The 144,179-nt window shown below is 46.2% G+C and overlaps 2 protein-coding genes and 1 pseudogene across 4 annotated transcripts in view; all 3 read right to left on the bottom strand.

Annotated features, from left to right (window-relative positions):
* Nucleotides 1-38,675: 38,675 nt before the first annotated feature.
* On the bottom strand, nt 38,676-80,787 carry ZNF574 (zinc finger protein 574). The gene is made up of 2 exons (XM_085615594.1): nt 80,668-80,787; nt 38,676-41,901 (listed from the first exon to the last, which is right to left on the bottom strand). Exon 2 carries the CDS (start codon nt 41,834-41,836, stop codon nt 39,050-39,052), a length of 2,787 nt encoding a protein of 928 aa, XP_085471720.1. The 5' UTR covers nt 41,837-41,901; nt 80,668-80,787; the 3' UTR covers nt 38,676-39,049.
* A 5,490-nt stretch (nt 80,788-86,277) lies between these two features.
* LOC146808777 (2-aminoethanethiol dioxygenase-like) lies at nt 86,278-86,769 on the bottom strand (annotated as a pseudogene).
* A 50,616-nt stretch (nt 86,770-137,385) lies between these two features.
* POU2F2 (POU class 2 homeobox 2) overlaps nt 137,386-144,179 on the bottom strand; it is a 296,979-nt gene continuing 290,185 nt past the window's right edge. For 2 of the 3 annotated variants that reach the window (XM_085615591.1, XM_085615592.1), the window contains exons 15-16: nt 140,981-141,042; nt 137,386-137,870 (exon numbers count right to left, since the gene is read on the bottom strand). In XM_085615591.1, coding sequence (XP_085471717.1) covers nt 137,533-137,870; nt 140,981-141,042 — 400 coding nt within the window. In that variant the 3' untranslated portion in view covers nt 137,386-137,532. The remainder of the gene's footprint in view (nt 137,871-140,980; nt 141,043-144,179) is intronic. The other variant, XM_085615593.1, reaches the window with a different exon arrangement.

Here is a 144,179-nt window from a genome sequence, read left to right as displayed (position 1 = left end):
CCGGCTGTTTACCATCACATATACCCCTTGAACACCAAGTGAAAGGACACCACACAAGTTGTTATGAAAATAAAAGGATATTTATTTATAACAAGACTACCCTGGCTCTTTATGAGTCAGGGAGCTAAGCACACTACAAAACTTAGGAAAAATACTTCAGTTGCACAATTTACACAAATGCCCGAGGGGCACGAGAAACCATCTACACTAACAGTGAAATGCGAATGGTTAAAGTCTGGAGGTACTGATTCCGGAGTGTTCCGATCAGTGGGACTAAACGAAAAAGGAACTGGACACTTGTAGAGCGAACCTGCGATGGAGCACCGAGATGCTCGAGTTACCTAGCCCGGAGGCTGCGGCTGCGTGAAGTTCGGCAAGATGTCGGGAGTCCTCGTGTAGTCTCAGGAGCCTGAAAGAAGAAGTTGCTGGCAGGCGACCAGTGACGATGTTCAGAGCGATCCAAGCCTGGATCGGTGATGAAGGAAACCTGAAAGCAGAGGGGACTCAGTTCTCAACCGCTAGCCAGCGATCGGGTGGGTACCAGGGGGGTACCGGCTGAAGTCACCTCGACCAGGTGAGTGGGTGACGTCGGACTCGGCTGTTCCTCGGACCAGGAGGCGCGGCGGCGACCAGGATGGAGGGCGAGCTGTCCCACGAAGGTGTCTGCTGTCGATGATGCTGGGCCCAGGAAGGGGCAGCGGATCTTGGCAGTGGCAACCCAAGCGGGGGAGTCAAGATGGCGTCGGGAGTGGACCAGGATGGTCCGTGGTACTCCTCTGTTGAAGGGGAGCAAGAGCCAGTCTGGAGCAACCAGGCCGGTGATGCAAATAATCTTGGAGCGTCGTGAAGAGGGCCACAAGCCGGTCGGCAAGTGGTCGGACAACGCTGGGAACAGCAAGAAGCGGAAGGGCCCCCACGCAGATCTCGTGGATGCTGGGGAGACAGACTTCGATGCTGGAGCTGCTCAGGGTTTAGGGCTTCTCAAACCCTAGGTGCACTCACTCGAGGGTCCCTCGGTGGGCGTGCTAGATAAGCGTCGTGCAGGTTCTGAAGATAGCCGGTCCCGCAGGTCTCGTCACACCTACGACTCTCAGCTGGGCTGATGAGGTAGGTAAAAGGTCAGAGAAGGCAGGGAACTCGGGTCTCGTCGAGCTGGGCAGTCTTGATCCGTAGGAGACGTACAGCAAACCGCAAGCGCTTAGGTGGTGCCTGCTGGTGCAGGGTGGCTACTCCTTAGCCACAAGGGAGAGTCTTCAGAAATAGTCAAGAGTTCCTTTCGTGGAAAGTGGTTCGTGATTCGGAGTTATCCGATTATCTGATTATCCAATTTGGGAAGGGGACTCGCTCCTACCTTTATTCTAAGAAAAGGGGCTGGCCCGTGACTAGGTTCTACCTATGGGTGGAGCCAGGAGGGGGGTGGTTACACCCCTATCCTTTGTCCGGCTTCGCGCCAGCTCAGGGGCTGGTGTGCCCCCGAAACTGGTTTGAGCCGGGCTATGCACAGTGAGCACCGGGGTGCCACTTGCAATCACCTTCCTTTCAGCCCTGCCTACCTGGGATACACAAACCCTGTCTGGGATGGTGCTAACACCGCCCTCGACAGGAAACCCTTTGTCCAAGCTCCCCTTGCTGGAAGGTCCCCCAGCAGCAGGAGGTCAGACTTGTGTCTGGTGGCAGCATCCATTTTGTGATGCTGAGGCTTGAGTCAACTTTAACCGGGGTTCAAGGTTACTTCCATGTCGTGTCCCTCTAAAAGGGGGGAATGCTAACCCCGTCGCCAGGACTGGCGAGGGGTTCGTATTCCCATTCGTATGACACCTTACTCGACATGTGTAGGTGAGGTGATGCCAACGTTAGCAAATAACCGCAAGGATTATAATGCATTTAAAAGTAGTTGGCCCGCGTCACCATGGAACGGCTATTAGGACTTGGTTCCGCAAGCTGTCGACGGGCTCAGCTCGCGCCAGAGCACCGTCCCACATGATTCCCTGCACTCTGCCTTCAGGATTGATAAGGCCTGCTATAGGAGTGACTGATAGGAATCCATGTGTCCATTTTAGGGTTTAGGTGTAGGAATACTACACCTACAGCAACGGGTGATTACACCACGTGGCCCCAGCTGTCGTGCAGCCAGTTGTGTCAGATTTGGGCGGCCATTCCAGGGGTGGCATAATACATGCTTCAGCCCCTGGTAGGCCCTGGGTACACCGATGCCCTGGATACCTGTGGTATGCTGAGACAGGGACTGACAAGGCGGCCCAGTTCCAATTAGTGGATGCACCTAATGTACATGTGTGTTAATTTCGAGAGAGAACAGCTAGGCTGTGGGTCTTGATTGGCAGGCCCACAGCCGGAGAAAGTCGTAAACCAATGAAGCAAAAGCAAAAAATCTGGGTGATCATAGGATTGCAGACCCTACTCTCCTACAGTACTCCCCGGTAACAGCGCATTAAGCTTGGGCCCCCACTTCTGGCCGGCCTCGATGGGCACCCCTCCATCTCCCTCTCAGTCAGTGATGAGCCTCGGGGTCACTCTCTGCTCCGACCTCTCACTAAAAACCCAGGTCGGAACAGTGATCTCTTCCTGTTTCTTTCAGTTAAGAAAGATCAAGAAAATTGCCCATCTGCTGACTCACTCTGCTCTCATTCAGGTGGTACTCGCCTTGGTCCTTTCGTGACTAGACTTTTCCAACTCCATCTACTTGGGCCTACCCCTCGCCCTTGCTAATCGCATGCAGATTGTTCAAAATCAAGCGGCCAGATTAATATTTAAGAGCAACCGCAGGAAGTCGGCCAAACCTCTGTTAGCCTCCCTTCATTGGCTCCCTATAGCCCAACGGATCACCTTTAAGGTAGGCTGCATAATCTTCAAAGCACTCCACGGAAAAAGTCCCAGGTTCGTCAATCAACTCATAAATAAATACGAATCGACCCGTGACCTTCGCTCTGCCCACCTGTCCTTCCTCACGCTGCCTACGTTCAAAAAGAAACGACTTGGTGGATCCCGTTTCGCCTACCTTGCCCCAAAAACCTGGAACTCCTTCCCCCTGTCTACTCGGAATTGTACTAAGCTGGCAGAGTTTAGGGGAGCTCTGAAGACCTGGTTATTCAAACAAGCGCACGGTTAGAGTATTGTTACCATCTATCTCTTCAGTTTACCATCTGTCTCACTTAGCGCCATGAAACCCCTGGGTGACCGTGCGCTTAACAAATTCCGAATAACATAACATAACATAACAAGGCTCAGTGCCACAAGTGCAGAATCAAGGCTCATTACCACGAGTGCAGAATCAAGGCTCATTACCACGAGTGCAGAATCAAGGCTCATTACCACGAGTGCAGAATCAAGGATCATTTCCAAAAGTGCAGAATCAATCAATCACACAATTTGTAAAGCGCGCTACATACCCGTGAGGGTTTCAAGGTGCAGGAAGGGGGGGGGGGGGAGTTGCTACTGCTATTGGTCGAAGAACCAGGTCTTGAGTTGTCTCCTGAAGGTCAGCAGGTCTTCGGTCTGTCGCAGGTAGAGGGGAAGCATGTTCCAGGTCTTGGCGGGGCGATGGGAGAAGGACCTGCCTCAGGCAGTGGTTCTCCGGATGCGTGGGACCGTGGCCAGGGCATGGTCAGCGGAGCGGAGATTCCTGTTGGGTACGTAGAAGGAGAGTCAACTGTTGAGATAGGCTGGGCCGGTTTTGTGGAGTGCTTTGTGTGCATGGATCAGGAGTTTGAAGGGGATTCTTTCAGGAGTTTGAAGGCTCATTGCCACAATTACAGAATCAAGGCTCATTACCACGAGTGCAGAATCAAGGCTCATTACCACGAGGGTGGAATCAAGGCTCATTACCACGAGTGCAGAATCAAGGCTCATTACCACGAGTGCAGAATCAAGGCTCATTACCACGATTGCAGAATCAAGGCTCATTACCACGAGTGCAGAATCAAGGCTCATTACCACGAGTGCAGAATCAACGCTCATTACCACGAAGGCGGAATCAAGGCTCATTAGCACGAGAGTGGAATCAAGGCTCATTGGCACAAGAGTGGAATCAAGGCTCATTGGCACAAGTGTAGAATCTAGGGGGTATTACCACTAGTGCAGAATTATCCTTTTCGGGCGTTTAAGTTAAAAAGTCTATAAGGCTCTTCCAGATGCAATGGAACGCAAATGATATTTAAAGGGGCATTTATCTGACTCTGGGCCACACTTTTGAAGCTAAAGGGCTACACTCTTTTTGCTCTAACTTTGCCATTTTACAACAATGCGCAAATGACCATTTGCCATATTTTTACTTCAACAAAATCAAGTGGAACTTTATAAGTTGGTTGCAACTACCATACATTTAATGAGCATGAAAAGAATCAAATGGCCGCCGGGTGTTTCATCAAAGTTGAAGAATGAAAACAGCAGAAACAGACAATCAAACTGTTAGGACACTTTCAAAGCCACTCCTTTTGAAAACGACATTCGGGATCAAATCAGTTAGATAGTCCCAGACGCACAACATCAGCACAAATCTTAAAATAAAAAGAAGAGGAAGAAGCAACACAATCAACAGGGAGTGGGGATGGGGAGGAAACAACGTGGATAAGGGGGGGTTGGAGGGGAAAGAAGCAACACAGACCACAGAGGAGTGAGCGGGGGAAAATCAACAAGAACGACAGGGAAGAAGAAAAAAATAAAATAGTACCTCAATCACCTCGTAAGCAGCGGAAGAAAAGCAATCAAGACACCTAGCTTTCCACTTGCCTGTGTCCTCCAGTTCCTGCTTCTTCCAGACTTAACCAGTGACTCTGCTGCTGCCTGGGTTTTCTCGCTCAGGTTTTCCCACTCAACTTTCTTCCCGCCAACAAAAGCCCCGCCCACCCCGGGACCTATTTGATGCACACCACAGGCAAATCCGTCTGCACCAGTTCGTGCCTGGACCGTGCCACGACTCTTGGCCCTCCTGCTTCCCGAGTATACACCGTCACCGAGCACTACACCCTCAACCCCAGATGCTGCAGGAAACACTGCCACTGTGCCGACTCACCCTCCACGGTAGGACCTTTCACCTGCACCCACTACCACATCACCTGCCACTGCACACACACAAGCCCACAGACCATCCCCACCCCTAACACACCATAGACACCACCTGAACAAAACAAAACAACTAGCATGTGCCCTTCTCAACACACGCTCTATATGCAAGCACTCCACTAAATTATGGGACCTCATCGCCACCCTTGCACCCGACAGTCTTCCTCACAGAGACCTGGCTCAAATCAACTTCCGCCACAGATATTGCCACAGCAATCCCCGACAGATATAAAAATCACTCACCAGGACCACACGAACAAGCCAGGAGGAGGAACAGCCATCCTCCACAGAGACCATACAGTTTACCACCATCACCACCGACAATACCACCACGCCCATGTAACATCTCAACTTCAAGCTCCACACAGACGACAAGACAACCATGAGAGGTACCCTTGCATACCGAACCACAGGCCCGCGTTCCAGCTTCTACAACACCATCGTAGACTTCATAGCGCCACTAGCCTTAGACTCCAAGGACCACATCTTCCTAGGCGACCCAAAATTTCCACATCGATGACCCCAATGACAAAAACACTGCACACATTCGACAGTATGAGTGCCTAAGATTGACCTAGATCATCCACGACCCTATATCACACCCTCACAGGTGCAGAAGAGGTGCCAATTCAAACTGCTGACCCACGCACACACAACCAAGGACCCCACCTACATTTACCAATGCCTGAACTTCCACCAACCATAGAGAAAACTACTGTCTGCCTGCCTTTCACTTGCCCGTACTCCCCGCATCTACTGAGGCAGAAGTAGAAGCTGCTCCTTCCACATCGCAGCCATGACTTGGAACAGCCTCAACACACACCTCCGGACCTTCAACTCACTTGGGAATTCCGAATGTCCCTCAAGACCTGACTGTTCGAATAAGCCTCCGTGGCCAGAAATCACCTGGATACCCTATCGGGTGATTAGCCATGCTTTATAAATCCTGATTGATTGACTGAAGGAATCAGTGTTTGGTCTATGCTACAGCCGAAAGATGAGGAAGTGAAGCAGGCACGTTCTGTCCAATTACAAGCAAGCGAATAAGAGTGACAATAAAGCCAACAACTGGTAAGCAATGGGGGCTGTAAGCCCCTTGTTTATACAATATCCCTGGCAAACTAGAGTGCATACATTGCATGCGCTGTCACAGACCAGACCAAGCAAAAAACCCAAATAACGGCAACTAGTCTGGTTCTATCGTAATGAACTCTAATGCCTTTGGCCCAGGTTTGCACAAGAAAGAAAACTGCAAAGAGTCATATTTCTTCTGTGTTAAGGGGCTCTACTGGTGTAACAATACTGCAATTTGTACAGAAACATCTTGCACACTCATGGCATATCAATCAACTTCTGTAAAGCGCCGAGTTCAGCAATTCCATGGCAATACAAAACACCATTGTGCTCAAAACAGACAGGCATTTTAACTATAGACACGAACCTATGACATTTGCTAACGTGTAAGTGTCCATTCCTATCATATTCCATTTACACAGGCGATTTGGAGCCAAGTTGGGATAGAGGACGCATTGTGGCTAAATGAAAGTTGATGCCTCCCGTCACATGAGAGCGCTGCAGGATGCTCATCCCTTCGCTCAGTCCATAAAACGAGTTTTACGAATCAACATTTCCAAAAGAATATCACATTATATTTGTCCATGAAAACGCTTTAAGTACATTGATAAAGCTCCGTTTCCACCCCAGGCTCAATGATATCTGTGTTGAGTGTATCTGGTTAATATAACAACACGCCTGGCTTGCCAAACTTCAAGCACAACGTAAATGTAGTGTGGGTGGGAGGGGAGGGACAACACAGACAACAGGGGCTTGGCAGGGATACAACGACAAGGACAACAGTGGAAGAAGAAAAAATAATGAAAACAAAAAATAGTACCTCAATCACAGCAATCAAGCTGAAGCAATCAGAACGTGGTCCATGCTGCAGCTGAAAGAAAAGGAAGTGAAGCTGGTACAAGCTGGCCAATTAGAAGGCAGCAAATAAGAGTGACAATGAAGCCCATGAATGGTAAGCAATGGGAGGGCTGCAAAGCCCTTGTTGTATTCAATATTTATTGCAAGCAAGAGTGCATGCACGGTAGCAAACGAGACCTATAAAACTTTACCATCTTACTGTTAATCCTTCAAATTTCTTAGGTCGAGTCTAGCGCAGCGCGCATGCGCTGACCTATGGGAGGCTTCTTGTGAGCACTCTAAACTTCTCCCTGTGGGTCTGACTCCCCCCACGCATTGGGTTGGCTATTGCCGGTGTCATTTTTTTATTGCAGCCTACAAATGGCTAAAGGCGGGCGCATGTCCCACCTCTTTTGCAAATGTTCTCTCCCACAGTGTTTTGCTTGCGGAAGCGAGCAGCTTCACGCAGGGCGGCAGCTGCATTCCTAGTGGGAGCGAGCAGCAGCGTGCGGTGCAGCAGCTGCATTCCTCGTGGGTCAGGTTACATAGGCACTGAAGCACTGTAGCGAACGGATATTGTTGAATTACAATGATAGTATGTTGCGTTTCATTGATATGATACTCCCTCCTTTGTCAATCAGCACGCTACTGTATTATTTTCTGGAGGAGAGCGAGCCTACTAGTTATGCTAATCGTTCTTTAATTCCACATCAAACACTTGACTATTGTGTAGTGTTAAGAGGTTACTTGCGACGTACCGTAGAGTGGCACTGAATGCTGGGAAGGGTTTCTCCACACTCTCGTGGCGCTGCCACCCTACTCCATTGCCGTGCCCTGACTTGTGCAGCATGCTGTTGCAGCAGGCCGCTCTGACCTGTGTAAGTGCTCTTTGCAGTCCCCGGGCACCCAGAGGAGGGAGGTAGGTTGCTGGTGAGAGGCAGGGTGTGGGTGCCCTTAAGTATCTGTCTGAGGCTGGCATCCTTCCCAGCTCCGTCCCTTCCTCTCCGACTCCTGCTGCTCCCTAGGGGCACTTCCTGAAACCCTACCTAGTGCATTGTGCCGTGACTTGTTCATACAGCCTGGAGCATGCCTTGCAGTCTCTATCTGCGAGCAGCAGCATCTTCTGGCCCCTGGGCTGAGTGAAACAGGCCGTGGGTAGCATTTGGGGAGGGGGTGGTGGAAGGCTGATTTTCCAGCACTTTTGCTGCCTTGTACAAGAAGATAAAAGGTTACGTTCAGGAAAGAAGAAACAACCGCGGCAGAACCCTGAACGGTCGGATACAGCCGTCCTCTGCTAAAGGAGCGTGGCGGCATTGCTACACTTAACATGCATTGAGCTCTTCAGGCACACAGTGATGCCAGACGTATGCCTCCTGAGAGCTGCATTGGAAAAAGAAAATTGTACCTTTTGGATGATGATCCTGGAATCGCGTTCTTCCCCCTTTGTTTGCAGGATCCACCTTCCTATCGGATTAACATGAGCCCTGTTGTTCGGCAACTTTTCCTGCCTTCCTCTGCCAGCTGCTTAAAAATAGCTAGAACAAAGGTTAGTGTTTGCTCCCAAAACACAATCTGCTCTCAACTTGTTTTCCACGACAAGGAAAAGGCTGCACCCAAGGTCAAAGCAGTGAAAACAAAGGAACCAGAGTCGAAAGACTGTTGTTCAATTGGTTGTTTAAAAGTGAGAGAGCCCTCTGTACGACATTGCATTTTGTGGCCACCAGTGCGTGTTTCAGAAGGGCCTTCGGCCATACCTTCGTCCCTCCTAAACCCTGCACTGTGAATACATTGCTGCTGAAGTTTGTGAGTGGAGTTTTCCCTCCTACTGCCGTTTGATTTGCAGTTAAAGTCACTTATACGATTCTTCGCGCTTTAACACCTCTCCTCTCTTCCACACCTGACTGACCGCGTGTCCCTATCCCATTTTTCCCTCTCACACTCCTTGCGAGCAACCTCTTCTATATCAGCCCGATTTTGTGGCTTTACCTGCCGTGATCTTTTACCTAGGACTGTAACGTTAGGAGCAGTGGGGTAACACAACACGATACTCAAGCTCAAAGACTAGAGACAAAATGTAGTCTTGATCTTGCGGTCCCACCTTTTTCTTAAAGTAGCAACTACCAGAATGTTTTAAAGAAATGATTATGTCTTATATATGATTAACAGTTTTGTTAAATGAAATGACCGTGTGTTGGAAAACGAGGCAGCATCTGTGAGGCCTGCACAAATAACATGACTACATTTGTCCTTCACTGGGAACCAAACACCCAATTGTAGCGCCTGACTCTCAGAGGGTAGCATTGCAGAGCAGTCTGAGGCTTACTCAAGGGAGGTGGTGTGGGCTAGTAATCGCCATTTGCAGGTGCACAAAAATAACACTCAATAATTGATTGTCCAGTCTGTACTTTGCTATATAAAAGTAAGAGTACATTTATTAAACACACACACCACTCAATACTATGCACCAATTTACAAATAATACATAAGCTGTTGGAATTACTTTGTGACCTTGCATAACATCTCCACCCCTCCCGCAGGGGGGGTGGGGTCTAGTACCACCACTCCCATGTATGCACATCAACTTGCCCCCAATGCAGTTAGTTGAACATAACCTGGAGTGAGGGCCCTGCGCACTGGCACCATCCCAGTGGCGACCCACCCCATTACCTCAACAAGCATTAAAAAGGGGTAAACCTGCCTTGGTGACACATGACCCTGACTGAGCATCTCCTACTGACCATAAAGTATGCACCTCTATATCTTAAGGGCTAGCAGTCTGGGGTCTTCACCCAAGCGCAGCAGCAAGAATCCATGTTTACGCACACTTTAGAATGACAGTACTCATCACCTTGGTTGATCATTTGAATGCATTGCAATTACAGCCCCTAAGGGCATCACAGATGAAATCACAGGATTGCGCATATACAGCCAGACACCCTAGCAGGACTGTCTGGCAACATAGCCCCACTTGGCTTATGACATCTCCTTACACATGTGACTTACAGTCCCTTCAAAAGAAGTACTCCTGGCAACTACACTTCTCCTGCAGTGCGCCTCTTCACTTTAAAAGGAATCACAGGTAAAAGCATGGGATTACGTAAATACAGCCAGACCCCCTAGCAGGAAGGTCCAGCAACATAACTCCATTTAGCTTAACATCACCTTACACAGGTACTTCCCTTTACACATGTGACTTTCAGTCCTCCTAAAAAGAAATAACCAATAGTAAATGCATTTCGGTGCAATTACACCACTTCACCTCCAGGGGGTGCCCTTCTCCAGACATCCCCAACTCAGCCCTTCACTCCATGATGCACTTCATAGTACACCCTCAGCTGTAGAGCATAGAAGGTGTTAAAGGCTGGCTGAGCCCTTGAGGGGTTATTCTTTCAGATGCCCCGTGAAACTTAGGGGTGGACTGTTCTTCTTTATGCTGGGGGAGACTGCGGTGCTCCTGCAGCCCCCCTGCACCCCTTTTCACACATGAGGGTGACCCCCTCCTCTGGGGGCCACAAAGCACCAAAACGGCAGATTTCCAATGCCTGGCGAGGCATTATGGGGCGCTTCATGCTCCTCTTTACCAGCCCCAGACACTGGGAACACTCTCCTCTGGCCTCTGGGTCTCTGAGAGGGTAGATTCAGCAGTGTGCTGTCTACACTGGCTCCCTGCGCCAGCCTTTCGCCAGGCTCTCCTTCTGGGCCTCTCTTCCTGCGCAGAGGCCCCTGCTTCTGTGCACCAGTCCTGGGCTCTTTTTCTGGTGCTGATAGGGTCCTGGGGGCAGTCAGGGGGTCTCTCCTTCCAACTGCCCATTGCGCCAGGCTCCAGCACCTTCACCCTCAGCAGACCACACCCCAGAGAGACCTTCTCTTCCTGTGCAAGCACTTTTTAAAAGTTGAGTAGGGGGCTGGCAGGAAGTCTCTGTTGGTCCTATCAAACAGCGACACACCACGTCCCTGCCCCTGCTCCCTCCTTCTTGTCCAGCCTCTGAGCTTGTTCAAAATGGCGTAGTCCAGGGTTTCTGCCACATGTCTCGGAAGCACCTACCCCCCCAAGCTGCCTTCCCTCCTTGGTGCAGCCTGGTGCCTGGCACCCAGCGACAGCGGTTGATGGATTGGCCTGTAGCCCCACCCATCTTCTCTTCGTGGAGAGGAGGCCCTCGCTTGTGGAAGAAAGGTTATCAATCCATCCAGCTAATGTCAGCCCTCAGCCTGGGTCTGGTCATGGCTGGCTCAGAGAAATATGACAGTTCTGGATGACCCAAAAGCAGTACAAATATGACTTTGGACTCTGCAGAATACTTATTTTCACATTCGCTACATTGGACTTAAGTGCGTGTCTGGAATCTGTAGGCCTAACGGAAGTTAATCTAGTCATGGGCCCCACATTCCCTTAGGGGAATAATGAAGTGAAACACATTGACTTTCCCTGGCATGTTTCTTTCCAGCCTATAAAACCTATTCCATGTGCACACGTGTCTGCATATAACCAGCCCGGTGTCCCTTACTCCAGCTGCTGCGCAGTGGCCTGGCCTAGCGCTTGCGTTCACGCGATCGTGCAGGCGCACAGCCGGCCGCAAGCAGCACTTTGAAAACTGTGCTTTAGCACCTCATCACGATCACTTTCGCTTTCACAGCGATTGCGATGACTTTCGCTTTTACGGCCGTGCGGCTACTGATTGTTTGTTTAGGCAACGAAAAAATGCATGCGAACCCGTTTAGTGTAGTCCTTTCACAAACAACTTCTAAGTGACAATTCTGCGCTTCGGCACGTGGGCTTCCGGTAAAAGTAGAAAATCCTGGGGTTCACTAAGCTGTCATAGTGTAATCCTTTTCGCGTTTGAGTTTCAAGTAGATGAGCCGCTGGAAAAGTTGGATTTATACCAACAATTTACGACTAGCTGTGAAAAAACGGGCGCTAGAGTCCCACACTTGAGCTCCCTGAAAGATGAATAAAAAGCACAGAAACTTGTGGCTATTTAAAGTGCAGAAAAGATTGTTTATGCCTCCCGGCTGACACTTCCTCTGCCTGCCAAAGAGGTTACAGTGTGTTTCCAGGTTTCTGCTTCACTGGAGGAGAATTAGCGGCGCAAAGGTGTAGAGCTCGCAATAAAACCAGACGGCGCTGTGCTGAGCGGCCTGCACGCTCTGGGGCTCGCATGGTTAAAGGCTCTCCCTCATAACAAAGCTGTCTCAACTCCTGCGTTAAATACGGCTCTAACGATGAAACCAGGCGTGTGCCTTCAGGCCTTTGTTCTCCACACACAGCTCGTGCCCGTCTACGCCCACTGCATTGCAAGCTACATTGGTGAGGGGTTGTTGACCCTTAAATCTAGACTTAAGTCCACCAGTGTCACCTTGGTTTAAGGAATGTGTTGATTACTGGATTGTAGGTTCTCTGCTGGTTGAACAGGAGTACTTCAAGCCTGGCCGGAAGTTGGCTCAGCTTCAGCCAATTATCCGCGAAGCCGACTGTGCAGCAGCAGGCTCGCCAAATCAAAGGGAATCATTTAATCCAAGTCAGCCAGTCACACTGATGGTTCAGGCAAAGCCATTGTTCCTGTTTACCTATAGCAGCCCTTTCCCTCTTTTCATCACCAAGGATGTCCAGCTAACACCAGTAGAGGGCACTGAACTGGGATCAAAAATCGGCCCAGGCCCACCAAAAACAAGCATTGGCATAGCCAATAGGTATCGATTTTGGGACCTTATAAGTATTTAGTTATGCACCACAATATCCTTGGTGCTACAACATCAACCGTTGCATGGTTAAACACTTATAAGGTCCCCAAGGCGAGACCTATTGGCTATGCCAATGCTTGTTTCTTTTGTTTACAATTTTAGTTAAGTGAAAAAATAAAAAAATACAATACAATACTCAAGCTGTCTGGACCGAGACAGTTTCCACTCTGGAAAAAAGAAACTATTTGAAAGAACAAGAGAAAGGCGCTGAGAGAGCGAGTGCCGGTGTGCTCTATTTTAAACATCTTCCCAGCACAGGAAGCACACACTGACAGTAGCACAAGGGGACAAAATGGGAGATACAAATGTTATTCAATTGAAAAGCATGCATACAGCACGCGGAAGAGGCAAGCATTTTGTCATAAATCAGACTGCATAGCACAATATATAGTAATTGTACAGCTATTCAATAACTAGCAACTCAATACATAGGATAATGTGCTGCATACCTAAACGCTTCTAAGGTCCCAAAGGCGAGACCTATTGGCTATGCCAATGCTGGTCTAAAAGCCAGTCTCCCAGCAGTCTAAACACCCAGTCTGCTACCTGCAAACCAGGGGCAGTATACAACACTAGGCTGGAAATTAAGTCAGCCAGATCTAATGGAGCCCTGGGCTCAAAAGGCGCTCCTGTGTCTCTCTACAAGTCGGATACAAACTACTGTAGCCTCCGGCTTTTCCCAGTAAATCAGGCCACATTCTAACAGGCAGACATTACAGAGTCTTAGAGAGGCTCTAGATTAGATTTGATTATTTTCAAGAAAGGAGAAAAAAGTGACCAGGCAAATTAAGGCCTATTCTGTTGGGAGAAACTGGAGAGATGGGCGAAGGAAAAAGGCCCTATTCCACTTTATCAAAAGGGTTTGAGGCCAATTACAGTACTTCTAATAATGTCCTGGCCCTATCCTGTCTAGCCTACATTCCCACATAATCGCCCATTGTATGCTTGCTTCATGGATGATAGTGCTGTGTTCAACAGTGTTGACGACACATCTTGGGCAAGACTTACTAAGTGGGGTATTGACTCAGCCATTTTAAATGCAGATTCCTCCCTGTAAACTGATACTTGGATGAGAATTAAGGTTGGGAATGGCCTGAACATGTTTGAATGCATTTACACAAAGACAGGACTAAACCAGGATGCGTATTGGCTCCCTCGTTTTTTAATTTTTACACTGCAGATATCTGGCAAGGCACCCCCGCATCTAGGTCCTCTAACCCCTCAACACAAAATCAAAATCTTATAGTATGCCGAAGATTCCCTTATTCTGGAACAAACAGTGGGTCAACAACAAGCTGTAAATGTGTAAAACATTCAAAACAAAGACAATTCATTGATCAGGAAGGATAACAAAACCAATGTTGCTATAGTTGGTAAAGAGAAAAATAAAACTACAAAGAGATGGTATCTGGGCCCACATAGGATAAGCGATTACTATAATTTTCTGGGGATATAGTTTACGGATAAGACGTCCCAAGACTCCAGCTATTGAAAATAAAGGCCAGGGCACCAGCACTGATCTTTGCACCATGCATGATCAATGTGAAGTTAGTAAGCTACTTGGCAGAAGCAATTCTAAAATGTATCGGCACTAATAAACACCATATTGTAGCCGTCTCGACCACCCTGAAAAACTCTTGCATACTACGGAGTAACTGCAGAGCAATGTTTGCAGGCTGGAGGAGCATCTCCCAAAGTCCTCAGTACACCTATAGGTTGCAATTTGGTCTCCCAAACTATGACATGGCACTTAAAGCTAGTTTTATCAAGTTTTGCTACGTCATTAATCACAGAAATAGGCAGACACTTAAAAGTATTCTGCAAGTTTTATCGGAGAAGGACAGAGGAACATCAAACCCCTAGTCTGAATATCTTTCACTACACATAAAAAACAAGCATTTGCAATGCAATAGGTCTTGCATTTGCGAGAACTTGAGCTATTGGCATTGTAAATTACAATGCCTTTTATTTATGCGTTTTGAAAACCTGCATGAGGAGCATAAACATGCACTTTGTACTTCTAGTCGTTGCTTAAGAGAAGCAAGGCTTCTCGTAAGCAATGACTACAAGTACAAAGTGCATGTTTACGCACCGCGTGCAGATTTTCAAAACACATAAATAAAAGGCATGGTCATTTACAATGCCAATAACTCAAACTCTTGAAAATGCGACACCTATTGAATGGCAAATGCCTGTTGAGCTTCGAGATGGAGGCGGCAGCAGCCATCGGAAGGTGGGACCTTGACGCCAGGCCCTGTGTTTCAAAGGGAGGAGGGAGGAGGCAGCTGCAGCCAAAACAGACCTCGGTCTTTGAATGCACATCAAATGTGGCAAGATAAGAGCAAGATTTACATCCCTGTTTACAACAGAGCTCTGTAAACCATGAGCACTGGTCTCCAGAGCTCCAATTAAAAAGAGAACAAGCATTGGCAAAGCCAATAGGTCTCGCCTTTGGGACCTTATAAGTGTTTAACCATGCAACAGTTAATGTTCTTGCACCAAGGATATTGTGCTGCATAACTAAATACTTATAAGGTCCCAAAGGCGAGACCTATTGGCTATGCCAATGCTTGTTATAAGATGGGGCAACAGCTGCGAAAACACCCCTTTTCACAGAAGAGCTGCATCCTGGGCAGAAACAGTGCAAGCTTCCCTACTTCAGAGGACACGTGTAAAAATGGTGCCCTCAGCAAAAGCTTTTCCCATCACACGAGAGATGCAAATCGGGCAGAATAGGGACAGCATGGTAGTTGCAAAGTGACCTTCCCTCTCTCACATAAGGTAATACATGCAATCTTCAATTTCCAACAGAACAAATATATCAGGGCAGAGATATACAAGCTTTGCTCACAGAACATGCACAGTGAAGGCATGAGAAGACGCGGCTGGTGCAAAAGGGCACTAGAGCGGCCCCACCAGAAGCAACAGAAAAAGAAACGCCAGACAAATTGACGCCTTTCTTCGTTGTCCGTTTAGGTTTTGCGGCTTGTGCTATGTAGAAAGGGAGTATGTTCATGCAGGGAGGAAGCAGAAGGCCAGATGGGCTGTGCATGAGAGGGGCGCAGTGCATTTCAGCTCCCATCTCACATTCATTGTCGAGTAGAATGTTGTGCATGCCTACTGCAGTGCAGCATGTCTAAAGGCAGCAACCTGCACGGCCGGTGATGCATTTTTAGGACAGTAGCTCTCTGTCCTGTCAGAAACTAGGATATAGTAAGAGTGAAGAAGGGTCAGCCCCATGCATATCCGAGCTTCTAATTTGGCAGTCAGCTCATGATCCAGAGATGCACGACCTGTGGGAACAGAGAATCCACACAGAAGCTCGCCTGCCAGGAAGTTATCTGGAAAGGTGCGGTTCGGGTTATTAGTCACGTTTCATTTCTGTCAATTCTACGAGATTTCCCCATTAATGACGGGCAGAATAAAGAGTAAAGATAGTCATTTTCAAAGTTAATTTTCTTTTTCTTAAATGGAAGGTGTTATACCTAGTCCTTTCTCACTTGAATATCATTCATCTGCATAGTAAAGGTGTGTTCGGATTGTGGTGTGAACTTCTGTGCTTCTGATAATGTATATTTAATGACCAGGCACTGTGCACACTTTGCTAGTGTTTACCCTGTGTCATTTCTAACACACAAAATGTTATGTATGAACTATGGTTGGCATCGCATGTCTGCCGTGACCACTCTTAACCTTCACGGAGTGCTAAGCCCATTTAACTTTGGTTCTCCAATTTTCATGCCCCAACTTGAAGTAACATGTTCCACTTAGGCAAATTCTACGGTTCACTTCCCTAATAATATTCAATATCTACAGAGTGCGCATGGCTAAGAAGAATGTCTCCCGTCTCATGCACAACAGCCATTCTTACATCTTTAGCCAACTGAAGGGCTGAGTCAGTACTGCTATAAATCGACACAGTGAATGATAAAGGCGGTCAGTGGCATAATTATGGTGAAAACCGATGCCATGTTATTAGTTCTCCCGTTAACTGATTATGTTAACTAGACATGAACGCAAGAATCTCTCCATGCAAGATTGTAGTGGGTGCTTGACGAAAATGACAAGCTGATATTGGAGGCAAAATAGGAATTTTCAAAAAATTTAAATGAGATATTTTGGGTCAAAATGATAATGTTGTTCTTGAAATGGATTATCTATTTAGGGTATTTAAACTTATTGATCCAGTTTTTTTTTTAGTTCAAGGTGAAATGTTTGCATTTTCAGAAGTAGTAAAGCTGCAAAACTGCACCATTTCTGAAACATCTTTGTAGTTGCTGTTTATAAGGTAACATTTCATATTGAATTAAGTTTAGGAAACTTTGCTTTGGAATGTTCCTGGATTCCAAAGGGCACTTTCACCTAGGATTGCTGTTTCATGGCTTCCATGAAGACATTCATCATTAATATTGACAACTTTTTCTTTTAATTATCACTACTGCTGTCTGAATACTCAGTATGTAAGGTTGATGTAACCAGTCTAAGCTCTGTGTAATACAGCAATACCACTGCTGTGTCAGTCTTTACAATTTGTCTAGCTTTCTTCTCTACGTTCTGTGTTTATAACACTTATAACTATGATTTGTTCACCCTGCCCTTTTCATGTAGAGAAAAACACTTGACTGAGCATCTACTTAGAAGGGACATGGTGGATAATTGAAGAATGATAAAAGTTTGAAGCACATTGGGTCACGTGACCCTACACAACTTAAATCTCTGACCTCTCTCTAATGCAGCTCCTTAGCCAACTTTTAGGACATATAATGTTGAAAACGTGACTATTTTTGCGAACATATTTCTATGTTTTCCATTTGAGGGCGAGTCCCAACATACCCAGGAAAGGCAAGACTTGCTTCTCACATCATAAAAATATTTTAATATATCAGTGCCGTTTCAAAACCTCCAGATTGGAAGGTATGAGATTGGGTTACAAAATGAACAATTTTTCACGATTTTTTCACAAAATGTTGCAGGGGAGAACCACTGAAGTAAGGTGGGCTCTAACTTTCTGTGCTCTCTTGTTGAAATATGAAGATGGTATTTACACCCCACCACTTTAGAGTTCATCAGCCACCACTGGCCGCCTCATGAGTGCCATGCAGGTTACAGACGGAAATCTAGAGAGGGTGCGCAACTTATGCAGATAATAGATTAGCATGGTGAAAATCCTGTTTCTGTCACTCGTTGCCAAGCTCTTTAAAGGGGTTTTGAATGCGCAACCATCAGGCTCTGAGCCATCCCAGTCTCGGTGTTACACCTGTTCAAAATATTGAGCGCTGCCAGTGCTGTGTACCCCGAGAGAACAGGAGATACCACCCAGTGACAGGGCAGTCGGTCCCGCCCCATACCAGGGTTGAGGTGCAGATACGCCCCCATCAAACAACTAAAGGCACTATGAAACAGCAGCCACTATATCAAACATGAAGTATAAAGCAGACCGTGACTCAAAGTACCCGGGATGAGCTGCAGGTGGTTCCCCATGAGGCCAGGTGCTGGGCTCCGGTTCTGCTCTTGGTTGTCGACGTCAATCTGCCACTCGTCTGCTCTGTCTTCCTCAGCCATTTCTGTTTACAACTGCAGCATGACAGGAAGGGCACTGCGCAGTGGAGACGGAACGGAGGATAGAGCGTCCCCTCACACCAGTGAGAGTAGAGCAGGCGGCTAGAGCGAGCGCGGGCATCTTATGGTTATATAGTAGGGATCAGAAGAGGGTGCTGCAAGACCTCATTTTCTTCGGAGATGCAGAGGATTTATTGCTCTGCTTCTTTGGTGGGAGGGGGCATTAGGAGTTTGTGAGTTAACCTCACCACAAATGAAGCAGTTGAGAACTTTAAACATTTTACGAGGATGCATGTCTGACAAATGGCTCAAATTTCCTGTATTATCATGCTTGTGTATGCTTTGCATGCTGGGATATGCAGGCCTACACATACAACTTTAAAAGTGAAATTGAAAAGGTACACAATACAATGTACTGTTGACTGAAAAAAGTCAGGACTGGCTGAATGTGAAGTACAACAACAGCCAGCTCGAGTCACACATTCCCTGAGGTTTACCATGCTATGTATGCTACGAGATAAATGAGATGCAAAGTATTGGCCGGGCAGCCGTGAAAGCGATCGCGATCAAAGCGAAAATGATCGCGAGGACGCGCTATGTGGTAAGTACGTGAGTGGTGCGTGCGCAGCAGTGATCACGCTGGAAGGGAGCCAGGTGGCGGCTGCTCGCGTGAACGCAAGCGTTAAGCCAGCGAGGTCTGATAGCACTTTGAAAACCCGTATACTAAATGTCTCACAGAGCAGCGCATGCGCTGGCTCAGGCGAGACATAAAAATAGTGCTCACAAGCTCCGAGTAGCCATACATGTTACAGGGACAGTCCTTGAAAATGGGCGGAGCTTTTAAAGCCCATATCCTGAATACAGCGCAAGCACTGCCTAGGTGAGACCTAAAAATGGGTATGCACTTCATTCTCAATCTATGAATGCCAATTTCATTGTTGATGTTATTTAAAGAAACCATTAAACAAGCATTGATGATTCCTAAGGAGAATTTGTTTTTTGATTTTTCGAATGAAGGCTTCTAGAGTTAAATGGCCATTATATCTAAACATACCTCAGCATTGGGGACTCTGCAAATGTTATAAGCGATCTATTTTGCACCTTGCATGCTGCTGCCTCGGAGAGAATACAGAAAGGTGAGTCAATTTACGACTTAGGTTTTCAAAAAGTGGTACAAGCAAATGTAAAGAACCCGTAGCATTTTATTTGAATATGGGGAAGCGTACAAGCTTTTATGCGCTATAAAATGATTAAACAGAACTTACCCCTATAGAGACTGAAGGATGAAGCTTCTTTTAAGTTTTTTGCATCACCAGTTTGAAAATATCAGATTTAAGGGAATCATTGTTGAAATTGTATTTGTAATGAGTTTAAGAAGTGGGTACTAACTGAATTTTTAAAGGTAGCCATGTCTTCATCCTCCTCTAGGCACAGATATGCAGGTAACACTCTTCCACAGCCGACCTCCTCCTCTATCTTGTGCTGTGCTGCACAAGGGGAATCCAAAATTGGTCCCATCAACCCAGAAGTCGGGATAACACAACGCAGAGTCCTACTACCATATGTATCATACATACTCACTGCACTCAACATGCACACAGGATGTCAGCGCAAGCTTATTGGTTTCATTAATGGAACGTTATGGAGGGTTCAGTCAATAGCACTCTCACTGACACACCAGGTCTGGTCATGTTACAGATTCAAAACCATGGTACGCGGACATCGCCACTGGATGCGATATACCCATGGCATTGACAGTAGCTTACTGTCCACTAGGAGGGTATGTTTGAGGGGCCCCTCGAGGTCACAAAACAGGAGTTGGATCTCCAATTACCAAATACAGGTCTAGATGCCTACACAGACTAGAGAAGAGCGACAGCAGGGCCGAAATACAGTTTCACGTGGAGTCAGGTCCTCAGGGTAGGGGGTTCATCCTAGTTTTCCATGGAGTGTGCATTCCCGTCCCAAAGTATACTTTGTTCTTCATCTCTTATTAAACTCAAGAATACCCAGACTCCTCCGATGGAGGATCAGGCTATTTTCCACCTAGTTGAGTCACCACTCTCGCCTCTGCGGTTTACTTGTGTGTAGGGCATGCCAAACAAAAGGTCACCAGCTACATAAGCACATCTGCACCAATGAGGTACTTAGCCACCATCTCCATGTCACCATTGAGACGTGGCAGTATACGAGGAGGTAGCAGTTGTTAAGTAGGTCTTCGGTGTCTCAAGCGGTCTCCTCATCCTCAGATACCAGAATGAACAGTAGGCTCTCGCTCTCCATTGCTGGAGAATAATTTTCATCAACTCGGATTCTGGCATCATCTGGAACTATTTAACTGGGAGTTCAAATAGTTCTCTTAGTGAACGAGGGCCACCATAATGGTGAAGCCAGGGAAGGGTGGATAATGGAAGAACTAGAATACGGTTAGCATTGCCGGCTGAGGCATCTAGATTACCGATAGTTCCCAATACACAAGGAGGTCCTGGCACCTTACACGGCCCAAATGCATTCCAAAGCACTTTTATAGTGTATGCACGGTAGGTTCCAGAACGTTTGCCCTAGGCTCTGTATTATCCCATGGGGCTGCACTCCAATAGTTCAGGACTCTTGAGGTTTCCTGCCAAGTTTACTAACCTCTCAGTCCATGGGTAGAGGAGCTAGACAGAATCAAGAGGTGGTTTCAATGCTCTCGGATATCCGTTCAAAGATGGACGACGCCGTGAGCTGAAGATCAACCTGCTGAGTTTACAATATAAACAGCATTAACCCCTTGTGTGCCCATGACGAGCTGGACTCGTCATGGAGCAGTCGAGCTGTGCCCATGACGAGTCCAGCTCGTCATGAGGCATTCCCTGGGGAATCCCTCTGGTGCGGGCACCAGAGGGATTCCCTTTTACTGCGAATAGCCTCGGGAGCTGGGGAAGAGCTTCCCCAGCTCCCGAGCCCCCCCCCCCCTCTTTCACTGTAATGAGGATCGGCGCGCACGTCGCGCCGACGTCATTACAGTGAAAGTGAAACTGAAATGAGCCAAGAGGCTCCTTTCAGTTTCATTTTCTACGTGCTCAGGGGGCTATCTCAGCCCCCTGAGCACGTAGAAAGACGGGAGAGGTATCGTTGGAAATGGGAGAATCTCCCCTTTCCAATGGTACCCCTCCCCAGTGGAGACACCATTTTTATCGGGAGACCCGGGGGAACGCTGGGTGGTAGGAAATTTGTGTCAGCCCGGTGATGCCACAACTTTCCCACACAAAAATGTGTGAAAAGGGTGATTTTTTCAGCTAAATTTGAGGTTTGCAGGGCATTCTGGGTAAGGAAACGTTGGGGGATCCATGCAAGCCATACCTCCCTGGAATCTCCCGGGTGTCTAGTTTTCAGAAATGTGTGGGTTTGGTAGGTTTCCCTAGGTGGCCGCCGAGCACCGGGCCAAAAACCCAAGTGACCCCCCTTGCAAAACCAGGTCGTTTTGAGATAGGCAATTTTCATGTCGCCTCACTACGTTTTGGGCCCTTGCCTGTTGCGGGTACTTGGGCCTCCCACACGAGTGAGGCACCGTTTTTATCGGGAGACCCGGGGGAACGCTGGGTGGTAGGAAATTTATGTCAGCCGGTGATGCCACAACTTTCCCACACAAAAACGTGTGAAAAAGGTGATTTTTTCAGCTAAATTTGAGGTTTGCAGGGCATTCTGGGTAAGGAAACGTTGGGGGATCCACGCAAGCCATACCTCCCTGGAATTCCCCGGGTGTCTAGTTTTCAGAAATGTGTGGGTTTAGTAGGTTTCCCTAGGTGCCGGCAGAGCTAGGGTTCAAAAACTACAGCTAGGCACTTTGCCAGAAAAAGTTCATTTTTCACTGCGAAATTGAGGTGTGTCCACGATGCGTTTTGCGCCGTTACCTGTCGCGTGCACTAGGCCGACCCACACAAGTGAGGTACCATTTTTCTCGGAAGACTTTGGGGAACACGGGGTGGGTGGAAATTTGTGGATCCACGCAGATTCCAGAACTTTCCACCACAGAAATGTGGGGAAAATGTGTATTTTTTGGCAATTTTTTAGGTTTGCAAGGGATTCTGGGTAACCGAACCTGGTGGGAGGCAGTCAAGTCACCCCATCCTGGATTCCCCTGGGTGTCTAGTTTTCAAAAATGTATAGGTTTGCTAGGTTTCCCTAGGTGCCAGCAGAGATATGGTTCAAAAACTACATCTAGGCACTTTGCCAAAAAAGGATCATTTTTCGCTACAAAATTGAGGTGTGTCCACGTTACGTTTTGCGCCTTTTCCTGTCGCGGGCACTAGGCTGACCCACACAAGTGAGGTACCATTTTTCTCAGAAGACTTTGGGGAGCGCGGGGTGGGTGGAAATTTGTGGATCCACGCAGATTCCAGAACTTTCCACCAGAGAAATGTAGGGAAAATGCGTTTTTTTTTGGCAATTTTTTAGGTTTGCAAGGGATTCTGGGTAACAGAACCTGGTGGGAGGCAGTCAAGTCACCCCATCCTGGATTCCCCTGGGTGTCTAGTTTTCAAAAATGTATAGATTTGCTAGGTTTCCCTAGGTGCCGGCAGAGCTATGGTTCAAAAATTACAGCTAGGCACTTTGCCAAAAAAGGGTCATTTTTCGCTACGAAATGGAGGTGTGTCCATGTTACGTTTTGCGCCGTTTCCTGTCGCGGGCACTAGGCTGACCCACACAAGTGAGGTACCATTTTTCACGGAAGACTTTGGGGAACGCGGGGTGAGTGGAAATTTGTGGATCCACGCAGATTCCAGAACTTTCCACCAGATAAATGTGGGGGGAAAATGTTTTTTTTGGCAATTTTTTAGGTTTGCAAGGGATTCTGGGTAACAGAACCTGGTGGGAGGCAGTCAAGTCACCCCATCCTGGATTCCCCTGGGTGTCTAGTTTTCAAACATGTATAGGTTTGTTAGGTTTCCCTAGGTGCCGGCAGAACTAGGGTTAAAAAACTACAGCTAGGCACTTTGCTAAAAAAGGGTAATTTTACATTGTGAAAATGTGGTGTGTTCACGTTGGGTTTTGAGCCATTTCCTGTCGTGGGCACTATGCCTACCCCTACAAGTGAGGTACCGTTTTTATCGGGAGACTTAGGGTACTTCAGATTTGTAAAGGAACTGTCATTACCTATTGACTTTCGATGCATTTCTGCCTTCCAAATGAAAGACATTGTGTAAAAAAGAAGTCATTCTAAAAAATGACTGATAATTCTCATGCTAGTAGGAGTATTCCCAATTTCGGAAATGTGCAAATATCTACTGTTTCTAAACTCTATATTTTGTTCCCATTTCAGAAATACATAGGTGTCTTTCATGCCGATTTTTCCATGTACACATTTTTACAGAATAATTACTATATACCCGGTATATAATAAAAAACCATTGCAAGTTGCTGCTCAGTTTTTGGCTCTGGGTTTGTCGGGTTCTTGGTGAACCTACAAGTCCTATATATCCCCACAACCAGTAATGTCCAGCGGATGTAACAGTAAATTGCTTTCAAAGAGCTGTCATAATTATAAGAAGTTACAGGTGAAAACGTTGACACAAAAGGCTTTTTTATTCAACAAATTTTCAATTTATCCTATATTTAACTGTTAGTTTCTATTAAAAAAAACCTTGATGGATCTACACAAATGACCCCTTGCTGAATTCAGAATTTTGTCTACTTCTCAAAAATGTATAGCTTTCCAGGATCCATTATTGCTTTTGTACCCATTTCTACCATTAACTGGAAGGAGGTCGAAAGCACAAAAAATAGCAAAAATAGGCTATGTCCCAGACAAATGCCAAAACTGTGTAAAAAATGTTGGGTTTCTGACAAAAATCTGGTATCCCCTAAAAGCTGGGAAAATGGTGATTTCAACCCCACAAACCCTTTTTTGATAACACTTGCAGGGAAAAACCCAGAAGCTTTCATTTGCAGCCCGTTTTTCCCATTTTCCCAAACAAAACCTAAATTTTGTTGTATTTTGGCTCATTTCTGTGACCCCTCCAGGGGAATCCACAAACCCCGAGTACCTTCAGAATCCCCATGATGCTGGAAGAAAAGGACGCAAATTTGGCGTGGATACCTTATGTGGTCAAAAAGTTACAGGGGCCTCAGCGCGCACTACCCCAAATAGCCAAAAAAGGGCGTGGCACAGGAGGGGAAAAGGCCTGGCAGCGAAGGGGTTAAAGGTCCTTCAAGTACTCACCAAAACACGTGTCCTACTCCAGTGAAATAAATGGTCAGATTTGAGGGAACCAGAAGGCGGTCTTTTTGAATGGCTCCTGCGGATCAGATGAACAGTAAACATGCAGTATTCACAGGCCCAACTGGTCTGAAGTTTAGAGGAGAGACATGGTGGATGAAACAGTGGGCCAGTAGCTAATGGTACTGATATGAGTCAAGAAATCCCTTCAAAAAATGACTGCAGTAAGGGCATACAAGTCTGTCCATTTCTGTTGGGTTTGCAGCCGCCTGTCTTAAATAGGCACAATATAACCAGACTCGTGTAGCAAAAGAATTCCTCTTTCTGCGCGACAAGAAAAGCACAGAACGAGGAATTCTATGTCAAGCCCCTGAAAAGGCTTGATGCAATCCAATTACCTCAATAGCAAAGTCTTTAATAGAATTACACTGTGCGGGTTAGGCTTTTCTCTTACCTTGGTCTTGCTTGCGGGCTACGCAGTGGTCTCAATAACTTGAATCATCCTCCATATAGACCTTCAGGGCACTGAGCTTTAATAAGAAGCCAGGCTTCTCTCGTTGCGCTGCTATGTTCAAGAACTCACCGGCTGCTTTACGCTGGTTTCAAAGGAAGGAAGTGAAAGGGAGGTAGAGTTTGGCCATTCCTAGGGTAGCACCAGAGACCCCCTCTTCTATCACAACAGGAATGGGTGGCAGTAGTGGTGTAGGAGGAGCAGACCTCTTTCCCATGTGTGCAGCACAAACTGATCAAAGGCTACATCAACACCAGCTCAAGACGGTCCCTACCTCACCTGGTGACCAAGTTGCAGCCCTGGTGCTGTGTGGACCAAAGATGGGACAAGCAGAAGAGCTTGATGCAAGCTAGGAGTTGCCTCCCCATCCCTGCAACCATTTAATACTGGTTGGCTGTTTCAGCTGTGACAACAAACTGTGATACTAAATAGAAATGCAGACTTTCGTGGCCATAGGGTTCAGTGTCGTACTTTGCACATTTCCTAAAAACGTAACCTAATCTTCAAACCTGGCAAGGGAAGCGAGATTTTGTGACCAAGAGGCTAGTTTTCGGTGTATGAACTAGATCTTCTCATCAGGGCTGTTTTGTGCTTCCTTGATGTAAATATGTGGCCACCAGCACTTTACATAGGTTTTCGTTGAGAGCAACAGGTTTCTGTAACATGATTATTCTTCATTGACTTGTGTCAAGAGAAAACCTCTGCAAGTTGTTTTCGTTTTAGCTTTTGGCTCCACTCGCCTGCCTTTTAGAGTCCTGGTCCTGGTCAGATGAAAGGACCATGGTCTCTGATCTTTGCTGGACAGCTTGGTATTTTGGATTAAACATTAGCTGGATTCCAGGCTTCCCGACATGTTGGCATCATTGGGGATGCATCTGGGTCCTCCTGACCATCCCAAAATGACTGCTCCAGACAAGAGACTGAAAACCACCTGGAGACAGAGGCCATGCTAGGAGTGCTGTTCTTCTTTAGGGACTTTCTACTGACAACCTTCCTACTACCAGCACTTAGTTATGGCTGTGTGCACCATAGTATTGAATCTTTCCAGGTGTACTGTAACTTTGCATGTGCATAGATGGATCACCACCCCATGTGAACTCCCCTTGAAAGCCTAGTACTGGGATGCAGGGGCAGTCTCATCAGGAGGTCTCCGCTGTGCTGCCTGCTGCGTGGCTGAAGCCAACACAAACTCCTGCTTCCACACTGACTGCCTACATGCAAAGCCTACAATTACATGCGAAGACATCTGATTATCATGTAATCCCAATCATCTAAATATTCAGCCCCCCACGAACAGAGATTCTTCTTGCCTCCCAGATTTGCACCTTTTCGTACTGAATTGGCACCTGGATACGTAATGTCGGTTGTGCCCATGCACCACATAGCAAAAGACTGCTTTGAGCTTCCTGGAGGTGAGGGGTTACCCATTTCCACCAGGCTGCTATGTTCTTTACAGAGGAAAACAAAGATGATGGGTGGAATGCTTGAATTAGTCTCAGTTAATGAATTGGGACGCATTCCAGTCCTTTTTTTGACCCACTCTGCCACAGAAGACAGAGAATAGCTATATCCAAATCTGTCTTGGTCACGCTCCAAAACGAACACTCAGGACCAAGGCTTGTTTGCAGCGTTGATTAATTACCAGCGGCTGGTATAAAGTCAAGCCAAACAATCACATTGCTGTTTCCCTCAGTGCTACAGGCATGGCCAGATGTGGACCCTGTGCTTCCTATGCATAGGACACAAGCTGCACCCTGGTGGCGAGGCCCAAATAGGCCAAAACCGGCCTGGGTTTGCTTTTTATCGTGTTTAGAGGGGGCCCTGGCCTGGTCATTCGGGCCTGCCTATTGGAGCAAGATCAATGCTGATCTGAACATATTTGGTGTGTGTCGGAGTTTCCAGGTGGGCAAAAAAAAAAAAATCCAAAATCCAAAGCAATTACTAGTGGTGGAGATTAGATCCAGCAATTCACTCTCCACATTTTTGTTTCCCTCTTTTCTCTACAGAGGTTCTCCACCAAGAGGAGAGAGCCCTCTTCAGATGATCGTTAGATCTTTGACAGACAGCTGCTGTTAATCGAGGAGGCATCTGGAGGAAAGAAGATGGCCTGAAATTAACTTGGAAACGATTATGAAATGTTGTTGCGGTAAATTCGGCAAGCATACACATTGCCTCAGCTCTAGAGGCACCTAAGAGAAGAAAAGGACTTGGGAGGATCTGAAAGATAAAGCACAAAACTGGAATTAAGAAATGAGTTACCAATACTGTCAAATATCCAACTTGGAGGGCTGCTACCAGCACACCAATGCTCGTTTGCAGAGAGGACTCAGGCTGAATATCTGGTGGACCTGGTCTCACAGCTATTGAAAATGAAGGTTTCAATGCCGCTGGCATTCCAAAGGGCCCATCAGATCAGAGCCAGCAGTTCCAATAATTCTGCCAGGTCGGATTTCATCATGCCTTCCACAGGCCAGGATGGTCTCTTCCAACTGGAGGGTATTCCATGCACATCTGCAGACCACCCCTTCGGAAAGGAAGCACTCCTATCCAAAAGTCATGCTCATCGTGACAGATGGGAAGACCACACTTAAAAATAAATACCCTTTTTTCATAGTTAAACTGTTGCAAGATCACTTATGCACATAGATAATACGCTGAACCCTACAGTCTGGAACCATTTGTGGACTCTCTAGATTCTACGGGCCTGGAGAGGTAAAGACCCACACTGTCGAGACTAGGAGAACATCAAGCAGCCATCTTTCTTCACGTGGTTGCAACCATCCATGGATAATAAGGTAGCATGCCGCTACCTGGGTCAAACCATTCAAGCGCTTGCGAAGGAAAGACAATCCAGGTGCCCCTCGAAAGGAGGAGGGGATGCCTCACAACCTGCAACACAGCCCATTTGAACCCATGCAGCGCGATTGGCTAGCTACAATGCATGCAATACCACACTTGTGCTGCTCTCGGTTCCACTTCTTTTACTTCCGATGGGAATCTGACCCCACAACACCTCGCTAGATCCCAGACTCTTATTACTGCATGATCTCAGACTCTTACTACTGCCATGCGTACATATCTTATCTAGGTCTGGGGCACCCTTAAATTAGTCCGTAGCAATGTCAGCTACGCACCCAGAGCACTGTTTTGCAGATACATGGTAGAATCTGACATTCCTGTCAATGGTGGGCCATGGGAGGTCCAGGTAGACCTCGGTTCACTGTTTATGGGCACAGCACCCTTTCCCTGTCCTCTATATCTATCTCCCATGCCTCCCATACAACCCATCTCCCACTTGACGGCAGCTATCTCACTTTCAAGCACACAGGACGGTCTGGATGGGGATATGTATTGCATAACAATCCAGACAGACGGCAGTGCCCTCAGACCACTTATGATCCTCTCCCTCGTGACAATCACCGGTCCGCACTTTGTTAAGAAGAGCAAGTGCCTGCACTACTTAAGTATCAAGGCAACTCACATTGCAGCCTTACAAGACAAGCACCATCAACACCTAGAGTCCAACAAACTCTGTCGAGGTTGTGTGGGTATAGTAATTAGCAGAAGCCAGTAGCTGGCGACCACAGTGCCTACCACCAGAAAATGTGGTGCAACTAATGTCATCAGGACACCCCTACCATATAAAACTTCCATGGACAACCTACTGTTGGTGTGATCTACAACCAGACCACTTCTAAACAATTGTCCTTCTCATAACGGTCCACACTACTGATCTAGTTTAGTAGAACCGGGGCAGTGACCGGCGGGGCAGTGACCGACGGGGTCTGGAATCCTGCTATGGATACTCTTTCCACATTGGACTCGCCCGCCCAGGTTCATGCAAGTTACGGTACTTCTCCATGATGATAACCTAGTGGCAGTCTCTTGTCTAGCATACCTAAGAGAAAGCTGTCACCTCCGTATCATGTGCTCATGTCTAGTACAAGAAATGACTATCTTTGGTAAAAGAGGCCACTGCTCTTGGACACCTCACACTGAAAATACTTCAATAAGGAAACTCCAACCACTCTTCATCCAGTCCAGGATGGACTTTGATCATCTCATCATCATAGAAGCTGTGGCAGATGAACACCAAATGACGGAGACCGACATAGTGACCCTAAGGTCTCACAGCATGTGCTGGGAAGAAAATGAAGTCTGAGCCTCAGACACAAACTGCAGGCGGGGCTTAGAAGGCCTTCATTTTGATCTGAGGAGCCACTATAGTGATGAGCAACACCGGCCCAAGAATTCAACCACGTACATGACCAGTCAATATAACAACACCCTCCTCTCCACTGTGCCACAGATTAGAGGCTGAAAAACCTTCCCTCATTTCCCCATTGACTTCTACAGCAGAATATGCCCTTTCAATACTGAAATAGAAACACTACGAGAATGGGAAAAACACCAGAAAGACTTCTCAGGTTGTCTTCTGGTAGTCTTCCGAGGTAAAGGTAAACACACAAATGCAACTGCCGGAGAAAGAAAAGAGAAACTCATCACACACCCTGTGGACATATTGGACACCTTTGCATCCTACAAAAGTAAAATCAGATAACAGTGATAGCTCACAGATTGAACAAAGCAAAGGTTCAAGGAATCCTTTCCGAGGTTACACCAAAAGGGAGGGCCCTCGTGGAAGGCATGATAAATGTAGAAAAGATATTGGTAACATACAAGTTCCCCTGAGAAAACGAGAGTTTTCCAAGACTAGTAAGACACTTTTGGTAGCATGTTTGTATGCTGCATACTAGGAGGCAGAGGTCACCAGCTCAATACGCCCAATCTATGATAAGCAATCTTACCACTTAGCAAGAGAAAGACCACTTAGAATGCACCCGCTCTCACCCTTGCTCCCTACAGAATGTAACTATTGAAGTTCTGACCAATAGGTTTGGCTCATCTCCTGTGGCTTTCAATGGCGCACTGGGGGAAGCTTTGGCACTCTCACTCAATGCAGAAAATCCACGGACTGTAAAGAAAGGGGCATCTACGGACACTCAAGAGCACAGAAGGATAATGTTACTTACCAGTAAGAATCTGTTATTTGCATGCAGCGGTGTAGATTCACATACTTTGCATACTCCTGCCATCTAGTGTTGAGTCCGGATGTTTGCAAGTTGTTTTCCTTCGAAGAAGTCTTTCCAGTTATGAGGTAAGGGGACTCCTCCTTTCACTGATAGTGCGCATGGGCATCGACTCCATTGTTCGTTTGTTTTCCCGCAGTGGGTGAGAATGGAGTTAGTAAGTGTAGAATAGAGATGTCCATGCGTATGTATGTAAAGTGAGAACTGACACTACAGGTACCCGGGGAGGCGGGCGGGTGAGTGCATGTGAATCTACAGCTCTACATGCCAAGAACAGATGCTACTGGATCAGTAACATTATCCGTTCGAAGCATGTGAGCTGTAGATAACATGCTTTGCATAGACTATACAGCAGTTTACTCCCAAAAGGGTGGCCAACTTGTAGTTGTGGTAGTGGTTTGAAACAGTGTTTTAAGTACTGCCTTGCCTACATTAGCTTGAGTCCCTGCTAACACATCTATACCATAGTGCTTGGTGAATGGGTGCAGTGTAGACCATGTTGCTGCCCTACAGATGTCAGCGGGAGGGGGGGGAATATTCCCTATGAAGGCTATAGTAGCCCCTATCTTGCGAGTGGAATGCACTCTAGGGGGTATTAGCAAAGTTCTTTTTGCCTTCACATAACATGTCTGGATACATTTCTCAATCCATCTTGCAATGCCCGATTTAGATATGGGATTGCCTTTGTGTGGTGGTGAAAAAGCATCAAAAAGCTGCTTTTGTTCTTTCCACATAATAAAGTAGAGATCTTCTAACATCAAGTGCGTGTGTGTGTAGAGCGTGTTCTGCTACAGGATCAGGTCAAGGAAAGAACACAGGTAACTCAACTGGTTGATATGAAAGGCAGAAACTATTTTAGGAAGAAATGTAGAATTGGTTCGAAGAACCAATCTGTCTTTGTGAAGCTGACAAAAAAGGGCTCTTGTATAGTTAATGCCTGGCGTTCACCAACTCGCCTTAGTGAAGTTATTGTGATGACAAAAGCAACCTTCCAGGAAAAGAATTGTAGTTGACACCTGTGCACTGGTGCAAAATGGTGAACCGGTTAGCCTTGTAAGGGCTAAATTGAAGTTCCATACTGGTGCAGGTGGGACTCTTGGTGGTGTCACCGTTTTTAATCCTTTCATAAAGGCTTTAATCACGGGTACTCTGAATAGAGATAAGTGTTGTCTGTTTTGTAAGTATGCAGCTACTGCTACTAGATGTGTAGGCTAGTCCAGATTGCTGTAAATGTAACAGGTAATGTTCTGTAAAGAAGCATCAAGAGGATTGAAATGGTTATTATAACAGAAAACAAACTGTTTCCATTTTGCTGCATACCATGCTCTAGTAGTAGGCTTTCTAGACTCTTTTAGGATATCCATACAGTTTGGTGGTAATTGTAAATAACCAAACTATGACTGCAGGAGCCAGATCGCTAGGTTGAGTTATTTGGGATTTGGATGCCCGATTTCTCCATCGCTCCGAGTGAGGAGACTGGAGGTGAGATGCAGCTTTTGGTGTGGAACTAGTGACCGCCCCCGCAGGGTGTTGAACCAAGGTTGACATGCTCATGTGGTAGCTATGATAATTACTGTGAAAGATGTTTGCCTGAGCTTCCGAACTACCAACGGAATGAGTGGGAGAGGCGGAAGAGCGTAAGCAAATATCCCTGACCAGTTCATCCATAGGGCATTGCCATAGCAAACCGATCTATGTGAGGAAATCCCCATTCCTGAAAGTAGGGAAGAAGAATTTGGGAATGAAGTTCCCACTCGTGGATTTGCTGCTTTGGTCTTCTATTGGATTGTTTACTCCTGGAAGATGCCCTGCCAGGAGATAACTCTTGGTGTATATCCGATTTCCAAATGGCTTGTGCTAGGAGTGACAGTCAGAGGGAGTGTATCCCCCCTGTTTTTGTATAGAGCACATTGCTTTCATGTTGTCTGTGGGTTCTAGGACAGCTTTGCCTATTAGGTGAATTTGAAAGGCTGAGCGCTAGAAACACTGCTAGTAGTTCCGGGTCATTTATATGGAGACTTTTGTACTTTAGACTCCACAACCCTTGGATTGTGTAAGTGAGCACCCCAACCAGTGAGCGATGCGTTTGCTGATAGCACGGTCTGTGGAACAGGGTCGAGAAAGGGCCGCCCCTTGGATACATTTTGTGGGTTCCACCACTGCAGAGTGATGGGTGCAGACGTGCACGGTCTGTGGAACAGGGTCGAGAAAGGGCCGCCCCTTGGCTACATTTTGTGGGTTCCACCACTGCAGAGGGATGGGTGCAGACGTCCACCAACACTAGATCGGTCAACTGACCCTGCGACTGGTTCCATTGACTTGCTAAGCATTCTTGAAGGGGAAGCATATGAAGTCTTGCATGGAGAACGATCACGATGCAAGACGCCCTCATTCCTAACAGTTGCATGAAGACTCTTGCGGGTAATGATTGGTTGGGCTGAAACGGAGAGAGAAGAGACGGAATACTGAGAATTCTGGCTGCATCGGGAGAGGCTAGAGCTCTTTGAGAGTGTATGGTGGCTCCCAGATTAGTCTGTGTGTTGGAAGGCTGCAGATGGGACTTCAACACATTCACTGTAAACCCTAGTTGGTGTAGTATGTGGATTGTGGCTTGAGTGTGTTGGAGGCACTTCTGGTAAGTGCTGACTTTAATGAGCCAGTCGTCCAGGTATGGGAAAACATGATGTGTTTTCTTCTCAGATGAGCTGCGACTACTGCCAGGAATTTGGTAAATACTCTGGGAGCAGTGGTGACTCCAAACAGTAGTACTTTGAATTGGTAATGTTGACCCGCTATCACAGATCTGAGAAATTTGCGATGAGCGGGGTAAACTGGAATGTGGAAATATGCGTCCTGTAAGTCTAGAGTAGATATAAAGTCGCCCTGCTGTAGAAGTGGGAGCACTTGTTGAAGTGTCACCATGTGGAAATGTTCTGACAGTATTTAGTGGGTTTTTTCTCTGGAGACCACAACAGGTCTCAAGGAGCAGTCCTTTTGGTGAATTATAAAATACAGGGAGTGCACGCCCTCACCCTTGATATTGTAACAGTACACGCATTACGGCTCCTTTTAGCAAGAGAGACTGGGCTTCCTGTTTGAGCAGGTATAAATGTTCTGGTGACATTTTGTGTGAATTATGGGGAATGTTTGGAGGATTGGTGGTAGGCTCCAGGCAATACCCATGTTGGATAATTCCTAACACCCATTTGTCTGTAGTTATGGATTGCCAAATTGGGAGGAATTGCAGAAGACTTCCCCTGACATGATTGGGGGGGGGGGGGGATTGGGGGATAGGTTACTCACTGCTTGCTAGGGGAACTACGTTGTGTAGAACCCTCACCCCTACCTTTGCTATTGTTCTCTCTTGTCCTTCTCTAAAGAAGTCTCTTGCGGAGGAAGATTGATTGTTGCCTTTTAACGAGGTAGCAATATTGTCTAAAGATGTGGTCTTGGACCCCCACCACGGTAGAAGGAGGGTCGAAACGAGCCACAATTTGAAGGAGACTGTCGGGCTCCCATTTATTTAGCTACCTCCTTGTCTTTTTTAATTTTCTCCAATGCCTGATCTACTTCGAGCCCGAAGAGATGCTTTTTATCAATTGAGTATTCAAGATGGATTGTTGAACTTCAGGTTTAAAACCGGAAATCCTTAACCAGGCGAACCTCTTCAGTAACACACTAGTGTTAATTTCTCAAGCTACAGCGTAAGCAGCCTCTAAAGCACATCGAATAGGGGAATTGGAGACAAGATTTCCTTCTTGTACTAGATTTGTACTCATCTGGGAGCTACTGGAGCAATTGCTCCATTTCGCCCCAGTGCTGGCTAATAGATCCTGGGTGCTGGCAATGCGCCTATGATTCGCTGCCTGGGCGGTCATCAGGAGGGAAAGGCTTTGCAGGGTAGAGGTCTGGGTCATTATCAGTCGGTGAATCAGTATTGTAGTCTTTCCAGGGACCTACAGGTAAATGAGCATCATCATCATCAGACTGTGGTGGTGGAGAGTTAGTTGGTGTAATAATACATTTTCCAATGTTGGAGAAGGTGATGAATGTGTAGGGGAATGTGATGGAGGAGAAGGGTTAGTACTGACATTCTTCCTCTTTAAAGGAATAGTATAATGTATGTCCTCTGACTCAGGTTTGTGCTTCTGAGGCAGTTTGGTAAGAAGATGTCCTGTATCAGTATTAATGTAAAGTTCCTTTAGTTCTGGGTCCAATTTAGGAGGCTGGGTGGAATGAGTTTTTGGCACAGAAGGTTTGGGTTCTGAAGCAGTTTCCGATTTAGGCATCAAGGATTTCTGCTCCGAAGCAGTCTTTGGGTTCGAGCCCGAAGGGTTTTGGCTCTGTGCCCGGCTTTATCCCGAATCTTGTGCATCAAATTCTTCTTGCTCAGATGCTTCACCGAAGATGTCCAGCATGTGTTTGATATATTGGCTTTGCCTTTCACGACGTGGAGTCAGACGATGGCGGAGCGTTTTCTTCAATCGAAACGATCTGCACGCATCGCAGTCCTGTTCGTTTTACTCCGGAGATAAGCACAAGTTGCACACTTTGTGCGAATTGGTGCGCGGGTCCTTTGCGTGGCACAGAGGACAGAATTTGAATGGAGTCCGTTCCATGGACTGCGAGGTGGACCGACACGGTGAGGCCCAACAGCCTTCCATGAGTCTTCGGATCGAAATAGTCTTTAACCGATACGATACACGGAGAAGTGGGATACACGTACAAAACCATACCGATGCAAGTAGAGTGGATTGCGCACCAAGGGGAACCCAAAGAATGGTTCGTTTCAGGAGCACAGCCATACAGGTCTGAACCTGATGGTGGAAAAAAACTAACAATGGAGCCGATGCCCATGCGCACTATCACTGAAAGGAGGAGTCACCTTACCTCGTGACTGGAAAGAAGAAAGAAAAACAACTTGCAAACATGCGGACCCAACACTAGATGGCAGAAATATGCAAAGCATGTGATCTACAGCTCGCATGCCTCAAACTTTTATTTTCAATGTCATGGAAGAATGACACAGAAGCAGAGGTTAATTGATGGGGAATGTCAAGGCCATGCCAATCCCAAGGAGAACATAGCATAGTTGTCCTTTGTCTCTTCTTTTTACATTGGTAGCGAAAACTCAGTCGGCGGCATCTCTAAAAACCATCAAGGGCATTTCCACAAAAGCCAATACAATTAAATCTCTTATGCGGATGCTATCCTTCTCACACTCAAAGAAACAGAATCAGCTTAGCCTGCTTTTAAGTGCCTCAATGACTCTTTGTTATCCTCCTGAGGGTACAAAACCCAGCATGAAAAACGTTTACCTCGTCTGAAAACATTGTCGCCTATCCTTTATTTAGATGGGTTCCTCAATACTTTCCATCCTCTGCATACCTCCTCTCGGAGTACAACCTACTCGGAGTCATTCACAGGTTTGCCTGAATCTCGACTATTGCATTTCTGAAAATTGGGCAGTCCTCATCGCACAGATAACAACCCCTCCTTCTTTGGAAGACACACCCTGCAACCTAACCAAACCAAATCTAGAAATCCTCAACTAATCCCACCTACTGTCTGCATGAACCCACAAACCCCCTCCACGATCACACACCTAAACCGTACTAATTTAATCCACCACAAATAAACTGGACTAAATGTAGGGAAAGATCACCTTGAGAAGAAAAAACGAACTAATTCCACCTGGCTGTCAAGGCTATGCTGAACACCTGGAATATGGTTACATAAAAGGCTACAGATAAACAAACTGACTCGCGACAACCCAATACACTGGGAATAATGGCAGTGATAGGTTAGAAATGTTACTTCAGAATGGCTCTTAAATCCCACTCTCTTGACTGAACGATTTCCACGAGGGGCAACGCCGCACGTTCACGCTGTGCACAGCAACTGAGAAAGCCACTTCTATAGAGCTCTCCTCCTCACACCTTGCAGGTTACCTCATGACCTGAGACATGTTAAGTGGAGTAATGTCTGGAATTTACAGCGTAAGAACGGATGAGCTCCTTTCTAAGTAGACAGTAGTCGAGTCACATCTTTAACGGCAATATGAACGTGATCAGAAATACTTTCTGGAAGGCTGGTCCTCACCAGGGCCGGCTCTAGGGTGGTGCGACCGGAGCCACTGCACTGAGTGTTGAGTCTTCGAGGGGGTGTCTGTTTGGTAGTATTTTATGGATTTAAAGGCACCTATTGCTGGCCTCTGCAATTTTCATAAAAAATTAAAATGTCAAGATAACTCTGTGATTAATGTTCTTCCTGGAGAGAGAAGGAGGTTTGTCAAGTGGAAGCACAGAGGGTTAATATTCCTGCTGCAAAGAATGTGTACCAATCAGATCCATAAGTGCATATAGTTTAAATAAGTCAGTGCTTTTGTCAGAGAGATCCTTTTGTTACTAGCAGAGTTAAATTCCTAACATAGAACAGTGAGCTAATAACGGTCACCAAAGAGCTGCATGCAAACTGCAAGGTAAAGATTAGAGCATTATGATGTTTTCCTCGGTCTTTCATTATTCTAATGTTTCAAAAAGGGTTCATTTCAGTACAAATAAAAATAATTAATCAATGTTGTTCCAAATCATGGGGTTATGTTTTAAATTCTGAGTCTGTGCTTCTCCAGACCAAGCACTCAAACTATACGGTCTACTAGTATGGATGACATGCAACTCCTACACCTTGTAGTCCTCTGTATTATGTAACATTTAAAATACACGGATTTACACACCTGTGATTGTCTCTGTGTGGTGTGTGTGATGTAAAGTGCTCTGACACCCTACACTGGTATAGGTGGCGCTATTAAATACATCTAAGAGAGAGCGGTTATGGAGACTTGAGTGGGTACTCTTAACGGGTAGTAGTGTGGGAGGCGCTTGTGGGGGGGCACCAACATGGTTGCACAGGACGCCACCAGTGCTAAAGCCGACTTTGATCTTCACTGATATTGTCCCATGACATGCGTCCCAGGAAGGGAGACCTACATTTGCATATTTCAAAAATACTACACATGTGGTACTGGATTTCCCTTAAGTGCTTTACAGCTGGCTTTCTTCATAGTTCAAATGGCTGGAGATGTAACCAAGCGTGATGCGACACCGGGTCATTTTTTCAAGGCGGTCTGGGATATGGAGAGCCTATAGGAGAGATCCTCAAGTTATTACAATTAGCACATTGTACGAATATGGCCCCTCCCAATGTTTTGATGTCACCTATTTGAATCCTGGTGGCTGATTGTGTGGTAGGGCCTCTTTATTCAGAGTAACCAATTCACTCACCTCCCCTTATTTTTTTTTAACTTTTTAAAACACTTCCCTCCATTTTATGTTTCCTTGCCACTTCTTCCTTTCTCCAAGAACAAGTATTACTTCCTTTCCCCCCATCTCGAGAATTAGCTTTACCTTTATTATTGACCAGTATCCCCCACACTAGACTAGTTAAGGCATGGGTGATGCCAACCTTAAATACCAGTTTACCTCCTCCTGAAATGGTTTCAAGAGTTTAGTGCCCAGAGAGATGCCACCGTGAAAACTTCCCCTACATATCTTCCTCTTTCCAATGGGGTTAGAGATCTGGACTGTGTATGCAAATTGCTGGTCTGTGATAAATCCAGTGTCCTCCACAAAAGATCTGCTGTCACATTTTTATAGAATAGGTTGACTATGCATTTTCAGGTGTAGTTTGTTGACCATGTAGGTATTTCTGGACAGCACCACGGTGTTTAATGAACGCCCCTTAAATACTACAGTCAGGGTAGAAGCAAATGCGGTTTTGCTTCAATATGACCAACAAATTGTGCCAGTAAACTCCTTGCACAGCTACATCACCTGCGTCAAACGGCTTCCCAAAGCCATTGCAAAATGTACTGCAGAGGACCAGCTAAGGTGAAGCCCTCCAATGTCAATCTTGAGTGGAGCTGCAGACTTCCGAGTGATGCATATCAGTTGCTTGTAAACATAGCCCAAACTACTGATCTAACTAATGAAAGCCCATGGTGCCTCTTCGGGACCGTACAGGGTTGAAACATATCGACCAGTAGTAATAAGGGTGGAAGTAATTTCCTTTCACTTTTCAACCATACCAGACATGGATGCAAAATAAAGGTTTTTGTTCTTCGTCATGAATAGTCCATTTTTACCTATACCAATAGATGGTACTGGACTAGCCCGTTTCAAAAATATTTACATCATGCACGCCACACCACTTAACAATAATAGGCTCACTACCACATAAAACACGAATATGTTTCACAGAGTTTTAGCCCACGTTGTTCACAGCTGGTCACCTCACCTTTCTAGACTAAACCTCCATCAGCAACAGTTTGGAGGCAACCAACAAAGCACAGTGCTGTTTTGCTTCTTACCACTAGGAACCTTTCCATCGCTACCACAGACGCAGATTCACAAGAGCCTTCACACATGCGCAGAATGGCAGCTTGGCGCGTCCACCTCCATTTTAACTATACAGAAATGTGCCAAGGAAAGGATAGCAAAGCATGAGGAGTGAGTTCCATGGATGGCTGGCAAATGACACAATTTTTTCCATGTTCAGCAGAGGCAACCTCACCAGGTAAGAGGAATAAATACAGGCAGTAAATTTATTTATGGTCAAAAAACTCAAAACAAAAGTTCCTTCTTTGATCTCTGCAAACCAAAACATGAAAACAAATTTTAATTCTCAGACAGCTTTTTTCTTTAAAAAAGGCCTTGCTTATTTTAATATAGATTTTTAATTTTGAACACAACGTTTTCATTGTAAATAACAAAACTTGAAGTCTCAGTTAATGAGATTAAAAAAAAACCAGTTCATGAAGAAGAAAAAAAAAAAAAAAAAAAAAAAACTCTAAGTTCATAATGCACCCAGAAGAGGTGATGCCAAGTAAGACCAGTTTGGGATGGGAGGAGGGGTGGCTGGAAATAAACAAGACGAAATAGAAAGCGGGTGTAAGCACCCTCATAGGACACTCATTTGGACGTTTTCCACCTGAATGCTCTCAAAGTGAATGTCCTGCCCCAGGGATACGGGGTAGATCTCAATGCTCTCAATAGGGATAGACTCCACTGTTTCTAGGATAGTGACAGTGTTGGAGTAGTCTGTGGCAAGGGTGGGTGGTGCCGGTGGCTGGCTGCGGTGGATCTTCTTGTGCTTCCATAGGTTTGAGAAGGAGCGGTAGGCTTTGCCACACTCTGCACAAGTGTATGGCCGCTCCCCAGTGTGGATGCGTCTGTGCTCAGAAAGACGCATGGCGATTGTGAACGCCTTGTCGCACACTTCACACTTGAAGGGTTTTTCTCCCGTGTGCAGGCGCATGTGGTCCTTGAGGTGTGTGGACTGTCGGAATGCCTTACCACAATCTTGGCAGGGGTATGGCCGCTCACCTGTGTGGATGCGTCGGTGGACATGGAGGGAAGTCTCTGTACTAAACATCTTAAGGCAGTCTGGACACTCGAAGGACTTGACTGCTGGGATCCGGCGCTCTGCTGTCTGTGTGGCATGCAGCACATCACACTTTGGCATTCTCTGGCCTACTTTCCTTTCTTTAAGGGGCTGCCCACTGCTATGAAGCTGCTCATGAGTTTTTAATCGAGCAGCTGAGTTCACCTTCTTGCCACACGTCATGCATTCAAATTTCCCAGCAGTCAGGTTGCACTTGTGCTCCTGCAACCGTAGGGGGCTGGCAAAAGTGGCCCCACAGTCTGTGCAGCTATGCGGCTCCAAGCCTAGATGGCTCAGTTCATGCACGTCTAGTAGGCGCTTTAAAAGGAAGGACTTTTCACAGTCTTTGCACTTGTAGGGGTACACACCTGTATGATGGTAGCGATGCATGAGAAGCCGGTAAGGACGGTGGAAGTTAATACCACACTCCTGGCACTTGTAAGGGTATTGCTGGCCGTGCACAAAAAGATGCTGTTGTAGTGTAGAGGACTGTGTAAAGGCCTTGGTGCAGAATTCACACTTAAATGGCTTCTCCCCGGTGTGGGTGAGGCGATGCCGCAGAAGGTTGGCCTGTGAATTGAAAGATTTGCTACAGTCTAAGCACTGGAAGGGTCGCTCCCCGGTATGGATAAGCATATGGTTGCGAACATGGGACTGCTTCTTGAACATCTTGCAACAGACATGGCACTTATGTTGCCGCTCAAGCGTATGTACAAAACGCTGGTGGCGCACTAACTGCACCTGCTTGCAGAAGTCTTTCTCACACTCCATGCAACGGAAAATCTGCTCACCGCCCTCTGAGGAAATCACTTTGTAGTCAGGAGTAGACAAGCAGGGTTCCTCTATTTTCAAGTCTTCTTGGCCGACATTTGTTGTACAGTTAGATGGATCGGCCCCAACGTCTGCTAGTTCTTTGTCCTTTTGTCCATGGCTGCGGCGGTGGTAAAGAAATTTGGTCATGTTAATGAAACTTTTGCCACATTCACACATGTAAAGCGGATTGGTGGTGTGAGTCTTGCGATGTGCAAGCAAGATTGCCTCAGATCCGAAACCAAGGCCACATTCGACACACAGGTAGTGGGACTCCGTGCTGTGGGCTTTCATGTGCTGTTCCAGGGAGGCTAAAGTCTGCAGAATTTTACTGCACAGAGGGCAGTTGAAGGGACCTTGCCGGTGAGAATGGAGATGCAGCTGCAGCTCCTGTGAGGAGGAGAGCTGGGCAGGGCACTCGCTGCATTGGTACTGTGGGACAGGCTCTCGCTTCAGCCTCTTTGCACTTCTCTCCTGGATGTCAGACTTGGCGACTTCATTTTCAAGGACAGACATGAGGAAGTTGTTCTTCAGTTCATAGCTGTGGTCATTTGTCATAGTATCAAGGCCTTGATCTGCTGCCTGGACTGGGGTCACCTCCTCCCCAATCACAGGATCTTCAGTGATCGGAGGCTCCCCAGGGCTCTCGAGTCCATTCTGGTTAGGAAAAGTATTGCTAATGGGTTCGGGGGCAGCTGAAGTGACAAAATGAGTCCCTTGATGCTCCAGGAACTCGTTCGGCGTTTGAAAGAGCTGTGTGCACTCGGAGCACTTGTATAGTAGGAGCTCAATAGTGCCGGGAGATGAGCCTCCAGCACCATGGCCCTGGATCTTCTTGTAAGAGTGCTCCAGCTGTACAAGCGCCTGGCTGAGGGCAGCGCTGCTGCAGAAGTACTGCTGGCTGGAGACGTCAGTCGGCACTTCGTGCTCCACGGTCACTGGAGGCACTTCATCAACTGCCACTGGAGGGACGTCAACAAGTTCCACAACCTGTTCTGCTGCATTGTGCAGAGTCGGTTTTCCAAGGGAGGGTTCTAGCAGGACTTGAGGGGGCAGTGTTTGCTTCTGGTGGGTTTGCTGATGAGCTATCCACATATCCTGGGCATCGAACAGGACTTTGCACTCCGTGCATTCATAGCGGATCTCACTTTGGCTCAGCACTGATGACCCCGAGGTGTGTTGATTCACCTCAGGAGCTAGCAGCTTCATGTGCATCTCTTGGTGTTCAAGGAGCTCATCCGGGGAGAGCAGCAGCTGTCCACACTCCAAACACTGGTACTGGTTCTCTTGTACACCAACACTATGGAAGAGTGATCCTGATCCACCATCTTCTGGAGTTTCATCAACTTCCACCACCTCATACTGGTGCATCAGAGTATGGCTCTGCTGGTGGAGCAGCGCCTCTTTCAGGCTGGGATGCACCGCACCACACTCTGAGCATGCATAGTGATGCTCAATGTACAGTACCGTCTCGTTCGATTCCTCTTCCGTCATTGCAATTCTTCTAGAAGGAGCAGACCAGAAACCTTGCTTTAATAATCAACTTCCATGTGTTTAACCTGGTAGAAAATAAAAGACAGCAGGTTAGTAATGGGAATGACACACCCAAGACCCATTCAAGTCATCACATTTAACACCAGTTTGTGTGGCCTAAAGAACACACCTATCCCCCACCACAAGGACTACGAGCGAAGGCAGCAAACAAATCACCCAGTTTTGGATAGGGCAGAAACCAGACTACCTCATGGGGGTCAGATGGGGCCACACAAATCAAGAGCAGGCAGAGCTCCCCACTCAATCCATAAGCACAGACAGCCAACACCCCTAGCAACATATTTCAGAAGACCATAGAGGGACTCCTTGACTCTTCCACAGAACATGTAGAGGATTTTCCCATGAACATTCAAGGCCACCTACGAGGGCAGCCCAAATAATTCACTGGAACAGATAGGGTATTTCTGACAAATCCACATCCAAAGAGGTACTCTGCCCCATCCACAAGACTTGACAGTGCTTTTCTAACCTATACATTAACTGAACAGAGCCCTTCCTAATCTGGACACGATTAAATAATGGTAAACCCCTTTTCCCCACTAATTCAAAGAACACGTGTCGCATTTCCCGATATTCCCACAAGGTCTGTCATGGAACCCTCCCATGAGCTCAGGCAGTCTGTCCCACTTCCACAAGACTATACATAGATGCCTCACCATTCCCTCCATGGAAGGGCACAGAGCCCCCCAAAACAATCCGAGACCAAAGGCCTAGTGTCAGGCAACCCTCTTGTGGCAGATTGCCGAACATTTTTACAAGACTTTGAAACCTATTCTTTTCTCCATCAACAAAACAGAAAAGGACCCACAGCACACATATCAAAAGATAGCTCACAAAATCCGCTCTGTTAAAGATTGATAAACTCCTTGACATTAGTATTAGACGGTATAACCTAGAATCTCTCTGGCAAAACCATAAAATTCTCTATAAAGGGAAACCATTACATAACGACCTATGGGTTGAAAAGGGTATCTACTTCCCCCAACAACTGTTTGCTGGCGCATACCCCCTCTCCTTCAAAGATATTCAAGTCAGTCACAATGTTGACCCATTAGAATTCTATAACTTTTTAAAAATAAAATCAGCCGTTACTAAAGCAAAACTCTCAAACAACGCCCCCCTCCCTCCAGAGCTATCTTTCAAAATTAAATAAACTCGGCCGCCAGGTTTCCTGGATCCATAAATTAATACGCTCATCTCACTCCACCCTCAATAAACAGCTCACACATTTCTGGGAATCGCACGCCTCTTTCCCGATTTCAGAATTAGAATGGACCAAAACCTGGTCATCAACCATGAGATACAAGATTAGTCCAGCACTTTCCCAGACGAAGTTCTGGTTGCTACACAGAGCATTCTGGACACAAGCGCGACTTCACTCACACAAAATCATAGGGGATTCTGTCTGTTGGAATTTTAACGATAAAATTGGCGACTTGGAACACTTATTGATCCAGTGCGTATGTGTGCTGCCCTTTTGGGATAAGGTCTTCGCTTTCCTATCGAATCTTTTCTCATATTCTCCCAGTCGGGAACTAGCGACTCTAGCTTTTGGCTTCCTCAAAGCTGAATCTCTCAACGACAATGATAGGGCGCTCCTAAATCTACTCCTAATGGCAGCGGTCGAGATTATTTTCAGCAACTGGAAGGACACCCGCAAAGCCTCCTTCACTTGCTGGCTAAACTGGGTCACCAATGTAAGAGGGGCTGACAATGACACACTCCAGAACTCACCGTGGCACTCTCCTAACCGTCATATATGGGACACCCTCGACCACTACTTTAGCTCTCACAAACCGCCATGAACTGGTTACCCCCCCTGCTATCGCTAGCAGACTCCACAGTCTGAGGAGCACTGCACTGATACTACATATGTTCGATACTACACGTTTTATGTGTTTTAACTTGAGACGTAGCGCTAGGTCGTTTTGATTAGTTATCCCTTCTGCGGACCATTTAATCTTTATTTTACCCCCACTGCTTATTCTTGTATGTCTTTTTTGTATGCATTGTATGTATTACCTTATTTGAAAACTGCCAATAAAAAACTTTGAAATCACAAAAGATAGCTCTGCCTGGGCCACGTCTGCCACTCGGATTCATCACGGAAAATAAACGCAAATCAACTTTCCTGGTTCACCTTGATACCAGATATCGAGCAACATGGCAATAGTTCTGCAGAAGATGGGACGATGGACCTAAATACAGTATACGACCAGCCCAATAGCAAATTAGTGCAGACATGTCCAACCAGAACATTTGCTTAAAAAGAACGTTTATCATCTACCTTTAAAAGAATGCATAGCAAAAATCTGAAAAAAAAAAAAAAAAAAAATTATGCTAACTCTAGCAGGAAGTTTAAAGGATAAATTCCATAACAGATTATGTGTGAATTGGAAAGCATGGGCTTGACCGGTGCCTAAAGAGCAAGCACTCATACTCTTCACAGTAATAGCTTTCATTTCATGGCAGTTGTGAGAAGTTGGCCTGGTATATGCTGTCCACTAGTTATAGTGGGCACCTTGCACCAGTCCAAACAACCCTTATTGATGATTAGGTTTAAGACACCCTTTATTGAAAGCTATCCTAGTGGTAGCTTAGGAGAGCAGCCTTCAGGCTAAGTCTTGAATGAGTGTAAAACAGCTTGGTTTACCAGATTATACCCTCTTAAAAAACTAAATGAAAGGAGAACCACACAAGGTATAAATATAAAATATATGTATTTATTTCTAACACTCTCTACTAACCTCTATATGAAGTTAGAGAGCAAGGACTCAATAATACAGTTCTAAAACAGCAGTAAAGTGGTATAAAAACCACGCTATGCACAGGCACATTTGGTGTCCCTGTGCATAACGTGGTTCTTATACCACTTGCAGTGCAGACATCAAAGCACTCTTGGAGTGCATCCACCCAGCCCAATACACTAAAGCCTGTCTGGGAGGTGGTCACACCTACCCGTGATAGGAAACCTATTGTCCAGGCCGCGCCTGCCGGAGTTTCATCCAGCAGCAGGAGGGCAGACTCGGGTCTGTGGCTGGCAGCATCCATTTTGTGATGCCAGGGTCTGTGAAGCTGGTACCGGGTGTACCGGTTCTGTCGGAATCATACCTCCCACACAAGTTACTGGTGTGGAGGTATGATTCCAAAAGTTAGCATTTACCGCAAGGTTATAATGCACTTAAGAGTATATGGTTTGGCTGCATCACAAACAACCCCGGAATAAAGGTTCCGAAGGCTGCAGAGGGGCTCTGCTCATGCATGGGCACCCTCTCACATAAAACCCAGCACCCTGCCTTCAGGTTTGATAAGGCCTGCCATAGGGGTGACTGATAGGTTTATATGTGTATTGATATGGATAGATATAGTGAACTTATACCTGAGTAAGGGGTGCATACATCACCTTACGAAGGCTGCTGTAGCAGACCTGTGGTGTCATTTTAAATGGCTTCCCAGGGGTGGCACAATACATGCTGCAGCCCCTGGTAGGCCTCTGGGGTACCTATGCCCTCGGTATATAGTATACCATATACTAGGGACTTATAAGGGTACCACAGAATCCAAACTGTGGTGTACCTAAAGAACATGCAATCAGTTTTAGGGAGAAAGCAGACAGACACAGGGTCCTAATAGTAGGATCCCAGCCAGACTAAGTCAGGCTGGAAAAAAGTGGGGGCAACCATGCAGTCAGATTCCACGCTCCTACAGCAGTGAAGAAAGGTTTCGGAAGGCAAGGCTAGCTAAAAAGTAAAAGGTTTGTTTCTTGACAGTATCTCAGTTGCCAATCTCACAGGAGCTGGAAGGCAGAAAGGGCTGCTTGCACAACCCGATGTGGACCAGTTTCTTCCACACTCATCTCAAACTATCAGAGCAGACCTAGTACCCAAGGGATCTGAACACACTGGAGCTGGGCGGCCAGCACTCGTTCCACAAATGAAACTTTAAGATGCTTCAGGCAAAGTTTCTTAGTGGATCAAAATTCAGCAAAGCTCCTACTAATGCTAGAGGTTTGCTATGTGTTTTGCAAGCAGTAGACATTAGCACTTGTGGTATATTCCCAAGGTAGTTCCTCTAGGTTGCGAAAGCAATGCCGGGTCTGAAAAGAAAGTACACACATGGAAGAGGCAGGGAGAAGTAATACCGGAGCAGGAACAGTAAGAGTGCCTTGGAGGGATCTGCTTGGCAACATGCTCTTTCAGTAATGCCTGCAGGTCTCCAAGGTTGCGTCCTGACAATAAGACAGCATTTTACTGTTGAAGTTAACCTGAGGAAACACGTCTGCTTGAAATGTGTTACATGAGGCAAACACTGCCTTCTAATGGGCTTCAGGTGCAGCTACAGTGGAACCAATGCAGGCCCCCTGCAGCCAGGCCATGCAACCCTACAAGGTCCTTGTAAAATGGCAATGGTATCCCTCGAGCTGAGACCAGATCACAGAATCCCCACAACCCACCTTCGGACTCCTTATGGAGTGAGAAAGAAGGGAATACCCGAAAGAGCAGGACTTCTGAGAACGAGAAGACAAAGGGTAAAATGCTACCAGCAGGGGCTGTGGACCAGTCTGTCCCTAAAGGTCACCCTGGAGACAGAGGTAAGGGGAGCAATGGGGTAAAAGTGGAGGAGTCTATGATCTTCTTTCTTTGGCACAGGACACAGAAGAAACCGGAAGTCTAGATTGGAATGGGAAATGTTGATTTAAAACTGCACAATATAAAATTGTTCAAATGAGAAAATTACTCAGCTGGGGAACATTTAAAAGAAGTTTAAAAAGGTATTGGACCAACTTTCTCTCATATGGAGTCATCCTATTAAACAGAGTGGAAAGGTGGCATTCACTGCAACTTGTGCACGTCAGGGCAGCATAGCAGTGAAGTCACAGATGTGACATGTACCCCATCTCTGGCCAGCTGTAAGAGCGGATTGCGCCCCAGATTACAGCAGGCTTGAGAGATCGTTACAACTGTGTCTGATTTCAGTGACAGTAGCTGTGGATTAGAACGGACAGGGAGATTAAGTATCCTCGGTGAAGCAAGTTGAAAGTGCTTGTGTGCAGTGGCATATGAGAGGTTCAACACGACTGTTCACCCACTGCCCTGCCTTTTCCTAAAGTTCAGGTGAATCGTCTGGCTCATGTCCCTGGGCTCTGTCCAGTTTGGCTGCTTCTGCTGATGAAGGCATGCAGTTGGCTGATGTGCTGTGAAGAGTTTGGCTAGCCTGGACAGCAGGATGACTCGTTAGATGAGTGTGCTAATCTCTTAGAGGGGCACTATGCGGAGATACTTCAAAGATCAGAGGAGCAGGAATAAACCATAGCAAGCGTGAGGCTGGGTGGCTTCGGGGTTTTGCATTAGTAAATTTTCACTCTGACCCGTCGTAGATCCAGATGGTGCACTGCAGGCCTTCAGGACTAACTCATTCCCAAGAGTTTCCTAATAGTTTTTCAGAGCTGCACATGCTCCAATTCTACCCATGCCCTGGACACCAAGCAGTAACAGACCCCCACTGAAGGCGGTAACTAGCAGACGCTCAGCACATCTCTATAATGGCTGACCAAACCCTCGGATCTAAACACTGAGGGTTCAGCCTTTGAAGAGGAGGTAAATGAAATCTGAAAGAGCGGAAGACGCTTCACAATGTCTTAATGAACCAATGAATACCTCTCCCTACTATCACCCGTGGTCTGCGTGCTAGTCCTTTGCAGCACTGTTCATGCGATACAAATATTACGCACAGTCATTTATGGTAGTCACAGGGATGTACCAATGTTAGTTTATCCGTACCTACGGATTCATTTCATAATGAGAACAGTACAACAATACCAGAGCGGTTCGTAGACATCACAGCAGCAAAGCCATCTCAACTGCCCTTCCCTCACATGAAAGGGCTAGCAAAATTCCCGCCACTGTGTTAATTGATTTATCAAACTTAATGTCTACGAGACATTCTTTTCAAGTGTGACCTGAAAGTCTACAGTGCAAGCATTGTCCAGCAAATTTTATTACAGGACCGGAGGCTTCAGATTATGCGTCTCTCTTATTTGCTGCTCACAGAAGCCAATGAAAATCGTTTTGTATGCAAATAAAACTACATTTCCCATGATGCTTGTCCATACATCACATCCTGTACAGTCCTATAAGAGCCACAGTATCCAGTTTCTGTTCCTCTTTCTTTGCTGCTCACGCAGGAAGTTAAGTGCTCAATACATTATATTGTGATTTATGTCTTAATTGACTGTTAAAATGACTTTGCGATCTTGCACTTATGTTTGCGCTTATATCCCGCTAGGTTCATTAATTGTGTAGGAGTACTTGCGCGATTTCATGCGGTGAACAATTAGGTCATCCTTGTTTTTCAATGGTTGTGATTTCTGAAATAAATGTATAGGCAATGGTACTTTATCTGCTAAATGTTGGGAAATTGTTTTCCCACGTTAGCTCTCGCTGGCGCCATCGTGTTTCAGCCTGCTGGCATCTTGAGAAGCCCCCGCTGGGAGCGGCGGGATCTGTGAGGCGCTCCCGCTTGGAGCAGTACGTGTGATTACTGCGGGCGGCCCCACTGGGCAGTTTCATTCCCGCTGGCCTGCGAGCGTCTTGAGAAGCTTGCAGCGGGACGTTATCGTTACACTGGCGGCCTGATCAGGCTTCGCTTCCCTCCCTGCTGACCTCAGAGCTCCATGCTGCCTTCGGCGCGGTTACAGTTTAAGCGGACACGCCCCGCCATTTTTTCCTTCACCGCGCTACTCGCGCTTTGTTTTCCGCATTTCTGCATGTAAAGGAAGCAGGTTTGGATCCGACCTGCGAGCCCGTATTCTTTATACTATGCATAGCCAGTTTTACGGCAGCGTGCCGTGCCGAGTCTCTGGCTTAATGGTTAAGGTTTTCGACTCTTACTCTCAAGGTAACGTGTTGAATTCCTGGTATATCAATGTATTTGGTTTTCTTCAATTGAAAATACAAGCAATAGTAATTTAAACAGCATTTAGCCCACACGCTCTTTCGGGGCAAGACTCCTCTCATTGGCCAGATGTGCCCAGAGCCTGCTTACTTTCACGTTTTCATGTGTATAGTCCCATATTGGGTTACTGTCTAGTACGGTTGTGTTACGTATTCTAAAGCTTTTATTAGCAATTGTGGGCACAGGCACCATACCGCGAGGCACGCTTGAAACTCCATGCTTGGTAGATGTATTCCTCGGTGGCCTAGGAGATAAGGAACAGGCCTTCCAAGCCAATGCTTGTGGGTTTAAGCCCCACCTGTAGGGCAACCTGATACCCTCCTTCTTACTGCGTGATAGCGCTACATAGAAAAATTGAAAAATAATTGGAGCAGTGCACCACCAACTATTCAATTGCAGTCACACCAAGTGGTCAATTTTGTTCATAGAAAAAGTCTTTATTGTAGTTTTCCAACCATATAAATGAAGAACGTCTCAGCCAACGCATTTCGTTCAAAAAATTGAACTTCGTCAGGGCGTACTCGAGAATGTGTCTCAATCCCACAGTAGGTCCACTATTTGTTTCGTGGGTGGTCCGTCTCTAAATAAAGAGCCTATAGCGTGGACATGGTGTTTCTAGATGCAATCATAATATCTGGTGTGTCTCGTGTACAGGCGAATCCCTCCTTGATAAGGGCACCACAATAGATTCGCGAGCCTGCGACCGTCCGCGCTCCTGCCTCAACACTCCAACGGGTGTATAATCACGTCGGGACGTCTGACTGATTCTCAAGGTTATGTGTTCAACTCCTGGTGTTTTTCGATAACGTTCTTCTTTCAATAATATTTTTCCTGAAGTTTAAAAAAAAAAAAAAAAAAAAAAAAAAAAAAAAAAGAATTTAGACAAAATACCTTCTCTGATGGAGGTCAGCAATATTTTATGTTCGCTGCGCGTCATCGCGCTTACCCGCCAAAGGCTTGCCCTAGTTGCCGAGTGCGGGATGGAGCCGATCACGCTCCGAGGTGCGTAGACCAATTGGGCTATATATGTAGATATATTTGGACGTTTGAGTTACGCACTTTGCACGCATCCCCCATTTGCTCCGAGGCTTATAAGGCCTCGTACATTAGACTGAGCAGTCTTTTCTTTTACGCCTTCCCGGCTGCAACAACAGGCTGGCCCTTGGAGTGCGCACACGCTCCTGATATTTATATATGGCTCTTACGCCCTTCTGTGGGCTGGAATAATTTAGACTACAGCTTTGCTGAGGAGCTAGGTACATTATTTTTCACTTCTCATGTGCAAAAGGTTGGCTCCCCCTCTACTCCTCCGTGACGTTGTGCTTTGCACTACAATTTTACAAACACCCCTAAGTTTACATGGGTGAGACTGAAGGAGGATGTGGTCTATGACGGAGCGCAGAAAAGTCTCCTGGAAGAACTTGTTGACACTCGGGATATCTCCATCCTGGAGTCGTCTACAGGGCCTCAGGAATTAAAGTCTCTAGGACTGTATAGCTAGCCACCTTCGCGGCTATAACTATTCACCCAGTTCTTAACATGCCAGATTTCATAGCAGGGTGCCCAGCTACGCTCCCCCCCCCCCCCCCACCTTTTTTTCCTTCCCTCCGTCGTTTTCTGCTGCTTCGATGCAAAACAGTTATTTGGAGTCATTGGCCTTATCCCTTTCAGATTCCTCCATGCCCTACTGCTTCACCACCTTACTAAAATCGGTAATTGCTCCCTTACGGGAACAGAGCGGCCTTCGGATCATGTCATAAGACTTGGCATAACGTTTGGTTCGCAGCGGCCGTTCGGCCGTTTTTTTTCCTGCCAGTCATCCTCGGATGATGGGCAAACCGGTGCGCTTGCGCCGGTATTCTGTTAGTTATATTAAGGTTTAGAGGGGCGAACCCCCCCAAATCAACAAAAAATTCCCCTCTGAGGCATGTTCTATAGTTCTTTACTCCTTAGATCAACGGCTCCTGATCCGTTAACAACTATTTTTCTCTGTCCTACGTTTAATCCTAGCCACCTGTCGGTGTTTCTATGACGGAAAGACCCTGGATTTACAGGTACAGTATATACTCCAGAGGGAGTTTACTTTAGTACGACATTTTGTCTAGAACGGTTACAAATTATGTGTTCCAACTACTGCACTTATGTGGGGTTCATTGCCTTACAAAGGATGTTCGCCCTGATGGGTGATCATATTACATAAGTTTTAAAACGGTCTGCGGCTTTTATAGCCAGGTGGTTACGGTCAACTGACAGAAGTAGGTATTCATACCCTAAGTTTGGGGCACCTTCTATCGTGGTGCCATGGCATCTCAATGTTTTATGATGACTTTTACCGTTCCAGACATCTGGAGATCTGTTGCTTAGTTTTTCTAAGTCTACATTTGAACTGTTGTTATAAACTGGTGGGTGATGTAGTTGTGTTTTGATAAGCGTTAAACTAGCATAATCCGAAGCCTCCGGTCCTGTAATAGAATAAAAAATTAACTAGCATTCGCACCAAGAATTTTCAATGCTATTAAGGACACGGAGGCGAGGATTATCCCAACCGGTTTTTATTACAATATTAATAATAAATTACCCACCCTCATTTATTGGATATTCTTTATAAGCAGAAGTTATGGGTTTTTCCCGGTCTCATTCCTTTCAGGTTCTGGAAAAGAAGACAGAGCAGAAGTACTTCTGGTTTAGAAGATATAAACTTTCCAGTTTGGTTATGGTTCTTCCATATTGGAGGATGATTGTGGAGACTCATGTTCCTTATTTTGGACTGAGGTTAATGTTATTGACCGTCAAGGTTCGGGCAAAGAAAGAGGAACTGAAACAGGATACTGTGGCTCTTATATGACTGTACAGGGTGTGATGTATGGACAAGTATCATGGGAAATGTAGTTTTATTTGCATACAAAACGATTTTCATTGGCTACTGTAAGTAGGAAATGAAAGAAAGAGAAGCATAATCCTCGCCTCCGTGTCCTTAATAGAATTGAAAATTCTTGGCACGAATACTAATTTTTAATCCTCCAAAACCAGGCTGGGATCGAGCAAGCTGAAAGGGGTACAGACCTATATCAGTTCCCTGGGATAGAAGTGCTTTTTGGAATTCTTGCTAACAGGTTAAATACTGGTCTGCAGAGCATCACACCATCAAAGGGGTTTTATTGCCAAAAAAACTATTTGGCAAACTCCTAGGAAAGAACCTCTTTTTGGTCCCCCAGTTTGTGGCCAAAGGTCATGGGTATTTTACCCACTCCAGTAGAAAAGTCAGAAACTTGTGTATTTTTTTTTTGACAACCTGCGAACTTTTGATAGTCCGATTACTCATATAGCCTCCTACATTTTCTACTTGTTAAAAATCATCAGAAATACGTTACCTTACATTCCCAAAAACCTACAAAAACAGTTGTCACAGCACGAATACATTCTAAACTGGGTTATATATTATTATGAAACAAAAGTTACTAAATAAACTCCAAACAATGCAAAATGCTGCAGCCCGTCTCATATTTCGACTACCTAAATTTCACTCAGCTACCACTGCACTGGAAAAGCTACATTGGCCAACCATAAATGTATTATTATTTTTTTTTTTAAATGAATAGCATTCAAAGCTGACCTTGGTCCCTGGACATCACTCTCCCTGGCAGCTCAGCGGTGCTCTGAGTCTCCTTGTGCCCAGCCAGCCCTCTGCTGCAGGGTTCGAGCCTACCCTGTTCTTGGTCTCTTCCCATGTGATTGCTTTTTTTTGCCCGGTATTGTTTTGCGCTAGTGTTTTGTAATTAGACTGTGCCTGCCTCTGTATAATTGTCTTGCCAATGTATATCCGTCCTTTCACCCTCGCTGTATTCTTGCTCCTCTTTGTTTCTCCTCCGTTACCGCCGCCATTCACTGACCCCTCCCCTTCCATCCCGCTCCCGCCTCCCAGCTGCTCGTCCCTCCCCCTACCCTTCAAATGCCAACCGCTGTGCGGTTGCGCCACTGGCGCGCCAAAGGCGTGCCTAAGGCAAACCTGTCTGCGCCCAGTGCCAGACCCCCTGGCCCCCACGACCTTCACCGGACCAGACGCTGCTACGACGCACACACCCTCCACGCACTAAACGACAGCCGAAACCCCGCCTGTTGTCAGGCCACCCCGAGGACCACCCACGGACCTCTTGCCTGCCGAAGCTGCAGCTACACCAACCAGTGCACACCAGCAAACCCTGCCTACCCCAACACTGCGGGCCACAACCATCTCAGCAGCATACTGCTCAACACCCGCTCAGTCCACAAACACGCTGTCGAACTTTGGGACCGGCTCGACTCTTCCGCCCCGGATGTCGCCTTCCTGACGGAAACCTGGATGAACACCTCCTCAGCACCGGACATAGCCATAGCCATCCCCGACGGCTACAAGATCCGCGCAGAGACCGGAACAAACCAGGAGGATGAATCGCAATCATCCACAGGAACATCATCAAAGTCTCAACCAGCACCGAAGACGCCCTCAACATGGCCGAACATCTACACTTCCAGATCCACGTCAACAACACCCTCACCCTCAGAGGAACCCTCGTCTACAGACCCCAGGGCCTCCGACCACAGTTCAGCGAATCAATCGCCGATATCAGCACGCACGCCATCACCTCCACAGACTACATCCTCCTCGGAGACCTGAACTTCCACCTAGAGAACGCCAACGACAACTCCACAACGCTGATCGACAACCAAGTCAACCTCAGACTCAAACAACTCGTCACGTCACCTACACACTCTGCTGGACACACGTTAGACCCCATCTTCTCCACCAGCAACCACTTCACCTTCAGCCACACCACCGAACTCCACTGAACCGACCACCACTGCATCCACTTCTCCTTCGAGAAACACACCGCACACAACCAACCTTAACGTATCCTGCACCGCAACTGGAAAAGAGTCACCGAAGACCAGCTCATCACCACACTCACCCGAAACCCTCCTCCCTCCTCCCGAGCCCTTCAAGACCGACGTAGCAGCCCAGAACTTCAGACAATGGATCGACGACTGCGCCAACACCCTCGCCCCAATCAGGAAACCCTCCAACAGACACACAGTCACTAGAGCCATCTGGTTCAACGACGACCTCCAGAGCTCCAAGCATACCTGCAGAAAACTCAAAAAACAATGGCGCAAGGACCAGACAACCACGCAGCCCTCACGAACGCCAGACGCAAACACCACCAGCTCATCAGATCCGCCAAAAGAACCTCCTTCAAAGAACACATAGACAACGCAGACAACAGTAAAGCGCTCTTCAACATCGTGAAAAAACTCACCACCCCCAGCTCCAATGACATACCACCGTCACAAGAACTCTGCGACTCCCTGGCCACCTTCTTCCACCGTAAGATCACAGACATCTACAACAGCTTCAATACCTAGACACAAACAGCAGACGCAGACACCCCAGAATCAACAACCCCCGACCTTCTGCTCCCCTGGAACAACGTCCACGACGAGGAAACCGCCAAAATCATGAACACCATCCACTCCGGCTAACCTTCCGACCCCTGCCCTCACCACATCTTCAACAAGGCAAGGTCCATCATCGCACCCCAACTGCGAAAGATCATCAACAGCTCCTTCGTATCCTCCACCTTCTCAGAGAGCTGGAAACACACTAAAATCAACGCCCTCCTCAAGAAACCCAAAGCGGACCCAAAGGCCCTGAAGAACTTCCGACCCATCTCCCGTTCCCGGCAAAAGTCATTGAGAAGACCGCCAACAGACAACTGACACTCTTCCTGGAGGAGAACATCCTGGACTCTTCCCAATCCGGCTTCCGCAGCAACCACAGCACCGAGATCGGCCTCACCGCCACCACTGACGACATCAGGGCCATTCTGGACAAGGGCGATACCGCACCCTTCATCCTCCTGGACCTCTCGGCCGCCTTCGACACCGTCTGCCACCATTCGCACACGCCTCCATGACGCAGGGATCCGAGGCAAATCCCTGGACTGGATTCCCTCCTTCCTCACAGCAGAACCCAGAGTCCGCCTCCCCGTGCCGAAGCCACCACGATCACCTGCAGCGTACCCCAAGGATCATCCCTCAGCCCAACCCTTTTTAACATCTGCATGGCACCGCTCGCCAACATCGTCCGAGCACACCACCTCAACATCATCTCGTATGGCGACGACACCCAGCTGATCCTCTCCCTCAGACGCGGCCATCGCCAAATCCAACCTCCACATGGGAATGAAGACCGTCGCAGAATGGATGAAGACCAGCCACCTGAAACTGAACTCTGACAAGACTGAGGTCCTCATTCTTGGCTCCACCCCCTCCGCATGGAACGACTACTCCTGGCGGCCGACCGCGCTGGGAGCTGCTCTGACACCCACAAACCACGCAGGCAATCTGGGGTTCATCATGGACGCAAAACTCGCCATGACCCAGCAAGTCAACGCAGTCTCCTCCTCCTGCTTCAACACCCTCTGAATGCTCCGCAAGATCTACAGATGGATCCCCACCAAAACCAGGAGAACGGTCACCCAGGTACTCGTGAGCAGCAGGCTGGACTACGGCAACGCCCTCTACGCAGGAACCACGGCCACACTCCAGAAAAGACTCCAGCGCATACAGAATGCCTCCGCACACGCCTCATCCTCGGACTCCTCCACCAGCCACATCACCACTCACCTACGAGACCAGCATTGGCTCCCGATCAACAAGAGGATCACTTTCAAACTCCTAACCCACGCGCACAAAGCACTCCACAACACCGGACCAGCATACCTCAATGAACGACTGTCCTTCTACTCCCCTCGCCACCAGCTGCGCTCCGCCGACCTTGCCCTCGCCACCATCCCACGCATCCAAACGACCACCGGCAGCAGACCCTTCTCCCACCTCGCCGCAAAGACATGGAACACCCTCCCCGCCCATCTACGCAGGACCCAGGACTTGCTGACCTTAAAGAGATGCCTCAAAGACATGGCTGTTCGACCAGTAGCTGCCCCCCCCCCCACTCCCCTGAGCGCCTTGAGACCCTCACGGGTGAGTAGCGCGCTCTACAAATGTTTTGATTGATTGAAAGCTTTGAGCATCGCCTTCAAGGCTCTGGACAACATTGGACCGGAAACGCTAGGTCAAAAATGTTCCTGGTATACTCCAACCAGATCTTTAGGATCTATGACTGCGAAGAACGTGGAACTACCCAAATTCAGGAAATCCCGTTGGGGAGGAAGAACCTTTGTGGTCTGCACTGAAAACTGTGGCACACTCTCCCCCTCAACCTTAGATTCAACCAACCTATTGCACTTTAGAAAGGCCCTTAAAACGTGTTTTTTTTTTATCCCAATAAATGTCCTTATTAGATCGCTCAGCTAACGTTTCTTTCAAGGCAGCGCCAAGACACCCACGGGTATTTGAGTGCAATATAAAACCAAATAACATAACATTCCCAGATCTAGCAGTAGCCCGTTCAAGCCCACAAGTGCTGTTTATGCTGGATACCACCAATTGGATTTTTTTGTGGGCGGCACATGAATGCTTTGGCAGAATTTAACCTCGGCTGTAGGAGCACTACATAAAGCTCCCTATGCCAATATTCAGATAAATGGGTGACTGTCAGCAGGATTCCCTACAGCGAAACATACAAGACAGGGATGCCCTCCGTTAGTGAGCGTATTTGGTGAGGATAAATAAACCCTAGAACAGAAACCAACCATGAGAACTGAACTCCAAATGTACTGCTGGGACATCATGATAAAGTTAAAGGGTTCTACGAAGTCAATTGTCACAGTAAACAAGAGTTACTCGAAATAGCCTCGTTTTTAATCTAAGGAAGCCAAGGTTTTTTTTTTTTAAATGTTTTTTTAAGAGTGTGCTTGAACATATTATATGCAGAAGCCCAGCATGGAATAATGTCCGATCAATCGCTGGTATTCTCTTTCACACTAAGAGCCAGCCGATTAGGGACTAGCTAAGCATTCTTGAGTGCCCATGCAAGGTTCACAGTATTCATAAGATCTGATGGCCATCTGGTTTTGAGTGCTTCAACAGATGACAAGCTATATCTTGGGAGATACTCAAAACGGAGCCAGGTGTTGAACATCAACTATGTTAAGCTATCCGAGTGCGCTACTGCATGAAATCATGATGTGTAGAAGGTAAGCAGACCAGATTTGGAGAGGATCACTTAATTGCTAAGCCTGAAAGTAAAGGAAGCTCTGCTGTCCATGAGGCATGATGCTGCTAAGGATAGGACGCCTGCAGACACAAGAGATACAGGATTGCAGGCAAGTGTCTACTGAATACAAATAGAAGATGGCCACAACGGCATCACAGTGGAAACCGCTTTGCTTTTTATCATGGAGATTACAGAGAGGCTGGAAACATTCAAAGTGAGGTTTGCCAGACATAATTTTTCAGCAGTGCCCCTCTTGGAAGGCAACAAGTACTCCCATTTGCGAAACTCTAAATAAAAATAAAGAGGTAAGCCACTGAGCCACTTTTGGACTGATGGGTCATTTCTCAAGTATGTTAAGAAAAAAAACGAGGGTGATTTTCAATTGAGACACTGCTGGCTAGCCACATCTGCAGACAATGGAATAAGTAACAGCCCGACAATTGCCGCAAGGGTGCACACAGTAAAATATACCTCAACTTGACATAGACTCCAATATAAAGGCTTCTTTAGAACTAGGATTATTATACATCAAATAGAGATACGTCACAGATATATGTCAAATAGATAGGTCATAGGTCACAATGGGCAATATGTTCAATGGCCCTATGATTAGACATTACCTACCGCAGACCTTCCAACGGCATCGCTAAGTCCCTTTCCTACAAAATGGAGTCTTAAAAGAAATCAATTGGTATATGGTTAAGTCCTTTAGGGGAAAAATTAGAACACACAAATTTCTATAAAAAGCATTTTCCACTAATACACAACAAATATCCAATTACACAGATGCAACATCGCACACATGGCATACAATATAGATGGGTATTAGTGTGATCGCAACAGCACTAACCAATCATAAAACACACAACATATCACACATTCGGAGTATAGACCCCCCCCCCCCCCACTTAAATCCAACACAGCCCAGATAGGCTATATTGTTGGCTACCCGGCACCTTATTTACCATCCAATCAATAGAACTACCTAAATGGAATTCCTTACAAATACACCCAAAATAGCACAGTAGATGCGCACCACCACATGCTTCAGTGTATACACTCACTTAAAGCCATAGCAGGCTACTGGCAAACAAATCGAACCAGTCAGCAAATAAATACTTTGGCAAAACCTTTACTCGCATCCAATCAGCTCTAACACACTGATGCATTCATTAATAAAGCACACCCACTGTAATCAACAATCAATCTCAAATCCCCTAAAGACCTCAACTACAGAAAATACAGCACTTAAACCCAAGCAGACAGTGGTCTATTTCAAACTCCTTGAAATCAGACCAAGATGGTCTTGAAGGAATTGGGATTCAGTGGAGGGGACAAGGTTAAGTTTATAAGCAAGCCGATGAGGTGGGATAGCCAACATGAGACAGATCTAGAGAAAATATTGGTTAGGTATCTGCAAGTCAAAACCTCTGTATCCTCTGAGAAGATTGCATGGGAACTTTTTGATGCAATTGTGCTTGGAGTAAAGTCTTTATTTAAAAATAGGACTCACCCATGCCTCGCTTTAAACGGGTAAATTAAAGCATTAAAGATGATAGTTCTCCAAAAGACTTTTTCTAAGCTTTCCCGCTTTCTATGGAGTCTGGGTTTCTTAAATTGGTGCAAATAAATTTCTACATTAGTATGGTCGTCCGAATCTATGTGTCTGGCATGGAAGTGGTCACATAGATGGTCACCAAAGGATGAATGGTCTCACCAGGATGCTCCATTTCCTTATTGTGCCTCCAAACTACAGCACACAACACCTTTCCTGCAACCAAAAAGTGGGATGAAGTTTACATAAATCACAGGTTCTTACCAAGCTACAGGTTTTCAATATAGGTCTGCTGACACCCTGTTCAACCAGACAGTAATGTGTAGTGGGTTTCAGTATGGAGAGCTCTCAGTAGATATTTCAAAATATCTTTACATCAAGATCTGGGCTGCTTTGGGATTTTAGGATACACGGACTGGAAAACAGAACTTCAGTAATGTCCCACTAGTAAAGGAGAATTTCAAAAGGCTACAAGACTTCTTTTGAAAACAGGAAATTAACACTGGCAATCCTGACTGGGGCAGGGGGTCGTTGGACTTGTGGCAGAAACAGGCGCAATTTAAAAAGTTCGAAAATGTTTTGTCTGTTTTGGAATGGACTGAAATGAAAAGGGGTCCTTTCTATAGGGCTTAATCATGGGTACAGGGTGGAAGATTAGAATCTTCACCAGATTATGTTGCTTAAAAGAAAATAATGTTGAGATACTAAATCGCACTAAGTGGAAAAAAGAGACACATACCTCACTTCAGAGTATGAACATTCGCTGAAGTAATTCTCAATTATGCATGACAGTGCTAGACCTGTTCAAAACAAACTAATCACCATGACGGTCTTAGCCACAGGCTTTCAACATGCAGTGAACTAAATGTGCTTTGAGACGACGTGGTAGCTGCCCAGACCACGCTTCTCAACGGAAGCATTGAGGTCAGTGGTCTTCTGCTTGCATTTGGCCTTAAGCTGATAGAGAGATCTGACTCTTACGCTTAACTTTCCATGTTTATTCCAGCAATTAAGGTCACCAAATAAGTCAGGCATCAAATATCAAATGCGACATCAAATATTTTACCACCATAAGAAGGAAATAATAATTGCCTTGCAATGATGGCCAGTAACAGAAGTCCCAGTTGTACCCCACTGGCCAGCAGAATCTCAGTTCCGTTAGCACTGTATTTAGGAAACATGACTCAATGAAGTACTGCGATGAGTAAATCCCAGAAAAGGAAGGAAGCATTTAAGGAGTATTTGGATCAAACCTACCAGACACAAGTGTGTAGAGGGGACAGACACTGGCATTTATAGAGTAAGGCCATACCTTACCCCCTTTCAGAGCAATTCTTCCCTGGCTCCTCCTCTAGTGAGCCCTTATTTTGGGTCTCCCCTGACAAGAAGCTCTCAACTTCACACTACCTTCCAGCTGACACAGGAAATCAAAGATAACTTTGTCTAGTCTAATATCAGGAACTGCTTAAAACTGGACCCAGACTTGGGCTTGCAGAATACAAATACTGTATGCAAACCAGGTTTAGATACGGGGTAGAAGCCACCAGTTTTTGTGTCCGGCTCTCTCAGCAACCAGTATCTCGGGTCCCACACCACTGGAGATCAAGTAAGACCGTGGAGCTCGGGGGTTGGATTCACTGACAACCACTTACACATGCAAGATTCAGGGACAGCAATCTGGGGAAAGTTCTGTATCCCATTAAAAAGAGAGGTATTGTAATCACTTTGAATGAAGCTGCCCACTGGAGAAGAGTACTGGAGGTATCGCTGTACAATAGAAGTGCTACCTAGAGGAGGAGGGTTTCGAGAAGCCTTGCAGGATAAGCAGAACTTTGGCCACTGAGTTCCAGGCAAGAATCCTCCACACCAGGTTATGTGGTGAGTTACTGTACCCCGGACCTCCTATGTGTGCCTGGCGAAGCGACTAGCTCACCAACGAAGAACTCAGCGGGTGTGTGTAATATTTCGTTTTGTGTTAGGAGAAAGCATAAAGTTCTCTCTAACATAAAAGCCCTGGTTGTAAAATAACTTAATGAGGATTACATTAGGCCTTATCAAGCTATCACTTTGTGCCCTAGACCACCTTCTGAGGAGAAGGGGGGAGCTTTGACCAGCTGAACTTGGGGTCAAGTGCTAAAGCAGCATCTTTGGTGCTGGTCTTATTTTATAACTACGGTTACGCCACAGTGGTATGTGGCGCTCATTGTTACAATTGGAGCCTAGCATGCCCTGGAACTCTGGGCTGCTGTAGAATACAGCGGTCAGGCTACAGGGGCATGGATCATGAGTGGTTTCTTTTTAAAGCTCAAGCAGGTGCTATTCAGTTCCTTCTACTAGGGGTCATGTTTGATTTTATTTGGCAATTTCAAAGTGGGCACTAGGTAACAACAGTTTCTTCCAAGGGTGAGTGATTTAGTGTACAATTAAACAAAGGTTTCTCCCTTGCCTGTAAAACCAGAGTTTATCCAGGTTTAAAAATAAAACAAAAATCGTATAATAATACATATTACAAGCTGTTACAAGTATAATGCTTTTCCAGAGTACAAACCTGGCCTTATTGAATACATTCTGGGCATAAACAGCTAAACATAGACATGCTGATCAGTCTGGCAGATGGAAGATAAGGGGGACTAGGAGGGTAGGTAGTGGGGGGAGGTTTGAGGAGGCTGTCAGATTAGGGTCCTATGAGGGTTTGGTGGGGGTGGAAATTGAAGTCTACATGAGGTGTTGCTGCACAACGAGTGTTGAATATCTATAGTCTTGTCTATGTTCAGTTGCACTACAGCCATAGAACTCCAAGGTCCCCTACACGCTAGTGGTACATAGAATTAAGTTAGTACAGTAATGAGTAGGAAAGAAAGAAATAATTTTCATCCACTGCTCTGTGTGGTTTCAGGATTTATTGTCCTTGTTGTGCGTTCCTTGGTACAGAGTCTTAGCCTAGCCAACACGTGTTTCGTCACTACCATGAAGTACACAGTGACTTCTTCTGGGCTAGATTCCTATGCTTACGGTCCTTATTGTCGGTTGCATTTCCGTCCCAAAGGTGAATAGTAGTAGATGGTCTCAAGGGTAACAGAGACCAGGATTCCATTTAATTAAAGTTTCCTAATGAAGCAGATTCTATGTTCTGTGATTCAGACCAGTATTCAGAATATGCAGCGACTAATTATCGTGAGACCCTATTCGTAGGGTTAAGGCGGTCAGCCAACTTGGATTGTGTTGCTGCTGGTCACCTGATCCGGTGAAGCAGCTGGTGAAGTCTCCAGCACGTGCGAGGGACAGCTGCTTCACCGGATCAGTGCAGTGGATGAACAGTGTTTCTTCCTTTCCCACACATTACTGTACTAACTTAATTCTATGTACCACTAGCGTGTGCAGGGGACCTTGGAGTTCTTTGTCTGTGGTTTACCACAATCTAGGGGGGGTGGGTTCTCCCTACCCTTTTGCACTGCACTTACACCTAAGTTCACCCTATAATATTTGCGTACTGCCTTAGAGTGCCATCACCCCACTAGAACAACCACCGGGAGTACAGAGTCTGCACTACAGCCATGTTAAAGGATCCATGTGGAAATACATTTCTAATACACTTGTTATTTTAATAAGCAATGATTGCACTCTAATAATGAATTAATAAAATAATGTGCCCTCCTAATACCCTTGTATTTGTAATGAGATAATGGGGTTTCGCGTTTGACAACAATCATTGCGAGGAGCGATAAGTGTGAGAGCAGGAATGTTTGAACCTTCTCTTAGTATGAAAGAAAACGAGAGGTAAACACGTTAATAAGCTGACCAGTAGGAACATGGTGTCCTGGTGGAGGAGACCTCTAAAGTATAGTCTCCTGTTAGTTGCGAGAGTTGGTGTGCCCCCAGTACTATGTTGGACACTACGTTGGTTGCCAGTGTTTCACCTTTTAAAGATCTTTTCTGAACTAATCTATGTAGAGGTACAGTTACAGGTGGTCATTTGCGTGCCATTTATACCACATTTTAAAAATTTTAGGTTTTTTCTTCCAGGGTTGAATGAATATATGGTAGGCACATCGAAGTGTTTTATGCTGGAGGAATTATAATATGAAAGTGTGATGCTTTTAAATCCCTTCATGGCACAGATATTTGGGCTTCCTTCCATTTCCTGTGTAGTGTTCAGCCTGCTATCTTGCTGATCCTGTGGGACGTCCTGTAAGGGTCGTGTAATCACTTCTTGTTGCAGAGTTTTAAGTAGCAGAGCTCTGCAGCCTGCTGGACAGAGGCAACCCCAAAGTGCAAGCTAACAGATGGGGACTACTGGCCCTTCAGTCTTCTTGGCACAGCTGACATATTTCCCTAGGTTTTCTTTTATTATGCAAATTACTTCTAAACGTGTTGGCTCTTCTCCAGATGCCTTTAGAAGATCAGTATCATCACTCAAATTATTTTAGGAATCAATTGGACAGTAATATAATTATTATTCTCTTCAGACACCGTTCTATTATTTTCAATTGTTGGAAGCAGAATGACCTTTAACCTGTTTGTGCACAGTTCGGTGATCATACTCCATGAGGAAAATACATCTTTCTATCCTTGGAGGTTCTGTGCTTTAACCAAATCTGGTTAAAAGCACTCCATCTGAGAATATAGTGAATGACTTGCCAAAAAGAAATAAGAGATAGTGCTCCCGATATTCCAACTAATGGCATCCCTTACGCAAACCTAACGTAGAAAATACTATGGCTCCATTTAGACAACAAATCAGCCTCTCAAGATTGGCCGGGGTGGCTTCTCGTTAAATTAGGTTTACAGAAGTCTACACAAATTCAATCTGGGTTTTCCCTTTGATTGGCACCGCAACAGGGGAAACCAGAAGAGTTAGTCTAGCAGCAACTGGTTCTACAATATCTTTCTGTAGTGGACTTTGACTTCCCCTCTACACTTGGGCGTTCAGATGTATCGATATCCTGCTTATTAGGTTTCCAGCTACTGGACATTTAGCTTTAGTAATGTGTAGAGCAATTTGGGTGCCATGCAACTTGCCAAGACCAGCAAATAATTCTGAAAACTCGTTATACATTAGATGTTAATTTGCAATATTGTATGTTGAAACTACAAGCCCCATCACGTGAACAGTCAACCTGGTCACCAAACCCAGTGGAAGCACATTTTCTTTAAAGATATGCTAATCCCCCATTAGTGAACATGGAACATATGTAACAAATTATTTAAAATGTACATTTTGTACTGGTTTTCTTGCTCTCCACAGGAACACATTCACAATTGATGGTGTAAGTGCTAATTTGTTCATCATTTTGCTATACTCAGAAACCCACATTATATTTCACGTTGCACCACTGCCCAATTCAAATGTACCAACATGGTGACCCACTTTTAATTCCACTGAAGCAGTTTTGATCCAAGTAATTTTTTCACGACAGCTCGTTGCCATCAGAATAATCGTTTTCCATTTTCTTTCTACAATCCTGTTTCAATGTTTCTTTGTGGGCAAAGCATTTATTTCAAATTTGTTATTCTTTCATATGTTTTAAATTTTTTCAGTTTAGTATGTTGGTAACAATTTCCTTACATTATCTCCTATTAAGCTGCTAAGTTGATCTCTTGCCTGCTTATGTGTGTGTTTTTTACACATGATCAAATAATGTTCCAATCACCTGTGTCATTTATTCTTCCGTTGTGGATGAACGTTTTGTAAGTCTGACATATCAAAAGGTAGTGGCCTTCTAAATATTTCACTTGAAACCGTTCTTTCTGCGTTATCTGACAATTTAATGAGAAACCGACACTGCGTTATTTGGTAAATTATCTGACAATTTAATGAGAAACCAACACTGCGTTATTTGGTAAATTGGTTGATATAATATATATATATATATTCAGTGAAAAAACCATAGGTTTCACACATGTTATAGTTAGCTGGAAATTTTACTGATAAAAAACTAATGAAATTCCCCCGTTATAGTAAGTGCAGGCAACTATAACTCACGCGACCGCAATCCTCTGCTGATGACATATGTGTCTTTATGAAAAAAAAATATTTGTAATATATGTATAGCTAAAATTTAATGGAAGAAGACATGGGCAAATAAGTGTCTAAATACAGTATTAGCATCAGCAGAAGATTGCGGTCGCGTGAGTTATAGTTGCCTGCACTAACTATAACGGGGGAATTTCATTGGTTTTTTATCAGTAAAATTTCCAGCTAACTATAACATGTGTGAAACCTATGTTTTTTTCACTGAATTTGCAAGGTTTTTTAAATGCTAATTCCCAACTATAACGTGTGTGAAACCTATGGTTTTTTCAGTGAATTTGTACGGTTTTTTAAATGCTAAGTTACTTTATGCCATTTGTGGCGTGCGCGCCCACTTAACGCAGTTCGTTCCGTGCGCGCACGGTGCGCTTCGCGCACCGTGCGCGCACAGTGAGCACGCGGTGCGCTTCGCGCACCGTGCGCGCACAGTGAGCACGCGGTGCGCTTCGCGCACCCACTTTACGCAGTTAGTGCCGTGCACGCACGGTGGGCACGCGGTGCGCTACGCGCACCCACGTTACGCTAGATGGGCCATGTACGCACGATGCGCTTCGCGCACCGTGCGCACATAGAGGACATATGATGCGCTTCGTTGTGAAAGGTAATATTTTAATTTTTCACATCTGTTGTATGCCATGCACAAATAGTGCCCTTCGGGCACCATTTGCACATGGGGTGGGGAAAGTATGGATAATTTTTTTTTTATTATTAATTTTTACCGTACGCGTACGGTAAGCGTAATCGGCGAAATTATCGAAAAAATGTAAGTTCCGTTTTTGGCCTTGGGGGATCTTTGAGGACTCCCTCAACATGGCTAGGTGCTTAGGAGCTGTCTAAACAGCCCCTTTACATGTTTTTGGCCTTTGTTTTTTAACCCCCTCTCAGACTGCGAGAGAGAAAATGGCGGCCGCCGCTTCCTGGTTTCGACCGATTCGAATGTTTACTAAGATCTAACACCCAATCAGAATCGCGCACGGCGGCGTGCGCGTACAGTAAGCGCACCGTAAGCTGGCTCAGATATATATATTGATTTAAAGGCTATTTTCTCAGAATCTACTGAACAGATTTACACCAAACCTGCAAAAGGCACTTCCTTGACCTGAGGACTACCTCTCTGCCAAATTTCAAGGAACTCTGTTCAGCCGTTCGGCCTGTAGCTGTGTCTAAAGGTCCTATGGAAAAATGCATGGGAAAAACGCGTTTTGGGACCCCCCCTTTTATCTCAGCCCCCGCTTGACGAATCCCCCCCGAGACTTTCAGGGTAGGAGCGGAGCGTAGCGCCCCATTAGTTTTGAAAATTTCGCGAGGATTCGTCGACCGGCGCCAAAGTTATTCCAAATAGAATGTTGCGGTTTTCCTATGGAAACAGGGTCCTAACTATAACTACCTACTGGCGACCGCCAGTAGGTAATAAATATATATATATATAGTGAATAAACACACAATTGTTTTTAATATTTATGACAGGTCATAAAATAGAGTTAAAAAACGCCAATCGTGTCTTTGATGGGCTAGTTGGCTTGCTATGCTTTGCCATCCACATCATTATGGCCAATTCATTTTTGATGTATTATATTAATTGATGTCACGTGCACATGCTGAAGTTATGTTTTGCATTGCGTTCTGCATTCCTAGAATGCAGGAGACAAGCAGTTCATCTTGAGCTTTCCTGCTTGCTGGACGTGTTGCTGTGACGCCTGAATACACAACATACAAACTTTCCTGGTGTGGATTCATTATGGATTTGAGATTTCACAACGGCGACAACTGAAGGAGGTACCCTGTTATTGTTTGCAGCACAGGAACAGATTACCTCCAGAGAACCCATATTGTTATTATCTTGGTACTTAATTAGATCGTATTTATTTTATTGGATTTACTAGGCTGGAACACCGCGCTGCGCTGTACAGGTAAGAGTGTTCCTTGGCGTTTAGATGTGCATTTTGCACTGCATTTGTAACTCTTCAGTATTGCAGAGTATTTTGCAAATAAGTAACATCTGTGGCATACTCCTCACTTCGGGCGTTTGCCTGCCGTTCTTCAGGCTTCATTTCTCCAGGAAGTTTGCCTCTCACTGGAGTACAAACGCCTGAGGAAGCCGCAAGGGAGCTGTGAGGGAGAGCCGGAGGGGGGGGGGGGGGGGAAAGAGCCGGGGGGGAGGGGGGGTAGCGGGGACGACACTCCGCTGTTTCCGTGCAATGTCTGACGTAGCATACAGCTAATTGGTGGGCACCTTCTTGCTTTGGTCGCACAAACGTGATACACACACCAGTTATTGAGTGTTGCGTACCCTGACCACGGGCGCTATTGTTATTTGGCCTGCACATGGTGATACGCACACCATTCTTCAATCATTACCAGTTATCGGCTGTGGAAGCATTCGGTTTGTTTCCTTTGGGCATCACACAGTTCTTCCACAGTGATATGCACATCTCTTCAATGCAAGTTTATTGATTGGGGACTCGCACACCCATTTCCATCCTGAGTAAGATTTGCCTATTATCAATTTTAACAGTTTTTCCTGTGAAGTTTTCAGGGTTTGGTCAATACTTATTATAGTTTGCTTGGTATCACCTAACAGACTGCACCTGTTGGGGAATCATTTGGTACAATTTTCTATTCTTTTCAGCTTTCTTTGAAACGGATATAAACTGGTATTTGACGATATACAGTTTAACCAACCAGCCAAATTTTTGCTAAACAAAGGAGAGCCTTCTATTCCATGGATTAGATGAAAGGAGGAGATCATTACTTAAATGAAAGCCATAGCTGAGGAGCTAAAGGACGCAGTGCGAAAAAAAAATATTCTTCTACATGGTCTTGGTTCACAGGGACAAGTTGTTTTTAGGACTTTGCCCCAAGTAGTGCCTCCAAATGGCCAAGAAAAAATAAATTTATACAAAGAAGTGCTTCTGAGAATTGAGTTAAAGTTTAAACCCACTACTAACACAGCAATTAATAGGATCAGGTTTTATAGAAAAGCGCAAAAGGATGGAGTCTTTTGATGAAGTTTTGACAACTTTACTGGTTTCAGTACTAGGTCAGATGAGATAAGGGATCAGATTATATTGCATGTGAGAGATCAGAAAACCCAGGAACAGTTATGGGTGACCTAAATTGCAAGATGCCATAACCACAGTGAAGGCTTTAAAACAATCTGAAAAATGGATGTCAACGGTGAAAGGCACCAGTATACATGTAGGGCCAGCTAAGGATGTTTGATCAGTTAAACTTTCTGATGAAGTTCGTCCAAATGATGCCTATGCGAGTGAGCCAAGCCAAACAATTTTCAAGTTGGTTGGAGACCAGAAAAACGTGAGTGAGGCGGGATGTGCTATAGATGCGGAAGTAGTACACATAAGCCATCATACACTTTGTGTCCTACTGCTTACAGAGAATGCAAGAAGTGCGGTCATGTGGGGATTTTAGCGAATGTTTGCAGGGATATCAGGAAAAATCCTAGTTAGACATGTGGCAAAGTGTTGTGTACTGCGGATGCGAGTGCAGTGAGACCATTGCATGAGTGTGGGAAAGTTGCAGACAGCAGTAATGAAATTGTGTGCTCTTTACAAGAGGCTGGCAAGGCTTTGGATGAACAAATGGTGAAAAATCCACCTAGATGTCTGGATAAAGTTACTGATGTGAAAGTGAATCTTATGGCGGATTCGGCTTCTCCTTGGACCATAATCACATGGGAGAATTTAAAGGAAAGATTTAAAGGAATTTTTGATATAGAATGCTTGCAACCTTCAAATGTCAATGCTGAGAGTTTTGGTGGCTCTACCATTGATATGGTTGGGTATGTATGTGTGAAGTTAGAATTTATGGGGAGAAGTGCACAGATTAAGCTTTAAGTAGCTGGAAAGGTGTGATTGTGCTGGCCTGGAGGTTCAGTGGAAGTTGGGAGATAATATTGAATCCCTGGTGCAAAGCAGCGGTTGTTATGCGATGACAACACTCAGCTCATCCTATCTCTCTCTCTCACGAAGAACCCCAAAGACACCAGACTCTGCTTCCTAGAAGGAATGAAAGACGTCGCAGCCTGGATGAGTGACAGCTGCCTAAAACTGAACTGTGAGAAGACAAGAGGTCCTCGACCCTCCCCAACTACGTGGGACAGCTCCTGGTGGCCTCCTGCCCACGAAATCCCACCCACTTACCCGGACCGAGCACGCCAGGAACCTCAGCATCATCCTAGAATCCTCTCACCCTGACCAGCCAGATCAAGGCCGTCGCCTCCACGTGCCTCAACTCCCTCCGCAAGACCTTCAAGTGGATCCCCCCCCCGGGATGCATAAAGACTGTCACCCACGCACTCGGAACCAGCAGACTGGACTACGGCAACGTCCTCTACGCCGGAATCAACAAGACCCTGCTACACAAACTCCAAAACATCCAGAACACCTGAGCCAGACTCGTCATCGGAACCCCACAACACGAGCACATGACCCAGCACCTTTGACACCTCCACTGGCTCCCCATCGGGAAGAGAATAACCTTCAAGCTACTCGCCCATGCCTACAAATCCCTCCACAACATCGGACCCAAATATCTCAACAGAAGAGTCTCTTTCCACATACCCAAAAGGAACATCCACTCCACCAACCTCACCCTGGCAGAGTTCCCACGCATCCACAGAACCAGAGCAGGCAGAAGAGCCTTTTCCTACTTTGCAACAAAGACCTGGATCGAGCTCCCAGTCAACATCAGATGCTCCCCAACTCTGCACACCTTCAGGAAGAGCCTCAAGACCTGGCTCTTTGACTATCCGGAGCTGCACGACCCCCCCACCCCCCGCCCCTCCTGCGCCATGAGACCCTCAAGGGCAAGTAGCGCGATTTATAAACCCCCGATTGTTTGATGATGGTGTTGAACATGTTCTGTGAACTGATGAAAGCAATGGAAAAAAATAGGTCAAAACGGTTTCCAGAAGAGTTCACCAAAAAATTGGATACATTGAAAGATTTTGTACACAAGATCAAAATTAAGAGCAATGTCGTAGTGGTTAAGCAGAAATTGAGGGGGGTGTGGGGGGGGGGGGGGGGGAAACTATCAATGCGAGATAGGAACTGAAGGAGGTATTGGATGGGCAGGGCCGTTTCTAGGTGTTTTGCCGCCCTAGGCGAGAATTGAAAAATGCCACCCCCTCATTGAGCTCTCATGTGACTCCGGCTGCCCTCTCTCTACCGGGATGTCATATAATGGCCAGAACTGCCGACTATGGAGCTGGGGAAGCAGGTTCGAGTGTCGATGTCGGCTCATCATCCTGTGATTCTGGGCGAATCACTTAATCTCCCAAGCCTATAAACAATGCGTGTTTGTGTTGTAATTAAAAACTACTGAAATTGTATGATCTTAGGCAAATATTTAATTTCACTAAAACTCTTTTTGCTTCACTATGGCATTATAGGCACTTTCGAATATTTGAGACCAAATGTAAATGTAAATGTGCAGGAATTTATATAGCGCAAATCACCAAGCGGTCTCTAAGCGCTTGCTTAGGGAACCCGTCCTGGTATTCCCCTGTGAGATAACCCGGCAGGGCATCCGCAAGGTGAAAGCCAGGCATCCCGCCGCGAGGGGCCCATGTGGAGATTAAGCAAGCTATTGCCCAGAGTCGCAGAGTGTGAACCCATGAATCGAGTATGCACTGGAGCGAGAATTATCGAGTCCATGGACATTTATGGACTCAAGACCCAGCCGAGCCGGGAATTGAACCCTGGTCCCGGGCTGACCTCTGCTTCCAGGTCTGCCTCCTCTAACCAGTGAGCCACACTTCTCCACCAATATACTAACTACTACATTATCTCGGTCACTCAACCTGACTGGTAATCACAATCATTAATTTGTTTATTCTCTTAAAAACTCAGTCACTCGCCAACTGATGCATTCATTCATTCATGCAATCACGGAAGGGGGACCAGGAATTTTGAATAGGTTAACCCTTAAATAGCTGTGGAGAGGGCCTCGTCACATCATTGGAAACCCGAGGCCCGCTCCGGCAGGCATACATGAAAAATATATGCCAGCCAATGTTTAAGAATAAAGCAATAGGGCAGTACATAAGCAATATTGAACACTTAAGTTGTGTCGAAGGACCCAAACGTAAGGCTTTTCTACTATATTTAAAGGAAAATCAGTAAGGCATGACAAAATCCAAAGTAAATATAGTTTATGTTGTCTGTACTACTATTAACAGGTTTGCAGCAATAACCTTTTTTTTGTCAGTGGGGTGAGCACGTTCTCCTAGATAGTCAGCTCACAGATGTTCAGGGCTTACTCAGTTACTCAGCCTTTCACCTATAAGGCGCTAATAAAATGAGTAGAACAAGTTGACTCAATATGTTTCCTAATATACAAGTGCTTTGAGATAATTGTTGCAAGCGCTATACAATCCATAATTGTCATCCAATCACAAAGAACACTTGGCAGCCATTAATGGAAGGTAAGACGAGGTGTTGTTACAATTAAATATGATTTGGGTGAGCAAGTTACGAAAGGAAGTGGGCTCACTGTGGGTATGCCCTTGCAACCCCCAACCCCCCATTAATGGGTTAAAAACAGAGTGAATGAGTTCTTGGAGAGAGACTGAATTAGTGGTGCCGCATTTTAACCATCCATGTTGGTAGTGACCGCCCCATATAGTGTTCTGGCAGCAGTAGTTGAATTCCGTAAAACTAATTTCCATTTCAGTTTTAGTTTGGAGCAAATTTTCATATAAATCTATCCTTACCTGATATGAAACCGGCCACCAGGATAAAGTCGAGGACTCGACAATTAGATGTAACCAGAAATGGTCATAAAAACAGCATTTTATGTAGTGCTGAAATACCATACATTTTTGTTTCTAAACGGTATTCTTCTACTCAATGGATTAACCTTGAAAGGATGAAAGGCTGAGTAGTCCCTACCGAAGTTTACACCCGTAGTCCGCAGATGGTACACTCACCCCAGCAGCAAACGTGTACTTGTCTGAGCCTCTTGACAGCATCTGGCCATGAAACTATTCATTAAACTATGTAACCTCCAGGAGTAGGCAGCAAAGAGAGTGGGCAATTACCAGAAGTGGTTGGTTACTGTGGGCCATCATGTGTTCTTACGACTGCTGCGCGCAACCAGCTTTTCACCACTTTTATCGAGTCTGTATAATAAAATCTATGACAACAAGCAGCGTGCCAGACGTCTGATCCCGCTTCACTATGTCCAGCTACATATCATCAGCAACAGCCCCAGGCCTCTCACTGACACTCTCAGCAGAGAGGTCAGGCATTGCATGGGGACGGGGAAATAATGCACCTCTAAGTGGTCAGGCACTGGCTGTAATGTTGCGCGGGGGGAGGATATGTAGACATATTGTGTGTGCTTTTGTTTTGAAATCAGAACAGTATTTAACTCAGACACGCATAAAAAAACACCCTCCCTCACACGACACACACTTCACAGATTCAGTCAGGTGCAACATACCATTTCAAGGCAGCGCACAATGGAACAGACTAGACTTTACACTTAGAGACAGATATATTCAGAGAAGATGTGTTTTTTCTTTTGGGATGTAGTACCCAGCCAAAGAAATGAGGGCGGAGGTGAGGGGTCGCCATTATACCTAATTGTGGAACCGTGGGCAGATCTTTATCTCGCTCTGACACAGTGCCATATTTTAACCAAAATTATGATAACTTTCAAAATTGGCAACCTCTAGTTAATGGTGCAAATGTGCAAACCAAACATTTACACCTATGCAACTGTCTCAAAAACACTTAGCAATTAAAATCGACATTTACCCTCCTATCTGTGGGCAGGCACCTTGGGAAGTTGGGGTCAGCACAGGGTGCGAGGTGAGCACGAGCACAGAGGCCCGACTCCGATCGGGTCAAGAGTGCATATTTAGCAGCGCCGGCAGCACGGCCCCCACCCGCCCGTGGCGCCGAACGTGACGTCACGAAGGCGCGCTACCCAATGCGCTTTCGAGGTCGAAGGCCGTTCAAGGGGATTCAAATCGAATCCCAAACTCATGTTTTTTGCCGCCCTCCCCCTTTTGCCGCCCTAGGCAGCCGCCTAGTCTTGCCTAATGGTAGAAACGGCCCTGTGGATGGGTTGGTCAAAGATAATATAATTGAAGAAACAATCGGCTGAATAGGTTTTTCCAATAGTTCTTTTTAAAAAATGGTGGTTTTGAGGGCTTTAAATTCTAGTTTATTAGTAGATTGTCACTGAATGGGCAAAATCAATGACTGTTTCCACTTTGGAGGGTGTGGAAAAAAAAATCCCTTTTGGACCTCAGAGCAACGTACCATCAAATTGTTCTCTGAAGAGTCTAAACAGTTATTAGCATTCATCACGCCCCATGGTTTTGAGTCAATTTACCACAATGCCTTTTGGTCTAGCCCCCGCGGCTCATGTGTTTCAGAGGGCTTTGTTTCATATATTTAGAGATGTTGACAAGTATGTGAAATGCTTTTGGGATGATATTTTGATTCTCCAGGACGGAGGGGGGAGCACTTACACCATACCATTGAAGTGCGTGATAGGTTAAAAGAACATGGGTTGACTCCAGGGATGCAACTGCAAAATGTTCAAGAAATCTGTTGAATATCTTGGTCACACGGTCTGATGATGGAGTAGTGCCAAAAACAATCTAGTGTTGAAGCTATTACTAAGTAAACCATACTTTCTTCATATAGCATGTTTGCATTTGGTTTTAGCTGTTCGTATTTGTTAGTATTTTAGTTCACTATTTTTGTACATATTTTTGAGGTGTTTTTTTCTAGTGGTTGCTCCCATCCATGTTTTGTTTTCTTTAGGAAGGAGATGTGTTGTATTCTATTAATAGATGTAATGCGCACATGCTGATATGTTTTGCATTGCGTTCTGTATCCCATGTGAATGGGGTGCTTGCTGGAAATTTTGCTGTGTTGCCTGGAAAAAAAAAAACTTTCCTGGCATGGACTCATTATGCATTTGGATTTCAAAATTTTGCTTTGCTTTTGTTGTGAATTCTTGCTTTAGTCATTACCTTTTTTTGTATTGTTGATTGCACACTTTTTTGGGTACACAAGTCCTTGCGCTGTCTCCAGCTCAGACATGTTATTTCAGGAGTGTCATCGCGTACACACACATACAACTTTCTCTAATGCAAAAGCCCAAGCGTTGTATTTAGTAGTGCTTTCCAAATTGCATGCATTAAACTTTATTTCAAGTAAAATCTGCTTGGACAGCTCCTTTGTGTGCCTTAAGCAGTTTGTGTGCGCCTCTGGACCAGCCGACTACGCTCTCACCATACATCACTACAGAACACAAAGGATGCAGACTACATTGTTTCTGTCACAGACACTCCTATGGTTGCATAGACACTATCGGCATTTATACTTTAGCATTGCTCTGGCTTGGACAATGAGCATCTGCTGCTATATTCTGTATATTCTAACAGATACATTTTTATGCACTTTTGATTATTTATTCACGTATTTTGCTCAATGCACAGCACTTTTTCAGACTGGTTTTTATAATGGAGTATCTAGATTTTAGGCCGGGTGTGACTTAAGAATTTGAATCTTATAAAATGATGGTATACATAGTTTCAGCGTAATTAAGTTCTGTCAGTATTACTATACAAACCTGTCATACATTTCAGAAAGTGTGAGGAAAGCGAAATCTAAGAGAGAAGCGTTCTTAACTAAGGTATTGGGAGCCCTGAACATGTCAAAGGTTAGTGCTGAACTCTGTACAGGCCCCGCTGCCACCATCAAGAAGTCGATGAGTGACGAAACCATCACTGGGGTGTTATCAGGAATCCATTCTCCCACAACCATTATGCTATAACAGCAGGAGTGTAATGATGATATAGTTTCCACAGGCGCATGGTTTCATTTGGTCCGCTGACTTCTGCTAGTGGAGGTGCAGAAAGGTTTCTGAATAAATTCACAGAAAAGCATGAGAAAATGAGAGGAAAAGTCTGTTGTGTATGTCATGCCACCTTATGATCGAACAGCAAGGTCTTGAGCATCCTCCTGAAGGTCAGCAGGTCTTGGGTCTGTCGTAGGCTCAGTGGGAGGGTGTTCCATGTCTTGGCGGCGAAGTGGGAGAAGGATCTCCCGCCAGTGGTTGTTCTACGGATGCGCGGGACAGTGTCGAGAGAGAGGTCGGCGGAGCGTAGCTGGCGGTTGGGGATGTAGAAGAAGAGCCGTCTGTTGAGGTAGGTTGGGCCAGTCTTGTGGTGTGCCTTGTGTGCGTGGGTGAGGAGCTTGAAGGATATCCTCTTGCTGATGGGGAGCCAGTGCAGGTCCTTCAGGTGGGGGGGTGATGTGGCCGTGGCGTGGTACGTCGAGAATCAGTTGTGTCGAGGAATTATGGGTGCGTTGTAGTCGTTTGATGAGCTTGTTCAGGGCTCCCGCGTAGAGGGCGTTTCCGTAGTCGAGTCTGCTGCTGACAAGGGCCTGGGTCACTGTCTCTTACATCTGCCGGGATCCATCTGTAGATCTTGCGGAGCGTGTTGAAGCAGGAGGAGGAGACGGCGTTGACCTGCTTGGTCATTGAGAGCGTTAAATCCAGGATGATTCCCAGGTTGTGTGCGTGGTCGGTGGGTGTTGTGGCTGCTCCCAGTGCCGTCTGCCACCAGGAGTCGTCCCAGGCTGAAGGGTTGGGGCCGAGGATGAGGTCTCCGTCTTGTCCGAGTTCAGCTTCGGACGGCTGGCCTTCATCCAGTCGGCGACGGCCTTCATTCCTTCGTGGAGCTTAGCATTGGCGGTGATGGGGTCCTTGGTGAGGGAGAGGATCAGTTGAGTGTCCTCGGTGTAGGGGATTATGTGGAGGTCGTGCTGTTGGGCGAAGTGTGCAAGCGGGGCCATGTAAATGTTGAACAGTGTCGGGCTGAGGGAGGATCCCTGGGGTACGCCGCAGATCTCAGAGTCTTCGAACCGGAATGGAGGGAGGCGGACGCCCTGGATTCTGCCGGAGAGGGAGGAGGTGGTCCATTCTAGAGCCTTCCCTCGGATCCCTGCAGCTTGGAGGCGTGCGCGTAGTGTGCGGTGTCGAAGGCGGCGGAGACGTCTAGGGGGACGAGTGCTGTGGTCTCACCGTTGTCCATCAGGGTCCTGATGTCGTCGGTAGCGACGATGAAGGCGGTCTCGGTGCTGTGGTTGCTGCGGAACCCTGACTGGGAAGGGTCCAGGATTCTGTTTTCTTTGATGTTTCGGGTTAGCGGTTTGTTGACTATTTTCTCGATGACCTTGGCCGGGAAGGGGAGCAGAGAGAAGGGCCGGAAGTTCTTGAGGTCTCTTGGGTAAGCCTTGGGTTTTTTCAGTAGGGCGTTGATCTCGGCATGTTTCCAGCTCTCTGGGAAGGTCGCGGTCTCGAGGGAGAGATTGAGGACGTTGCGCAGGTGGGGTGCGATGGAGCTGCTTGCTTTGTTGAAGACGTGGTGCGGGAAGGGATCTGACTGAGAGCCAGAGTGGATTGTGCTATTGCTTTGATTGGGAAGATGAAAACTGTATCCATAAAGTATTAAGCTATACTTGATATAATGTTTGAAAGTTTAATGGATATTAACGCACAGATGACTACATGTAATATTGTTACAGTCATAATTAATCAAACAAAAGCTTCCTTACAAATGTGTAGCGACTACATTTAATTAAAGCTGGCAACTTTTTCCATAGACAAAAGTCACTGTATTGGTTGCACCATAGCATTTGCACAGACTATGGATCTAACAGCTATACGGATGGCGCACTGGGTTGCAATCCTATACCCAATATTGTGTAGTTGTCCCATGCAAACAACTATAGTAGCTGCAGACTGTGCAAAGCAATTTGCTTATGGTCCACGTCCCGTCCTATCCGAGTAGACCCATTAGGATTTTAGTTTGGTTTTTATATAGCCTCCAGGCTAAGCAGTCGGACCCTAAATTAGATACACATTGTATTATGTGCTATACAAATAGGGCATGGTTTTAGGACTGAACCAAAAAAAATAAAAAAAGTAAAATAACTAAGTCAGGCGATTCTCATCACACTATGATATTTAGTAATCATTTTCGAACTGGGACAACTATCGGAGGGCAAACTTGAACAGTCAAGACACTATTGGGTTGGAGGGTTGTAATAGGATAGCTGCCCTTTCTTTGCTTCAGGTTAGTTAGCAGGAGTATGGGAAATCAAGTCTTCTAAACAGGGGAGTGAACATTGTTATAGCCTTTTATCTTATGGGCTGATATCTTCAGAGTATCAACAAATCTGCCGCCACTGTCCGTTTCCAGACCCTGCAGGGAGGAGCTGTTCCCTCCTAACAGAACACTGTGCTGGCACATAGCTGGTGCCACCAGTGCGGTAGGAACAAAAATGGCCTAACTGACATTCAAAAATAAACTCAAATTAATTAATAACAAACCCTTAAAATATATCTTACTTGTACATGATGGAATATCAACTTTCTAACAAAGTTGATATATTGGCTGAAAAATGAAAATGCGTGCCGTCTCAAAGAACAAACTGCAGTGACAAAGTCTGTATATTAACTGGAAAATTAAGTGATCATTTGAAGAATCCTTTGACAGAATACTAGTTTGAATGCAAGTTTCAAAAAGCCAGTGCGCATGCATCTGGTTATTAAAATAAATACGTATAAATATTTGACTCTTTGTACGAAACATCACTGTGAAAAAATCAGAAGATAAAATAGCAGTTCCTCATTCATTTTTCAGACAGTCCATGCGTCGGCACACATTGTTGTAAAAATAAACAATAAACACACTATATCTGTTGTGTTAAAATCAATGAAAGGATAGGTTAGTTCGAACGTTCACCCTATCACGTAGGGACGTTCTTGTTATCAGGAAAGTAAAATACGGCAAACAATTGCTTGAAAAATGTTGACTAATTGATTGAAAAGAACAAACTGACGAACCAAGCAGAAGAATAAATAGTACTCTTTGTGTAAGATCTGTATATGGTTAATTTCTATGATGTTTGTTTAAGCAGCAAATCCAAAAGATATTATGATAGCATGGCAAACAAGTCAAACTAGTCGCATTTAATAGAAACAGATCGTGTACTCGTAGCAATAGAAACAGATCGTGTACATCTAAAGTGTAGCAAGACACCCAATTCAGACTCCTCACTAAAACCATATATGCAAATAACTGTTACAATGAGGCCATCCTCTAAATACCAGCCGTCCGAATAAATAAACTTGTATGTGCAAACCAATGCCTGAAAAGTCCTCACTTAAAGGCCGCCAACTTTCCATGCAAGATCTTTATGGAGTTTTAGAAAGAATCGTTGACATGAGATCGTCCAAAAACCAAAACAACCCAGCCATGCTGCATCACACAGGCCACGATCGCCAACACTTGGACTAAACTGGACAGGGCACAGAACCCTTGTAAGAGAACAAAGGGTGGCACTCGTACGATGGGACAGGAGGAAATGACAATCAGTATAAGAGAGGGCGTCCTGCCCATCAGACACAATGGGCAACAGCCTGCCCATGGATCCATTCCGGCACAACCAGGGATGTAAGTGGTTGGAAAAAATATGGGTTCTTCCAAATGGGCGTGGCCTATGTAATTAAGGGCGTGGCTTAAAAACAGGTAAGCTAAAAATTTATGTTTTGCATAGTGTGTCACTCGACTGGTATTTTGTACTTCTGTCATTGCATCCAGATATACATCAAGTAACATTACACCTACTACAAGCCAGGACTATTGTCTGTCAATGGTTCATAGATGCATAAGATAAATTAGCAAAAACTATGGCTTCATTGTATAGAATAGTGAAACTGCTTCAGTTCTGAAATGATGAGTGTGAAAGACCTACACCAAGTCTCTCTGAAGTTACATCAAAGGTATTTATGTTCTGTTAAGTGGATTTAATATAGCGCACAACTCGCCCCTGGGTATCTCGGCGCTAGGCCCGTTTAGTAAGTGTCTGTAGGGAGATGAGATTGGAGTTAAAATAGGTGGGCTTTCAGCAATTCCTTAAATTTGCAATAGTTAGCACATGTGCGGACATGCATTGGAAGCTTGTTCCAGTAAAAGGGGGCAAAGTAAGAAAGTTCTACCCCCACATCTTGTTGAGCGAGTGCGGGGGGGGGGGGGGTACACACAGCAGGGACTTATCACATGAATGTAATCTTCTGCAGGGAGCGTATGGTTGGATTTTTAATTGCAGATATCGGAGCCCTTTGCCTCGTAGCCGTATAGCGTTATAGGTAAGAGCACAGAGCTTAAAAATACACCTTTATTTCACTATCAGCCGGTGCAGTTCCTTTTACATTGGATCAGAAGAGGTGTCTGGGTGGAGGGGCTGAAAATTAGCTTGGCTGCTGTGTTTTGAACTACCTGTAATTTGGCTATTAAAAGTACCATTATTAGCTGCCCCCAAGAGAGCATTGCCATATTCTAATCGGCTCATTAGATATTATCTCAAAGCCAAAAGGCTCTACGATCTTGACAAGGTGGGGGGGGGGTGGAGGCACGTACATATTAAACAGAGTGGGGCTCAAACATGAGCTTGTCTAATCACATTTTATGATATGAATATAGGCCAAGGATGACAGTCTGATATCTATCTTGCAGAAAAGAGCAGAGTCACTTAAGCGAAAGGCCTTTTATCCCAATCTCTTGCAGCCTCTCTATCATCCTGACATGGGAGATCATGTTTAATACTGCTAAGAGGTCTAAAAGCAAGGGAAGGCCAAGTTGCCAAAGTCATGTGTAAGTCATAGAGAGTCAGTCACTGCAAAAAGCGCAGTTCCTGTGCTATGGCCTGATCGAAAGCCAAATTGCAAGAAATTTATGATTTGATTCCAGGTAGGCTGTTAGTTGTTTATTTATTAAACCTTAAGCAGTTTGCCCAAAAGGGGGGAGTAGCGATGTAGGACGGTTGTTTGCCATCACTATTTGATCCAGGGTGAGTTTTTTCAGAATAGGTGGTACACAGGTAACCTTCCATTCAAGAGGGATAGTGCCAGTTTCTACTGAAGAACTGAATATCTCTAAAATAGCTGGTGCAAGACAATTGAATAGCGATGCCATTACTTTAGGGGGGCGATATCCATAAGAGAAGCTGATTTGGCTGAATTCAGTGCTTTACTCACTTCCTCTGAGGTAAAGGGTTCGAATCAGTCAAAGGAATAGGTCCCATCTGTTATCAGAGTCACTTCACTGCTAGTGTTGCTAGCTATAGTGGAGCTGAAATATTGAATTTCAGATATATATTGGAGATTTTCTCCTGAAAGAAATTAGCCAGTAAGTCACAGTTCTTGAGACCCCATAGACAGTTGTGTACATGCCAGACGAGAAGTAAAATGTTGCACACTTTTAAATAGTGAAGAGTGTTACTGGTCCAGAGGTAAGATTTTTTTCACCCCCAGGGGGGGGGGGGGGGGGGGGGGAGGGTAAAAATGGAGAATCTAATAGGCTCCTGCCCCAGCTTTTTAGAACATCCGCACCGGCAGGACCCGGCCCACTTAAAGCTCCACCCACAGCCATCAGTCTATAATATGAGCAGGGCACCTTATAATAAGGGCAGGGTGGATGGGGTGCAGGCAGGGTCCCAAGCCTATACAGAGACAGATCAAGGAGGTGAGGCAGGGTCTCAGGCCTGTAAATTGATGGACCGGGAAAGGGTCCCAGGCTATGGATGAACCGAGTCACAACCTGTAAAAGGATCGGGGCAGGGTCACAACCTGTAAATGGATCGGGGCAGGGTCACAACCCTGCACGAGGTAGACTCTCCTGCAGAGGAAGCGCTGGGTAGCCACGTTTACCGGGAAGGGAAGCGCCCAGCTAGGTTCTCCTTCGTCCCTGTCCCAGTGACGGGGAGTGCCCAGGCCCCCAGTAATCGAACACCAGGACAGCGTTTCTGTGAGGGAGCAAAGAGATACACCGAACCCGTCGATGAGACGGCAGAGGGCCCCAATCCAGCCCGGAGCTAGACCGACGGCCACCAGCCCTGGGCGAGTAATCAGAGGGCTGCCAGTTTTAGGGAGGAAATGGGCATCCCTGCCCCTTAAAACAGACAGTGTGACAGAGAAGCACCGGCACAGCAGCCACACCGAGCCCGGCTAATCATACTTACATGGACCGTCCGTGAATGCAGCCTCATGTCCGTCGTTGATCTTTTAACGGATATCATTTGCCCACATTTTAGCACTTCCGGGTCGCATAACAACCAATCCTACGGCTGAAAGTTTTCCGGGTGTCGTCTTGTAGTCGTAGCTTGTGGTAAAGTTAAAGGTGACCTAGGATTGGATCATCGGGAACACCTAAGCCAATCAGAGCGCGGGGTACAGAACAAAGAAGTGCTGATTGGCCGTGTAGTCAGCACGTGCTCCTGCCGAGCTGTCGCCGACGCCTGGCAGCCGGTGAGTCCCGCCCACTCTGGCGCGGCCTTGTCTTGGCGGAAGCTCGCTAGAGCTGCAGTTTTAGTCAGTCCCTCTCTCTGCCCGTTCGGTGCGTGAGAGGGGATGTGGTATCGGGCGTTTGGAGGAGGGACGGTGGTCAGTCCCGGCGGCTAGTGGTCTGCTCAGCACTGACGGGGTTGAGAAGGCCGGTCAGGTCCCCTTCACTAGGGCACAAGTCCTAAACAAGCATTGAAAATGCAATAGGTCTCGCCTTTGATTAAATTAAAGCCATTTGCTTTGCTAATGGTATTGTATAGCAAAGCAAATGGCTTTAACATAATGAAAGGCGAGACCTATTGAATTTTCAATGCTTATTTGTTTCTCGTTTTCCCCCTGCCCCCAAATATTACGAATTTTGAAAGGTATCCTCAATTCCAGGAGGCGATACCATGACATCTAGATAGTCTCCATTCAAAAGCTTCTAGTTAGGAACCTCCTTCCCCCCACCCATCTTCCTACAGAAACAAAAGTTGCACTAGTGTAGCCAGATAAAACACGTTTAAGCTTTTGGCATTGTTAAATGACTGGCTTTTATTTATGTTTTAAAAAGCAACACATAAATAACAAGCATTTGCAATGCAATAGGTCTCACATTTACGTGAGTTTGAGCTATTGACATTGCAAATAACAATGCCTTTTATTTTTGTTTTTAAAACATAAATAAAAGGCATTGTTATTTACAATGCCAATAGCTTAAACTCGCGTAAAAGCGAGACCTATTGATTGCAAATGCTTGTTAAAACTGCTGGTGCTAAGGACCTGGCCCACTTAAAGCCCTGACTATAACTGTTTCATTTCTATGGTTTTGAGAAAGTAAGTTGTGAACCCAACTATAACGTCCCTCCAACTTTTGTTTTTTTAGTGAATTATATACATAAATATATATACATTCATGCATACACGCACACACAGGTCAAGAACATGTTATCATTTATTATCATGAAAGAGATGATCTTCTGGACCTGAATCACCCTCTGGAAATTCTCTGCTCACACTATGAGTGTATGCAAAGAGACTATACACGGATTGTGTTTAAATTCTTGAGTTTATAACGTATCCACCGTATGGCATAAACTACGTATGCATATCTACAGAAAATAAAGTGCTGGGATTGAGGCATGGAAAAAACAACAAGGCCTTAATATTGATGGCATGCAGTCTTGATGGACGTAAATGTCAACTCAAACTGAATAAACATTGTTGACTACAGAAGATAAATGACAGTTGATCCAGTCGTGATTTTAAACTGCGACCCTCATTTAATATATCTATGCAACAATGGCTTTACCCCTCAAAGTTGTAGTGTTACAGCCCAAGGGCTACACCAGAGCATGATGTACCTCTCTGCTTTCATATGCTGCGTACAGAATAGGAATCTGCAGGTAAGTGAAATAAGTTGCAGGAAACGTTTCTTGAAAGAAGCGTTTATTTGTATATTTCGCCACCCACTACACGGAGCCGCCTCCCAGTCCGGTGATCGAACGGCAACTGACTGGATGCCACTCGAACCCGTAAGGAATACTCTCTACCTGCACCACTGACTGGAAAGTGAGCATTCACTGCAGCTGATTGGACGCTCTCAGAAAGTGAGGGAAGTATTTCTAAGAACACTTCTGCTGTTTTACTCGACCTTCATCAACATCAGACTATACTAGGTGATGTGTCGCTCAAGAATGTCAAAGCTTAAAAACTGTTCTGGTCGGTTATCAGTAATGAATAGTGAACCATGATAATCCCCGAGGCTGGTCGTATCCAGTATAAACCTTGTAAATGACTGCCAACCAACACCCACAGAAAAAAACCCACAGGAAAACACCCACAACAACAATGGAGCCACATAACATTATACGAGCATGAGGCTCATTTCTACCATCACATATTCAACAAGTCTGTAAACTAAAAAACTCAGAACAGACAAGCCTGTGGGGTAAACACCTTAGTGGACTGTGGAAAAGGGGCCATCACAGGTGATTAAAGCGGTTAGCATAGCGAAAGCCATCAACTGTGTGCCCATCTCCAACACCTTTTCACTTAACACAATCATTAATCACACTCTAGTCCGGTGTCAATGGCTCTGAATAATATATAGTGTAAGAGACGGGGCGGGCGTCAACCGGACAGATATTAACGATAGAATAATTCATGGCAGCCGTGCACTGGAAGCTGCTCACAGTCGCCTCGCATAGCTCACCTTCCCAAACAGAACAAAGAAAAACAAACCCTCCCAGTACAGGAGGCATGCAGCCATTCCTCCCAAGCCAGCACACATCAACAGACCCATGGACAGGACTCCGATGACCAGAATCATACTGACAGCACCCGCCCCTTGCCCCTGAAGTCATGCACTTGAGCATCACCCTCCCCCCCATATTACACACATTCAGAAACACTCCAACCTTTCAATAAACGAGCGCAAGACTATCATGGCCTCCAGTGCAGGAAGAATCCTCTTGGCGTATAGAGCACCATGGCACACAACCTTAACGACCACCCATCTCACAATGCTGTGATGAACTGCCACCTTTCGCACATGCAGGGCCGGTCTTGGGCTAGCTCCACAATTAAATCAATGTAACATATAAACAATAGCCATTGTTCAAACTGCCCCCTGCTGGCGAGAGCCTCGCTTACCTAACATGACGATTCCGTTAGCGATATAATTAGGTCTCCGTGGGGGCTACGAAGTTGCGGTTCCTGCGATTGGCAGGATTTCCTCAGCTCTCCCTGATTGGGTGCTGTCCGGCAGAAACTTGTCCTTCAGTGGCCTATTGGGGGGTTGTGAATCTTTGATTCTGCAATGCCGGGAGGTTCCTGGGATACTTCAAGCTGCTTTCCCTGCAGCCAAGAGCGAGTGAATGGAACAGAATTTCTGTGCACCGTCATTTATATGGAGGGCGGTGGCGAGGCCTCTTCCTCCTTCCCCCACCGGCTCCACTTGCTCTCAGGAGGGTAATTTCCCACCGACCGGGATGGCATTTGGGCTCCTCCGCCTGCTGGGCTGCGGCTGCCTCAGCCAACTAACTTCCTGAACAAGCGCTCACCGTGACGCGCTCGCAATGACGTTTGCCTTTTTCTGCCGTCCCACTTGGATGGCCTCGCCTGCTAAAAGGGTTTCTTGTCTTTATGGGGCCATGTGTTTGGCCCCATAAAGATAAGAAACCTTTTGCGACGAACGCCAAGCAGGCCAGGCCGTCCAAATGGGACGGCTCAGAAAGCCAAGTGAATACATCACCGACACCTCTTTTCCAATGGCTGGCCACCGTTTAGCATCAACGGTGACGCCAGCCAATGGAAAAGAGGGGCGGGGCTTAATGCCCCTTACAGAAAATACCCACATCTCATTAAATCTCGCCAGCGAGACTGCGCGCAGCCTACGCCAGGCGAGACCTAAAGGGCAATGTCATTTACAATGCCAATAGCTCAAACTCGCGTAAATGCGAGACCTATTGCATAGCAAGTGCTTGTATCTTCAGTGTTCACACATATTTTTTTGAATGGATTCCAGCAATAAATAGCTTTTTAGGTGTTGACCAATCATGTAATTAGTGTAGATGTCTAATCTCTAAGATTGCGCAAGAGGTAGACGTGTTTTAACAACCTAGTAAGACTAACTATGACAGTTTTAATGTTTTTATGAAGGATCTGGGCTTATCTATTAATGTTTCTAAAACCTTTATCATGAATTGTGGAAATAAGAAGTACAGAGGCCGGGGAATGGATCTTTTTCTGGAAGGCAATAAGATATCCCAAACGATAAGTTTTTCATATTTGGGTATCCTATTTAATGATGACGATACCTGGACAAAATCCATGACTGCGAAAAAAAACTCACATTTATGAGAACCACCAGTGCACTTGCCACTTTTCGTAGAAAACTGGCGCGTAAGCTACCTGGTTAGATTATACAAATTTATAAGGCCAAATGTCTCTCAGTGGCATGTATGGAGCAGGGTTATGGGGGTTCATGAATACACTTTAGATACGATTGGTGGAAAATGCCTTCCTTCACCTTATTTTGTCGGTTCCTCAAAGCACGTCTACTGTTGCCTGCCATGAAGAATTGGGTCTTGCTTATGTAACAGATCTTATTAAATTAGAACCCATACTCCTCTGGCACAGGATATGGACAATGGAACAGACGGTACTGAACAGAACTATTATGTCGGATGTAATGAGACTTCATGGGATTCGTACGATCCCCTGGATGAAGTATGTTGAGTCCTTTTTTTCACTATTAGGTAACTCAGAGTTTTACTCAAACCCCAGCTCAATGATTGGTATCTCTAGAAAGGAGATAAAATCTAGGGGCCTTTTGTATCTAGCTGAAGAGAGAGCATCAGGTGAGCTTGCGAAACACTGTGTATTGAAACATCAGTTAACACTTACAAGTGGAGGGATGGAACCGTACCTGTATTTTGTATCAAGCGGGTGTGATAGAATGCTGCTTTTTAGTTTCAGGTTAGGATCCATTCATAGACTATTGTCATTTCCTACAATGAATGACTGGTCGCACAAATTACCAGCCTGCCCGTGTGATTCCCAATCAACTCAGACAACATTACATATGATGTTTTTCTGTAAATTTTATGTGACACAAAGCAAAGCATTACTTGTACCTGTTTTAAGGGCGTATGGTTTAAGGCAGTGTCGTATAGGGCTAATTTGTTTGCAATGCCTAGAAAATGCACATATTGCCTGAAGGATTGCTTTATACATTAAAAGAGTGCTTCGAATCAGGAAAACAATGTGACGGGATAGTAAGGAGCAGAGGAGGTTGCATGGTGACCTGTGATATGTGATATGGGTATTCTTTATTCATATTCACAATCGTTTTTTGAATGTATTTCATAACTGATTTGAATCTGTTTTAGCTTGTATTTTATTTTTGGCACAAGGGGGTCCTGTTAGTTTTAGTAATGTTTTATTAAATGGAAATTTTATAAATCCAGGGAAATTGAATTGCTATGAACTTGTTTTAATAATTGTTCCAGTAATTGTTTTTTATTGTGCTTTTATGATTGTTTTTCTACAATCGAATAAAGCTTATTTCGATTGATTGATTTGATTGACCCCTTGCCTACCTCTTCCTGCCAGGTCCATCCTGTGACATCCACACGCAGTCAGGCAGTCTGCTTGTGCGTCCACCTAACACACGGGAGGACAGACGCGGCCTGCACACCCACTGTCTCAAAGAGCCAGGGCCCCAAGCACAGATTTGAAGCTTTCCAGGGTGAATGACACGGTTCTGACTAAGGTGCTCACAGGTCACTGATGCTCTCAAAGTGTCACGCTGGGCCCCGGGTAAGGTTCAGGGCTCGGCACAGCGCGTCTCTGTGAAAGGGCTGGAGGGGCGGGCTTAATGGCGGAGGTGATGTGGCCCCGGATACCTCCTGCAGCTGGTCCAAGCCACAGATGCTGAGGGTGCCGTAGGGCACCTTCATCATGCCGTGCATGCCCGGGTGGTCTTGCAGCGGGATACACGACTACCCGCTCCGCAGCAGGAAGACGCTCATGCTGAAGCTCTCCGTCTCGCAGATGTGCATGTAGGTGACGGGCAGGCTCTGTGGAGCGGCTGGCGGTGCACCGCCCTTGCATCTCCGCGGCGTGATCTGCAGGTACTCGACCCGCAACTCGTTCACCAGGTTCTTGAGCTGGTTCAGGTTGTCGGAGAAGGTCTTGCTACTCACTATGGGTGCCGCGGCTGTGGCGCCAGGGATGGTGAGCCAGGCTTGACGTGCGATCTGCTGGATGAGGGAGTCCATGTTATCCCGTGGCATCTTCTTCGTCTCCCTACGAATTGGCGCTGACCTGAACTTCTGTGGCCTCGTGAGCTGGTCGCCGCGGTCAAGCTAACACATTGCAGGCACAGCCTGAACCCCGCAACCTTCAATCCTTACCGGATCCACATCATGTTAATGGCAAAATCCTTCAACCAGAACTCTGTGAGCTATGTAGTACGGGGCTGTGAAGTTAAGCCTGCAACAGCCGCATTGCCCGCTGCACTTTCAAAGTGAAAGTGGGCATGCGCGCCCAATAAAAGCATTTTGCCAGTCACGAGCCAGCCTTTGACTATAAACACAACCCTCCTACATCACACCTGCAACGTGCATTCCAGGAAACACAATAAAACAACCTCCTCCTCCTCGCCCCCTCCTCCCGAAAAGCATTACGCGCGTGTGCCGGTACCTAGGGGCCGACGGTGGGAGGGAGGAAAAGCGAAAGCACACGTACGGACAAAAAAATGCGCGCACGTGTGAAAGATGGCGTCGGGCTGTCCACGTGCATTTTTTGTCCCTACGCATGCATGTTTAGCTTTGGGGATGGTAAGAGCAGCCATCTTTGTCCATCTAGACGCATGTGCATCCAGCTTTAGCTGAATTGATTCCAAAAGGTTCTCTCCATGGCGAGAGCAGTGCATGCGCTGCTTTTGCCAGGCGAGACCTAAAACCGAAGTGGGGGCGGGCTAACCTAGTTAGGCAGTATACAAGTGACATCACAGCGCACGGCATCACGGCGCATGACATCACAGAAATTGACATCATAGAAAGTAGCTTCACAAGCCATGACTTTACAGGAAATGGCATCACAAGAAGTGACATCAGATCTAAAGCCCTCACATATATGTTTGGCAGGTCTGTTGTGTATGTTTTAGAGCATTGTGAGGATAACAGTACTTTTGCAATATGCAATTGACTTTTGTAGGTAATAGTTACAGGTTGTTGCAATAGGCAACACAATTTCAAACACAATAATACATTGAGCTCAATGGGAACTTTAAGTTATATGCAATATTTACTTTCAGGATTACTTTTCTAATTTCTGGATCCTAGATTCAGTCCTGGGACAGTTCTTGGAAACAAGTGAGTAAATTCGGTTAAGTTACTGTTGTGATCTTTAAACAATATTTTGCTATTTTAAAAGTTGACACTTAGAAACTTTTTCTGAAAACTACCAATGTTATCCTATGGAAGGAAATTCACTTTACGGGTAAAGGGTAAAATATGTTCTCGTTACTTTTGTAATCCAGGGCTGGGCTCCTAGGCTCAGTACTGGGACCTCTATCTAAAACAGATAAGTAATTACGTTTTCACAGTTGGTACGATTTTTAAAGAATATTTGTAGTTTGCAAAAATCGACTCTAAGAAGAAATTTCACAGAAAAATAGTCAATGATTTCCTAGGGAAGAAAATTTGGTTAATGGTAAGTATGGTTGTGAGTAGTTTTCAGGGTCAGTGCTGGGCACCAAGATCCAGCACTGGGATCTCTCCTAATAGCAGGTGAGTAGTTCCGTTTTCGTTACTTGGTTGATTTTAGGTGAATATTTTAAGTTTTAGAAACTCCACACTTAGAAGAAATTTCTGAAGAAACCAGTCAATGTTACCCTATGGAAGAAAAGTGAGTTATCGGCTTTTGGGTAAGTACTCGACTGGCAGAGTTAAGGTTCTGGGCACAGACTCAGGGGTCTCCCAGGGTCAGGTTGGTACAGTTGTTACAGCCTCAGCGGCACTGGGGCGGCCGGGTGCAGAGTGAATTAGGCCCAATGTTATCCAATGGGAGGCAGGGGGGCCTTGGTTGGTGGCTGCTGACTAGCAGGACACGCGGCTGTGGGAGCTGGGCTCCTGGTCTCTTGCTCAGGGCAAATGGGGAAGTAGGTAGGAGTAGAAGTTGCACTGCCAGGGCCACTCGGGCGGCTGGGTGCAGGGTGCTTTTGAGCCTTCGGGCGCTCAATGGATTTCTATGGGAAAGCTCAAGGACGAACAAAGGCTGCAAGCTCAGGAACGAAGATTCTTCGGGGGCCACCACCACTTCAAGAGGTAAGGTGGGTAGTTGAAGGATAGGTAGGTACCCAGGAGTCGGGCATAGGGGGACGCAGGGCGCCGGGTGCAGGGGTGCCTTTTGATGTCGGGAAATCTTACCCTCTGTTGATCGCGGTTGGGGGGTCCCTGGTTCTGAGGCTGCAGGCGTCGTCAGGAGCGTCGAGGTGGGTCCTTGGGTGCTGCATTCGGGGTCACATTCGCCGAGGAGATGTCCTCGGGGTCTTTGTCCACTCCGGCACAGGCCAAGCTTGGCGGGTGCAGAGTGTGCAGGGTTTGCGGTTCCGGGCTGATGCCAGGGGTTAGAAACTTGCTTTGAGTAGAGCCACTGCTCATGGGAGTCCCAGATGCTCAGAGTCACAAGGTAGCCAGGTCCTCCGGGGTTTGTGAGGTTGCTGGCCACAGGAGGTGCCGGGATTTAGCAGGAGCAGGTTCGAGGGTCGACAGGCCAGTAGGCCTGGGGCCAAAGCAGTTGGTGTCTTCCTCTTCTTAGCAGCTGCACGGCAGGTCTTCTTTCTTCTTGTTCTTCTTTGCTTTTTCGGAATCTGGAATCTAAGGAAGGAAGATTCAGGGTGCCCCTAAATACTAAATTTAGGGGCGTTACAGGTAGGTAAAGGGCTGGGACCAATGGGTCCCTGCCCTGAGGTGGGTACACCCCCTATCCTGCCACTCTCCTTTGGGAGGGGGTGCAGTAGCCTAGTCCTGATTCGGCAGGGCTTCCCATCTTCAAGATGGCGAGAGCCCGGAGATGTGCTTCACCTCGCCTCCCCCACCTGAGGGGTGGGGTTGGCAGAGGCTGGCACATCCCCTGTCCTTACTTGGGGTTTCCGGCCAGTCTTCCCGTCAGAGTGGGGGTCAGAACCGGAGGGGGCCAGTTGCTGGGTACAGCAAGTGGCCTGGAGAAGCTCACAAAGGCGGCATGCCTTTGAAGCTTCCCCCTGCCCATCCTGGGTGAGGAGACCTAGCACCTCGCCCAGGATGTGCATTGTTGCAGGACCAGGAGAGTGGGGCTCTCCACCCAGGGGTCCAACAACATGTCTGCTGTGTGGCAGCCTAGACAGCCTCTCAGACAAGACGTGGATTGAAGGTTAGGTTTCAGGGGGCATCTCTAGGATGCCCTCTGTAGTGCTTTGTACATTAAATCCCACACTGGCATCAGTGCAGGTTTAATGTGCTGAGAAGTTTGATACCAAACTTCTCAGTCTTCAGTGTTGCCATTATGGTGCTGTGGAGTTCGTGTTTGACGAGCTCTCAGCACCATATACTCTTAAATGGCAGCACTGCACTTACAGTGCCCAGGAATGGACCTGGGTACTGTAGGGGCACAGGGCTCAAGCTCATGTGCCCACACCACTGGCATAGGGCACCCAGCTAGAGGGGTGGCTGATGTATGCCAGGGCAGTGTAGGTTGTGGGCATGGCACAGGATTTGTGCCATGTCGACTCTTTGCTTTGTCTTGTACCCAGACACTCAGCCTGCAAGGGCAGTGTGTTTATATTAGGGTACAGGGCCTCTAAGGGTGGCACAATAAGTGCTGCAGCCCCTAGAGGCGTTCCCTGGTCACAAGGCCCTGGGTACCTAGGGTACCATTTACCAGGGTTTGCCAATTTGGGTTTTAGGTTTTAGGGAAGTAACGTAGGCCCTGGGCACCTGATTGGCAGGAGTCTAGGGCACACTCAGTCAAAGTACATTCAGCAATTCAGCAAAAAGTGGGGCCATACCATGCAAGAAAGATGGCACTTTCTCACAATATACTATACCAAAATGAGTTATTGTGTGCACAGAGTCCAGCAGAACCCCAAAGGTAGGCAGAGGTAAAAGTAGATAACACCTTACTCTCTATTTTCGGTAGGTTGAGCGAGCAGTAAGGCTTTATCAGAGGGTAGTGTTAAGCGTTTATTGTACTAACTCAGGCAAAAAATATGTCACACACTGAACTCCGACCTATTTTGTTTGTATAAAATAATATTTAGTGATTTTATTTCTAGAACCAAGCCAGGCCTGGTGCAGGTAAGTGAAATGATACTTTGCAGTACTTATGCAGTGAATTACAGTTGGGATGCAGGTTCAAATGCAGTTGGTTGAGTTACAGGTAAGTCAACAGTTAAACATTTCTTTTCAGTTACTTTACAGTTTACTGCGCACATTACTTCTTGGATTACTTTTTAAATTGATTTTGCTAATCAGTATGATATGCCTAGATATCACGCTGAGACATTTCCTAGACAAAAGATAAGTAATGCAGTTTTTACACATATGCAGTTTTTCAAGATTTCATACAAACCAACTCCACATTTAGAAGGATTTTCAAAGAAAAGCAGTCAATGGAATCCTATGGGAGGAAATGAAGTTACGGTTTACAGTAAGTACTTGGTTGTGGAAGTTGGGTTTTTGGGGTTAGAACCAGGGTTTCCCCAGGGTTAAGGATGCACTCTCAAAGCACCCTCCGCGGCACTAGGGCGGTCAGGTGCAGAGTGCTGAGGCCCAATGTTATCCAATGGGGGAGAGTGGGCCTCTGGTTGGTGGCTGCTCACGGGCAGACCACAAGGTTTTTGGAGCAAAGCTCCTGATGTAAAGGCTCATGGCAAAGGGGGATCCGAGTTAGCACACAAGGTGCAGCGGCACAGGGGTGGCTGGGTGAAGGGTGCTGTTTTGGCATTGGGTGCCCTGTTGATTTCAATGGGGATTCTCCGGTTGCAATAAACACTGTAGGCTCAGGGACGAAGGTCTTCTGGAGTTGACCATCGGTTGGAGAGGTAAGTTGGGATGCTGGGACCCCGTCAGTTGGGTCACCCAAGGCTCTACTGACCTTTGGGTGATTACACCCTTGGTGTGCTCACCCCACGTGGGGAGTGGGCACAATCCCTAATCCTGATTGGAGAGTGCCTGCCATCTGCAAAATGGCAGGCACTGAAGAGTGGGCTTCACCTCGCTTCCCCCACCTGAGGGGTGTGGTCGGCATAGGTGGGCACATCTTTTGGGGCGTGCTAATTTTTCCCACCGAAAAGGAGGGGAGACAGGAAGGGAGCCTGCTCCTGATAGCAGGGGAGGCTGGGGGTCGTGTTACAAAGGCAGCATGGCCTTTGAAGCTCCCCTGCCACAGATGGCTCTTCCTGGCCTGGGGGAGATGTGACCACCTCCTCTCAGGAAAGGCTTTGTTTCTGGGCTCAGAAAGCAAAGGCTCCCCCCCCCCCCCAGGGGTCCAGAAATATTTCTTGTGGTGGCAGGCTGGTGTGTATCAGTCAGGGAACCCACCAGAGGCTGGTCCTTTTTCAGGGGGCATCTCTAAGATGCCCTCTGAGTGCATTGTATAATAAATCCCACACCGGCATCAGTGTGGGTTTATTATGCTGAGAAGTTTGCTACCAAACTTCCCAGAATTCATTGAAGCCATTATGGTGCTGTGGAGTTTGTAATGACAAACTTCCAGACCATATACTCTTTATGGCTTTACTGCACCTACAATGTCTAAGGATGAACGTAGACATTGTAGGGGTACAGTGCTCATGCAACTGTACCCTCACCATTGGTATTGTGCACTCAGCTAGATGGGCATAGGCAGTGGGTTGCAGGCATGGCACACAGGAATATGTACCATGACAACTCTTCACTTTTCTCTGCCCCAAAACATGCAGCCTGCAATGGCAATGTGTGTGTGTGTGTGTTGAGGTACAAGACCGCTAAGGGTAACACAATATGTGCTGCAGCCCTTTAAGGCCATCCCTGGTCACAGTGCCCTTGGTACCCACGGTCCCTTGTACAAGGGACTTACATGTGGCCATAGAGGTGCGAATTGGGGTACAATGGTACAGTTTTGGGAAAGAACACAGGCCCTGGGAACCTGATTGCCAGGGACCCAGGCACATCAAGTCAAAGCGCTTCAGTAGTCTGGCCAAAAGTGGGGGGTTACTGCTACAGAAACCCAGCTTCCTACACTTTCCCTTTAGAACAAACAAAATCAACGTATTTCCTCAATGAGTCGTTAAGGTGCTCGCACTGGTCTGCCAAATCGAGTATTATGAGGTAGTTGATTGGTATATTGGCTATTCGCTGATGACGTAGGTTCAGATGTTTGACCTGGACATTCAGGGGGGTTATTTCACTCACGCTCTCAGAAATAGACGAATACCAGGTCAAGGTGTGACAGGTCCCTTGCGATGGACTTGACGAGATGACTTGCAGCCACCTTGTGTCCTGTGGTCTTTACAACTCACTCTGGGTCAACAGCAAACGGTGTCCTTTTCCCACTTCTGTTGCACAAGTACACATTCCCCTCTTTTGAAGACTGTTTCCTGGGCATGTCAGTGCCAATCAGCATAGGTTTCAGAAACTGTAACTGGGAAGACTCCTGCTGCTCCTGCTCTCGTCGTCCTTCAGGTCTGCTGCAACGTCTGTGCCTGTGCTCCATACAGATTCTTCACAAGGCCTGTGGACATCTAAGACGCCTGAAGGAATCTCCCTTGGTGTGAAGGAGTCACTCCTGCATCTGCAGACACTGCAACAAAGCTGACCGGCCTGCTGTTCCTGGGCTCCTACGGAGTCTGAAAGGTTCAGCAACACAGGTGGTGGTTCTGTAATTCCATCGAGGCCTGTACTATCTTCATAGCATGTTTGAAGCCAGTATCCCTCGTTGGAACTGCTGAAGCAGAAGCCCTGTGCACCATGTTGACTTGCCTTTGCAGAGGCTTGTTGACTCTCTCCTCCAGAGATCTTCGGGCTCCAAGAAGCTCCAGCCTCAAGCATCTCCTTCAGCAAAGATTTTAGCCTGCACCGCATTCGTAGCACCATGGACCTTCATCTTTTGGTGAGCTGCTCAGGGTCCTCTTGAGAGTCCTGTGCCTTCGGCCCGTGGGTCCTCTCGAGTGTCTTCTTTGGCTCCAGTGGGCTCCCCTGCTTGCTCGGGGCCTGCTCTCACTTACCTGCTTGTGATGAGTCACTTGGACCTTTCTGGTCCCAACGCTGCACCTTTCTCAACGATTACGTTGTTTGCTGCTGCCATGGCTTGTTGGTGGTCATGCCGGTCACTGATCTCTTGGCTCTCGACATTCGATGTGGGACAGCTTGTGCATGGCTCGTGGTCTTCCTCTGCATCGCCTGGTCCATACAGCTGCAACTCCAAGGGCACTGTCAACTCTCCTGCATCCATGACAGCTGTGGGCATTCGTCTTCCGTTCCTCTTGGTCACTCCTAAGTGGCATAGACTCAGTCCCCTCGGCTTGCAGGTACCTCTCATCTTGAAACCGCCTTTGGGTGCCACAGGACACTTTCACCTTCTTCGGCAGCGGCATCTTTTCTGAAGTCCTCCATTGTGGTATGCATCAGTTTACGACGTCACTTTGCAGCTAGGCACCCAGCTTCCCTGTTTTTGGTATCTTGGTTCCTGGTGTATCCACGGTTGGGGTGACTCTCCAACCTTCCATCTTCCATGGTGTTTCTTCAGGGTCCGCTGGGAAGGGTCCTTTTGTAAAATTGCAACAGCGACTTACCCCCTGACATGTATTGAGCACATGGTCGTGTTTTCCCAATCCGCACAGGCCTCCATGGGGTTCCAAGATACTCGCCTTGGGTGGTTCCCTGGGTCCCCAGTTTTCTATGTCTTCTGGGTCTGTTCTTAAGCCATGGTTTGCATTCCACTATTTTAGGTTTGGGCTCCCCCTGGGGACCACTGTGTATTTGTGCTACTTACGTATTCTATTGACAAAGTATTGTGTGGATTGTGTTTATATCTCCGGGTAGGAGATACTTCAATGTGTTAGTGAGTGTTAATAATAAATACTTATTTTTTATAACTACACTGTGTGGTTCTTTTTCACTTAACTCATATTAAGTACTAGTAAAAAAAGCTGCTTTACACTCCTTCTGGATTGTAGCCTAAAGGCTGCTCTCCACAGCTACCTCTAAGAAAGCTTTCTAAGGTTGTCTAAGACCACTAAAATCAACATCAGGATTGTCTGGATTAGTGCAGGGTGCTACACTTTCATAAATGAGCACCATATACTAAGGCAGCCTGATACGTTGGTGGGCAGTGGTTGGGATTCAAGCTTGCTTTGTTTTACCAGCGAATCTAGGTGTGGATTAATTGAAAAACTAGCATTAGGCACATAAAAATACATTATAGACTAAGTAAGTTCTACTGAACTTTTAGATTGATTGTCAAGGGTCTAACACAACCCTTTCTCCAATCTTAGGAAGTTTAGTTTTCACTAGGGTATGAGAGTGCGAAACCACACTACACCTAGCAACTATGTCTTTAGTTGGGGATACTAGTGTACCCCAGTCTACTAAGTGCTGGGGCCCTAAGTTCCAGTAACTAAGGATCCTGTGTAGCCTTAGACGACTAAAGGCAGGTAACAGCCTCACTACTAAGCTGCTGTTAGAGCTACTTCATCAAGATGATAAGAATCCTGTAGGGGCAGTAGAACAGGACAATGTTGGTGGGGATGCTCCTAAAGAGGGGGCACCAGGGTTCCCCTAGTGACCTCAATTCGGAGTATGGCCAAGAGGAGTCTAATGACTCCACATTGGCAAACTCTGATTCCCCCAGGGAATTGTGCAGATGGCACAGAGGGGGTCCCCTTTATTCCTCCAGGGAGGGTTCGGAGTAGGCAGAGGAGGTCTAGATCTCCTTTTATCGAGTCCAATGCTTCAGACACTTCCATAGGGACCTCCATATCTAACAAGAGGGAGGACCCAAGCTCAGGCACGATCAGTTGGCCCTTGACAGGGAGGCCCTAGAAGTACAGAAAGCTGGGAAGAAACTGGGACTAGAGTCCTATGGTGGCAGTAATAGTGTACATATGATTTAGGGTCATAGCAGCCAATTTCAGTTACATTTTCAATCGCATATTTTATTCTTTTGAAACTGCAGGAAACTGGGACTTTTTGCCTGCTTTTTGATGCCACTTTGACTGAAGTGTACTGGCCTATGCTCTTTCCCTAAACCACATTGAAAACTAAACCCAATTGGCATTCTTTGGCCACAGGTCAGACCCATGTAAATGGTACCATAGGTACCAGGGGCACTGTGGACAGGGAAGGCCTCTAAGGGCTGTAGGACTTATTGTGCCACCTTTAGAGGCCCTGTACCTTTATGCACACACACTGGCATTGCAGGCTGCGTGTTTTGGTGCAGAACAAAGTGAAGAGTCAACATGGCACACAATGTGTGCCATGCCTACAACCCACTGCCCTTGCATAGGTCAGCCACTCCTCTACCTGTTTGCACTATACCAGTGGTAAGGGTACAGGTGCATGAGCCCTGTACCCCTACAGTGTCTAAGCCAATTCTTAAACATTGTAAGTGCAGTAATGCCATTAAAAGTATATGGTGCTGGGAGTTTGTCATTATGAACCCCACAGCATCATAATGGCTTTACGGAAAAATTGAAATTTTGGTATCAAACTTCTCAGCATATTAAACCCACACTGATGCCAGGGTGGGATTTAATGAAAAATGCACACAGAGGGCACCTTAGAGATGCCCCCTAAAAATCGACCTAACACTAGTGTTCAGGCTGAGTGGCTGCCATCCAGCTGCTACCACCAGAGATGTTTCTGGACCCCTGGGTCGAGAGCCTGCTCTCTCAGGGGTCTGAAACAATTCATATACTGGGACGAGGTGCCAAGCCTCCTCCACCAGGATGGGCAGGGTCCACGAAGTAGAAGCTTCAAAGGCTTGCCACCTTTGTGAGCTTCCCCTGGCCTTTGCTGCTTCCAACAACTGGCCCCCACCGGTTCTGACCTCCCACTTTGGGCAGGAGAACCGGGGGGAAAGCCAAGTGAGGAAGGAGGTGTGCCCACCTTTATCAATCCCACCTCTCAGGTGTGGGAGGCGAGGTGAAGCACAGCTCTCAGCCCTCGCCATCTTGCAGATTGGGGACCCAGCCAACCAGAGTGAGGCATATGCCCCCCTCCCCTGGAGGGCGGCATAATAGGGGGTGTACCCACCCCAAGGAAGGGACCCATTGGTCCCAACCTTTACTTACCTGTAACATCCCTAACTCTAGTATTTAGGGGGACCCCAGAACCTTTCCTCCTCAGACAAGAACTGACCAAGAAAAAAGGACGAAGGACCGAAGAACCGTGCTGAAACTAAGAAGAGGAGGACACCCACTGACTTGGCCCCAGCCCTACCAGCCTGTCCCCACCTTGAACCTGCTCCAGTAAAATCCCAGTGTGTCCTGCATCCAGCATACTCAAGAACCCCGAGGCCTGCCCTGCCTTCCACAAGAAAGACTTTGTCTCCAGTAAGCACCCAATTTGCTCACCCACAAACTCTGGCTCCATCCAAAACCGCAAGTCTGCACCACTACGCACCCGACATCCACGGCCCGAGTTCGAGTGGCCCAACACCACAAGTAGGGCTACCCAGTGATCCTGGTTATCTCTGACCTGCCTCGAATCTCCAAGCGAAGCCTGCAGCCTCTTTCTGGAGGATCCCCCCGACCTCGCCCAGAGCTGGTAAGAAAACCCAAAGCCTAAATACACCCCTGCAGACGGAGTCCTACGGCCTTGTTGCCAAATGACGGTGTCCCAGCATCCCCAGGCAACCCTTCCCATTAAAAACAACAGGGCACCCGATGCCAAAACAGCACCCTGCACCCAGCCCCCCTGCACTGCTGCGGGTGTATTTTGGGTGCTAAATTGTATCCCCCTATTCCCTGAGCTAAACCCCAGGAGGTTTGCTCCTACAACCTTGTGGCCTGCGCGTGAGCAGCCATCAACCGGAGACCCCCTATCCCCCATTGGATAACATTGGGCCTCAGCACTCTGCACTCGGCCACCCATGTGCCGCTGAGGGTACATTGAGAGTGCATCCATGACCCTGGGGGAACCCTGGTTCTAACCCCAGGATACCAACTCCCACAAACTTGTACTTACCTGCAAACCATTAACTTCATTTTTAGGTCTCGGCTACCGAAGGCTGCGCTTGCGCAGTCTCACTCGCGAGATTTAATGATTTCAGAAGTGGGGCTTGAACCCGCCCCTCTTCTTCCCTCTTATCCATTGGCTGGCCTCTTAAATGCTGGTCAGCCATTGGAGAAGAGCTTTGTCTCTCCAAACAAGCCCCGTCTTTTTCCGATTCGGGGGCCTGTTTTTTCACTTCTTTCGAGTTTTTGAAGCCCCGCCCCTTTCCGCCCCTTTTACACGTGGTGGGCGTGTTTTTTTTTTTTTTTAGCGTCGGAAGATTCGTCCATTTTGTGCGCGGTCGGAGTGGGATGTGGGGTCGCCTCTTCCTTGCTGCTGGATCAGCGTTTCAAGTCCGGTGAGTAAAAGCATTAAGGTAACAATGTTGTTCCTGCTTGCATTTCACATGGTTCACGGGCGGCAGAGAAGTAACAGGACTCTGTCTTTTCCTTCTTACTAGAAGAAAAATACAGTGTCCGCTTCTGCTCTGCCACTTCAGCTGCCCCCCGCCCCCCACTCTTTCCCCTCCTACTCACCCCTCAAGCTCGGCGTTTCCTGGCGTTTGAGGACGGGCGGCAGAGAAGTAACAGGACTCTGTCTTTTCTTTCTTACTTAGAGAAGGAAAATACAGTGTCCGCTTCTGCTCTGCCGCTTCAGCTGCCCCCCCCACTCTTTCATTCCTCCTCACTTTCTGTCTAGCAGTTCTTCTCTTACTGAAAACCTTGACTTCAAGATGGGGTTCTCACTCTTTCCCCTACTTTCTTTTATTTGCGCACCCTGTGAAATGAATCCAAAAAAGAAAATCATTTTTGCTGGAAATGTCGTATTTTAATTCTAAGGTGCAGCATCTGGAATAAAAGGTTAAAATATGAAAAATAACTAAATAAAGTAAGACAGTGGTAGCAAACTGCCAAGATTGATTTTAATTAACACCCAAACACATTAGCGCCACTTTTACAGAGTTTGCCAGTGAAGCGCTATTTTTGTTTTCTTGTCTTCGCGTTAAGGTAACAATGTTGTTCCTGCTTGCATTTCACATGGTTCACGGGCGGCAGAGAAGTAACAGGACTCTGTCTTTTCCTTCTTACTTAGAGAAGAAAAATACAGTGTCTGCTTCTGCTCTGCCGCTTCAGCTGCCCCCCCCCACTCTTTCATTCCTCCCTCTCTTTCTGTCTAGCAGTTCTTCTTTTATTGAAGACCTTGACTTCAAGATGGGGTTCTCACTCTCTTTCCTCTACTTTCTTTTATTTGCTCCCCTGTGAAATGGATCCAAAAAAGAAAATCATTTTTGCTGGAAATGTCGTATTTTAATTCTAAGGTGCAGCATCTGGAATAAAAGGTTAAAAATATGAAAAATAATTAAATAAAGTAACAGTGGTAGCAAACTGGGCAGATTGATTTTATTCACACCCAAACACTGTCATGTTATTTTAATGCAACGTGTGTTTGCGCGAGAGTGCTTCATTTTTTGAGGCGCTGTGGGCTGTGCCCTGCCGTGTTATTTTAATGCAACATGTGTTTGCGCAAGAGCGCTTCATTCTTCGAGGCGCTGTGGGCCGTGCCCTGCCGTGTTATTTCAATGCAGCGTGTGTTTGCGTGAGAGCGCTTCATTCTTCGAGGCGCTGTGAGCCATGCCCTGCCGTGTTATTTTAATGTAGCTTGTGTTTGCGCTTAGAACTTCGAAGCGCTGTGGGCCGTGCCCTGCAGTGCTATTTTAATGCAGCTTGTGTTTGCACAAGAGCGCTTAGGTCTTCGAGGCATTGCTCGTGTTCGCCTCTCTGCTAGCTGGACCTGTCCTTGACCAGGTCTGTGTGCTCCTTGGAGCTCTTCATTGGGAGTGTTTGGCAGTTTGTTTGAGCCGGGGCGGTTATGGATGCTGTAGTTTCTGAGTGTGATGCTGTGCAGGAGCCAAGGACAGGAGTTTTGTGCGTCTGCTCTCGACCTTGTCTCTAGCTTTATCTTATTTTACGTTTGATGCAGAGTGGCTCTGTGTATGTGGGTGGCTCTGTGTGTGTGGGTGGCTTTGTGTGTGTGGGTGCAAATGCAATAGGTCTGGCATTTGAGAGTGTCATGAGCAATGCCAATAGCTCTAACTTTAACAATGCCGAGACCATTGCATTTGTAAATGCTTGTTCTCTATAGGAATACATTGACTGTTTTTCCTAAAAATTGGTGTGTGGATTTGGTTTTGTATGGAACATTGAAAAACTGCAAATAACTAAAAACTGCTTTACTTACCTTTTCTCTGGGAGATGTCCCAGTGTGATATCTAGGTATATCACACTGAGTAGAAAAAGCAATCTGAAAAGTAACCAAAAGTAATCTAACAGTAATTTGCACTGTATTGAAAGCATTTGGAAACCTGTAACAAAGTCATTTTCATTCAGCTTGCTTGTTCAACCTGCCTTGAAAAGTACCATTTACACTTACCTGTACCAGGCTTGGTTGGTTCTAGAAAATAAATATAACTAAATAATATTTTTATACAAATCAAATTAGTCTGAGTTCAGTCTTTGAGTGTGTGACATTATTTGCTGGCCGGTGGACAGTAAGCCGGCACTATGTGCCCTGACACACATACACACACAACAACTAGGGGAAGTAGTGAGTAAAATAGAGCACACCCCCCTTCACTTTTTGGAATAATAGGCTTTAGGATATATATAAGGGGTGAGTTAACGGGGGGACATAGACCTCTCAGTCTTCACCTACGCCAAAGTCTGACCCTTGGGGTTTGGGGCGTGGGTAAGGGGAGAGAGTGGGGCGGGGAGGGCAACACAGGGGAGTTGAATTGGGTGCAGCAACGAAGACAGGGTTGTGTAGCTTTGAAAACTGGACGAGGAGAGCATGGAGGAAGGGGCGGGCCAGGATATACCCAGACATTGACACGGGCAGCATGGTTCTATCACAAGACTATCCATGGGGATGCAACATATGGGGGGCTACTCAGTGTTGACTTGGAATGACAACGGGCTAGGAAACAAAATTAAGAGAGGGCTGATGGCTGATTACTTTAAGAGATTGAAACCGGATATAATCTTATTTCAAGAAACACACCTCAGAGGCACCCAGTGTGCATTCCTTGGAAGAGTAGCATACACAACTCTGGCTCGCGCAGGATTCACATTGGGTTCGAGAGGAGTAGCAATACTCATAAAACGGACCCTCCCATTTCACATTAATAAAACTTGGACAGACCCCAATAGCACCTTTGTGGAAGTTCAGGGGCTCTGTGAGCAAAGAGATCTCACCCTGTTAACATGTAAATAACCACAGAAACCTAGGGTCTAGAAAATAGAGCACTTTAAAGCATACTTTATTACCGCTTTGGAATACGGACGTCTTAGATTGTTACTGGCCACCCTGCCCATTTTGTTATTACTTGATGATAATTTATCTCAGATAATTATTGTGCAACAATACTCACCTGTACCGCGGAAACTCTTTCTTTCTTTAAGTGGAATATAACTGACTCCATATATATTTAATATTGAGCCCTGAAGAAGTCTCGATAGAGACGAAACGCGTTGGCTAAAGGATTCACTTTTATGGTCTTTGGATTTTAAATATTTGAATACTTTTGAATAAAGAACATTTATTTCTGACTACAAGCAAAATTGTGGACCTGCTTCTTCTACTGATCACCATGGATGTTTCATGTTCTAATTAATCACAATAAGACTCTTTCAAATGATGGGTGCTAATTCCGCATTTTGTTTCTCACTTTAGTAGCATAGTAGAGCAATTCATAACGTCAAAGAAAATCTCATAACGTGAAAAGAAATCCCATCAGCCACTGAAGTAGCATGTATCATCATTTGGGATCTATTTGTAGTTGCAAAGCCCTAAGACAACCGGTGGCTGCAACCTTGGTGAGCAGAGGGCTCACAAATACTGCAAGAATATAATTAATGCAAAACAAATTGTTTGTAAAAAAAGATTCCTTCTATATGATACTGCAAGTGATTTTAGTGGTGATGGTTGCAGTGCAAGTGAGAAAGTGTGCAAAAACTAAAATTATCTACCGGGATAGTAGAACAACTTGAATAAACGTTGTCCATGTGACAAGATTAAAAAGTCAGTGCAAATACAGTTTGAAATAATAACTGTTTGAGTCCAAAAGGAAGGTCTACATGTGTCAGCCCTCAGATCATCCTTGATCCAGGCTTTCGTCAGGACCTAGAAATACTTTTTCTACTGCAATCAATGTGATGGTGTCAAAAAACAGAAGAAACACAGTGAACAGTGGTTAATATAATACCACCTACATTACCCTGTAACTTCCAGAAATTGTTGGAAACTTTCACAGGAGTATCAACCACAGCCCTATAAAAGAAAAATAACTTTTTACAGTCGCTCAACTATACAACAAAGTGCTCAATATATGATAATTTTTTTAAACATATATTATTATTATAAGATACTCTTTGTCATCTCATGTACCGAAATCATGTACATATTCCCCCAAAAAAACATTTAAAAAAGGATTGATAAGCTTACCCGTCTTTATGCGGGAGTTCTCCTCACCTCACCTGGCATCCGCTCAGGAAAATGAGGCCCCGCTCTGTATCGAGGTAAAAAGGATATGAGAAACACTCCTACACTCAAGCCAACTATAGAAATGTATACCTCTGTATTCATTGCTATCATACACTCTTGTATCAACAGGCTGAAATAATTTTTTGGAACATAGTCAACTGGAGTGTATGATAAATTATCACATATTGAGCACTTTGTTGTATAGTTGAGCGACTGTAAAAAGTTATTTTTCTTTTATAGGGCTGTGGTTGATACTCCTGTGAAAGTTTCCAACAATTTCTGGAAGTTACAGGGTAATGTAGGTGGTATTATATTAACCACTGTTCACTGTGTTTCTTCTGTTTTTTGACACCATCACATTGATTGCAGTAGAAAAAATATTTCTAGGTCCTGACGAAAGCCTAGATCAAGGATGATCTGAGGGCTGACACATGTAGACCTTCCTTTTGGACTCAAGCAGTTATTATTTCAAACTGCATTTGCACTGGCTTTTTGATCTTGTCACCTGGACAGTGTTTATTAAAGTTGTTCTACTGTCCCGGTAGATAATTTTAGTTTTTGCACACTTTCTCACTTGCACTGCAACCATCACCACTAAAATCACTTGCAGTATCATATAGAAGGGATCTTTTTTTACAAACAATTTTGCATTAATTATATTCTTGCAGTATTTGTGAGCCCTCTACTCACCAAGGTTGCAGCCGCCGGTTGTCTTAGGGCTTTGCAACTACAAATAGATCCCAAATGATGATGCATGCTACTTCGGTGGCTGATGGGATTTCTTTTCACGTTATGAGATTTTCTTTGACGTTATGAATTGCTCTACTATGCTTTAAAGTGCTCTAGTGTCTAGACCCTAGGTTTCTGTGGTTATTTACATGTTGACTTTAAGGGATTTGAAACCACTGGGTCTTTAAATATTTTGCCTTGGACCCCCTGTTCTAACGCTTTGTTGTTTATAAATCTCACCCTGTTAGCCTATATGGCCCCCCAACCTCCTGGAATGCAAACATACACACTTGCTAGGGTGGCAGAGATCCTACTAGCCTCCAAATCCTAAACACACATGTTAGGGGGAGACTTTAATGACGTGGCCACGTGACCACTCATGCTCCAACAGTGGACAGAAGGACCTCACACCATAGCAGAACTGATGCAAGCGATGGCCCTGGTCGATGTCTAGCACATAAGGTGTTCTCCGGGGTGCATAAGGTGTTCTGTAGGCTAAATTACCTCCACGTACCAGAAGGAGATATAGGCGAGGTCACAAGGATAGACTACCTAGCAACCGGGTTATCTGACCATTCACCCCTATAGATGACGGTGAGTGGGGAAAACCCAGGGACGTCGGCCAGGATGGAGACTCAATGCTTGGGAATTCCGAGACCCGGTAGTAGCAAAGGAGATCAGAGTGGACACAGAACTGTATTTTAGTGAAAACGAGGGATCAGTGTTATCAGATGTAGTTCTATGGGAGGCATTCAAAACGGTGCTCCAGGATAGGGCATGTTAGAAATGGGGGTCTCTAGTTGGCAAGGGCTTGCACCTTTGTCCAAGTAGGGACACTTCTTCCTAGTCAGGATAAGGGAATTACACTCCTAAAATAACCCCTGCTCACCCCCTTGGTAGCTTGGCACGAGCAGTCAGGCTTATCTTAGAGGCAGTGTGTAAAGTATTTGCACAAAACCAACAGTAATATAATGTAAGCATTAAAAAAGGACACCACACCAGTTTAGAAAAATAGCCAATATTTTGATATACTTAAGACAAGACCAATACGCTAAAAATCCACAATACAGTACTTAAAAATCTTCAGTTATCAAAGTAGCCTTGAAAAACAGTTCCTGGATGTCAATAGCTCCGTCGGGGCTATCACGGCGTTGTGAAGAAGCAAATCCAAACAGTTCTGGCTGACCGCGGCATCGCGGGTCAGCTACGGTGTCAGGAAGACCCGCAAACAGTACCTTTCAGAAATGCAGGTCGTTGATGACCTCTCATTGTCACACGCTTTGCAGGTTGATCTCCTCTCTGATGGAGTCAGGAGCGCTGGTGTCGGCAGGCGTCGGGTGCTGCGGTACGAAGTTTAGCGGTGCGGCGTGCAATGCCCTCAGGTTGCGGTGCGAGCAGCGGCTCGGTGGCGGCGTCAGATGGCGTCATCGGTGAGACCAGGGTTGCGGTGTAAGATGAAGGCGGTGCTCGTCATGGTGCTGGCAGGTCACGGTGCAGCAGCGGTGTCATTGTTGCTGAAGCGCTGTCGTCGGCTGACGAACTGGAGTCGATGGCACCGGCGTCTGGTAGGCCAAGGCTGCGGTGTGGGATGAGGGTGGTGCGTTGTGTAACTTTATGAGCGGTGCCCTCGAACCACGGTGCAAGCAGCGGTGTCGAGTCTGGCGTGGAGCGGCGTCGTTGGGGATACCAAGGTGTCATCGTGAAGCGAGGCGGTGCGGAGTACGGTGCCCACAGGTCGTGGTGCGAGCAGCGGCTCGGTGGCGGTGTCAGCCGGCGTAGTCTGTGAGACCAGGGTCGTGGTGCGGTGTTGCAGCGGTGCTCTCTGCGGTGCCAAAGCTTCGGTGTGAAGTGAGGCGGTGCAGAGTGTGGTGCCCACAGGTCGCGGTGCAAGCAGCGGCACGGTGGCAGCGTTGACAAGAGTCGTAGGTGAGACCTAGGTTGCGGTGCAGTATTGCGGCGGTGCCCTCTGCTGTGCCTACAGGACACGGAGTCGTCAGCGGCGTCATAGACGGCATAGGGCTTGATGTCTCTGCTGTTCCTGAGACTTCTTGAACAGGGGGCAAGCTCTACCTCAAGCCCTTGGAGAAACTCACAAAAGTAGATTGCAGAAAGTTCAGTCCAGTCCTTTCACTGCTCAAGACAGAGGCAGCCACTGCAGGCCAACACAGCAAAGCACACAGCAAAGTGGTAGTTCCTCCTCACAGCTTCTCCAGCTCTTGTTCTTGGCAGTCTTCTTGATCCAAAAGAGTTCTAAAGTTCTGGGGTTTGGGTCCCCCTTTTTATCCTCAATTTCTCTTTGTTCTCTGAGGGCAGAGAGGCCTTTGCCTAGTCCAAACCAGTTCTGGTCAGTCCTGGAGCACTTTGTTGACAAGACTCCTTATTTCCTTTCACAGTGTAGGCCAGGCACATCAGACGCACCACAGAAGATGGAGCCAGCATTGTGGAGGGAACTTGGGAAGGCACAGCACTATTCAGGTCCCAGGTGCAACTCCTTCCACCCATCTACATGTAGATCTTGCTATTCAGCCCTGTGCTGACTCACCCTGTCTCCTGGAATCCCCCAGCCCCTGTCACTCAAACTCCAGACAAGGAATACACAACCTAGCAGAGGCAGGCTTGGATGGTTAGACAAGAAAATACCTACTTTCTAAAAGTGGTATTTTCTAACCCAGCATGTTAAAACCAACTTCACTAAAAGATGCATTTTATCATTCTGAGTTCAGGCATACTAAACTCGAATTTATACCATGTTCCCTGGGTCAGTTAGGATTATAGGATGTAATAATCAAACTGCCCATTCTGGCCTATTGGGAACAGGTAGCCTTGCAATAGTGAAAAACGAAGTAGGCTGTAATTCACTATCAGGACATGCCACACACACCAGGGCATGTCCTATTTTTCACATACAATGCACCCTGCCCACAGGGGTACATTGGGCCTACCTTAGGGGTGACTAACATGTAGAAAAGGGAAGGTTTAGGGACTGGTAAGTGGGTGCACTTGCCAAGTCAATTTGGCGGCCCCAGACTGCCCACAGGCTCTGCAATGGCAGGCCAGGGTTACACTTTGGGGGCTGTTTGCGTGGGTGGCACAATCCAGTGCTGCAGCCCACCAACAGCATTTGATTCGTAGGCCCTGGCACTCGCAGTGCACTTTACTAGGGACTGACACATAAATCAAATAGGCCAATCATGGAAACACCAATCCATAACACATTTTACAACAGGAGCACTTGCACTTTACCACTGGACAGCAGTGAGGAAAGTGCGCAGAATCATTACACCAGCGAAAACAGAGTCAAAACCGGGAGGTCAGAAAGCAAAAACACAGGGGAAACACTCCAAAAGATGCCAAGTCTAACAGGGCACAAAACATAATTGAACGCAAGAAAGAGAAATCAAAGCAGTGGAATGTAAGCTCATAGCTCTGGAGAAACAAGCTCTCACAGACAACAACCCGCAATTACTTCGTCAGCTAACAGTCACCAGTAGGGAATATCAGGCGTTAGCCAGGCAGGAAGCCAAGTCACAACTGATGGCGATGCACCATCGCCTCTATGAAACTGGAGATAGAGCAGGGAGGCTACTTGCATGGTTGGGCAAAAAAGAGAGGCATTCTAGATGTGTAATGGGCATCCAGGAAGATGGTGTGATACACACAGAAGCCCAAAGTATAGGAGATGCCTTTGCATGATACTACGCAGGCTTTTATAAAGCTGGGGCCCTAGCAGACACCTCTCAAATTGTTATCTATCTGATCAAATTAAATGCACCTACCCTAGAAGAAGTCTTGATGGCCACTGCGAAGCTAAAATCAGGGAAGACCCCAGGCCCTAACAGTATACCTGTGTACTGGTAGAAGGATGCCTTCAAGGGATTTTTTCAGAATAATTCGTTGTATATTAATTCAATATAGGATAAATATATACCTATAGATCAAATCTCACATGGAGTTCAAGTATTGTAGGATGTACACTATGCTTTTGTCATAAATATGTGTATCACCTCAGAGTAGACAAATCAAATAATCAAATAATCAAATAAACATAGGAAGCAAAAGGTGTGTTTATTTCGGTCTTTTAGATTTCAATGCGTAAGACCATCTTCAGGACAAAGTACTTTTTAATCTACTTTGTCCTGAAGATGGTCTTACGCATTGAAATCTAAAAGACCGAAACGTCGACTTTTCACACTGTTTTCTACATAATCTTTGAATATTGTTGAAAAAGTGTTTGATCTACCCTTAGTGAAGGAACCATTGAATGTACCCCTCTCCTTCTGAATTTATGTATAACTGTCCATATTGTAGGTACCCTTAATAACATTTATTGATATAAATTTGACTTTTTCTACACACCTTTTGCTTCCTATGTTTATTTGATTATTTGATTATTTGATTTGTCTACTCTGAGGTGATACACATATTTATGACAAAAGCATAGTGTACATCCTATAATACTTGAACTCCATGTGAGATTTGATCTATAGGTATATATTTATCCTATATTGAATTAATATACAACGAATTATTCTGAAAAAATCCCTTGAAGGCATCCTTCTACCAGTACATTTGTATTTACCCAAGCCCTCAAGGGTATATTGGGTTGTCCACTTTATATATCACTAACAGTATACCGGCAGAATTTTTAAAGCAAATGCTAGTCTACTGGGCCCACATCTTATTAAGTTGCTCCTGGCAGCACGGTGCAGGTATGTTTACAAACATCCATGTTTCAAATGGCAGCTTGGGCTGCGGCCCTTTTCTAGCCGCCGCAGAATCTGTCATTGAAAAAATTAAGTTTCAGACAGCCTATAGGGTGGTTGCATCCAAATTATGTGGATGGAACCGCCGACATATGGTTGGGCGGTTCCATACTGCAAAGTTGTCAGTCGGACGCAAGCTAGACAGACATTAGAATAAGGCCTCTAGGAGTTTTTTGGACCCTTGAAGTGGCAACCTCTGTTCTAGCACGTCTAACGCCTTGGCTGACCTTATTTACAGTCATTGATGGAATATTACAGTCATCTACTGCAGTTACACTTATTTTGCTGAGCTTAAGAAAGGCAAAATACCAGCACTTAGTTGGATTTTCTACAACTTGAAAGTCTGTGGACATTATGTCGCAAGCGGACTATTACTTTTTCTTTGTTAACATATTAAATCATTTTTAACAAGATCGCTGCACAGTTTGAGGAGGGATTGTTTGCGCCTGAGGTTCCAGCAAGCCTCAGAATATTACGGAGCTATCTGAAGAACCAGATGGAAAGACAGTTATTTGGTTTTCTAGTGCAACATTCTGTTAGTTCCAGAGTCTGCTGTTGGAATGGACATGCAGATTAACACAAATTTGTTTTTGAAAGAATTGTAATGCCTGCTTAGTAAAGTAGTTTGCTTTATCCAACTCATCACTTAACTGACAGAACCTTGTTGTTTAGATAGGTCGATAACCTTTCAGCAATTGTAAAAAGCCACTGTATCTGTAAACTTTTCCTTCATTTGCAGCTTGAATACCTGCTCAATGAACACAGTTTAATCATAGGCACTCGTTTACCATATATACAAAATGGTTATTTGCTTTTTTTCATATGTGCCATCTGAAGTCCCCACATAAATAAATTGCCAGTCGTATTCATGGCCTTAATATGGCAACTGAGTGCACATGTTCTAAAATCAAACACGAAATAAGAGTGGAGGCTGACCCTAATCTGGCGGACCCTCAGATCAAAGATATTATCAAGTTATGCCCGAATTCTATTGCTTTTGACCTAAAAACAAATTATCTGTAGTATGTCAGCTTTGGAAAAGTACACTTAAAAAGTAGTATTCTTGGCAGTGTCATTAAATTAGCCCACATAATGCTAAGACAATGGAGTTACCGGCCCAGTTACTGTTCCATGTGTTGAATTTAAAGGTTATATACAAGGACTCAATTCTCAGAGCCAAAATTACCAACTTAAGAAGGATTAATCACACTTTTCCTTTTTGAAAGTTCAGCCGTACACTAGTGATAACTACTCTCCACTGGGATTTGGCCAAAAAGGAAAGAGATATGGATCTAATTATTCGACCTCAGGGAGTGATGATTGGTCAAGTAACTCTGATTCGGCTAACAATGCCGATCCTCAACATAGAGTGAGAGGGCGTAACAACAGGACGAACTGGAGAAGCGGACCGCCAGCCCCCACAAAGCGCAGTGGTGGCCACCAACGCCTTGGTGCTTCCCTAATCCACCTTTCCAGTCCCCTATGCTACCATACCAGCCTCAGCCTAATTTTTTTGACAACCAGCCTTTTTTAGGTCCTGGCCAGGGACGCTCGAGAGGCCAAAGAAGAAATCAACAAGCCCAAGTACACTGTAGCCCTCCTCCCTCACCGAGGTCCACTCGGAGCATGAAGAAACTGACTCCACAACCAGGGAGCAGTAACAAGACAATCAAGTGGTGAACTTGAGTGACCGAGTGATCACCTCAGAAGAATTAGCAGCACTCAACAGAGGACTGGGGTATGTCTCTACTTACAATGGGGGTCCCTTTCAAATCCAACAAGAATTTTCACAGTTCTTCTGCAAAATCCGGTTGTATTTTTTCTTTAAGGACAAATCCAGTGACACTCAGGAGGAAGGACATGCGAATATGGGCCTAAGAGATCGCTCGACCTTTAATCCACCAGCTCACTTGGTTCCAGCACAGGTACTTACCTTTGAGAAAGCGGTCCGGGCAGAAGTCACCACACTGTGTTACACTAACAGGAGACATTTTCAAAATCTTCTGAAGGAGGAACAGATGGCTCTACATAATCTGGCGAATGATGAGACGATTATGATCAAGCCCGCGGACCAGGGTGGAGCAACCATCATTATGAGTACTACATCTTATCGCACTGAATGTCTGTGCCAACTTGACAACAGACGGTTCTACCGACCCTTCAAAATGGACCCAACCAAAAGGCTGACTACGGAAATAACCAAATTGATTGAAGAGGCAAAAGACAATGGGTGGATCACACCTGAAGAGGAAGCGTTTCTTAACAGTTCTTACCCAGTCACTCCCTATTTCTATGTATTACCTAAAATACATAAGGCACAGAGGCCCCCACCTGGGAGACCCATTATATCTGGAATTGGTTCTCTCCTAGAGCCCCTCTCTACCTTTGTGGACTACTTCCTCCATCCCATTGTGAGAGAGATGCTGACTTATCTCCAGGACATCAAAGACATCTTAAGACAGCTAACGGACACCCCGTTTAATGCCGCCCAGGACTACCTTGTCTCTTTTGATGTTGAGTCACTTTATACCTGCATTCCCCAAGATGAGACCTTGGCCGCAGTAAGAACATTACTTGACAACAGGAACAGGAACTCCATCTCCCCGGTAAATTTCCTCATGGAGTGCGCCCGAATAGACAAGAAGGAGAACTTCTTTCGCTACAAGGACACCATCTACTTACAGAAATCAGGCACTTCCATGGGCAGCGTTTTCACGCCCAGCCTAGCGAACTTGTACGTTCATCTTTTTGAACAGGAACATGACTTGGCAGAGAGTAATCCTCACAGGAGTCACATTCTACTGTGGAAGCATTACATTGATGACCTGTTCATCATCTGGCGCGGAGAACCAGACACTAACTGTGACTTTCTCAACTGGCTCAATACTAGGAATGAATTCCTTAAATTTACTTTTGAATTTAGCAATACCAGTCTGCCCTCTATGGACATACGCATCTTTCCCACAGCAGAAGGATTCGGGACTGAGCTGTACAGGAAACCCATGGCTCACAATTCTTTCTTGTCCTACAACAGTTACCACCCGAAATCATTCCGGGACAATCTGCCTTACGGACAGTTTCTTCACATTAGAAGGAACTGCTCCTCCAAAGAGAAATTTAATGAACACGCCAAGAGTTTGTCTACCCAACTAAAGGAAAAACAATACCCAGCCAAATTGGTACGGCGTTCTTTGAAGAGGGCATCAAATAGCAATGGAGAAGCTTTAATTGAGATAGGCCCAGCGAAAGAAGAGTCCACCAGAATTACCTGTGTGCACACCTTTTGCACTCTCTCCAATCCCATCCAGAGGAGTATCAAGAAGAATGGGAGATTCTCAGTGTTGGCAACACTCCTATCCCAGAACCACTGTTTGCCTTCAAAAGAAGTACCAACCTCAAAGACAAATTGGTCCACACTAGACCAAGAACCAAGAAGTCGTCCACCCAGGACACACTATGGGGATTACCAACAATAAAGGGCCACTTTCCATGTGGGGCGTGCGCTGTGTGCCCACAGACTAAACACACCACCAGCATAGGCACAGACAGACCGTGGATACTATCCCGCCATAACAACTGCAACAGTGAGAGGCTAATCTATCGAGTGGCGTGCCCGTGTGGTCTGCAGTATATGGGCATGGCCACTCGAAAGATAAAAACAAGAACCATGGAGCTCAAGAGCACCATCCAGTGCAAGAAACAAGCAACAAAGCTCACTAATCACTTTCTTGAGAAAAGCCGCCCAGCAGAGGAAATGTCATGCCAGTGCTAGAGCAACCCTACATTCCCACCCATGTGTCTGACATAGCCAGGTCTCTATCCGTTGAAGAGCAACGATAGGTACACAGACTACAGTGACATCAGAGGGCTAAATCAGGACATTCCCTGGACTGCACTATAATCTGTAGTAATGCTTGTAGAGTGCAATCAATGGCAGTCTTGCTCCATCTGCAATAATTATAAGGACACACACCACCTATTACTATTTACCACACAGAGTAGGTGGGTTAATATGTAAGCGCAGTCTTATGTGACCCTGTCTGACTGTTGAGACAAAGGGTTTCCTTCTTGCATTTACATGACCTTTGAGAAGCACAACACCATGCCAGATCCCGTAGCCACGATCGATGATCAGCAGGATCCATCCCTTGTTAAGAGGCTAACATTACAGCCGGTAATCCTAATGTTTCAATGTAGTTGAGAACGTGTCTCTCAGCTGCTCTGGCACCATATTGAGAATATAATGGATTACATTTTAATTTTTAGAAACCCTCCCAGCATAAATAGAGATTCGCGAGGTGATTCATTTATCAGATGAATCCTCTAACCATAATAGTATGTCTCACTACATTCTTGATTCTATACCAAATCTTTTGGGCACTGTGCTTAATCACAACTAGGAGCCCGTATATTTAACCATCGGTGAATGTCTGGCTCTGAACAACCGACCATATATGATATCTCTACAAGGAGGTATACTCACGGCACTCGGTTAACAGCCACTGAGTACCTGGTAGAAAACCTAGAACACTACATCGTATACAAACTTCTAAGGAATAGCTACATGTAAAATAAAACATCCCAGCATGATTTATCAGATCTCTTTGACATCAGAGAACAGCTCTCTCTACTGTCACTGATCGCAAGACCGTTGTGATTACACACCCCAGCATGCATCACTGCTCCCAGCATTCCTAGCAAGAGCGGGACACGATCATGTCACATGGCACTGGCTCTAAGGATGTAAACCTGGCGTTCAGGACCGCCGGGCACCTCCGGTTCAAGCTCCGTGAATGCCTGGGGTACCGACGGACAGGTAAGCGGCTCCACGTAGCCGTTGAAAACTGATTCTGTGTTTTCCTCGTGCCGGCAGTCCAGTTTGTTATAAGGCTGCGTGCGTATGCGGGACATGATGTCCAACGCTCTCTACACTAGGCTGGTAAAGGGATCGGGGCGTCTGTGTGGAGCTTGCCAAATCGCTCACTCACACAATAAAAAAAAAAAAGAAGTGTGGTACTTGGAATTGTAATTTACGGGCAGCGGATAACATCCATTTTGGGCGTTTGCACATAAATGCCATTTCCAAGCCTGCATACCGGCGTTTGTATTCGCACATGTGTGTTACAAAGGCCTCACTGCTTTACACTAACACTCACGAATAGACGCAACTTTACATATGTATTACAGATTTGCCCAGAGACCTTTCTGTAGGATTACTACGCCAACTGGTAGCTTTCTTTTACTAGGTTTCTCAGTTCAAGGACGTTTGCCTCAGCATTCGGTTTGACGCAGATACACTGGATTCGTTTATCTGTTATTATGTGCTCCCTAGTTGTGCTTTTCCAAACACGAGCACCTCTCCCACCATCACAAGGTGGTACCATGTTGGACTACTGTCCTACAATTGGCAACAAATGCGCGTTATTAAGATACAATACCGATACACCTTACAAAAGACTCCTTTCTCTTTCATTGCCATGTGCGTTTCAGTGCACGCCCCTGACAAATGCATTCCCAAGTTAGCACCTATATGACTTCTATATATGGGCTATTTTTAGAACTTAAAGACTCACAGTCCAACTATTGGTTTCATAACAAAGCGTATAGTTTGGATGCATCTCTAATACATATTACCAGTGAGTCCTCTCAGTGTTTTTGCCGAGTGCCACCAGTGGACTAACTGACTTACACTTTATGCTGATTGACTCTGTGAACAGTTTTTAACTTGTAACGTTGGAAATGTGTCAAAGTGACTACTATAGACAATTATTCTTTTGACAAAGCCAACTTCCTTTTTTCAGATTGGTGCCTCTCCCCTGAGCTGTGGCCAGGTTGAGGTGAGATTACTTATCCGTAAATGACGGGGTAGCCACTTTTTAGGTCTCGCCTGACCCAGCGCATGCGCTGCTCAGGCGAGACTTATTGAGAGGGCTCCAAAAGGTGATAGCAGGCCAGCCTAGAGCTACAGTGCATGTGCGTGGGCGCGATTACTTTCACTTTCGCGGCCGCACGGCCGCTTGGCGTAGCCAATAGGTCTCGCTTTTGGGACCTTATAAGTATTTAGCAACTGTTGCATGGCTAAACACTTATAAGGTCCCAAAGGCGAGACCTATTGGCTATGCCAATGCTTGTTTACTTTGTTTTCTTGTTTCTCACATGTAAAGGACCAAGGATGAGGACAGCGTCTCACATGGTCATATGATTGTTCCCTATTGTTTGTTTTAAGATACGTGTGTATTTTTGATTTCTGTTTTTGCTTCTGTCTTCCACAAGTACGACCAGTAAATCGAACACCACAACTGTGGGGTTACTGCTTTTGTATCTATATTCTTTATTCATCACCATTCACTTTTCTACGCAGTAGCATAACTATTTGATCGTCCTGACGAAAGCTGTGACTCCTTGTAGGGTCCTCTAGGCTGAAACACGTAGACCTGTTTGCGTCCTCCACATGCAGGTATTATTTCAGACTGCATCTGTTCTATTTTTAATCCTGGCACCAAGAACGAATCAATAAAGTTCCTGTCGCTCCCGGTAGCGAGTTTTAGCATCACTTCCCTCATATTATAACTGATTTCTGTTTTGCTCTGCACCCGTTACCTAACCAGTTTAGTGTCTTATCTTCTAAAGGATTTGCTATATCCTAAACAGCGTAGGAATAAAAACATCCCTGAGCCCCTCCCTCACAGCGAGAAGGGAATCCCAGATGATGAAGCATGCCACCTCGGTGTGTGATGGGATTACGTCCTTATTAAAGGACTACTTCAGAAGTACCCTGAGATCAGTTTTGGCGTCTCTTTTTCTGTCAATAGTTGTTTACCCAGACCCGAGTATTTCTTGTTTTGTCCTGTTACTGTTAGGGATTCTCTCCTCGCAGGTCTCTAAAATTCCCTAGGACCCTCCTTTACCTTGTATGCATTATTAATTTGGAACCTCCCATGAGGATTGGCCCTTTTACTTCTGTTGTTACAGTGTCTGTATTATTTAGTCTGTAAGCAATATTTCTTCGGTGACTTTTGTCTTAATGCAGGCACAACATTCAGTGCGCCATGCACGTTTTCACTTTCCAAGCAGCCAGGACAATGGTACCGCTTCTTTGCAATGCCATAGGTCTCGCATTTTGGGGAGTTTGCACCATTGGCATTGTAAATGACAATAGCTTAAACTCTCGCCAATGCACCACCTATTGCTTTACAAATATATATATATTTCTTGGGTTGTTTCCAAGCTCCCCATGCCGCGCTTGCACTTAATAGAGGCCACGCCCCTTTCTTTAGACGCGGCGTGTGTAAAAGGGGCGTGGCTTATATTAAGTCCAAGCGCGGCATAGAGCGCTTGGAAACAAACAATACTTGCAATTCAATAGCTATTGACATTTACAAAGCCAATAGCTCAAAGTCTCGTAAGTGCGAGACCCGTGGCATTGCAAATGCTTGTATTCTCAGTGTCTGTGAAGGCCAGGCCTTGATAAGAGACAGGCGTAAGTCATGAATTCCTTCCTACCACTTGGAAGGCATTGTTTACCTCCCCAAATAAACACGTGTTAGAAAAAAACAGATGGTTATTGGCAATCTGTGCACACGAGCATGCATGTGCACCTGTGAGTGTGTGTTTCTGGTTGTGTATCAGGGAGAGGGCACAGCTCCTTAGAATATCACGGCTTCCGGGGCCTCATGGTGATTTCCAACAGGTGTTATGTCTTACCCGACTCACTGGCACTGGTTGTATTCACCTCTTGAGAAGAAACACAAGATGCCAACCTTCAGACGGTGCACTGGCCAACCTAGCTCTTTCTTTCTTTAACTTAGGCGGATCTGTGTTTCAAAGTTAAACCTGATATTTGATCTATGAAAATTTTAAAAATCTTTGCCTAATCTTTTCTATACATGGCAAATAAACTGTGGGGTGAAAGGGAAGGGAAGGGAAGGAGGTAATTGTCGTGTGTAATATTCATATTTGCAGGAACCCTTCACTCTCAATTTGAACTCTCCCATTCATTTTCTCACTTTCATATTTTATGGCAGCCACTTTCTTAAAAAAAAAAAAAAAATACCGACCATTTTGTTTACGTTTAGCCATGTTTAGGATGATGTAGATCTCAATCCCTAGCCATCTACTGTTGGTCACCGTGACATGCAGTGCATTCTGCTGGCCTCTATTGTACTGTATTATATGTTGCTGAGACACCGGAAAGGATCCTTATGGAACTGAGTAGAAAGTACTTAACGGGAGCGCATTTATATTTGAACTATTTAACAACATTTTTAAACCAGCATTTGCAATGCAATGGGTCTTGCATTTGCGAGAGTTTGAGCTATTGGCATTGTAAATGACAATGCCTTTTATTTATGTTTTTGAAAACCTGAAACCGGTGCCTCAACACACACTTTGTACTTCTAGTCCTTGCTTACGAGAAGCAAGGCTGGCTGTAAAAGAGGAGCAGTCCCTGCCAGCCTTGCTTCTCGTAAGCAACGACAATTGTCACACTTGTAGGAGTCCAATAGTAATCATGTTTGGACTGTTATCGGCAGTGTTGGCAGGCTACAGTGGCTTCCTGAGAAGGGCTCGGTCCCTTACTTTAGTACAAATGAATCCCTGTCTCTGTCCCTTGCAGGCAACCATCGGTGCAACCACAGCTGGTCACAGGGGTTCTCAGAGGAAATCTTGCTTCATCAATATTGTTGTGGTTGAACTTCTGCAAAGTCTTGTGAAACCATGTGTCTGCTTTGCTGAATTGATCTATCCACCTTGTAGCAAAGAATAGGTCTTGGTGTAGACACAAGTGCGCGAGCCAACGCGTCCTATGACACGTTAGTCCCACAATCACCATTTCCTTTAGACCTCATTTACCTTTGGATGCAGGAGAGCTACCTATGCCTGCATGGCTGACACATGGAGGTCCTGGTAATTGCCGATTCCACGTGGTCTCCTCTCCTTTTCCCTTGGTCTCAGATGCTGACAGAGACTGTGTAACAAAGTAATCTTCCAGCCATCACATCTCAGCCTTCACAAGGAATGCTGGTTACTAACTCATGAGGCGGAGCACTTGCTGTCTCTTCTCCAGGTGTCACCACATTGAACCCCGGAGTCCGAAGGCTCCACGCGGCTTCTGCATCCTAGACCCTGCTGTCGCCAAGCGCCGGATCCCAGGCGCTCCAAAGGCTACAAAGCAGAGAGAATCTGGTGGATCTAAAGACATGAGCCTTCATTGCCCGGGCCAAGGAAGAGCACCGCTGGAACCCAATGGAACAGAAGACCAACGCCAACCGCTGTGCGCCACCAAGAAGGTCCGCGAGGTCAACAAACCACGGCCCTGTAGAGCTTCGCCCTCACCACTGCCTGGTATGGCGGCCTCTAACTTTTTATGTTGAGCCCCTCATAGTACAAAAATGGCCCCTTCCCCAAGTGGAGTCACCTCTAAAATGTGTGCGGGATCCCGTTAAACGCCCCCACATAGCACGGCGGAGGAGGACTTCATCTGGGCTAGAATCGAAAGTAGTAGAACAAATATGATATTCAGTGGTAACATTTTTCTGTTTTTATTGGTGAACCCTTTTTTCGAAATCTTAACAATAAAGAAATATGTAATTGTATTTATTTGATTTCTTATATGGTGCAGATCCCGTCAGCACAGCACCTGAAGCTATACCGGAAGGCAGAGGGAAAGGGGGGATCGGTCACCTGGTGGGTGCACAGCCACTTGGTTCTCGTTGCTGGACCCTCAATCTGGTGGGCATGAACTTTATTCATTTCTCATGGGATCAAATTAACTAACAGGCTGGAGGGGGTCGGTGGTTAGTTTGTCGTGCAGTTCCTATTATGACAGGAATTCTTTCCGTGGGCCACAACTCGGGAGATGCAAATGTGCCAAAATAAAATAAATCACTCATCTTTGTCGAGTACAGCCAGTGTGACCTGTAGCACCTTCACTCAGTAAGTTAATGCAAAGTAACGTACCTTGGGGGCCCCGGGCCAAATGTATTTTGGGGTCCCCTGTTCTGAACAGTTTTGAATTCATGACTCTTTGGCCAGGTCACACTGGTCCAAATTCTAAAATGTTTACATCTAAAATGCAGGGATAGTGACGTGTGTTTTCAATTTTATAACGCAACAGCAGCTCACTAACATAAATGCAAATAATCTCTGTGACCCCCCCACCCCCTTTTCTCATATGTGAAGTTCTTTTTTTATCTAGAAGAAACTTTTTCATTGATGTTGCATGAAACATAAAGACAACATTTCTCTGCAAAATGACTGTAATAGACTCTCACCCATCACCCACATTGAAAATAAATTAAAGGAAAACTGTATTTAAAACCATATGTTTATGGATTATCCAAGTTCATCAGGGCAAGACTCTCTGCAGAATGGAGCTGGCTCCAGCAAGGACCCCTCTGAAAGGCTGGGACCCTGGGCTAGATCCCACTTTGCCCATGCCTTGAAAGGCCTCTGAGGCAAGCCATGTGTTCTGCCGGGTCACACTCAAAGGCCTGGCGGGCTGCTGGAGGCTCTCTTCTCAGACCAGGGCTCTCCAGTCAATGAACCATTCTGCTCGACCAGCAGAGGGCCCCATAAAGGCAAAGAGGCCCTTTAGTAGAGCGCTTGGATGAGAAGATGTGATCTTCTCCTGCTAGGTTCTTACCTTCCATCCCAGGGCAGATCACATTTTGTCTTCTGCCTGTAAGTTAAATATCATTACATACAATAAATACAATACATACAGTGCTATACTTGTCTTCAAAGTACATTGATGTAGAGTTAGGTATAGAAAATCTATACACACTTGGTTTTCAATATTTTGTCTCTTGATAGTTAGTTCACGCTATATGGCCGTGACCTTACAGGATGTTTGGGTCACAATACAGCAGAGCGGAGCGAAAGGCACCTGGTCCGGATGGTATACCCATCGACCTGATAAGAAGCAACACCAGTCCATGGGCGCCCCCTGCTGACCAATGTTTACCATTGAAAATGTGCATCTTTACCAGACTCATCGGCATCAGCTGCAATTGTACCAATCTTCAACAAGCATTTGCAATGCAATAGGTCTCGCATGTACGCGAGTTTGACCTATTGGCATTGAAAATAACAATGCCTTTTATTTATGTTTTGGTTTTTAAAGCATAAATAAAAGGCTTTGTCATTTACAATGCCAATAGCTTAAACTTGTGTGGTAAAAAAAATGCAATTATTTGCAAGAGTTTAAGCTATTGGCATTGTAAATGACAATGCCTTTTATTTATGCTATAAAACAAACATTTAAATAAAACGCATTGTCATTTACAATGCCAATAGCTGAAACTCTCGCAGATGAGAGACCTATTGCATTGCAAATGCTTGTTTCGAGTATGGGATTGAAGAGGGAACATGCCCATATTTAAAAGGAGTGCGTGGATGGGGCTCCTTCGCAACATTTTTTCCATCTGCCTACAGGGGAAACTGAAATGTTTGCATATGCACCAATGCACGTTGGGTCTGATTTCTGTGAGGGTTTTCAGGAGTCCCTTTCAATTGTGTGAAAATGTCGTACGTGGGCATTTGCCCCAAGGAGTCATTCTGCAGAAGCCGTTTTCTGCCTCCTCCCCTTCCCCACCCCCAAATTGTGTGAATCCGTTCCAGAGACACATGTTTTCAGAGGCATCTGAATGTACCGAGAAGAGGGCATCTTGGCGGAAGCACGCTTTAACAAATAAATCCCCCTTTGTTTAGCCTGTGTCATGGTTTGCCATAATGTGGATCTCTTTTCTTCAGATTTTAGATCCTCCTCAGATCCTGGTAGCAGCCAACACGTCTGTTAATTTACAGAAGCATGGGAAAATGAAGACAAGGACGCTGCATTCGGAAGTCATAGTCAACCCTTCTCCCACCAGTAACGTAAGCTCTGCTCTGAAAATGAAGACAAGGACGCCGCTTTCGGAAGTCCTATTCAACCCTTCTCCCACCAGTAACGTAAGCTCTGCTCTGTTTGCAAATGCGCTCATAGCTGTGATACATTTAGCAAGTGACTTCTAGGGCGCTGGCTACAGAGATTGAGGCGTGGCCAAATCGTTTTAATTTCTGTTGTAAAGGTACCCTGTTCATAGTACAGTTTGTGCTGTATATTTCGTGTTTATGGAAGGCATTACTGCCCGGCTTCCTGCATGCATAACAAAGTTGAACTCCAATGTATCTGAGCCAGCCGCTGACGAAGGCAGGTGAAATGTGCTTTCCACGTCAGTGCAGACTCCTGACGTTCACGTGTCCTCACCTGGTGATCCTGTCTACAGCCGCACACCACCGGTCTAACCTTTAATACGAGTTTATAACTGTAACCTGGGTGGCCCAGACTTTGATGTCATTGGCGTGGTCTTCCCAGCACAGAAATGAGACGGAACCGGTAAGAAGAAGGTAAAACCTCTGCATTACAATAACCCAGAGAGACCTGTAAGGTACTTGTGCCACTGGACGCTGCTGATCACAGAGAGACGACTCCGTCTTCTGGCACCTCAGAATAAACAAGGCGGAAGAAACACCGTGTGCGAGCGTGCGCACACACCTGACATCAACTGACTGAACCCGACTCCCACCAAAGCTCGCACCAAATTGAACAAGGCAGAAGAGACGCTGTGTGCGAGCGTGCGTGAGCAAAATGTCCTGTGTGGGTGGGTGAGCCAGAAAGGAGACAGGGAGGGGACCAAAACCTCACTGCAAACCAAAGGCGTGCGTTTAACATAAAGTGTGAAGCGCCAATGAAAAGCAGAGGCGGAGCTCCCACCCCACTTCCGAAGCAAACCCAACGGCAATAGATCTCGCAGAGTGAGCAGCACATGCGCTGCAACGCTAGGCAAGACCTAAAAAGGGCGATGGATCCTCACTCAGGGGCCGATTCACAGAACTAGTCTGAGATAAAATCCTAAACTTACTTCTTTTGGTATTCACCGAAGGCATTTAGTAGTAGTAAAGTTAGGACTCCTAACTCTACTAATACTGAATGCCTTCTATGAATACCAAAAGTAGTAAGTTTAGGATTTTATCTCAGATTAGTTCTGTGAATCGCCCCCCCAGGTGCTATCATCCAAGCTCTCTCATAGATATTCCAGCTAAAATCTCTGGGCGGGTTCTATACCACAAGATTATTGAAAGAGTGGAGGACAAGAAGATTCTGAACCCATGCAATATGGTTTCTGTAAACATATTGGAACACGAGCAGTGCCTGAACCTCAGTTTAATACTGGGCAAATACACCGTGCCGAAGCGTATCCCCATTTATTTAGCATTCATGGATCTTACCATGGCATTTGACTGTGTAAATCGGTCAAGACTATTGCGAATACTATTGGATTTGGGGATGAAGGAGCCACTCGTACACCTCCTGGCATCCATAAACGTGCACACAAGGGTTAGAGTGAGGTTTGGCCAAAGCGGAGAACTTTCAATGGAGATCCATGTTGGGAATGGGGAGCGTGGGGTGTGGCACGGGTGTGTGCTTGCCCCCTTGCTGTTCATCTTGTATATAAACAAACTCGGCACTCATTTCACATCATGTACGGCGGATGTTCTTATGGTGCTCTGCACCCCATGTCCAGTTTTGGTATATGCAGATGATGCAGCGTTATTAGCACGCACACCCAGAGCTCTGCGATTATTGGTCCATTCATTTGTGGAGTTCATGGGCCCCCTTGGACAGTTCAATAAATCTTTCATCATGGCTCGTGTCTCAAAGAGTATCCCGCTCTCAAGTATTTCGGTAGGAATAAACTGCCTATCAAGCATGAACACATTTTCCAATTTGGGGGTGATTTTTAGTTCCACTAGTTCACGGATACCCAACGTAGTTGAGCTGAAAACCAAGCTATCAAGGGCTGCTGGTTCTCTCTTCAGCTTGCCGTCCCCACCAGGGGGTCGAGCATTCGCTCCTTTTTTACAAATGTATTCTAGGCAATGTGCACCGGTTGCTACGTGCGGGGTGGGAGTCTGAGGCATCAGCGACTCTTCAGCTATCCGGACAGAGGAAAACCACTTCTGCTGAAATCCTTTATCCATTCCTTTTTCCACCTGACATGTCATTTGCCATAATGAGTTGGGGCTAAGTTACATAGGTGACCGCGTAAACTTGCCCCCGTTGGAAAAATAAGGAGGCCTCAATAGCAAGAGATAAAATAAAACATTACTTAGCCTGTGACACAGGATATCTGTGGCTAGCGTTTGTAAAACAAATCTTTTGATGCTATTGACTTACCCCAGGTATTCACTGACGTTGAATCATGTGCTACAGCGGGCAGGAAGCAAGTCAAACTTCACTGTTATTTCATGGCCCCCCAAAAAAGTTTAAGCACAGAAATATTAATATGTTCCATTTCGAATAATCTGTTAGAGAACCATGAAAATACCCTCAGCAATGACATATGTGGTGGAAGAGGAAGCTGGGGGTGCGCTCTAGGTTTCCGCTTCTGGGCAGACACAATTAAATATCTGTTATGCTTCCCGTTAGGTTTCCGGAACAATCTAGAACCACTTGTATGTCCACGCAATAACACTTGTAAATAATCAGTGTTGCATTTGACCTTTTTTGTGGTTATCAAAAATATGCAAAACTTTTATTAATTCCTTTTATTATGTCCAGAAATCTGACACATTGCATTGGGTCATTACTTTTTTCAAACAGCTTCATGATGAGGAAACGTGTCTGTATGTAAGCTGGTTTTTACGGGGCGCTGTACGCTCTAGACACTCAACGCGCCTCGTTGAGCGGCCATTTTCCATCTCTACGCCGTACGCTCAGAACACTGTACTGCTGCAGTGTCTCAGAAGCACAGTCCCTTTAAAAAGGCCCCTTTTAGAGATGTTTTATTCTTTATCTTTTTTAATTGTATATGAATATTAGGACAGCTGATGTGCGAGAAACTCCTGTGACCGCACTTTGCACTTTATAGGTTTTTTGACAATTCTGTACTTTTATGGTTGCCAGGCAGCTGAATAAAGTTATTTGACTGATTGATTGATTAATTGATTGATAGTCCACGATAGTAGTGACCCGCTGATTCTTGGACTTGATATCCCCGAAGCCACACCAACCTATCTGCGCAACAATCTCACCGTCTCCCCAACCACCATCACATGCGAGCCCTTCCTCATCCTTCTACCCTCCTAGAGTCACAGTTGCTCAGCACCTACATTTCCTCACTCTCACACACTGTCTCCACCTCTTTTCCTTACCCCTTAAATCCCCTGTTTGCCTTCTAGCCTCTCACATACCTCTGGCGTGCGAAGCAGGCTATGTAACAGGACCCGACATGTTATACCCAACTCTTCCCACATAGTACATACTACACATACAACTCCAACCTAACTGTAATCACTCTGGAAAGCTCAGACGCTGCAATGTGCACATACAAATGCTACATACACATGATGTGACCCATATGTGACCTCTGACCTCCCCTCCCCACAATGTTGCCAGTAACCAAGAACACACAGGAGGCGGAGCACGGCTTCTCTGTACAGTTTTATTCGATGGGCGAAACACTCAAGTTACAAAAATGTTTTTTTAAAAGAAGCGACACTGTACAATGAACAGGCAAAAATCGCAGTCAGTTCACTGACACGCTACACCTGCTACCACGAGAAGAGAGGGGGACCGACATGGGGACAAAAAGAACTCAAGAAAGGGGGGACGGACCATGGTATGAGGGAGGGAGGGCAACGTAAGAGGGGAGGAAATAAATACGAGGTTCAAGCCCCCTGGCAGAGCAGTCCTCTCCACAGGGATTTACTGGGGTAGGGAGTAAGCAAGTGAGGGCGGGCACAGATTAGCATTTCAAATAAATTAATCCCGCCATTTTCCTGCCAATAAACTCCCGCCACATTTCATGCTCTCGAGAATTACAAAAAGGGACAAGTGAAACAGGAAGATTTTTAGAAAATCTTGGTAAGAGGGGGTCTTATTTTCCTAATTTAAACTGAATATTGTTACAGGTGATCAGCTAATCTCCCTACCCCACCAGTCAGTTGCGGGTTTACTTTTATCCTCATTTGGCTAGGAATGCCAGCCAGACCCCTCTTTGGTTCAAGTGAGGGAGATCGGGGTTAGCCGCTCCCTCAATCTGTGGGTCTAAAGGCATTTCTTTTCTCCCCCAACAACCAATTTCAGGATGCAACATTTTTACACATTTACATGAAAACACATGAGACAGCTGCATTCACCAAAATTTGGAGTGGATAGAAAATGATCTCGGTGGATCTTTCGGCCAATTTGGTCCTTTTCTTATTTGTTTCTGACAAAATTCCAACCACTGCTTAGTGTCTCTCGTGATCAATCCATCTTTACCCCATCATAAACTGTTGTCTCAGCACATTTTACATGGGACAAAATGAGACAAAACCCAAAATTGAGAATTCCCTATTTTGGGAAATTGATGGTAGCAAGACTAATGGAAAGACATCCCACCCGCCCGATGACATGCTCTTCCGCAGACATTCATGGAGCTCCGTTGTGCCAAGGCTGACGTATGCGTGTATAGTATGTTTCAATAGTGTGAACAGTATTGTGGAGCAACGCTACGCTGCTCATAGTAACAAGGCAGACGAAGAACCGATGTGAGGGAACAATATGAGAGCCGCACTACTTCCAACATCTAGTTTTAAATATTGGAGACAAACTTTTGGCTACCAAAATAATGTAAAGATGACTATAGATGTATTACTATAGATTTATTACACCCATCTCCACATATGTACCTGGATGATATATAGCTTTTTTAAAGATCTGTAGCTGTGGCGTTCTAAATTATACATAGCTATATGCGCTTAACTTCACAATATGTCAGTTGTCGATATTTAGGCAAACGTACTTTGGCGTTAGTATTTTTTTTGTGCTCGATATTCCGGCATACAACCGTTTGCGATTGTGTGCGAGAAGGCGGTTCTGAGAGTTAAGGTTTTGGCCTGAGTCCAGAGGTCCTGGTTGTGGCTTCTTTAATGAGGTGCTCTCTGAAGACTTGGGTTTTTGGCTCCACGGTCCACTCTCACCCTCCAGGCCATGGAGGTGCACATTCCAAGAGAGACCGGAAGGTGGTGGATTGGGTGTGATGGGTGTGATGGGTAAAGGGCACAGGGCCCATTTACAGGATGTGCTGGCGGAGTCCTGCCTCTGGCTGGCACTATGCACATTCTGCCTTCCTAGGCACATGCAAACAATACTTCAGCCCAGTCCTTTATGGAGGAGTTTGAGGCCAGTAAAAGGCAAAAGGAAAGCAACAAACAGTAAGAAATTCTTAAACTGGTTTACACAATATCTCTTCTACCTAAGGCTGCACAGAAGTATTGTTAAAATGGGTGTCAAAGCATCCCTGCTTAGGGTAGCCCGGTGCAGACTAGGGTGCCTACAAAAATGGGTGCCTGCCTAGCCAACCAGACAGTGACTGATAAAACTGACTGACTACTCTGAAAATCAGAATGACACTCTTATAAAACCGACTGCTACTCTGCCAATCGGAATGGCAGTCTTATAAATTCGACTGGCTATCTGCCAACCAGACAGGCACTCTTATAAAACTGACTGGCTACTCTGCCAATCAGAATGGCATTCTTATAAAACTCTTTGGCTACTTTGTCAACCAGGCTGGGATTCTTATAAAAGCAATTGGCTGATTTCTCAATCACTTATAAAAGCAATTGGCTACTTTACCAACCAGACTAGAGCTCTTACCGACTGGATTGGTGGCTTTGCCTTCCGTTCACTGCGCTCCAATAAAGACTGGTAGCCGGGGTGTTCCGCCTCTCACCTCTCCTAGAGACATCTCCAATTTGTATTGAAGAGGTCTCGTTTACTCCCAATGTTTTAAGCTCTACGCTTAACAAGAAGAATGGAATTAATTTCACATTTTTAGGCATGTCTTATGTGTTCCACTTATAAAACATTAACTGAGGTGCTGTTTGTGGGAAGACAGTCTTGCAAAAACAGTGCCACCCTGGCATTGACAGCACTCAGCCTTGGCACAGAGGACATTGTCTTGGAGAAGGTATGTACAGCACTCCAGGCGGTTGAACTTTCTTTCCAACAATGCCACGTTTGCACCCACATCAGACGGGACAGGGCACAGAATACCCTTGCAGTGGGCAAAGGATATCAAACCGTGCCCATTGACTCACTCGGTAGTGGTGGGCAGCAACAATCCCCAGGTCCTTCCTTTACCTGGAAAGTTTTGGGTGCGATTCGAATACGTGGCGAGGACAGGGAAGAGAGGATTGTGTTTCAAGTTCTTGTTTTTCACTGAATGGCAGAGACACACGCCTGGGAGTGACATAAGGCCACCACGATAAGTGGTGAAGGTGGGGCTGGTGGTGGGTAGGGCAGTCACTTGGATTTCTTTGAGGAGGCACCAAGAGAGTGGTCAATTTAGGACAAAGGTTCTCCAGGATGATATAAAACATGGAAGCATTTTCTACCCCAAGAGTCCATATCACAGGTATTGACAGCACTCTTACCCCACCCCCGCCCTCGCCGCTGTCCTTCACGCAATGTTTCTGATTCTCCTTTCCCATTCCAACTCCTCACAGTGCATTCAGACATTAACTCATTAGTCATAGCTGAATGTGAAGAGGAAGCTGTCTCCAGCGTTGGTTGGTAGGTCTCTTACGACTCATGCAGACGACGGTAGGTTTCAAGATGGAGCTGAACCCATGAGTTTGATGTTCTTTATCAACTTCCAAAGACCATTCAAGGTTATGAATACCATATGAAGGAAAAAGGACATCTCTTTCCAACCAAAGGCATTGAGATGTGAACACCGGACCAGGGTCTGAGGGACAATGGTCTGTAGTTGATACAGGAACAGGAGCTTTCACAATGAGCTGGTGCATCTAAAAACCTGGTTGGGGTGGAGCAGAGTCAGTCACGTGACAGGTACTAATCCACCACTGAGCTAGACTGGAGACTCGTAAGGGGCTCCAGCCTAGCTTAGAGATGGATTTTCTGGCATCTGCATGTCATTCAAAACTTTTGAATCGAAAAGAGCGGTGGTATGTACAACTCTTTTTAATCGCAGCCCCTCCTCCCTCAAAAGTTATCAGGTTCCAGTTAAGACAATCAAGTTCCTGTGACACAAGCGGATCAGCAACTCAGTATACCCACTCGGCACTGAGATACGCCCACAAAAACTGCTGGAAATCAAGAAAATTGAAGTTAGAAAATACTGAGCCTAGGCCTCGCACTAATTGGAATGGAATGGCTTGGGTGGATGGCAAGCAAATTACTTTAGTGGCTGTTATAATTCTGCACAAGTGATGGTAGATGCTAATTATGGAGCTGAAGCTGGAGACATGTAGAGTTTATTGCTATTGCTGTTTGATATCTCAAGAGTTGGCATCAATTGGCGACCAGAGATCTGCCGGCAAAAATGTCTTCTCAGCATAAATAAGAAATAATCTTAGGGCCACAAATTAATGTATTTCAACCCTGGGGTGGATCACAAGTATATTGGCTTTACGATGCTACCAGGCCCTGCGAGAGACTCCGTTAAACGTTAAAGGATGGACTCCACCCTCTACGTCTTCACGGTTAGTTTTTGGGGATTCCGGTACCTTTGTAACCCCTTGCATCAAGATCTAAAAGCCATATAGATAGATGGTTGTCAAGGGAAATCAGAAACATGCGTGAAAGACAGACGGACAGAAGGAGACTAGGATCCAAAGAATTAATCTGACCCCAGATTTAAAAAAATAAAAACAATATTTAACAAAAATAGAAAAGACGGGGCCCTATCGCCAGGGGTTTCTCTTGCGGAACAATGATAGAATCAGCACAGAGAGGACAGTCACATCGTTGTCACAAGTCATGAATATTATAATCATCGATATAGTTACAAGAAGCTAAAATTTCAATGACAAATAGTTAAAAATATACAATTTTCTTTGCTTTGGATTGCTGAGGTCATCATGCCGGTAACTGCATTATACACTAAAAAGGTAGCGGAGTTGTGTGTTGGTAAATGAAGGTCTTTGGTTTTTTCTTTTTCACTTTGTTTTTCTTCTGCCCCACTAAGTATTTCTTTATTTTGCACTTGCTTTCTTTTTCTGTAAATTTTCCTTTGGATTGAAGCTGTTTGAATAAAATGGCAATTTTGCGCTGCAGGGAGGTTGGGGGAGGAGACAGTCTTGAAAGTCAAGGGGTCAAGGGGCATCTCCACAAAGCTGCTGCTTGGCCACTTTCTTCACCGTGGTGGGAGAGGTTGGGTGGAGTGGATCCACACATAAAGAAATACAAAGTCAGACAAACTGCGCGATCAGCCGGACAATTAACATTTCGTTTGTGTTTTACTTATAAATTTGCTTGTTCGAACTGCACACGTAAAAGCACCCCCCTGGGCTTAAATAGAAAATCACCTACAAACGACCCCATCGCCGCAACAAAACAACTGCAGAAAAGTGAACATTCCCCGTAGGATATTTTGGAGCAGAAGGCCTGGGAATTCAGCTTGTCCCCCCAGCCTGAGAGATTTTGAGGATGTGCCTTTGGTATTTCTTGGGTTCCCTCAGACATCAAAGGAAGCAGCTTGCGACATTCAAGTTTTTGAACAGGCACACGAAGGGCATCGTCCCACAATGGACCGGGTTTGTGAGAATGTGACGAGGAGTCTCTCGGTGCAAACATAGGAAGTGCCTAGGTGTAACAAGAGGAAGCCGCCAGGTGTAAATATAGGAACTCCCTGGACGTCCACACAGGGTGTCTCCAAGCAAAGCCACAGGAAGCTCCCATACTTACAACACAGGAAGTTACCTGGTGTTGACACAGGCACGTCATTGGAAATAACTCCAGGAAAGCCCTGGACCTAAACACAGCAAGCTATAGGCCTGAACACAGGAAGTCACTGAGTAAACACAGGAAGTCACTGTGAGTAAACACAGGAAGTCACTGTGAGTAAACACAGGAAGTCACTGAGTAAACACAGGAAGTCACTGTGAGTAAACACAGGAAGTCACTAAATAAACACAGAAAGTCACTGTGAATAAACACAGGAAGTCACTGTTAATAAACACAGGAAGTCACTGTGAATAAGCACAGGAAGTCACTGTAAATAAACACAGGCATTCCTTAGAGTAAACACAGGAAGCAGCCGAATACAAACACAGGAAATCCCTGGGCATAAACAGAGGAAATCTTCAAGCACCGTCACAGAGGGCTCCTACCCATAAACACAAGAGATTAGCTAACCTTCACACAAGAAGGCAATCAGAACAGGCTGTTCCTGGATGCAAGCATAGGAAGTTCCGGGGAATAAACACTTGAAGCCCCTGAGCACAAAGGCAGGTATGTACTGGGCATAGGAAGAGGGTGGAGTGAGCTGAAATACAGGAAGGCCTTGGGCATAAACACAGGAAGCCCCTGCCCGTTAATCCAGGAACCACCTGGGTACAAACACAGGAAGTGCAGACATAGGGAGTCATGAGCGCAAAAACCAAGACCCCTTATGCAAACACTGAGGCCCAGATTTATCATACTTTCACGCAGCGCAGCACAGCGCAACGCAATCAGCCACCTTGCTTCTCTACACTGCGTTAAAGGTAAAGGGCAGATATGCACCATATTGAACACTATGGGGAACATCCTGTCCTCGCGTAGCGCTGGTGCACAGTGCGCTGCTGTGTGCTAACGCAGACACCCTTACGGTATGGTGCAAGGGTGCCTGCGTTGTAGGCAGGATTGTTTTAGTGCAGGAAGGGGCACCTTCCTGCACAAAAACAATCTTCGGAGACATTTTCCTCTTAAGAGGAAAAAACGAGGAGAAATAAAGATATTTATCCTCGTTACGCCTTGTCTGTGGAAGCGTAGCATTGTGACGCATTCTCAGGTCCACCACAAGAGGTAAATCTGGGAATGCACCAGAATCCATGGGTGGCTGCGTAGGAACACCCACGCTGCACCCACGGAACACCTTCCTGTGGCAGAGTCATGCAACGCAGCCATTTGCGCTGGTTTACGTAACTCTGGATATATCAAGCCACGATGGGTCATGCAAGGGGGCCTTACGTGGCTTGATAAATCCGACTTTATTGTTACATCTCCCGCAACACCATGATAAATGTGGCCTTAAGTCCCTAGATTGAAAACTAAAAACCCAAAGAGGGGAAAAAAAATCTTTGTATGGGATCTCACAAAAATGCAAATGCAGTCATTGCTTGAATTTAAACATAGAAAGTCAATAGATTCAAAAACGGAATCTCATTTTGGGAAATGCAGCGAGCCGTGGCATCAAAACAGGAGGTTTGTGGGCTCAGCCGCAGCCGTCCATCCTCTGATATCAAGAATCAGAAACAGTCTAGGGGAGGGCACAGGAAATAGAAAGAACAGGAAGTGCATCATAGCACAAGGGGCGTCTCCTTTACCCTTTGTTCTCAGGGCCAGATATGAACACAACATGTGTTCTGGTGTGACAGGCTTCAGGTGGGCCTCGAGTCACACATGCATGCATTGTGTACTTGAGAGTCACAAGTCTTAGTTGTTGCTGCACGAGGATTCCACAATTTTCTCTCCCTTTAATTGAACTGTTGCCCTAAATATCTCCCTAAGTCCTCCTGTTGTGGTAGTTCCCTAATTCTGCCTGATGGATAACGGAGAGGAAGAGATTTTGTTTTTTTTGGGAGGGAGGGGGTCAGGTACAGTGAAATGTGACCACTGTGGCCCCAAGGCTAAAGCAATGTAGTAGAAAATTCACACCCGGACTTTCCTGCAGTGATGTCACTTCCTCTTTGAAGTGCTCTTGAGATATAGCATGCCTGCAGACACTGCAGGGCACGCCAGGAGCTAGCTATATGTGAAGTTCACATCAGCTGAGCCCAACTTTGTATTCATCGGGGCATTCCTACCAAATGTTTAAGAAGTTTAGACTTTTGTCGCTGGGTCCATGGCTGCAAAACAACTTCCCGTACACACGGATAGCACATGAGGACGGTAACATCTTAACCCCAGGCCATAGGAAACCATGTGACGGTCGGTTGTTGTCCTTAATGAAGAGGATGGATAGAACCACCTAGATGGGGTCCACCTGGACTATAGATGCTGCCCCGATCCCTTTCAAGCTCTCAGAGCATTGCACGTGGAAACTATAGTCCTCGTGCAAGGAGCCTTCGGTGCCGCAGCCAACTCATACAGCCACCAGTCGCTTGTACATTCAACCTCTTGTCTTACAGAAGGAGCCTTCAGTCCCTCAGATGGTCAGTCAGGAGTCCCACATGCATAGATCCCTCGCTCTTCCACACATGAAGCCTTCATTCTCTCCCATATGGAGTAGACAGTCCCACTTCGGGACATTTGTACCTCACACATAGACCCTTCACTGACTCACAAAAAACCCCTCAGTCCTTCATGTGTGGAAACACTGAAGACCTTTCATCCACACCTACATTCCTGACAGCCCCTTGTGTTTCCCCTTATGCCTCTTCATCCCTATGCCTGTCTGTGAGCTCTTAGGGTGAGATCCACCCCAGTCATTGACATAAGCTTCGCAAGGTTCATCTATCTAAGAAAGTCCTGGAGTGACCCTCCGTCCGGTGCGATACATATTGTGAGTGGAGTTGCAGCAATCTGGTGACTTCCAGTCTTAGGCCTAGCGCTGGCCACACAGAAATCCTGGGGTGGTCTGAGCATACAAGGCAAACTTGTCGCTACTGTGACTACTAAATGTTCAGCAATGCAACCACCTCCTGAAGAAGGGCACACCACGCGAAGGAAGGGTGTGTGTAGTGGAAACATGAGTCACTACATCTTCTATTGCACCTACTCCAAAAGGAACAATGCGGCTAGTATAGACAAAGTGTCTCACTATGCAAGACTTTGCAAAGGTTTGAAAGTCGTAATGTCTAAAGCGATTCATGAGTACCAAGGAGATGAAAAGACCGTATGGTGGACACCATGGTCTCCAAACGATGCCACTTCCACCAGTGTGACAATGCAGTACTATTTGAGATTCTACCCTGAACCTCGCTCACTCACCCAAGTCTTGGTTATACATCCCTACACCCATCAACTGCCTGGGATTGACCCCAAGACCTAGATTCTAGTTGACCAACTTCTCACGAGGACCTATGCTCAGTTAGGACAAGTTGTCAATCTCTGCTTCTGGAATGTTGTGTCAATGTTGGGGTGAAAAACTGAGGTCTTCCCGGTTTTTGCTCCCTACAATAAATCCTGTGCATTGACTGGGCTGGAGTTTCAAGGAGGGTCCTTCTTGCTCAGTGACTTTTACCTACTGGAAATCTTCCCTGGCAGGAAATTCACAACTTTCAATATAGTAAAATGAGGCCATTTTCTATGTGGAAAAGGTCGAGGAGACAGGTGTACAGAGAGACAGACAGCCTACCGGTCCTGCTCTGACCCATTCTGCTCATCGGGACCCTACGCTAAAACCTGGGACGTGAAAAACATTCTGGATGGAGATGGGCAAGGTTGTCACTGACTTCCTGGGGATCCCCCATCAGGCACACCATGCACCCCGAGTCCAGACCACTCCTACATCTAACACATATGCATTGCTATGATGGCACAGATCACATGTGGCTTCTCACAAAGCAGGGCATGAACCACCATGAATTTTGAACCACAGGCCGGCCCAACACATAGCGGGTGACTCCGGTAAGGCGCGCACTTCGACCCATCGCAGGAAGGGTCAGAGTGCGCTCTCGCAACCCATTCATCGGAATTGACAGAGGACAAGAGGTGGCAGGTTGCTGGGATAAGACAATTCACCTGGACTTCTCTTTGGTGCAGTGTTTCAGACACAATAACAAAGAAAATATTAACTGGATTCCCTTTTTTTTTTTTACTAGTTACATTTTCTGTCGGTTATTCTCAGTCCAAAATAAATAAAAGCACATAACAGCAATGAAAACATCCTAAGAACTAAAGGGCAGTCTCTATGACTCTACCTTTGGCAAGTATAATGTACAATAGATCTCTCATCACTCCCATAACCCCCACATTCTCATGAGCCCCACTGAGGGCAGGCCCCTCAGAAAAGTCAGAGAGGCTCCAGAATCCCCATGCGTAAGAGGGGGCAGCAGAGGGAGTAGAGAACCTTACAGTATTGGCGCGTCGGGGCAGCCAGGTTACAACTTGGCAGGGGGGTTTAACTGGCATCCTTTTCCTTCTGCAGAGCACGGTGCATGGTTTATGCCTCTTCCGCGTCCTGCCAGTGAGTCCACTGTACACATCCGCGGGTTCCTAGAACTGAAGTATGAGTACGCCGCTCTGTAAGTGCTGTGCCTCGTGAGACCCGAAGTGCTGCGAAGGAGCTTGGGAATTCTTTTGGATGGGAGGGCTCTGGGTGGAAGCATTAGCAAGCAGAGCTGGACAGGTGTGTAGGGTGTCACTCTGAGATCGCCCGCTACAACCAGGCATGGTTCACCTGGGTGAAAGAGCCCTGTCTATGGTGTAGGCTGGAAGGTCACACACTTGCTTCCTCATCACTGATCTTTCTCTCGATTGGTATCCTCTAGGGGCCACCGAGGGCTCTTTCTAGAAGTCCGTCCTATCCTTAGGGCCTTATGTAGAGTTTGGCAGACAGGATACTCCATCACAAATGCATTATAGCCTATGGCACTTGTAATATGGCAGACAGGAGATCCTCCATGGGTTGGCAGAGTACCCCATCTTCCAAGAACGGGCCTTACTTAGAACCAGTTGCAAGATCACTTTTATGCGATGGTGGTGGGAGGGGGACTGTCTGCTCTAAATCAGACTTCTGATGTATCGCAGGGACTGATCAGCCCTGCTACTCTGGAAGCCTCTTCTTGCTCCTACATTCCCATAGTCAGTGCTCACATGACACCATCACCAGACTCTGCACATTGGTTCACAGTGACAGGGCTCAGAATTCAGGCAAAAATAAACAATGCACTCGCCTCTGCCTGAGTACCACCCCATTCACGGATGCCTGCGCGTTGCCCCCTGGTGCCTCAAGGCCTGCCCAAAAGACACATTCCTTTAACACATGTAAGTTCATTTTTTTGGTTTATCTCTATCATCTGAGGTATGTAACAGGCTATCTCCAAGTCCCTGGTAGTGGGTGGCCAGAGAGGCAGCACCGGACCCAGAAGCAGAGTAGCAGCCAGGCCAAGGAGCCGGGCACGAGCGCCAAGCCCTGGCAGCGGGGCAGCAGTCGGGCCAAGGAGCCAGACCGCCACTGAAGGCGTCGCCTCTAAATATTTGGTTTAACAGCTGCTTAAAGCTCTTTCAGGAGGAGGGAAGGCAGAACTGGTACACAGGTGTGGCCGAAGGATGTGGGGGGACAGAGAGCAAAGGGACATTGGAAAAGTGGTCAGAGACAGATCAGATTTCAGCTGGAACCTACTGGGGGGGGGGGAGACATTCTTTGTGTGAGTGTCCTTAGGGAAATAGCAGGTTGGTCTGTGACAGTGGACATTCAGTGGTCTTCAGTCCTCAGGGGCTGAGGGGATTGGGGATATTCTGCGGGTGTTCGCTGGATATCAATATAAAAAGACATGCAGTCTCCAATGTCTAGAGGTGAGTTGGAGTAGAAGAAGGGAAATTTGGAAAAAGGGCTCCTGGGTCAGGTGAAGAGCAGAGGGGCTGCCTGGTCCAGAGGGGCTGCCTGGTCCAGAGGGGCTGCCTGGTCCAGAGGGGCTGCCTGGTCCAGGGGGGCTGCCTGGTCCAGGGGGGCTGCCTGGTCCAGGGGGGCTGCCTGCTGAGTTGTCATCTCTGCCAAGACTGTTTTCCCTAGATCCACACCAGACATGGAGAAGAGGCAAAGATGCATGAAATATTTTGGAAGTTTTCGCCCCCACCACAAACACTAACACAAAGCCATGGAATGGGTCTTTCCCGCCTCTTGGTCCTCCTGTCCCCTCACCCTTTCATCAGCCCAGGCGCTGTTCTAACCACACCCCTGGGGGAGATAGTGAAATATTTGGTCTAGAATCAGTAGTATTTTCCTTTTCTTCCTTGAACAGTCTGCGGAGGAGCAGAGGGTGTCTTCAGACTGCCTAAGCAGAGCAGAGTGCACAACCCATCCTCTGAACAAAGCGTAGGAGCATGCACTCACACTCTCTAACCAGAGGCTCTGGGCGCACACGTGTGCTTGCGCTCTCTAAAAACACAGGGCGTGATAGTCACATTCCACCGTGGTGCTGCTTTAGTAGTATGTGAGAGTGGTATGGACATGCGTGTGCTCCCAGCCCCCTTCTGGTTCAACACCCGCACGCCTGCACGCCCCACCGCCCCCGCACCACCTTCTTTTGGCAACTCCTGCATGAAACAGGAGGGTTTAGGCAAGTGGTGGCGTTGGCAGGGGATGCACAGGGCACCCAGACCAGAGGCCCCCAATCCCTTTCACACCCCCTCCCCCATTCTACCACTGAGGACCTCCAACGAGTTAGATGTTGCTTCCCACCACGAGTCTGTCCTGCAGCAGTGCATCCGAAAAATGCTCTTTTCCAGGCATGGCAACAGCCACCACTCAGGCAGTACTTAGCAGGAAGCATGAGTTTAGTCCGCATGAGGGCAGAGAAGGACGGCCTTCCCCTGCCTCCCCCGCACCCCCAAGATCCCCTCCCCTCGCACCTGGACAGGATCCATCAGTAACACGTAGGCCTCAAGGTGCAGAGAAGTCCTTTCGCTCTGTGTCTGTCCACATGGGGAGGAGGGAGCAGAGGCTGGGGACATTTCACATATATATATATATCTATATATTATTATTATTTTTGGTATGGTGTGGTCGTTTTTCTTTTTGGAGAGAGTTCACTGTTCACAGTATATTTTCTTGTCAACCACCTGACATCTAAAACACATCTACTCAATAGCTACCATGAGGTCATTATTCCAGTAAGAAATGTCAAAGTTCAGCCCCTTTGTTCCATATTTTTCCAAAAATCCCATAACTTTGCACCTTCTGCGTAGCATTCCTTCTTTCTATTAATATGTTTCCCGCTCTCCTTTCTATTCATGCCCTTTCAAAGGCTTTGTCTTTCTTTTTTCGGGCACTCTTTGCTTGTCATTTGACTCTCTCATCCTTTCTTTACCGCTCTTTGTATTTTGGTTTGTCCTTATTTGTGTTGGTGTTTCATTCTTTCTTTTCCGTATTGTTTTTTTGTTTTGTTTTGCTTTATGTCCTTCTTTCGTTATGTTCTTACTATTTTTCATGCTTTGTGTTTTTGGCCATTCAGGTGTTCCTTCGCTCTGTCTTAGTTGTGCCATTCTTTCATTCTGTTAGTTGTGTTTTTTCATTCAGTCGGTCACTCTTTCTGTTTCCCTTTCTCCTTTTTAACTTTGTCTTTCTGTCAAAGTTCTTCCTTGGAGTTCTCACACTCTTGGAATCCCCATGGCTAACATCCTTCTCAGCAAAGCTAGACTTTGGTTTAGAGGAAAAAAAATATTGAAACAAAACATTTAAGAAGCCACGTAAAGCTTTTCATACGGCGAGGGAGGGGTACTTTCATAACCTTTGTGGGGTTATTTTTTGGTTTGGTTTGGTTTGTTTTTTTTGGTTCAAGGTCCCCTCCCTCTTGCGTGATTTTGTTCTGTACAACATCTGGCTTCTTAATTTGTTAATGAGGTATTTGTAGGCAGAGAAAGCTAAATCGCTCACTACAAGGATGCTCCAACCGGTCACACATCAAGTCTAGTTGACCGTGGTTCTTGCCCATTCAGATCTTGCGGCATTGGTTTTTGGTTAGTTTCGCGGTTTTTTCCTTTTTGGTTTACAACTTCTCCGGTCACCAAGACGACAAAAACAAACAAAAAACTGAACAGAAAAAAATAAATACAAACACAGCCTGTAGGGCGTTTACGGAGTGCGGGCGTCCCTGCGCTTCCGTGGGCGCAAAAGCTTCTCTTGAAGAGTCTGGTTATTTATTTTCTTCATTTTCCAGTTTTTATGGTGTTCGCTTGGAACGTCAACTCCCCCTCACAGGCACTGGAGAGATAATCTTTCAGATACATATCTTCAATGAAAATTATATTAATTGTAATAAATTAAACTAAAAAAATATTTTTGATTCCCGAAGGGAAGTGAAGAGTACAGTTTGAGAATAGAAATAAAATTCTACAAAACGAGTTGGCTGAGTTTGTTCCAGATTTGTTGCGTGTGAAACAATTAGATTATTTCCATGCAATCATGAAGCAAAGCATGGATTTGGTAAAAAAATGGGTTTCAACCAACAAAATGGAAACAAACTTCTTTAAAAAAAATTGTGACGCTAAAAAAGAAACAAATATACAAATATAATAAATGAAAATAAAATCAATACTGTATTCTCTTAAAACAAATCCAAATATATATATATGTGTGTGTGTGTATATATATGTATATATATTAAAAAAAACATATGTACAAAAACCTTTGGGTGAAGCTATTGATATTTGGCAGCGCCATTTGGCTTAAAAGTTTTCACATCTTCTTTTGCTTTTTGTTTTATAATTTTTAGTCTTGAAGTGTCCAGACCAAAAAACCAAAACTAAGAAAATGCTGAGGTTGGTTTTTCTTTTCAAGGTTTTTGTCAAAAAACAAAGATAAAAATTGTTGATTTCTGACTGTGGGTTTCTTGTTTTTGGCTTCCGTTTCATGCACTCGTGAATTGGTCGCAGTACAGCGAGTCTCTTGGTGTTTGCTGTTTGGTTAATTCAACTTTTTTGGTATCTACTGTTGGTGTGAGCTCCCTCCCCTCATGGCGGGCAGGGGCTGAGCTGTTTTGGTATGTTTTTTCTTGTTTTTTTTTGGTTTCTCCATTCCCTCCTTGGCACACACGCCGTCCGGTTCGGAGAGAGAAAAAGAGACGGTGGCAGAAGCCACCAGGACGCTCACTCGCCTTTGTTTCCCAGCTCAGAAATGCCAGCTCCAGGCGGGGCTGGGGTCTGTGCAGCCTCGCTGGACGAGGAGGAGGAGGAGGAAGATGAGGAGCTGGAGGGGCTGCAAAGGCTTGGTGATTTGGCAGAGATGGAGGCAGCCATGGCGGCAGCCGCCGCGGACACAAGGCTGACCCCATGGTTGGTGCTGAGCAGAGGCAGGCCGGCATGGTTCAGGAAGAGCGGTGATGTCACAATGCTCTGGGTGCCGGGGCTGCAGGTAGCGGTGGCCAATACAAGGTTCCCTCCGCTGTCCAAGCCACTGATGGGTAAGTTACCACCACTGGCTAGTGCTGGAGGAGAAGGAGAGAAGCAGAGAGAAATAGAGACAGATAAGGAATTTGGCATTGATGACCTACTGACAAGAAAGAGTATTCACACAGCCTCAAATTCAAGCACTGGGTGAGGTGAAAGAGACATGGTACATCAATGCTATGACTCACAAGGGGATGATGAACCTAGGGTGAGGGGAGGATACACACGGCACTGAATATGAAACTGGAACCCACCTGCCCCTCCAAACCATTCTTTATACAGTAACCCACTACGGCAACGCCCTCTACATGGGTATCATCACACAGCTGCTAAACAGACTTCAGACCATTCAGAACTCAGCTGCCAGGCTCGTCCTCAACCTTCGAGGCGACCCCACATCACCTCTCACCTCACAGCACTTCACTGGCTCCCCGTCCACGAAAGATGCTAGTTCAAGATGCTAACCACGTCTACAAGGTTCTGCACAGCCAAGGACAAGCCTACATCAACCACAGGTTGAACTTCCACCAACTTCTCAGGCAACCGTGCTCCCTCTCCCTCGCCCAAACTTCCCGCCTCCACCAAAGCAGAAGTGGTTCAATGGCCGCCAAGGCCTGGAATGCCCCCCTCCACCTCTGAACCTCCCCCACCCTGAAGGAATTCAGGAAAGATCGAAAAACCTGGCTGTTCGAACAACCTACACCCAGCAGCAGCAATCCCCAGTGCCTGGATACCCTCATGGGTGATAAGCAGCGCTTTACAAATCCAGTGTGGTTGATTGATTGATTAATCTGTTTGCATCTGGTGCCAGTCAGTCATGCTCTGTACACTGACTCGTAGGATCTCTGTCAAGCGAGCACTTTATGAATACTAACGTGAGCCATACACTGGCCCATTCTGTATATGCCACACATGGCGGGCTCATATATAACCACTGGCTCAGCATAATATGCGACCAGCATTTACCCCAGGCATACTCCACCCAAGAGCTGCCAACTCATGCCAAGTATGTGCTTTGCAGGAGTAGGCAAAATATTTGAAGCTTTTTCTCCACAAAACACCGATACCCACCTCAAAGCCTGACCAGCCTGTTCTCCCAGCCATAGTTAATAGAGAGAGCAACCCTAGACTGCCCAGCCCATCCCACTTAGATATGTTCCATACCTATCCAGTGACTGACTGGCATATGTCCAAGCATGTGCCTTTCCCACCCTCCTGCTCAGCCTGTCCGAACCCGGTAAGCTTTATTGAGCAGTCCATGCTAGTGTTTTACCAGCCTGTCCTAGTCACGCATGTGGTATGGAGTGAGCCACCACAGTGTGTACAGGCTCTGCATTCAAGCATCTGCCGTACAATAAAAGTGACCAGCCTAATATGCCAGGTCACATTCAGGCAAGCTTTAAACAGAGGCTCACTCGAGTTCATGTCCAGCCGCCACTCTCAGGCAAGCTCCTCACAATGACCTAACCTAGTGTGCATGCCCAGCCCATTCAATACATGGGCCATATAGTGACCCACACTGGTGCGTGTTCAGCCGCCACACTCAGGCAAGCTCCATACAGTGACCTAACCTAGTGTGCATGCCCAGCCCATTCAATACATGGGCCATACAGTGACCCACACTGGTGCGTGTCCAGCCACCACACTCGGGCAAGCTCCTCACAATGACCTAACCTAGTGTGCATGCCCAGTCCATTCAATACATGGGCCATATTGTGACCCATGTTGGTGCGTGGCCACTCGCTACACTCAGGCAAGCTTCATACAAGGACCCAACCTAGCATGCAAAACCAGCCCATTCAAGACATGCTTCACATAGTGACCCACGCTGGTGCGTGTCCAGCCGCTACACTCAGGCAAGCTCCATACAATGACCTAACCTAGTGTGCATGCCCAGCCCATTCAAGACATGGGCCATATAATGACCCAAACTGGTGCGTGTCCAGCCACTACACTCAGGCAAGCTCCATACAATGACCTAAGCTAGTGTGCATGCCCAGCCCATTCAAGACATGGGCCAAATAATGACCCAAACTGGTGCGTGTCCAGCCACTACACTCAGGCAAGCTCCATACAATGACCTAAGCTAGTGTGCATTCCCAGCCCATTCAAGACATGGGCCATATAATGACCCAAACTGGTGCGTGTCCAGCCGCTACACTCAGGCAAGCTCCATACAATGACCTAAGCTAGTGTGCATGCCCAGCCCATTCAAGATATGGGCCATATAATGACCCATGCTGGTGCATGGCCACCCGCTACACTCAGGCACGCTCCATACAATGACCTAACCTAGTGTGCTTATCTAGTTTATCTAAGACATGCTCCCTATAGTGACCCACGCTGGTGCGTGTCCAGCCTTTACACTCAGGCAAGCTCCTCACAATGACCTAACCTAGCGTGCATGCCCAGCCCATTCAATACATGGGCCATATAGTGTCCCACGCTGGTGCGTGTCCAGCCTTTACACTCAGTCAAGCTCCTCACAATGACCTAACCTAGTGTGCATGCCCAACCCATTCAATACATGGGCCATATAGTGACCCACGCTGGTGCGTGTCCAGCCGCTACACCCAGGCAAGCTCCTCACATTGACCTAACCTAGTGTGTATGCCCAGTCCATTCCATACAGTGGCCATATAGCGACCCACGGTGGTGTGAGCGCAGTCCTTTCTCCTCTGCACGATCCACGCATGTGCAGTGACCCATCCTAGTATATGATTAACTTGTCATTCCCAAACAGACAGAGCAACAGACTTGGTCATCTCCACATCACACAACACTAGGTAGAAATTCCCTTGAATGAGTCCCTTCTTCACTTTAACAATCTCCCAACAAGCATTGCCTCTTTCCAGAGCTGCTGCCACCCTCTACATCTTCTCTCATCCTTTAGTGACAATCTTGAGATTAGCTATTTGCAGCTGGTAAGAGGAACTCGGCACAAGGCATGGGCGAGTGAGTGAGAAGTCTAAACTTTCTGACAGACCTGGATGGAATGGTTAAGACAGGGAAAGAGAGGAAGTCTGGACACAAAGGGACATGTGCGACTCTTCCTGGTCCTCACTGTCCGTCTTGGAGATGCACAAATACAGAAGGAGCACAAGATGGGGTAGACAGATGGCTTGGGGTGTGAAGTGTTTGCACCCACCTTGGATTGTGGCCAGAGGGTTGTTGGCCATGAGGGCAGAGTTCACCCCTAGCATTGTGCTTCTGGAAAAATCAAAGGAGGTGAAAGTCAAGAAAGATAGAACAGCTGGATGAATAGTCTGAGAAATACTAGGCACAACTATGTAAGGTCCAGGGGGTAAAGAAGACACTGCTTGTACAGCCCTGCCCTTCAAGTGTACAGCGAGATGGTGACCAATGCTAGCACAAGAGGCCCTGTCCACTGCATGCAAAAGTAGGGTACAGAAACTGGAACTGGAGGAGGCCCTGTCGAGGTGCATGCGATGGTGTCCACTGTGAGTACAGAGAGGTGGCAAACAAGGCTAGCACAAGAGGACCTGTCCACTGCATGCCAAGGTACAGAAACTGGAAACGGAGGAGGCCTTGTCGAGGTGCATGTGACGGTGTCCACTGTGTGCACAGAGAGAGGTGGAGACAAAGGCTTGCACGAGAGTCCCTGTCCACCGCATGCAAAGGTAAGGTACAGAAACTGGAGAGGGATGAGGCCCCATCGATATGCATTTGACGGTGTCCACTGTGTGTACAGAGAGATGGCGACCAAGGTTAGCACAAGAGGCCCTGTCCACCACATGCCAAGTTAGGTAAAGAAACTGGAAAGGAAGGAGGCCCTGTCGAGGTGCATGTGACGGTGTCCACTGTGTGTACAGAGAGATGGCGACCAAGGCTAGCACAAGAGGTCCTGTCCACCCCATGCAAAAGTAAGGTACAGAAACTGGAACTGGAGGAGGCCCTGTCGAAGTGCGTGCGACTGTGTCCACTGTGTGTACAGAGAGATGGGGACCAAGGCTAGCACAAGAGGCCCTGTCCACCCCATGCAAAAGTAAGGTTCAGAAACTAGAAAGGGAGGAGGCCCTGTCGATGTGCATGTGACGTGTCCACTGTGTGTACAGAGAAGTTGTGACCAAGGCTAGCATAAGAGGACCTGTCCACCCATGCCAAGGTACAGAAACTGGAAAGGGAGGAGGCCCTGTCGATGTGCATGTGACGGTGTCCTCTGTGTGTATAGAGAGATGGTGACCAAGGCTAGCACAACAGGCCCTGTCCACCGCATGCAAAAGTAAGGTACAGAAACTGGAAAGGGAGGAGGCCCTGCCGATGTGCATGTGACGGTGTCCACTGTGTGTACAGAGAGATGGCGACCAAGGCTACCACAAGAGGACCTGTCCACCGCATGCCAAGGTACAGAAACTGGAAACGAAGGAGGCCCTGTCAATGTGCATGTGACGGTGTCCACTGTGTACAGAGAGTTGGTGACCAAGGCTAGCACAAGTGGCCCTGTCCACCACATGCAAAAGTAAAGTACAGAAACTGGAACTGGAGGAGGCCCTGTTGAGGTGCATGCGATGGTGTCCACTGTGTGTACAGAGAGATGGCGACCAAGGCTACCACAAGAGGCCCTGCCCACCACATGCCAAGTTAGGTAAAGAAACTGGAAAGGAAGGAGGCCCAGTCGAGGTGCATGTGACAGTGTCCACTGTGTGTACAGAGAGATGGCGACCGAGGCTAGCACAAGAGGCCCTGTCCACCCCATGCAAAAGTAAGGTACAGAAACTGGAACTGGAGGAGGCCCTGTTGAGGTGCATGCGACGGAGTCCACTGTATGTACAGAGAGATGGTGACCAAGGCTAGCACAAGAGGCCCTGTCCACCCCATGCCATGGTACAGAAACTGGAAAGGGAGGAGGCCCTGTCGATGTGCATGTGACAGTGTCCACTGTGTGTACAGAGAGATGGTGACCAAGGCTAGCACAAGAGGCACTGTCCACCGCATGCAAAAGTAAGGTGCAGAAACTTGAACTGGAGGAGGCCCTGTCGAGGTGCATGCGATGGTGTCCACTGTGTGTACAGAGAGGTGGCGACCAAGGCTAGCACAAGAGGACCTGTTCGCCGCATGCAAAAGTAAGGTACAGGAACTGGAACTGGAGGAGGCCCTGTCGAGGTGCATGTGATGGTGTCCACTGTGTGTAGAGAGAGGTGGAGACAAAGGCTATCACAAGAGGCCCTGTCCTCCGCATGCCAAGGTACAGAAATTGGAACCGGAGGAGGCCCTTTCGAGGTGCATGTGACGGTGTCTACTGTGTGTACAGAGAGATGGTGACCAAGGAGGCCCTGTCGAGGTGCATGTGATGGTGTCCACTGTGTGTAGAGAGAGGTGGAGACAAAGGCTATCACAAGAGGCCCTGTCCACCCCATGCCAAGGTACAGAAACTGGAAAGGGAGGTGACCCTGTTGAGGTGCATGTGAAAGAGTCCACTGTGTGCAGAGAGAGGTGGAGGCAAGGCTAGCACAAGAGACCTTGTCCACCGCATGCCAAGGTACAGAAACTGAAACTTTAGGAGTTCCTGTCTATGTGCATGTGACGGTGTCCACTGTGTGTACAGAGAGATTGCGACCAAGGCTAGCACAAGAGGCCCTGTCCTCCCCCTGGAAAGGTACAGAAACTGAAACTTTAGAAGGTCCTGTCAAAGGTGGAGACAAGAGGGCTTAGACATACAGGTACATTTACCTGTGCAGATTTACTTATATGTATATTTACTACTACACCTAGGTAAGGCTACACTTTTTGCTATTCACTATTTCCAAGTAGACATATATGTCTAAAGTAAAGTGTTGGGAAACAAATTACAGCTAATTAATCTTTTTAAAAAACACAAAAATTTTGTTATAAAATATAAACATAAAATATATTTAAATATTTATAATTAACCTAGAATTAATACAATCAACTGTTACAGCACACTACTTGATCACATTCCATGTGTTTTAAACAATCAATTCAAATATATGTATTTAATTTACAAATAATATTTCGTAATTGGTAATTGGACAAAAACATTAACATTTTTACTAAATATGTATGAATTATTATGTATTAAATTTTGTTGAAAGGTATGTGTTAAAATAACACAAATTATCTTTCTCTTTTTAACAAAAGTGTAAAAGTTGAATATTTTTTTTTATTTTAAACTGGGTTGATTATTGCATTTTAAATGAATAAAATAAGTATTTATATATATATTTAACATTTACTGAAATATACAATGATATATACATATTAAATGTCAAAATAATGTTATTTATTTAACTGTCGTTTGTATGAGAGTTATTTTAAGTCCTTGTCTCAAATATTTTCTATGAGTGTGTTGCAGCACCTGTGTGTGG

Source organism: Triturus cristatus, chromosome 7, assembly GCF_964204655.1.
Source record: "Triturus cristatus chromosome 7, aTriCri1.1, whole genome shotgun sequence".
NCBI lineage: Eukaryota > Metazoa > Chordata > Amphibia > Caudata > Salamandridae > Triturus > Triturus cristatus.
This window is presented reverse-complemented; position numbering and strand designations above follow the sequence as displayed.

What these genes read in the sequence shown, in the direction of transcription:
- ZNF574 (XM_085615594.1), bottom strand. Translation starts at nt 41,836, where the DNA reads ATGACGGAAGAGGAATCGAACGAGACGGTACTGTACATTGAGCATCAC.